This window comes from Onychomys torridus, chromosome 14 (genome assembly GCF_903995425.1).
Source record: "Onychomys torridus chromosome 14, mOncTor1.1, whole genome shotgun sequence".
NCBI classification, from domain to species: Eukaryota; Metazoa; Chordata; class Mammalia; order Rodentia; family Cricetidae; genus Onychomys; species Onychomys torridus.
Window position 1 is genome coordinate 33,688,145 of NC_050456.1, and position 103,175 is coordinate 33,791,319.

General features: G+C 40.1%; 2 protein-coding genes and 1 non-coding gene across 4 annotated transcripts; 2 read left to right on the forward strand and 1 right to left on the reverse strand.

Annotated features, from left to right (window-relative positions):
* Window positions 1-204: 204 nt before the first annotated feature.
* Window positions 205-47,620, forward strand: LOC118595760 (Fanconi anemia group M protein homolog). The gene is made up of 19 exons (XM_036206536.1): window positions 205-330; window positions 3,778-3,910; window positions 5,151-5,276; window positions 6,511-6,597; window positions 7,426-7,610; window positions 8,238-8,444; window positions 9,686-9,890; window positions 12,236-12,387; window positions 13,210-13,365; window positions 16,792-18,589; window positions 28,028-28,113; window positions 28,218-28,283; window positions 29,737-29,865; window positions 31,391-31,547; window positions 34,316-34,422; window positions 35,817-36,377; window positions 41,113-41,485; window positions 42,987-43,278; window positions 47,236-47,620. Exons 1-19 carry the CDS (start codon window positions 244-246, stop codon window positions 47,375-47,377), a joined length of 5,049 nt encoding a protein of 1,682 aa, XP_036062429.1. The 5' UTR covers window positions 205-243; the 3' UTR covers window positions 47,378-47,620.
* Window positions 30,256-30,418, forward strand: LOC118595953. The gene has a single exon (XR_004946634.1). It is a non-coding gene; the product is annotated as a U1 spliceosomal RNA (small nuclear RNA).
* A 3,390-nt stretch (window positions 47,621-51,010) lies between the features above and the next one.
* Window positions 51,011-88,208, reverse strand: Mis18bp1 (MIS18 binding protein 1). 2 transcript variants are annotated; one of them, XM_036206562.1, is made up of 16 exons: window positions 87,686-88,208; window positions 83,030-83,655; window positions 78,969-79,435; window positions 75,530-75,603; window positions 73,182-73,312; window positions 72,477-72,564; window positions 71,378-71,520; window positions 68,556-68,656; window positions 67,039-67,135; window positions 63,894-64,701; window positions 60,758-60,930; window positions 59,204-59,364; window positions 56,819-56,958; window positions 54,494-54,590; window positions 52,095-52,149; window positions 51,011-51,916 (listed from the first exon to the last, which is right to left on the reverse strand). In XM_036206562.1, the coding sequence occupies exons 2-16, from the start codon at window positions 83,559-83,561 to the stop codon at window positions 51,819-51,821; spliced, it is 3,165 nt and encodes a 1,054-aa protein (XP_036062455.1). In that variant the 5' UTR covers window positions 83,562-83,655; window positions 87,686-88,208; the 3' UTR covers window positions 51,011-51,818. The 2 variants fall into 2 exon arrangements, with proteins under 2 accessions (XP_036062455.1, XP_036062456.1); XM_036206563.1 differs by lacking the exons at window positions 67,039-67,135; window positions 68,556-68,656.
* Window positions 88,209-103,175: the final 14,967 nt, after the last annotated feature.

Below are 103,175 nucleotides of genomic sequence, written 5' to 3' on the forward strand. Positions count from 1 at the left end.
TTTGGTTACCATCAATCCTGGCAGTACAAGGCACACATCGTGTCTAGATATAAATGCCGATGCTTTAGAATTTTGATATCTTGTATTAATTTAAAATTTAATTTCATGGTATATTTTAATAAATATCAAACTTTTAATATATGACAAAGTCATTGTATTTGAAAGTAAGCTTGAAATAAATTTCTGTTAAATTTGCAGATTTTGGAAACATTTGCAAGTTCTTTGATTCAGAGAAATGTTTTGATGAAAAGAGACATCCCCAATCTAACAAAATACCAGATAATTCTGGCAAGAGATCAATTTAGAAAGAACCCATCCCCAAATATTGTGGTATGTATTTTAAAATAAATTTTGGTGACTGATTAAATCTTTACTGATTGCTTGGGGCTGGAGAGATGGCTCAGCAGTTAAGAGTGCACTGACTGCTCTTCCAGATGACCCGGGTTCAATTTTCAGCACCCACGTGGTGGCTCACAACTGTCTGTAGCTCCAGTTCTAAGGGACCTGACACACTCACACAGACATACAGCAGGCAAATATAATTTAAATATACATAAATATAAATATAATATAAATATACATAAATATATATAAATATAAATATAAATAAATATAATATAAATATAAATAAATCTTTACTGAGTGCCTGGTAAAAGGTAAATGATAAATTCTTAGGTATATATTGGTTAGTTCAATAAGAATTTCCGTACCATTTATTGCAAGTGTGGTGCTTCACATTTGTACTTCTTGTATTTGGGAAGCTGAGGTGAGAGGATTGCCATGTGTCCAAGAATAGGTAAATAAAAAGGGGCAGAGTTGCCAGGCGGAAGGAGCAGAGTTGCAGGGCTGTGGTGGCTGCACACCTGTTATCCCAGCACTCGGGAGGCAGAGCCAGGCGGATCTCTGTGAGTTCGAGGCCAGCCTGGGCTACCAAGTGAGTTCCAGGAAAAGGCGCAAAGCTACACAGAGAAACCCTGTCTCTAACAACCAAAAAAAAAAAAAAAAAAAGCAGAGTCAAGGAGATGGCTCAGTGGCTGCTAACAGCACTTGCCACCAAGCCTGATGACCTGAGTTCAGTCCTGGAGACCCATGTGATGGAAGCAGGGTTGCCCTCTGATCTCCTGTGTGTGCCATAGCACAGCTGGGGACACACACACACACACACACACACACACACACACACGCAATAAATTTAATAAAAAATGTTTTTAAAAGAATTTAGGTTGATTATATAGCCCATGTTTTAATTAATTTGCATTTCGTGTGTGTGAGTTTGGCACTCATGGTGGCCGGAGAAGAACATCCGGCGGGAGTCAGCTCTCACCTTCCTCCTTGCAGAGGCTGCTCTTGTCTGTGCCTCTTTGGTGCATGTACCAGGCTAGCTGGCCCGCCAGTCTCCACCTCCCGTTTTGCGACAGGAGTGCCGGGAGTGCAGATGTGCCACATCACATACGGGTTTTTTGTTTGTTTGCCTTTGAGGTAGGGACTCAGCCTGGCTGACCCCAAACTGTCTGTAGACCAGGCTAGCCTTGACCTCACATAGATCTGCCTGCCTCTTCTGAGATTAAAGGTATGCGCCACCCTGCCAGACTCATACATGTGTTTTTATGTGGGTTCAGGGGATCAAGCTTGGGTCTTCAGGTTTGTGAGGCTGGAGCTGTTCCCTGCTGAGCTACCTCCCAGCCTCCATGTTTTAGCTGTTAACAAATAGTCTTTTAGTCCATTTCTGATTAAAATGGAAGGCCATGACTTTTAGTCCAATTCTTTTGGTGTTGTTGATTTTTGTTTGTTTGTTTGTTTTTGAGATAGGGTTTCTTTGTTTAGCCTTGGCTGTCCTGGAACTAGCTCTGTAGACCACAACCCGGCAATTTAGTCCAATTCTTGACACCAGAAGTCATAGGAAGCATCCTAGCAAATTTCTTTTTTTTTTTTTTTTTTAAGATAATTTATTTATTTTATGTGCATTGGTGTTTTGCCTGCATGTATATCTGTGTGAGATATCAGATCTTGGAGTTACAGACAGTTGTGAGCTGTCATGTGGGTTCTGGGAATTGAACCCGGGTCCTCTGGAAGAACACAAGTGCTTTTAACCACTGAGCCATCTCTCCAGCCCCCGCTAGCAAGCTTCTTTAAAAAAAGAAAAGAAAGAAAGAAAATTACATTTATTTATTTGTTTGTTGGTATATTTATCTATTGATCGATTGATTGATTGGTGTATGTATGTCTACCTGCATACGTGTGTGGGCATGTGTATGCCATGACGTGGGGCGGTCAGCGGACAACTTGTAAGAATAACTTCTCTTGTACTGTGGTGGTTTAGGGATTGAACTCAGGGCATTGGTCTTGATGGCAAGTGCCTTTACCTGCTGAGCCATCGGGCTGGCCCACATGCTTCTTGTTTAATTTTACTAGAAAAATAATGGATGGATATGAAAATTTCTATCAGACTCTGTCTGAAGTCAGAAGAGATGTTCACCATACAAACAGGTTCTGAGTCCTTTGAAGTGAGGATAAATCCGCATCCAGAAGGCCAGAGGCAGCTGAAAGAGGTCAGAAACTAATGTGGCCGAGACAGGGCTTAGAGGTCATTCATGTAAATGCGACCACAAGGGACTAGTTTGCAATGTTATGGCAAGAAACTAGCGGGGACAGGTGGATTTAGGTTGGATGTGGTAACTGATGGCCATAATTTCATCATTGGGGAGGTGGAGGCAGGAAGATTGCTGGGCAGCTCAGAGTTCTAAGACATCCTAGCTATAGGTAGGGAGCCCTGTCTGAAATGAAGTAGATAAGTAGAAGGAAGAAAGGAAAGAAGGGTGGGGACAGGAAGGAGGGAAAATGTCTTTATCAAATACAGGACAATAAGTCTCCGTGAGCTTTTACAGCTGCTACAGATGTTCCTCTTCATTTCTGTAAAGTGGTTGGAGCAGTACCTGTCTCTGCGCTGCTAAGATGAAGTGAGTGTGCACAGTGTTACCGTTAGGACAGGAGCAGACGGGAGCACTGCCTTACCCAGTGTTATAGGACAGGAGCAGACGGGAGCACTGCCTTACCCAGTGTTATAGGACAGGAGCAGACGGGAGCACTGCCTTACCCAGTGTTACCCTTAGGACAGGAGCGGACGGGAGCACTGTTACCATTAGGACATGTTTGCATGGCGTTCCACACTGGCACGACGTCTACATTGATTGAATATCTGTCCCATCTGGGAGGCACATATCTACAGTCCCAGCACTTGATAGACAGAGGCAGGAGGATTGCCTTGAGTTTAAAGCCAGACTGAGCCAAGAGCCTGTGATACACTCAAAAATACACACACACACACACACACACACACACACACACACACACACACACGAGAGGAAGAGAGAGAGAGAGATTAACAAAACAAAACATTTGTTCTTCATGAAGCTAAGTCTGTTCAGTTCTCCATTTCAGTCATACCTCATATATTGACCTATGATAGATAATTATTGATGGCTTTGAAAGGACACATGAACCTATATATTGCAAATAATTTACCTGTGAAGAAAAATGATAAAGACTGGTTTCCTGTTGGGTTTCTTTTTCTTAGGAGACAGGCTTCATATGGAAACTACATGATACTTTCGTAGCCCCACCCTGTAACATAATATTCGTAGAACCATTAGCTCATAACCAGTGGAAAGGTTTGGTTATTCTGGTCATTTGAACCCATATTGTGTTATACTAACAATTGTCATGGAGGGTGTGTCTTCATTTTCTTCTCTGGTTAAATTTGACATGTGTTTCTTCCAGGGAATTCACCAAGGCATAATTGAGGGTGAGTTTGCCCTCTGTATTAGTTTATATCATGGATTTGAGTTATTGCAGCAAATGGGAATGCGATCATTATATTTCTTCCTTTCTGGAATCATGGATGGAACTAAAGGTAAGTTATATGACATTGTTTTAAAAACAATGAAATGTGTTATTCTGGTTCAAGTCATTGAGCAGTTTGAGTCAGCTTAAACTTGAGTTAACTTTTTTTTTTCCATTGAAAATAAATTTCTTTCATGCAATATATTCTGTTCACTGTTTGCTCTCCTTCATCTTCTCCCAGGTCCTCCCCACTGGTCCAACTCCCTTGTTCTTTCTCTCTCTTTAGAAAACAAACAGGAAAAAAAACAAAAATTAAATAAAAAAAAGAAAGAAAAAGCATGAGAAACACATACACACAAAAACAAAACCCATAAACACACAAAACCAGAAGCTATAAGCAAGCAAAAGATCAGTAAGGCAAAAAATACCCAGACAATACAATTTGAGACAAAAATCTCCAAAAATACCTTTGAGGTTTTTTGTTTTTTTTTTTGTGATGGTCATCTATCAGTGGGCATGGGGCCTTGCAAGCATGGTTTGTATACCAGTGAGACTGAAGTTGGAGAAAATTAATTTTCCCTTTGCCAGCTGTTGTCAGTTGGATATAGCCGTAGGCCGGGGATGGGAGCTTGTGTCCACTTCCCCTCTCAGTACTGAATGAGTTCCTGCGTGTCAGTCAGTCCTGAGGTGTCCAGGCCTTGTTTCCTTGGAATCCTCCATCCTCTCTGGCCCCTTCACTCTTTCTCTGCCTCTTCTGCATTGCTCCCTCATCCCTGAGTGGAGGAGTTTGATGAAGCTCTCTCATTGAGGACTATTCCAAGGTCCTTCCTTTTCCCATCTGCTGTGGGTTCCCATCTGCTGCAAGGGAGGCTTCTTTGATGAATGTTGAGCAATGTTCTGACTTATGGGTATACCAGAGTGTTCTTAGAAGTCATTACTATGTAACTTGAGTTAACTTTAAATACTTTGCTTTAAAAGCAATGGACTCACATAGTGAAGTTCATGTTTCATTGTTTTGGATAGCTTGCTAGAAAATCGTGTATCATAAATGTGGGACTAGCCCAGGCAGTGGTGACGAACATCTTTAATCCATAATTTAGGAAGCAGAGCCAGGTGGATCTCTGAATTTGAGGCCAGCCTGGGCTACACAGAGAAACCCTATCTCAAACAAACAACAAACAAAAATGTTGAACGAGAACAAATGGTTGATAATTTTGCCTTCATAGTTAAAACTTCATTTCTTCTTAATAAGCAGTCGATGTCGAGAGCTTCGCCCTTGTTTACTTGTGAACCTTGTCTGTCTTCTGAAGGAATGGCACGGGTGAAGACTGAGCTCAGCCGGAATGAGGACTTCATGAAGCTCTACAGTCACCTGGAGCGTGTGTTTGGCCAAGTGCGAGATCCTTCAGCCAGCGGCGCTTCGGCCTCGCAGAAAGGTCTGATACTTCACGGGGAAGTTTGTGTTTAACTGAGGACAGTGAGAGCTGACTGGGAGGCATGACAGGATTTTAGAGGCATTGTAACAAGACCCCTTCAGAAAAAAGAAATACTATTTATGGTTTTCCTTGATGAAGATCAATGTTGAAACGTCCCTGTCTGTGTACACATCTGTCTACACTTTCTTGTATAGCAACAGGCCTGTTAAATGTATGTTGTTCAGTAAGTTAGGGTATTTTGATGAGTACAAATTTGTATAAGGCTAATAAACGTTAAATAGAAAATAGCAGTGGTAGTTACTGCTTGTGAAAATTCTCAGAACTACTTAACATTGAAATATAGTTTAACTAAAAATATTTTTTTCCTTTTTACTTTTCTGAATGCATTTGAATTCTTTCTCAGAATGGTATTTTCACAAAAATTAAAGTTTTTGTTTACACTTATAGGCTATCGAGGGGGTACTTGCATTTTGACAGGTAAAAAGTAAGTTTTTGTGTGTGTTTTGAGCCTCTTTTGAGACAGGGTCTCACGTAGCTGAGGCTAGCCTTGAGCACTTTCTGTAACTGAGGCTGGCCATGAAGACCTAATTCTCCTTCTGCCTTGCAAGTGCTGAGATAGCAACAGTGTACCACCACACATGAATGAAAACTTTAACTTTTTGTTTTGTTTTGATTTTCGAAACAGGGTAGCTTTGCGCCTTTCCTGGATCTCGCTCTGTAGACCAGGCTGGCCTCGAACTCACAGAGATCCACCTGCCTCTGCCTCCCCTGAGTGCTGGGATTAAAGTCCTGTGTGCCACTGCCTGGCTCGAAAATGTTAAGTTTTAATGTGCTTTTTTTTTTTTAAGATTTATTTTTATTACTTGTGTGTGTGTGTGTGTGTGTATGATTGTATCACAGACAGGCTCATGCTATGTGGCCTCAAGCTGGCCTGGAACGCAGGGGTGTAGGATCCTCTGGAGCTGCAGTTACAGGTAGCTATGAGTCACCTGCTGTGCATGCTGGGAACCAAACTCAGGTCTGCTAGAGCAGTTTGCTCTTACCAACCGAGCCACCTCTCCAGCCCTAACTTGTATTTTCAAAAAGATGTCACACCACAGTAAGGTAATTACTACGGGCCGAGCATGCACCTTTAATCCCAATACACCAGAGACAAAGGCAGGCAGACCTCTATGAGTTCAAGACCATAGTAGTTATGAGAAAATAATGCTTTTTTTTTTTATCCCCTTTTTAGGAAATAAAGAGAAGAAATTTTTCTATAGTCATCCAAAGTTAAAGAAACTGGAAGAAGTTATAATTGAACACTTCAGGTCATGGAATGGTGAGTAACAGTTAGTTTCAAGGCCAAGTAGTTACTGAAAAAAAGAAACAAACTAAAATTCAAGGGAGAAGGTGGATTCTAATTACTCTGGATAAAGATATTTAGAATTTCTGAGAAAGTTTGGATGGTTAGGAGCAAAAGAAATGATGGGATTTGAAAAATAAGGTTTTACATGAAAAGTTTAGTGTGGGGGCAATGTAAGGGAACAGAATCAAACAGCTTACGTCGTTTAGTAACTGCAGTGGTTCTGGGTTACCAGGAGAGCAGGTGGCAGTCAGAAAGCGTCACCCTTACCAGTTCCACCCACCCCTCCCAAGCACTGAGACCGGAGGCGGTGTCAGAGTGAACAGAGGCTGCGGCGTGCAGTCTTCATGTGGCATGGAGGCCCAGCAGGTTTGGAGCTCCCTGGCCTGATTAGATGGTGCCTGTGGTGAAGATGGGGAGGTGGATGCAGTCAGTGGAGCTCTACAATGCTTCTGTCTGCAGAGTCTGTAAAGGGGAGGCGACATGCATGTGTTTGAATTGATGGACTAGTATTGATCCAGGAATGAGTTGATTTCTTGACCATTATTTTATGATAGCCAGTGAGAATCAGGGAGTTCAAAAAGTCTTAAATTTACTCCTGAGTCTGTTGTTTTAGGCTTCTGCTTGCTAGGAGTTCCTCTCTGAATGCTGTTTTTCTGGTTTTTTTTTTTTTTTTTTTTTTTTTTTTTGATGTGATCCTGGGCATTGAACACAAGGCTGTGTACATTCTAGGCAATCTACTACTGAAGTGTTTTCTTAGCCTTTCTATGCCTTTTTAAAAACATAGTATTTCCTGTTCCACAGCTAAAAACACCACGGAAAAGAAAAGCCATGAGACCAGAGTTATGGTCTTCTCCTCGTTCCGAGATAGTGTGGAAGAGATTGCAGAAATGCTTTTACAGCACCAGCCAGTGATTAGAGTGGTGACATTTGTCGGCCACGCTTCGGGGAAAAACACAAAAGGTTTTACCCAGAAGGAGCAACTAGAGGTAACTAGTTACCACTTTCCAAGTTGAGATGGCAGTTCTCTCCGCCTGCCTGCCATCCCAGAGATCACACTCAGGCTATGAGGCTTGCTGGCAAGTATCCTTACGTGCTGAGCCGCCCTTCAGGCCCGAACTCATTCTTTCTGATTTGCTTATTTAAAGGGTCTGACTTTGTAGCCCTAGCTGGCCTGCAACTCATAGACCATCAGCTTCCTGAGTACGGGGATTAAAAGTGTGCACCACCATACAGGGTTAAACATTCCTTAGTTTAGATTCACCTAACCATACATTTAGTTCTATAGGAGTAATGGCTTCAGGCTTTTTACCTGCCCTCTGCTTTCAATGATGCTAAAAGTAAAACCTGGGCTTGCTCATAGACGGAGAAACATAAAGCTATTTACAGATTTGACTTGGTAATTATAGCTGACAATAGTAATTATTATACAAAGGAAGAAGCACTGTTCTTTCTATTTGATCGTACTGTTTTGACTTATTTTGTCGTTTTATGACACCCTCCCCGCTTCTCGGCATCCTTAATGCTTTAAAATCTGATTTTACCTTTTCAAGATGAGTAAGAGGATGCAAAGTCTGCAGTTCTGTGGTGTGACTTCTGGGTGGTTTGTGTTTGAGGTGGTGAGGCAGTTCCGGGATGGCGGCTATAACACACTGGTTTCCACCTGCGTTGGTGAAGAAGGTTTGGATATAGGGGAAGTCGATCTTATAATATGCTTTGACGCCCAGAAGAGCCCAATTCGCCTCATCCAGCGCATGGGCAGAACTGGCCGCCGACGGCAAGGCAGGATTGTTGTTATCCTCGCAGAGGGCCGGGAAGAGCGGGTAAGTGGATTGTGCAAACTTGATTGACGCTGACTTTTGAGAAACAATCCAAAGACAACTGCCTGTCTTTTAGCATTAAAAGTCCAAGCACTCTAGGTAAATGTGGCTTATTTTCCCCCATTTTCATTTGATCCTTAATGTTTTTGTAGATTATAAGTTTTGAACAAAATTCACTTTCCTAAGTTTTACTCATTTGAAGAAATGCATTTTGGTACTTCAGCATAAGTCACCTTTATTTCAGCAACTGATATGTATTACTTCTTTTTACTGTTTCCCTACACTTTTTTATTTGTTTGATTTTTTTGTTTGTTTGTTTGTTTGTTTTTGGTTTTTTGAGACAGGGTTTCTCTGTGTAGCTTTGCACCTTTCCTGGATCTTGCTCTGTAGCCCAGGCTGGCCTTGAACTCACAGAGATCCACCTGGCTCTGCCTCCCGAGTGCTGGGATTAAAGGCATGCGCCACCGCTGCCGGCGTTACCATCATTCTCCAGGTGTGTGTTTTCTCTGTAAATTAGAGTAGTGGCTCGTATGTAATGAGCCCTTTCTTGGGGCTGTGCGGTGTTTCAGGTGTTCTAGATTAGCTTTTGACCCCCGCTGGTCCATGCCAGTGGGCAGAGTAGAGCTTCTGCTGTTGGAGACAGCAAAGAAAGTGGGGAGTGCAGACAGATGACCAAGCGGAAATAAAGGTGTCATTTCCTGTCCCGTAAACCCTCTCCCTTGCACCAAGAAGAGCCGTATACTTAGGTCCAAATGTCAGCCATATCAAGAGCAGTAAGCCAATAAAAATAAGTACTTACATGAAATCCGCACATACATGTATGTATATTTCCTTTTGGCAAACAGCTGCTAAGCTTATGTAATAATAGATTTTAAAATTACTTTTTTCAGCCGGGCGGTGGTGGCGCATGCCTTTAATCCCAGCACTCCAGAGGCAGAGGCAGGCGGATCTCTGTGAGTTCGAGGCCAGCCTGGGCTACAGAGTGAGTTCCAGGACAGGCACAAAGCTACACAGGGAAACCCTGTCTCAAAAAAACTAAAAAAAAAAAAAAAAGCTTTTTTTTCTCAAGTATCTAACAGTTTCCTGATCTGTTTTCACACTCAAGACCAGAGGAATTCTATTCTCTATTACTTAAGTGAATCAAAGTTTAGTTTTATGTTTAAAGTAATCACAAACATAGTGATTTCTTACTATAGCTAAATGATTATTATAAAAACAATGAAAATTTTGTATTTGTTTTTCAGACATATAATCAGAGCCAGTCCATCAAAAGAAATATTTATAAAGCTATTTCAGGTAACAGACAATTGCTTCACCTTTACCAAGGAAGTCCACGAATGGTCCCTGATAAAATCAATCCCGAATTACACAAGATGTCCATCACGCCGGGTGTCTATGAACCAGAGAAGTCCCGGAATGTGCATCGAAAGTCTGTTTCCTGGAGAGGTGGTAAATAAAACTTTACACTTGACACATTCTTCCTCCTCCTCTCTTCTCAGTATGCCCTGTGTTTGTTTACACTCTGGAGCTTTCTTTCCCGATCGTGGGGCACGGGCTCCAGCAGCTCAGGCTCCTTTCTGTTACTCCTCACAGAGGGCTTCTCTAGATGACCAGGCTGGTGCCTCAGTTGACCCCGGTGTCCTCCCTGGCTTAGCTTCTGTCCTGGTCCTTTTCCTTCATGCATTCCGCCCGGGAAGCCATCTTGACTCTCTGCGCTTACCGCGCTCACTGCGCACGCGCACTCTCGGCAGGACTCTTGCCCTTAGCGTGCTTGTTTAGGACAGCGCAGCCCGCAGAGTGTGTCGTAGCCGCTCCCAGTTTTGTCATGGCTGCAGTTCCGAGGCGTTCCTGTGAGAACGGCCCCTAGTCCCTTACTCTCTGTAGTATCGTTCCTGTAGGTCCACACATGTGTGGCCAAAGAAATAACTGTTTTCCAGAAGGCTTGGAGAGCGTGCATCTGCCCTCCCCTCTTTCCTGTTGCGCTGTCACTTTGGAGAATTCCTGGAAGATACTGACTCCACCTGAAAGGAACAGAGCGTCCTTGTTGTTGTTGTTGTTTCGAGACAGGGTTTCTCTGGGTGGGTAGCTTTGGCTGTCCTGGAATTCGTTCTGTAGCCCAGGCTGGCCTCAAACTCAGAGATCCGCCTGCCTCTGCCTCCCCTGTGCTGGGATTAAAGGTGTGTTCCCATCTTGATAAGGTATTTATTTCCTCTTTGAAAATCTCAGTGCGTGTTTTAAGATGTTTTGCATATGCTCTTAGAAAAGATAAGGAATTGTTGATGTGACCAGGGGAAGACACTGGTGGTGTAGAGTCACAAACCTTGTAGGGGAACTGAAATGACCTTACCAAGCCAGAGTGGTCCTCTCCACAAAGTTTACAAAGAAACCAGCTGCAGAATAAGCAAGCATTAAGTTAGATGTGTGTAACAGTCCACAGCGTTACAAAGCAGAAAGGAGTTCTTTGTGAGTGTACACCCAGGCAGGAACAGCCCTTCCATGCACAGTCCAGGGTTAGTGGTCACGTGCCTTCATATAGGAGGACACCACCATTGCCACCATTGGCTACACAGCCTTTCACCAGCCATCTGGTAATTCACAGCCATTTGTACTAATGTATTACACTTAGGTGCCAGCTTGGACTATATGGCGAGTTCTAGGTCACTTTTGAGATCATCTCAAAAATGTAAGCAAAACAAAATTGCTAGTGTCCACTTTCCTACTCCCCACTCTGTTCTGAGATTTCTAGTGTCTGTGATTCAAATTATGTGACTGTGTTCTACAGTTTCTCATAAAGCATCATACACGTGCAGTAGAATATAATTCGTCAAGGTGTAGAGGCCTGAAACATTGGAATTCCTCCCTATGTAAAAACATGGAGAGAGGGCATGGTGAGATGGCCCAGTGGTAAAGAACACTGGCTGCTCTACCAGAGGACCTGGTTTCTATTCTCATCACCCACGTGGTGATCCACAATGGTCTGTAATTTCCTGTCCCAGGGGATCTGATGCCCCCTTCTGGCCTCCTCAGGAACTGCACACACATGTGGTGCACAGACATACATGTAGGCAAAAACATCTGTACACATAACATTAAAAGAAATAAAAAATAGCTTCAAAAATTAAAATAAGTCATAGAGCGCCTAAGATCATTTAGCTCAAGGTCTTAGTTTTATAGATGGGGAAACATTTTCAGAAAACTGGCTTTTTTATAATTTCCTCCACAGTATTGAGGAATAGCGCAGACCAAAGTCTCTGAGTTCCTGGGTTAGTGGCCTGTGAATTTTTTCCTGCCCGAGTTGGGCCAGAGTCCTGCTTCACACTCTCTGTTCCCCTTGCCTTTGTCTCCCCCATCTGTCCCCTACTTCAGACTTAAGCCTAAAAGCCTTTCTGTCCTCAATGCTCTTCTCCCTCCCTGAAGCTTCAGAAAAGCATTTTACCACTGCTGTGTCGGCGCTGGTTTTGGTTTGTAAGTCACTTTAACCCTGTTTCACAACAGAGTTTACAGACGAGCGTCCAAAGGAAGCGAGGGCCAGGCTCTTGTAAACCTAGCTCACTGTGACGCCGTTGCTAAGGTTAGTTCCTAGATGAAGAGGGCAGCTTCGGCAACAGAGGTAGGATGGAGAAGCCGTGCACCGTGGTTTTATGTGACCCGTTCTAGTTTTCAGAAATGGGATCTTGGCCTGGCAGAAGAAGCAGAAGTTAACTTTTAGGTAGAGTTCAGGTGGCACCGCGTATTTTGGGTTTGTCTTGCAGATTCCTGTAAACCTCTTTTTCAACCATTGTTTCGACTTCCAGGAATGAAAGCCAGTCATTCAAATAAAGATGGGCTCCTATCAGAAGAGGAACTGAACCTGTGGACCAGACTCTACAGGTTGGGAGACAGTGACCCGGTGAAAGGGGTGGCGTTCCCTCAGTCTCGCTTCCTGTCTCTACAGGAGGACCGAGCGGTGAGTCAAGTGTATGCGGTGCTTACACAGTGGGTTTGTCACTGGAATGTCAGGTCACGATTTCAGACCGATAAGAACTACTGTTTCGTTTGCTTTCACGTGACTGCTTTTTATGTAGGCTGTACTTTGATTTCCTGTGACTTGGTTACCATCATCCTGCAGTACAGCACAGTGTGCATGACTATTTCCCTGTTGTGTCTTAGGATCCTCCATATTTCACTAGCATAAATCATACTGTCCCGTGTGCCTTAGGGCAACCTGGCTTTATTTGTCTTCTTACTTGAAATTTTAGCCAAGACTTTAAGTTGGATGCTATTGTTTCCCTGAACAGACGTGGTGAGCTTAGTTACAATGGAGGGAACTGACCCAGGTTGTATGAGTTGGAAGATGCTCAGGGATGATTTCTAATCTGGCTATGACGTGTTTTAGTCACTAGCATGGAGAATGATGAATGGCGGGGGACATGCAGAGTCTCGATCAGTTTAGCTTATCAGGGACATTATGGATGCCACCTCATATTGTGGGATCTATATACAGCAAAGCAGTGACTTCAAAACCAAACATGTTTTCTCAAATATTTCCTCTTAGCATGTTTTGTAGAAACTGGAATATGGTAAATCATAACTCAAAGGACAGTTCATTTTAAATGTACTTAAAAGAGCAACTTTATATTTTATAAAATTATCTTTTTTCCCTTGAGAATTTTAGTTGAATGTGCATATGTGAAGTTAAATGATTTATGTTAAGCTTGTTATTTGCAACTAAGCATGTTTTTAAGAAATCTCAGTTTCTATTTTTTTTTTTTTTTTAATCCTAATTAAGATGAAAGAACCAACTCCTGGGATTCATCAACTCTCACTCTCTGAATGGAGTCTGTGGCAAGATCATCCACTTCCTACACATCACGTCGACCATTCAGATCGTTGCCACCATTTTATAAGCATTATGCAAATGATAGAAGGAATGAGACACGAAGAGGTAGAGTTTTCTTACAGCCCTCTCTCCTCCTCCCTCTTCCCTCTCCTTCCTGCCTCCTCTGTTCCTCTTTCTCCCTCTCCCTCTCTCTGTCAGTTTTTGGAGACAGAGTCTTGTTATTTAGCTTCAGCTCCAGACTGGCTGGCTCAGTCTTCTGAGTGCTGGGGTTACAGGTCTGTGCAGCCTCTGTGTGCAGCCTCTATGTGCAGCCTTGCAGCCTCTGTGTGCAGCCTCTGTGTGCAGCCTCTGTGTGCAGCCTCTGTGTGCAGCCTCTATGTGCAGCCTCTATGTGCAGCCTCTGTGTGCAGCCTCTATGTGCAGCCTCTATGTGCAGCCTCTGTGTGCAGCCTCTATGTACAGCCTCTATGTGCAGCCTTGCAACCTCTGTGTGCAGCCTCTATGTGCAGCCTTGCAGCCTCTGTGTGCAGCCTCTGTGTGCAGCCTCTGTGTGCAGCCTCTATGTGCAGCCTCTGTGTGCAGCCTCTATGTACAGCCTCTGTGTGCAGCCTCTATGTGCAGCCTCTATGTACAGCCTCTGTGTGCAGCCTCTATGTGCAGCCTCTGTGTGCAGCCTCTATGTACAGCCTCTGTGTGCAGCCTCTGTGTACAGCCTCTGTGTGCAGCCTCTATGTACAGCCTCTGTGTGCAGCCTCTATGTGCAGCCTCTGTGTGCAGCCTCTATGTGCAGCCTTGCAGCCTCTGTGTGCAGCCTCTGTGTGCAGCCTCTATGTGCAGCCTTGCAGCCTCTGTGTGCAGCCTCTGTGTGCAGCCTCTATGTACAGCCTCTGTGTGCAGCCTCTATGTGCAGCCTCTGTGTGCAGCCTCTATGTACAGCCTCTGTGTGCTGTCTGTAATACTCTGGCTGTATGGCGATGGCTTTCTCTTGCTAGTGTGCGGATGAACGTTTCCTCATTTCTTCTTCCTCCTCTTCCTGCTCTTTTGTCTTTGTGTGTGTGTGTGTGGGGGGGGTGTCCTCATGTACTCCAGGCTGCTTTGACTTTCCTATGTAGCCAAAGATGACCTAGAACTTCTAAAGCTCCTGCCTCTACCTGCCTAGGGCTGGGATTGCAGGGTTCCTGGGAATAGAACCCAGGGCTTCTTGTATGCTAGGTAAGCGCTCCTCCAACTGAGCTACAGCCCAGTTCTTAACCTTCATTATGAATATGAAGTCATTGTTGTAAGAAACAATAGTATTTATTATAGTTAATTATAGATAGAATATTTTCTGTATAGCATCTTTCATCGCAATAAGAAACTAATTTTCTGCCTTAAAAGAAGTAGATCTCATTAAGTACAGGAAGAATATCTCTAAGTACCATGTCACAATATTATTCTCATATGCTTAGTGACTCACGGAAACTGTGTATAAGGCCACTTTAAGACTGTTGTTGTAGAAGCTAGAGAAGCCTCTGTGGTTAAGAGTTGAGATCCTGAATCTGGTTCCCAGCACTCTCAATGGTAGTCACAGTTGCCTGCAACTCCAGCTGTGGGGGTTGGGATACCCTTACAGATTCATTACGTTGCATTCACACCCTTACACACAATAAAGGAATCTTTACAATTAAAAAAAAATAAAAGAAGCCGGGGTGGGGGTGGTGGGGGTGGTGGTGGTGGTGGTGGTGCATGCCTTTAATCCCAGCACTCAGTAGGCAGAGGCAGGTGAATCTCTGGGTTTGAGACCAGCCTGGTCTACAAAGGACAGCCAGGGCTACACAGAGAAACCCTGGCTACACAGAGAAACCCTGTCTTAAAAAACTAGTACATGAATGAATGAAAGAATAAGGTCACTAAAAAAAAAAGAATCTTGATGCATTGGGATTTAGGCTTTCTTAAAATACTCTCTATCATGTTGTTTGTTTGGTGTCTGTCTCGTATCCTGGTGGTAGACTAGGGAATCATAAATTTTTGTTGTTGTTTTTAGAGTTTTTGAGACATGGTCTCACTATGTAGCTCTGGAGCTCTCTCTGTTTTCCAAGTTGGTCTTGAACTCACGGAGATCCATTTGCCTCTGCTTCTCATGCTGGGACTAAAGGTGTTCACCACCATGACCCAGCCCTTGGTATCATTAATTTCTTGAACAGCATTTTTTTGTTTGTTTGTTTTTGTGAGTCAGTACTGGGAATTGAACTCAGGGCCTCATGCATGCAAAATAAACACTTTACCACTGAGCCACAGCCCACCCTTGGATAATTTCTTTTTCCCTTTCGGACAGGAGTAAAATAGTGAAGCACTGATGGTATGAAGTCTGTAATGACGGCCCGCTTCATAGGACTGTTGTATTAAAGTGACAGAAGACATTTAAACAGTAGCTGGCCCCAAACCAGTGCTGCATAATTGTAGCTGCTTTTATTGTGGCGAGAGTGATCATGAATACTTTCAAATTAAGAATTTAGGGGTGAATCTCAGCAAATCATGTACCATCAAATTAACACATTTACTGAGTGATTTCTATATCTCATGCTGGCTTCTGGGCCACAACTGTAGGGAAAACAAAGAAAATGTTATGTCTCAGTGAGCATGTGTGCTAGCAGGAGACAGACATTGCTGACCGCAGCAGTTATTTATTATTCCCAAGTGTGGAGAGGTGAGTGGTTTCACTGACGAGTCGCAGGGGGAGAGGGGAGACAGAGACTACAGCTCTAGCTGATGACCAGAAGGAAGACTTAGAAATTCACCTCAGAAGTTCTTGGTTGGAAACTTGAAAAAAGGTCTTGGCTGAGAATTTGGCTTCAAAATAGAACTATGTAAGCCGGGCGGTGGTGGTGCACGCCCGTAATCCCAGCACTCAGGAGACAGAGGCAGGTGGATCTCTGTGAGTTCAAGGCCAGCTTGGTCTATAGAACTAGTTAGTCCAGAACAGGCTCCAAAGCTACAGAGAAGCCCTGTCTCAAAAAACCAAAAAAAAAAAGAAAAGAAAAAAAATAGAACTATGTATACCCAAAGCTGTAGCCTATCATTGTTTTAGTGGCCTTGAGGGAAAAAAGTATTTTTGCCAGATGGGGGTACATGCCTATAAACCCAGCACCTCTGAGGTAAGTAAGACCCAGTCTCAAAGAGCAAAGTAAAGGCAGCCCTCAGTTTATTCACTATTGAGAATTGAAATTTACTATATGTATGTATTTTTAGGAAGTTAATTTTTTAATGAAATGTTGAGTATTTGTAGCCTTACATATTAATTGAAGTTGTTCTTTGTAGGAATAACCTCCATGGTGGTCCTTTGTCTTGCGTACTGAGATTAAAATATTAACCAATGATTTTATAGTGATGTGATTTAGATTGTTTTTCTTGATTTGTTAGGATTTGGGGGATTTAAAACAAAATCAACGGAATGATATTGTTTTTTAAAAAAATACTTAAATACAGAGTGAAACTCATTTCTTAGAATGGGCTTTGGTTGTCTGTGACTTTTTCCTGTCTCTTATTTTATAGGATGAATGCAGCTATGAACTGAAAATTAAGCCTTTTCTACAAATGGAAGATGTCAGCTCAACATTCAGGAATGCAAATAATAATCTAGCCAGTGTCACCAGTATTACTCACGAGAAATCTTCATTTAGACACGCTTCCTTCTCGGTGAGAGAGTCTGATGAAGAGTGTGCTGGGACTGTTAGACAAACTCCTCCTGGGACTGCTGAGATTACTTCTCTAAGGGACAAAGCTTCTCGAGCAAGGGGAAAAGACCCGGCTAGTAAAGAATGCAATGACGGTGCAGCTCCCCCAGACGCCGGCAGACATTCTCCTGCAGAAGCTGTTGCCCGGGTAGACCCACCGAATGGCGAAAGGGTGGCAGGGGCAGATGGAATCACTGCCATGGGTGCTCTTAGCGACGATGACGGCCCCCCGGGAGCGTTAGTAACGGAGTGTCAGGCCACAAATAAATCTGGCTCGTTTGCCAGGTACTCCTTAGACTCTGGTTATAGCAGTTTCAGTGATGAGAAATCTATTTCGTCACATTTGTTCCTTCCATTGGAGGAAGAGCTGTACTCAGAGAGAGCAGCTGGGCTGTTTTCTGGTTGTCGCCTGGTGACAGAAGAGACGCTAGCTAATGTGGAGAGATTGTTATCCCATTCTCCCCCGTCTCTCAGTGGACTCTCAGACCTGGAGCATGAAGTCACTCAGGGTTTTGAGCTTGACGATCCGTCCTACTTACCCTCCTCAGAGCATGGACACTGTCATGAACCTGCTGCTGTGATGTCACACTCGGCTGTCAGTGCTCAACAAAATTTAGAAACGAATTCAGCGAAACGTAGTAATCATCCCTCTGAAAACTGTTGTCTCTTTGGCACAACTGATAATAAGATTTCTGACCAGCCCTCTTTCTGCGCCTCTGGTAATAAAGCCCAAAATAATATTAAAAATAAAAACTTAGTATCTAACAATTATGCTCAAATACAAGTAAACCTTGCAAAGAATTTGGTTGACAAAAATAGCCACGTTGATGATAATGAACCCCCAGTATTCACCAATGAGGGTGAGAGCTTACTATTATTTGACGATAGTATTGAAGAGTTAAATGGTATGGACCTTGCTCCCTTTGACAGTAATAGTTGGCCCCCGTGTGTGCCAGAGGAAATGCCTCCAGTCTCTAACTTCTTAATTTCTGATGAGCTTTTGTTAGATGATTCTGAACCGGAAGATCAAATCATCTGTGACACCAAGAGTTGGAAATCTCATGAAGGTTTGAAAGACGAACATGAGGCACTGAAGACCGAGGGACATACCTTCGACTGCTCTGGGGACTTATTTTCTGTTACCTTCGACTTGGGATTTCGTAGTTCAAGTTCTGATGATGAAATCACAGGCCCTGTGTCACGTAGGAGTAGCACACGGTGGGCAGCAGCTGGTCTCCCGGGAAGGCCTTCTGATAACGAGGAGATAAAGGATGCCAGTGATGCTGTAGCTCCGCCAGGTGGAGCCGTATCACCAATCCCAGCAGACACTGAGCAGTGGTCACACTCTGCAGAGCATAAAGGACCTGTGTCTCCCCACTTCCCCCGAAGCTTGCCAGTGAAGGAGAGAGTTATGAGTACTCCGATTTCTAAAACAAACATGTGGAGCCTGCGTTCTAAGACAGGAGCAGGCGTGCTTAAGACACCAGATTCCACCAAGGAGAAAGCCAGTGTCCAGAGTGTCAAAGTGACGTTGAGTCCAAGATTTGACGATTTAGGAGAAGAGGCCAAAAGCAGTGATCGGGTCTTTCTGCATTTGTCTCCTCAACACACTGCAGGTAAGAGTTCATCTCTATGAAATCTGTGAGTTTCTGGAAAAACATTCCAGAAATAAGTCTGTACTATTCCAAAACTAACTCTTCTCAGTATATATCTCATATGTGTGTATTCTTTCTTAAGCTGATGCTTATTATTGGGAAACTTGATTCTGTATGCCACAGGAATGCTTTATGACATCTACTGTCAAATGTGCAAAGAAGTGTAAAATTTGGCACAATTACTTGATCGTAAAACACAAAAAAGCGGGGCAGTGGTGGTGCACACCTTTAATCCAGAGGCAGGTCAACCTGGTCTACAGAGCGAGTTCCAGGACAGGCTCCAAAGCTACCCAGAGAAACCCTGTCTCAAAAAAAAAAAAAGAAAAAAAGCCAAACAACAAAACAAAAAGTCTAGAAGGCAGTGAAAAGATGTTGAGTATTAGATCAGCTTGAAAAGTATCCGTGGGTATTGTTGACTTTCAGTTTGGCTTCTGAGGAGTATGTATAATTTAGATGTTGAAAATAAAGAATTGGGGTGTTAAAAATAATGAAACAAAGGAAAGGAAGGAAATTATATGCGTTTGTGGGGAGAATTCGAAATTTTTTTTTTTAAAGATTTATTTATTTACTATGTAAAGTGTTCTATTTTGTATGTATGTCTATAGGCCAGAAGAGGGCGCCAGATCTCATTACAAATGGTTGTGAGCCACCATGTGGTTGCTGGGAATTGAACTCAGGACCTCTGGAAGAGCAGTCAGTGCTCTTAACCTCTGAGCCATCTCTCCAGCCCCCAAGAATTTGAAATTTTTGTGGCCTACTGTTACAGTTACAGAAAGACTAGAAACATATGGATAAATATTAGGTATTAAGTAACTTAAGCTGGAGCCAGGTGTGGTGGGGCGTGCCTTTCACCGCAGCCCTCTGGATGCAGAGGCAGATGGATCTGGGTTTGAGGATGGCCTAGTCTACATAATGACTTACAGGTCAACCAGGGCTATATAGTGAGACCCTCTTTCAAAATAAAAAACAAAACAAAACAAAATGACTTAAGATGGTGTGGTAATGTGGACTTGACAATCCCAGCATTCTGGAGACTAAGGTGGGAGAGTCATGAGTTAAGGCCAGCCTGGGCTGCATAGCTGATGAGGTCCTGTGATCGTAGTGTCCATAAGTCCTGGTGTGACTTTGAACTGTAATTGACTTATAGACTGTACAAAACAGGAGCAGATGTAAGGTGAAATGATTTCTTGTTTTTATGTTATTCAAGGTAAGAACATCTTTGAAGGAACAAACTAAGTTCTAGAAATGTGTTTGATTTTCTTAGTTTTGTTTTGGGAACAGTGTTTCACTGTGTAGCTCAGGGTAGCCTTAAATTTGAGTTCCCCCTGTGTGTATCTGCCTCTCCACTGCTAGGATTATGGCCATATACCATGACACTAGTGGATAAGTGTTTAAGTTTTAAAACATAACTCAGGGAATGCTCTGCTCTAGCTATTCACTGGAATGCTCTGCTCTAGCTATTCACTGGAATGCTCTGCTCTGTCTACTCACTGGAATGCTCTGCTCTGCCTACTCACTGGAATGCTCTTTCTGCTCACTGGAATGCTCTGCTCTGTCTACTCAGTGGAATGCTCTGCTCTATCTGCTCACTCTGCTCTTTCTGCTCATTGGAATGCTCTGCCCTATCTACTCATTGGAATGCTGCCTCTGCTCTATCTACTCACTGGAATGCTCTCTTCTCTCTACTCACTGGAATGCTCTGCTCTGTCTACTCACTGGAATGTTCTCTCTACTCTATCTGCTCACTGGAATGCTCTGCTCTATCTACTCACCGGAATGCTCTCTTTTGCTCTATATACTTACTGGAATGCTCTGCTCTGTCTACTCACTGGAATGCTCTGCTCTATCTACTCACTGGGATGCTCTTTTTGCTCTATCTACTCACTGGAATGCTCTGCTCTGTCTACTCACTGGAATGCTCTGCTCTATCTACTCACTGGAATGCTCTTTTTGCTCTATCTACTCACTGGAATGCTCTGCTCTATCTATTGTCCCTCTGAACGTTCAGTTCTTCTTTAATACATCTTTATTACTTCTCATTGATGGTTGCAATCAGTTTTACAGATTTATATCAGCTCTAAATTAAAACTTCTCCCTGCCTTGTACTTAACTATTTCTTATGTCCAATATGATAAACTGCACATGGATAAAATACTTAATAAGGGAGTCTGTAGCTAGTACTTTTTTCTTCACCTAATGAGAAGAGGATCTAGCATTATTTACCATACTGCATGTTTGGTAGTGGTGGTGGGGGGTCCTTAAAAACTCCCCAGAAACAGTTAAAAACTAAGCTTCCTGAATGGTTGTTGCCTTAGCTAAACAATTTATTTAACTCTGGTTTCATTAAAAGATAATGAAAGTGCTGGGCACAGTGGCACATGCCTTTAATCCCAGCACTCGGGAGGCAGAGGCAGGCGGATCTCTGAGTTTGAGGCCAGCCTGGTCTACAGAGTCAGTTCCAGGACAGCCAGAGCTACACAGAGAAACCTGTCTTAAAAAACCTGAAAAATAATGGGAAAAAAAATGTAATATGCAGTGTTCAGTGTCTCACTCCATTTTAGTAGTTCAGCAAATCAGCAGCTTTTTAGCTTAGTGGTATCAGAGTCAGAATTTCAATTAGAGTTGAACTCATCTGGAAGCTCTTCTGAAGCATGGAGAAGCTCCTTCCAACAGGCTGCTTCAGGAGGTTGGCCATGAATACCCAGGAATCATTCGCCCACGCCTGCCCTGCCAGTGGAAGGTCCTGGATTAGGACTCAGGGCCTGTGACTGTTCTTCATGTTTCCTGGTCTTTCTCACTGTATGTAGACCGGGTAAGGTTTCTTCCTTACTCTGATTCCTCTTGATAAAATCTTGAGCATTCCCAGAACTTTTCTCAGGACAGACCAGTTAGAACACAATTGCCTGCCATGGTCTATATATCAAATCTGGGAAAGCACAAAGCAAGGCAGAAGCCATATCCGGATCCAAGGTACACTGACCCGATCGGGTTCTATAGCTGTGTTCTGACATCCAAGAATAAACATGTCTTATACATTGAATGTAAATGTTTAACACAGGAGGCAGGAACTCACGTCCAAGAACAATCCAATGAACAAAATGCACCCGAGGAAAAGGGCTCTCTGCCTTTTCTCCTGGAGCCTCTCTCACAGATCTCCAGGGCATTCTTCACCATGCATCACTCAGACACGTTACTGGGTGCATTTCTTCTAATGTAACCCCGAGAAATCTTAAGAAATGTTCAGCAACAGATTTCTAGTGGATCTTCTTGGAGACCACTCCATTGCACACTCTCCCTGTCCACAAATCCTTTGAATAAAAGCCCTTCTCTGCTTTGGCATTCTGCTGAGATACCGGAAGATGTTAAGCCCCGTTGCAGACCTGTTGTCTTCGAGGGTCTTTGAGGATCATCCTTTAAAAACGGAAGGTGCCTTTTGTCTGCCTGCTAGCAACCATGTGATGTGCCACCTTGGATCTTCTTGAGGTCTTCCCCAAGCACTTTCAACTTCGTGTTTTCCTGGCTGTCCTCTGGATTTGATATTTGAGTGGAAGATTTATCAGTTTTAGTATTGTTGTCGTTGTTGTCTGGAGAGGCTGGGAACTTTTAAAATCAGTAAGTTCAGCTGCTTCATCTTTTAAAGGAGTACATCTCTGTTTTACTGTCAAAGCAAGAATCAGCTGCTGATCCCGCACAGACCTCATGCATGCGTTCGTTCTTAGCTCTCTTGGGGACGTGTCCTACTTTAATTTTTACCGTGTTAAATTCTCTTGTGATTTGTAAGGGATTTCCTTTCGTCTTGCTTCCAGGAAGATTTCTGTTAAGCCCTCACCAATAACCCCCCCCCAAGGCCATTAATCTTTCTATAAACAATGCCTAAGGCTTTGAAAAACCACAAAAAAAATCCTCCCAGTTTCTACCCGTGGTCTAGTTCCAAAGCTACTTCATTGGTGAAGGTTTTTGTCATGACAGCCTCAAGATACACGTGATCTATGTGGTGTTGTATGATGAACTAATCCCAAAGCTTAATGATTTAGAACAAAAACGTTACAGGAGTGAATCAGGAATCCAAGTGTGGCCCAGTGGGCCTGGATCAGCATATTGAGGTTGCTAATCAAGGCTTTGGCCAGGGCTTTATTTTTGTTCTCTGAAATTGTGGCTAGATTTGGAAGATGTGCTTTTCAAATGTGCATGTATGTATGTGTTGAATGTACACGAGTGTGCGGACTTGTACTCCTGAGCCTGTTCATGAAGCCAGAGGACAGCGTCATGTGTCACTTTGCTTTAGTTTTTGAGGCAGGTGCTTACTGAACTGTTTGAGCTAGAGGCTGGCTAGTTCTTGGGGTCTGCTTTCCTCCTTCCCCAGTGTTGGGGTTACATGTACACACAACCATGCTTGGCTTTTTATTGGGATGCTAGGGATCCAAGTCAGGTCCTCAAGCCTGAGCCATCTCCCCAGCCCCCTGGAAGATGTGTTTTAATTTTTTTTATGTGCATTGTTGTTTTGTCTGTGTGAAGGTGTTGAATCCCCTGAAACTGTAGTTACAGGCAGTTGTGAGCTGCCATGTGGGTGCTAGGAATTGAACCCAGGTCCTCTGGAAGAGCAGCCAGTGCTCTTAACTGCTGAGCCATCTCTCCAGCCCCTGGAAGATGTGCTTTCTTAAGACTAGCTTGCTCACAGTACTATGACTGATGGGAGACTGTGGTTTCTTACTTACAAACTTCTTCATAAGGATGCTTGGTAGGTTAGAATAGTTGTGTATGACTATGGAGCCATCTACTTGGGTGGCTGGGGCAAAAGTGTGCTTGAACCTATGCATTCAAGAACCAGCCTGGACACCATAGACAACACCATCATCTGGTTTCTCCCAGCCCAAATCATCAAAGAGAAAGAGCAAAGATGGTGCTCCAACACCTCATGTGACTTTGACTTATAAGTAACCCACATTCACTTCTATTATTTTCTTTTTTAGCTTATTTAAATGTGTGTTTGTCTTACTTTTCTACTTTTCAATTGCTGTGAAGACTGGTCGAGGCAACTTACAGGAGGAAGAGTTTATGGAGCTTACAGTTTAAAGATGTGAGTCCATAACCATCATGGTGGGGAGCATGGCAGCATGCAAGCAGGCATGTGGCTGGAGAGTTAGCTGAAAGTTCTACATCTGGAGCAACAGGCAGCAGGAAGATTAAGATACTAGGCCTGGTTTGAGCTTTTGAAAGGGCAAAGCCCACCCACAATGACACACTTCCTCCGACAAAGCCACACCTACTCCAACAAGACCACATCTCCCAATAGTGCCACTCCCTGATGCCTAAGCATTCACATAAGCCTAAGGGGGTCATTCTTATTCTAACCACCACACTCAAACACATGCTTGCTTTTGCACAAACACATGCATATGCACTCATATGCACACTTAAAAATCCCGAAGAACCTTTTACTGTACTTGCCGCCTATATCTTCATGATTTAATTGTTTCAGTTAGCGTTCTATAGTTCATGGGCAAACAGGGCCCATGAGATGGCTCAGTTAATAAAGCCCTTCCAGCCAAGCATTATGACCTGAGATTATCCCAAGAACCTCTGGGAGCCCACAACTGACTCAGTTTCCCAGTTTGCATCTGAAGTCTATTCTGAGTCAATAGAGTTCAAGCTCGTTTGCTCCAAGGCTGAGAGAAAGTTCTGATTAGCCCACAGAGTCTCCTTGAAGGGCTGTGAGAAAGTCCTGACTAGTTATACTACTTCTCCTAAGCAAAAGACCAATTGTGCCTTCTGGTGGAGGCCCCTAAACACCTGTAGGCGGGGCCTGAACTCCCATTTCAGGAGTCAATACTGTGTAGGAGGAGGAACTGAGGTCCAATCCTCCACTGCCTGGGGTTGCTCTGTAGAGGCCTTGAATGGATTTCTTTGCTGAGGAACAAATGGTTGGAGTGCCCCACAACACTGTTTCAGGGCCTGAGGCTGGCCCCTTTGCTCGTTTCCGACAGAGGGTTTTTCCATGCACATCTTTTATTGACTTGCATTAATTTACCCGCTGTTTCCCTTTTTTACATCTAGGGCATAATCCAGGTTCCTTCGGCCTGGCCTAATCTGACGTCCCATCTGACCACACCCAAAACAACTTCCAGGAGGTTCAACCATCCTCCTTTTATCTGGAACCCGTCGTCTTTGCTGAAAAAACACATCTTTAATTGTCTTTCCCTGCATTGCAGCAGCCATAGCCAGCCCTTGAGTATAAGAAGGGCCAATATCAGAACATAACCGAATATAATCAGAAATATCTCCTTTCTTTCTGAATGGTCTAATGGCAGCTTGACAAGCTGTATTAGCATTCTCCTAAGCCAACTGTTTTACAAGCAAAAGTCCAGCATCATTATCCCCCAATAGCCTGCCTGGTGCTGTCAATTAGTCTGGAAACAATTCATCAGGTCTCTGTCTTATTTTTGATAAATCCTCTGCTTTCCAGTGCCAGGCAATTTATTCCAAGCTTTCTTTCCTGCAGAACTGATTTCAGCATGCACTGCCATGTTAAAACTTAACTGATTATCCACATCTCTATAATCACCTTTACCTGCTAACATCTCAAAAGTAATAGGAATCTGTTGAGCTCTGTTAACATTAGCGTACTTTCACACTGCTCATGGAATTCTGTTTTCCATAATAAATAATCTCCAGATAAACAAGCTTTAGCTAAGTGTTTCCAATCTCCAGGAGGCAAGGCTTCAATTGCCATAGCTTCTAAGATGGCTTGAGGGAAAGGCACTGTTGGGCCATATGGAGAACAAGCAGACTTTAACTCCTTAAGTTGTTTAAAAGGAATAGGCTTATGCACGCTGACTACATTTCCTTGAACATCCTGCTGTTCCATAACTGGAAACATCTTAAATCCATTAATATCCTCTCCTTTATTAGCCGCTTTCCTTAAGCTAGCTTGTAACGGACTAATAGCTAAAGTTTGCCAAGAGCCTGGAGGCTTCTGGACCATTGCAATCACAGGAGGTTTCTTTGCCTTACTAGTTGAATCTTCAGGAGGCTCCAAACCTGCTCTCATTGTAGGAAGAGGAGTGCTTCTTTGTAAGGTGGAAACTTGAAGCCTTTCCAACTTCTTACTCAAAGGAGCTTCCAATTTTATTAGGTCTCCCTCCTCCTTAAATTCTTTACTCGGCTGCTGTTCCACATTCATACTCATAAGCAGAAAGGAAATTTTTGCAGCCTTTACTTTTAATTGTTTCATCATCAGAATCTGACTGATTATCCTCATCAGATGACTTCTTAGAAGCGTCTGTAGCATCTGTATTGAATGATTCCTCTAGTGGAGCAGAAGATTTATTTTTCTCGATTTAGGTAACATAACATCTTGTCTGTCAGGATGAAGATCTAGACAGTCCTGAATGAGTGTCCAGAGACTAAAAATATCTATTGGAAGTTTTTCTGGACCATGCTTATCATAATACTGCTGTATTTTAACTCCAGTATGTCTCCAAATATCTGGGTCCAAGGTACCTTGTTCAGGGAACCAAGGACAAATCTTCACAAATTCTAAAAATTTACACAATTGCTTACGTTTTACTCTAGCACCTCTAGCCTTTAAAGTATCTTTAAGTAAATATACAAACCTCTGTTTTCTATTTGCTTGACCCATACTTATTCTTTACTCTTATTCACAAAAAATGTTACCCTGGTTTACTTTTTTATTTGCACTTATGACTTTTACTCTCGAGTTAACTCACCACAGCTTCCACTTTTCTTGAGTGCTCTCCTTTTTTTTCTGTGGTGTTCCTCACGGACTGCTCCATACCTACCCCACGGGGAAGCTCATCAGGGGGGCCACGTGCTGAGTGCTCGTCACTCCATGGCCCCTGGGAAGGTCTGAGACTGGGGCCTCCCACGGCCCTAACCGGGCTCTCCCTGAGTGGGGAGGTGAGTTCCCAGAGAGCAGGGCCCCACGTTGGGTGCCACTTGTTGTGCCTGCCGACAGTCAGCTGGGTAGCTGCGTAAGGGTTGTGCAGATTGAAGAGACAGTGAAGAAGACAGAAAAGAGTCAAGAGGTCTACTGGTCAATGCCAGACAGCCCCGAGTTTATTTCACAGCCGGCTTATATACAGACTTGAAGGACAGAGGTAGAACAATGCACAGCACAGGCATTCAACCACTATCTATTCTGCCTTGCACCAAGGAGCAGGCAGTTTCATTTTCTATCTCAATGTACCTCTGGAAGGCACCAGCAGCTTGCATCTAGCTAGCTAGTGTGTTCCCTCTTATGGGCTAATCAGAACTTTCTCACAGCCTTTCAAGGAGACTCTGCAGGCTAATTAGGACTTTCTCACAGCCCTTCAAGGAGACTCTATGGGCTAATCAGAATTTTCTCACAGCCTTGGAGCAAACAAGCTTGAACTCTATTGACTCAGAATAGACTTCAGATTCAAACTGGGAAACTGAGTCAGTTGTGGGCTCCCACAAGAACCCACATGGAGAAAGGAGAGAACAGACTCCCACAAGTTGTCCTCTGATCTCCACATGTGTTCTGTACCCTGTGAATGTTCCTCCCACACAATGTAAATGCTAAAAAAAATTAACATGGACTAATAAATTATATTTACCTTTTTTCTCTTTATATTTAATTTTTAAAAATTTGAGCCTCAAATATGTATTTTTAAAGATTTGTTTTTATTTCATGTATATGAGTAGTGTTTTGTTTACATGAATGAAAGTGTGCCACATGTATGTAGTGCCTTTGGAGATCAGAAGAGGGTGTTGTATTCTCTAGAAATAGAGTCACGGGTGCTGGGAACTTAACCCTGGTCCTCTGCAAAAGCAGCCAGTGTTCTTAACTGCTGAGCTTTCTCTCCAGCCCCTTAAATATGTATTTATTAGCAAACTAGTGTCTTTTATTCTCCTTTTTTAAAAGACTTTAAAAAAAATTTTTTTTTAAATTTATGTACATATGTGTATGTTATTTTGACTATATACCACATGCTTGGGTATCCTTGGAGGCCCAAAGTTCTGGAGCTTGTGAGCTGCTTGGCATGGATACTGAGAACTGGCCTGGGGACTTCTGGTAGAGCAGCAAGTGCCTTGACCCACTGAACTATCATGCCATTCCCTTGCTGTATTAAAGAACTGTGTATGTGTGCTGGTTATGTTGGCCAGACTTCTGAAGATCTTGTTTTGTTGCTTTGAGACAGGGTCTTGCTATGTATCCCCACTGGCCTTAAGCTCATGGAGATCTGAGTGCCTCTGCCTCCCAAATGCTGGGATTAAAAGTGTGCGCCACCACGCCCAGCCTGATGACCTTTTACAAAAGTAAATGATGAGACTGTCATTAAGAAATTTAGAAAATTTTATTGTAGTCATGATTAAATGATTTCTGATTGACAAGATTCACTTTTCAATTAATTGTAGCTGAACACTTAACTAGTGATAGTGAAGACGATGTTTTCCTGAGAAAAACTAGAAAACCAAAAGGAAATGTCCTAAAGTCCCCTGAGGTAAGTCATTCATTTATCATAATAATGTAATCAAGGGAAGGCCATGCCCTCCCTTGCAGACTCTGTGTAATATTTTAATTAAACTGTTTATCTGTTTTTTCCAGGATCAGAACAACAGTGACGTTGATTCACCTGTCCAGGCTGTAAAAAAAAAGTCCAGGGTTCTCAGGGTAAGTCAGTTATTGGCAGCGTATAATACCTACATTCTTTTTATAAAAGGTTTGTTTTTATTATTTCTAGGTGTGTGTGTGTGTGTGTGTGTGTGTGTGTGTGTGTGTGTGTGTGTAGCTCTGTGTGTGAATGTGTGGGTATGTAAATGCCAGTGCCTGGGAAGCAAGAAAAGGACATCAGATGCCCCGGAGCTGAAGTTACAACTGTTGTGAGCCTGGGTACCGGGAACCAAACTTGGGTCCTTTGGAAGAGCAGTGTGTACTCATAACCACTGAGTCATGTCTTCAGCCACAGTACCTAAATTTTTTTAGAATAAGTAATATAAGAAAAATGGGCACAAGAAAAAAATAGTTTATTTGATCTTACAGGTATATACTTAACAGATAAATAGATACTATATCTTATGTGATTAGAATTTCTACTTTTATTAAAGTAAAGTATTTATTATAAACTTTCCTAATGATAACAAGTGTAAATAATACGGAAGCAGAAATAATAGAGAAGAAAGTAGGTCACTGAGGTGTAAGTTTTGAAGTTGAGATAAGAAAAAAGCAGCCTGTCGTCTAAGCGTTGGAAGCTTCTTGAGAGAGAGAGAGAGGATGGAATGGGTGTATGTCAGAGCTGCCAGGAGGGAGGTGGGGACGAAGAGAAGTCGCTGTCAGCAGAGTGAGCAGCCCACACAGTGGCCCATGGAGGGAATTGCTCCGCTGCCTTATGCGGTTTTGAACTGGGGAATTTGTCCTGCCTACTCCACCCGGGACCTCCTAACTGTGTCATGTTCAAGTCGTCCCTAGTTTTCATTTGTGCTCTGCTGCAGCAGTGAATGTCCACAGGGGACACTGTAGACCCCGTGTCTAACCTAGGGTCGTTGGGACAAAGTTAACTAAAAACACAGCCAATCGTCTTAACCTTGTGTGCTCATATACTCACCATAAAATTTGCTTTAATATTGTGCTGTGTCTAAAATGACTGGTGACTTATAAACAGTGAGTTAGAGTAACGGCAAAGCTGATCATCATGCTGTGTTCAGTAAAAATTATTCCTGTTAGTTAAGTTTTGGATAAACTTTCTATTCCTTTACTGACTTCATGGTGTCTAAGAGCAGTGGTTGTTAAGTCTCGGTTAGAATTTGTTACTGCTATATTACTTTCTTGATTTCAAAGGTTTTCTTTTTGTGAAACCCTTGAAAATCTAAAGGAAACACTGCTGGTATTCATCAGACATATTTGACGTAATACGAAGTTGAGTGCACACATTCACTGATACTACTGCTACCTGATTTGACATTTGTGGGTCTAACTAGTGAGAACAATTTTATTCTAAGAGAACGTTGAATCAAATACTTTATAATTAAAAAAACGAAAATAAAACCAGTCACTCTTGAGAAATACAGTAAGTTAAATCAATACAGTTAGGTTTTTTCTTAGTAAATGTTGTATTAACTTTTTATAGTCAGAATTGTCATCTAGTGATGAGAGTGAGAATTCTCACGAACCAAGTCCACAGTTGGAAGACTTCAAGGGTTGTGACAGGAACCCCAGAAAACGCTCCAAAGTCCGAAAGAAACAGAATCATGTAAAGGTAATCTTTGCTTCGTCTCTTTAATTTATAATTATATAATTAATTATGTAATACTTATTACATACACACATGCATGTGTATTAGTATACATGTGTATGTTATATGTACATTACAGAGAGAGACAGACAGACATAAAGAAAGGAAGGAAGGAAGGAAGAAAAGTGTTTTGCCTCTATGTATCTATGCAACATGTATGTATGTGCCTGGTACCCACATAGGCCAGAAGAGTTTATTGTCAGAACCCCTGGAACTGGATTTACAGATGGTTGTAATCCAAATGTGGGTGCTGGGAAGTGAACCTGTATTCTCTGGAAAAAGCAGACAGTACTCTCAAGTGCTGAGCCATCTCTCCAGCCCCTCAACCCAGAGTTTTTAAAGAAGTATTTTCCCATACTTACCTGTCAGGGAAGATACCATGATCCCAAAAGTGGTTTTCCCAGGGCGAGGCTTATCCATTGCACTCCGGATGTGTTGACCCCTGAGATTTCCCAAATGCGGGAAACTCAGCTGCATAATTTGTGGTAGTGGGGGACTGCATTCGCGCTCTCCCCTAAAAAAAAAAAAAGTATTTTCCCACCAATTTTTTCCCCTAGAATTAAAAATCTCAACATGTATTACTTTTTGTTTTTCTTTGTGTTCTGGCTTCATCTTGTCAGCAGTATGTTATTTTGAATGATTAAATGAAGAAATTATATTGAGAACCTACTGTTCAAATTGAAGGAAATGTTCTAGAAACAGACCTGAGTTTTAGGAAATTTGCTTTTATAGTGATTACAAATTTTTTTAAGAAAGAAAGAAAGTATTGCATCATTCACTTTGTGTGTGAGGCAGGGGTTGATGCATGCATGCCTCAGTGAGGAAGTGGAGGTCAGAGGACAAACTACAGGAGTCAGTTGGGTCTCTCCTTCCGCATGTGGGTCTCGGGGATGGAGTGCACATTTACCTGATGAGCCTTCTCACTGATGGATCCCACTTTTCCTCTTAATCTTCGTTCATTAGTCAAGTATTTTGAAGAGAGTGCTTAGCACCTTTCCTTCTAGTCAGCGCTGCTGGTGTTCTGTATTTCCATGCCAAAGCTTAACTCTCGGAATCTCTGTAGACGGTCTGTTGGAAACATCCAGCAAGCCGGCCGACTAGTGTCTTAAATGCTGTTTTACCTAAAATTATCAGAAGAAATTTTGCATAAATATCTATTTTTTTGTGGTTTTAAATCTTACTTAGGATGTTTGTTCTTGTGAACGTAGACAAGAAAGCCACTTCCTTTGGAGCAGTAGAGTCTAACATAGTGGGGTGACTCTGCCTCATGGTAAATTGTGTTGTTATCCAACGTTGTTCCTCACACCAAGAATGCCTCAGGTGCTGGACATGCCATGATCTCAACATTACACATTGTGCACGTGTATTGAAGTGTTGTACCGTACCCCATGAGTTTGTACAATTACGTGCCAGTTCAATTTTGAAATGAGAACCTAAAAATACAATTTTCATTTTCTGGGATGTCTTCCTGTTTCCCGTTTCTTCATAGAGTATAGCTCGGATGTTTCTAGACGAGGAGGCGGAGGTTTCTGAAGAAGATGCAGGGTGTGTCTCAGCAGATGAAGATGATGAGTCAGAAAACGGGCAGGATTCGTCACTTCTCGACTTTGTCAATGACCAGACCCAGCTTTCACAGGCTGTAAATGGTAAATGCTGTCATGACATTTGGTAATAATTTCCAGCGTGTCTAATGTCATATTTAAATATGGTCTCTTTATTAAAAGAAACGTGGCTTTATGGGGATTATATTTAGTATGTATAAAACTTTTATTTGTTCATTTTCATTTAAATTCTGCAATACTTGACCTAGGCTTCTGATTTACCTATGCAGCATCAATGTTCATTTAACTAGTGCTCAGTGCCTTCCTTTCGCTGTTAATAGAAAGCAGCTAAGAAAGAGATGCTAGAGAGAACAAAGGGCCTTTGAAGTCTCCACATGAAGCTTGCTTTCACATGGACAAAGACAGACAATACATACGACAACTAAAGTGTGCAGTGTATTGTAAGATGAAACATTTGCAGAGACGTAAGGAAAGTGGGGGTGGGGACCTGAACTCGCTAAGGCTGGAGGCGTTGAACACAGGCAACTTGCTGGTGTAGTTTAGGTTTTTTGAAACTAGGTCTTAAGCCGGGCAGTGGTGGCTCACGCCTGTAATCCCAGCACTCGGGAGGCAGAGCCAGGTGAATCTCTGTGAGTTCGAGGCCAGCCTGGTCTACAAAGCAAGATCCAGGACGGGCACCAAAAATTACATGGAGAAACCCTGTCTCAACAAAACCAAAAAAAAAAAAGAAAAAGAAAAAACTAGGTCTTGCTACGTAGCCTAGGCTGACACTGGAGTCTCTAAGCCTCCTGCCTGAGCCTGCTGGTTGCAGTAATTTAGAGCGCCTTACCATGCAAGGTGATCAAGTTGCCATTGTGAGGAGTGCGCCTCGTTGAGAATGTGGCATTTGACCAGTGACTGGAAGAAAGCCGTTCAGCAATGTGGGTGAATAAAACCAATTGAGGAAAACACTAACCTTACTGTGTATCAGATAAGGGAGATCTGCTTTCCGAAAATAGCGTGGTCAAGTAATGCTTGAGCATGTCCAGTACATTCAGAGCCGATGATTCAGAGTGCCTGCTACTGAAGTGAGAATCGTTCTGATTGGCTTTCGGAGATAAGGTTGTGTCTTTTTTTTTGTTTGTTTTGTTTTTGTTTTTTTCTGTTTCTGCAGACTGTGATATAATTTACAGCTACAAAATTTCCCAAGGACCATGCATTTAAAGTAACAACTTGTTTATGGACAAACTTCTCCATACTATAATCCTGCCTCCAGAATAAGGTGTAGAGTGCCCTCAGTGCTCAGTAATGGCTGTGGGCTTTTCAGATTTCATTCGAAGATAACAGCAAATTCCAAGGCTCTCAGGCAGCAGTGCTCCTAGACCGTTGAAGGACTGGCATAGTAGGCGGGAACCTGGAGCTCAGAGACGGGTTAGGTCACAGGCTGGCATTGTTAGTACAGTCCCTCAGTCTCTTCAGAGGAGGAGAGCGAGCTGCCGCCGCCACCTCTAAGGGTAGTTAGAGTAGATTCTGGACAGCTAACGGTGACAGACGGGGTTCCCTGTGGGCTGGAGTCGCAGACTGGACAGGTGGAGTTCCGCTATGCAGCCAAGAAGATAAGTGGTTTGAACAAAGAGAGACACCCCGCATTTCCCCTTAGACATAGCACCTTTGAAAGAAAAGACCTCAAAGCTGTTTTCAAAGTTCAAAGAGATTCTGATTTTCATGTATTAAGTATCCTTTGCTATAATTTTTTAAAATGATAAGCATCAGTAAATAACAGCCCATGTTTTCCCACTTTGTCCTTAACTAGAAATTACAACCATTTTTTTTTTATATAAGTTTTTCAGTACATTTTCCTTTCTGATTATTGACTGGACTGATTATTGAATCTTGCTGTTTGAGATTTTCTTTAGTACTTATGTAAGTCAGGTACAGTCCTGAAGTCTTGATGTGCTTTTGTTTTGAGTAGAAAGTTGTGGTCCTGTTCTTCATTTTCAGAACAGAGTTTAAGAGAGTTGTCCACAGTCACCCAACTAGACGATGGTTTCCAAAAGCAAAGCTTCTGATGTCATCATCATTGTTATCTTTAGGTTTGGGGGGTTTTCTTTTTTTGTTTGTTTGTTTGTTTGTTTGTTTGTTTTTCGAGACAGGGTTTCTCTGTGTAGTTTTGGTGCCTGTCCTGGATCTCACTCTGTAGACCAGGTTGGCCTCGAACTCACAGAGATCCGCCTGGTTCTGCCTCCCGAGTGCTGGGATTAAAGGTGTGCGCCACCACCGCCCGGCCGGTTTTTGGTTTTTTTAAAGACAGGTTTTCACTATGTAGTTCTCGATCACCTGGAACTCACCTTGTAGGGCAAGCTGGCCTCAAACTCACAGAGATCTGCTTGCCTCTGCCTCTTCTTGACCATAGGATTAGAGTCATGTGCCACCACACCTGGCCTCTGACAACATTTTAAATAGTTGTTTTTAGGTCTCTGTCTCATATTTCTTTTAAAATTTAATTTTTTAAGACATTTTAGTCGAAAAATTATAGATGGATCTTTTATTTCTTTATTGGTGTTTTGCAATAGGATTTCACTGTGTAGCCCTGATGGGCTTCTAATTTGATATGTATCTAAAGCATGATATGTAAGCATAGAGTCTCCTGCCTCAGTTTCTGGAGTGCTGAGATGTATTTGGGTTTTGGATGAGATCTTACTATGTTGCCTCAGCTGATCTATCCATACAAATGTGTGTGTGTGTGTGTGTGTGTCTATTCCATAAATCTTTTCTTAGTGTTGAGCCATGCAAATTTGGAGTAGTCAGAGTTAAATGATAACTTTCATGTAAGTGATTTTGCTACTGTATTTTTGATTCTTCTCTTTACACAGATTCTGAAATGAGAGCTATTTACATGAAATCTGTACGTAGTCCGCTGATGAGCACTAAGTACAAAATGGTCCCTGAGAAACATCGTAACATGAACATCTTCTCACAGGTACTTACTACAGAAGTAGTAGTGGAGGATTTCCTGTTGTGATTTGAAATGCAGTCATGTTAATAAAGCTTCCATCTTGTTTTTAAACTTGGGAAGTAGGAGCTGGCTTGGACAATTGTGCTATGAATTTTTTTTTTCCAAATGCGAGAATTAGTTTAAAGGAAATAAATAGAATTTGATCATCTATTAATTTTTTTCCACGTCATACTTCCTTTAAAATGTTTTCTTGGGTTGGGGATTTTAGCTCAGTGGTAGAGCACTTGCCTAGCAAGCGCAAGGCCCTGGGTTTGAGCCTCAGCTCAAAAAAAAAAAGTTTTCTTTTTCCCAAAAATGTTTCTAAAAAGTACAGATGGATCTTTTCTTTCTTTGTTTATTGCTGTTTTGCGATAGGATTTCACTGTGTAGCCAAATGTGCTTTGCATACAAGGTGCCATATATAACTAGAGATTCTCCTACCTCCCCCTCACCTCTCTGGGGTGCTGGGATGTCGTTGAGTTCTGATCAAGATCTTACTGTGTCACCCATGCTGATCTTTATTTACTTAGTTACTGATTGTAGTACTGCCTTTGAACCCAGTGACTTCAATACTAAGCAAGTGCTGAACCTCTAAGCCAGTGGTTCTCAGCCTTCCTAATACTGCAGCCTTTAATACAGTTCCTCATGTGATGGTGACCCCCAACCGTAACATTACCTGTGTTGCTACTCCAGAACTGTAATTTTGCTACTGTTATAAATGATAACCTAACTATTTTTTGGAGATAGAGGTTTGCCAGAGGGGTCACGGCCCACGGGTTGAGAGTGCTAAGCTATTACCCACACATACATTGTTTTTGAACTCAGAAGATCCTTCTGTCTCAGGCTTCCATGTGGCTAGGATTATAAGCTCACACCATTGTGCATGACTAGGATAGCTCTCATTTAAGGTGATATTTTCTCTATCCATAAATTGCCACGCTCAGCTTGATAGTAGGGCTCATCCAACCTCTGTACTTAATGTTAGGCTTTTCTGTAGCACTTGACACAAGTTCTTACTTACTTCTCTGGCTACCTGCAGTTGACTGTAAATTTCTAGAGGTTAAATGCTTTTTTTTTCTTTTTAGTTTTTCAAGACAGGGTTTCTCTGTGTAGCTTTGGAGCCTGTCCAAGAACTCGCTCTGTAGACTAGGCTGGCCTTGAACTCACAGAAATCCGCCTGCCTCTGCCTCCTGAGTGCTGAGACTAAGGTGTGCACTACTACCACTTGGCTCTCTCTCTTTTTTTTTAATCGCTCAGTCCCCATTTTCCCCATAATGAAGGTACTGAGTAGCTGTTCATGAAATGGGATAAACATTAGTGCCTCAAAGAATGTAAATTTAACCTAGTTAGAAATTCAAATATTTCTGTTTTCATCATAGATTCCTGAGCAAGATGAAAACTATTTAGAGGACAGTTTTTGTGTTGATGGAGAGGAGTCTTTCCAAAGCCAATCATGTGAAGAGGAAATCTCTGTCGATTTTAACTTAACTAAAGACTCCTTTACAGATGAGAATGTCAGATATAAAACCCGATACGCAGTAAAGCTAAAACAAATGAGCCTGAAACAGAACTGTCCACGGTCAAAGAAGAAACTATCTAGAATTATCTTGCCAGACAATTCAGACGAGGAGGAACATCACCCTGTGAATGACAGAGAAGACTCCAGCACCCACGGCAGCCATGCTGACCGGCAAATGCAGCAGGCTCAGCAGTGCAGTTCAGGGCCTCCTGGGTCTTCAGCGCAGCCCAGGGTCCTTGCTTGTCCAACCTCGAATGAGAAACCCACACAGAGACAACAGGTGGTACAGAGCATAAGGGATGCCGTCCCTAAGGTGGTGAACCTCAGGGCTCAGAGCCATAACTCCAGCGCATTTACTTCATCTCCATGTCCCAGTGTTGAGTCAAGGAAGGAATGTGGGAAATGGCCAGTCGACTTAAAGGTGTGTATGAAAATGAAGAAAAGTGCCATCATAGGATTATTTAAAAGAGTTGTTTGAGGTGTGTGTGCTTGCTTGCTTACTTTCTTTTCTTTCTTTCTTTCTTTCTTTCTTTCTTTCTTTTTTTTTTCTTTTCTTTCTTTCTTTTTTTTTTTTTTAATTTACCCTAAATAACTCAGTCAAAAAAGAAACAGGGTCTCCCATAGCACAGATCAGTCTTGAAATGGAACCTGGGGTTGGCTGGCTGCTAGCCTCACTCTAGGTTCAGTGAGAGATGCTGTCATATAAAGGTCTCTGACAAAGGGTGATAAAGCAGGACACTTGAAGTCTTTCTGGCTTCTGAAAGTTTACAGGCATGCTTATATCCACAAATGTGCATATACCCTACACATGCAAATACTACGTACATAAAGCTCTCATACACAAAAATTTCTAACCTGTTAAATTAGTCACAAATATTTGCTGCTGTCTGTTGATTTGTTCAACGTAGGGTCTTGCTATGTAGCCCAGGCTTGCCTCAACTCTTTAGCCCATGTTGGCCTTGAACTTCCTACCTCAACCAGAAGAGGGCACCAGATCTCATTACAGATGGTTGGGAGCCACCATGTGGTTGTTGGGAATTGAACTCAGGACCTTTGGACGAACAAGCTCTTAACCTCTGAGCCATCTCTCCAGCCATGTTTATCCCCTTTTTATCTAGTCAGATTTCTTGTCTATTCAGTCAGTTCCACCAGTTTAGGTGTTTCTAGAAACTCATCCAAACCAGGTAGGTTGTTCAGTTTGTTGGCATGTAGATGTTCATTGTATTCCTTTATAATCCTTTTTAGTTCTGTAAAGTTTGGGATTTTTCTATTGGCATATATTACTTGTACATAACAAGCGATCATGACATTTTCATACATGTATATAACGTATTTGGATTACATTCATTCCCATTATCCCCTTCTTCTACTCCCGCTGATCCCTTTTCACTTTTCTAACCTCCACTTTTACATCTTTTTTAGATTTGGTGACCCAGTGAATTCCCTTAGGGTCACATACGGAGCATGAGTGAGAGATTATTTACAAGGGCATGGGCATTGGCATCTTACCTAGGTGGCTATACTGTAGAAAATGTCTCTCTCCCGCAGCAAACATTAACTGCCCATAGAGCCTCAGGTAGGGGTGGGGCCCTGTGAGCCTCGCCTCCATTGTTCCCTCTTACACTGCTAATTGTAGTAATTTCAGACTTTTTACATCTGTTGTTCGTTTGCTTGGTAGGGAAGTTTGTGTGAGAAAGGATTTATAGGAATACATTTGTTTGTAGGAATAAATGATTATGTAGACATGGTGGTGTCTCCTGTAACTCTGGCACTCAAGAGCCTGGGCCACACAGGAGTGCTCATCTTGTGTGTCATGTGCTAACTAGGCAAACTAGGCAAGACAGTCTTGAACATTTCCAGAGCCCAAAGCAGCTGCTTCTCCAAGTTGCTCTGGTTCTCTTCACTGGGGAATTGATTCTGGATTAAAGTTTCTAGGCCTTTCAGTGGTCAAAGCTATGACGAATTTAGAGTCACATGATAGCTTAGGAATAATGGTCCCATTTTTAACATTGGTAGAGCAGTTATTGAGTGCTGGGAAATGGCTCAGCAGGCAGCAGTTCTTGCTGCATAAATTTTTTTTTTTTCTTTTTTTTTTTTGGTTTTTCGAGACAGGGTTTCTCTGTAGCTTTGGGGCCTGTTTTGGAATAGCTCTGTAGACCAGGCTGGCCTCGAACTCACAGAGATCTGCTTGCCTCTGCCTCCCGAGTGCTGGGGTTACAGGCATGCGCCACCACCGCCCGGCCTTGCTGCATAAGTTTAACAACCAGTTTGATCCCTGGGGCCCACATAAAAAGCCAGACATTGTAGGTGGCATCCCTAATCCCAGCACTTATATGGCAAGATGGCAGAGACAAGAGAATCACCCAGAACTCGTGGATCAGCTGACCTGATGTGTGCAGGATGGCAGAATCGACAAGAGAGACCCCGTGTCAGCGTGGTGGATGGAGAGCTTGTCCTCCGCCCCACATCCCTGTGTTGCACTTGCACGTCTACACTCACATACACACTTATCCTACGTAACCACAGTATAAAACAGTACAGTTAAGGAGATGTATTCAGGAATTTTTGAGTATGGCAATTCTTTTTAAATAATTCATAATTATCTACAAATTACTTTTATTTTGAATACGCTGTCAGCTGGATTTTTGTTTTCCATTTCTTAGAGATTTTCATGGTCCCAAATTAAAATATGCAAAATAAATTAAAAGTTTACCCGTTTTTATACGTTTTGCTCTCCTACAAAGGAAATAGTTTAAAATATATGTACATTTGTTTTTCTGTTTTATGAAATACATAGATACATTTATGCTTTTAGTCTCCTTTATGTGGATAACAGCCTTCAGTGCACACTTGGCTCCACTTTCATTTAAATGCTCATCCTAGGGTTTACACTACAGTAGGTGTCTGTTATCTGATCTCTGTAGACCTTATTGTATGATTGCATCATACTTTTTCATCCATTTGCTCTTGGTGTATACTTGGGTTGTTTCTGGTCTTTGATTCTGCTTGTGTGCTGTCCAGGTGGTAACCCTGGTGTCCTGCTACTGAGCCGTCTCTCCAGCCTCTCCCTCTTTAGTGCTCATAAGCAGTTCTCTAACAGTGCCCACCTGTTTCCCCTTGTCTTCTGCAGTGACGCTCTGGGGAGGATTTGTTCTGTGGCGTTGCTATGAAAGGCGAATGACATGCAGCGGTGACAGGCCTCTAACTTCTCCATAGGGTCTTTGCCCTTTTACTTGTTTCTTACCAGCAGTTTCGAGCTCCTGATTGTCTAGAGCCCCGTCAACAGAATATAATCTATCTAGTGAGAAGTGGCATTGACATGGATCGTTTCAAGGTGGCATTTTTCTCGTCATAGCGGCGTTTTCGTGTAGTTCCGTCTACTCACATGACTCATCCAACCATTGGCATTTCTTTTCGGAGAACACTTGTAGTTTTTACTGGAGGATTGTGTCGACTGTGTGTCAACTGTGGTGTGTGTCGACTGTGTGGGTATTGTATGTACTTTGGCCTCAGTCTCACTGGGCCAAAAGGCTTCATCGGTTGATGAGATTTTAAGAAAGATTCCCTGTCACCACCAGATGTCAAGATTAACTGGCTCTTGCTTTCTGCTTTCAGGTAATAGATTTATTTAGACACTGAACAATTTTATTTCTTTTTAAGCAGAGGTTTGTATACAACGTAGTCTGCATGCTCTTTGTATACCTCATCTCTACAAAAAGAACTTGTCCTGAGCTGATTGGCATCAAGAGTTTGGGTTTGTTTTGGCCCCGTTAATTTTCAGGGCTCTTTTTGTTTGTTTGTTTCTGACCTCTGTGCATGTAAGCTGGTCACGTGTCTTGTTTTCTACAGTGCTAGGGATGAGTTCTAACGCTGAGCTACATCTTCAGCTCTGGTTGGTTTTTTTTCTCCTCTTTTTTTTTTTTTTTTTTTTTTTTGAGCTGAGGATCGAACCCAGGGCCTTGTGCTTGCTAGGCAAGCAGTCTACCACTGAGCTAAATCCCGAACACCCTCCCCCCGCAACCCTCCGGTTGTTTTAAAGTGTTACTGCAAAGCTGGAGAGAGCTCAGCAGTTCAGAGCACTTGCTTTCTTGAAGGAAACCCAGGTCATTTCCCAGCACCCATGTTCAGTGGTTTCTATAACTCTTGTAACCACATGTAACTCTAGTTTGAGGGGTTCACATACCCTCTTCTGGCCTATTTGGATACCTGCACACATGTGGTGCACATACACACACACACACACACACACACACACACACACACACACACACACACAGAATTTTCTTTTAAGTATTCGTAGAGGTGGACAAGATGGCTCAGAGCACTTGTCTCTGCCTGGTTATTGGAGTTTGAGCCTTGATTCCTGTGGAAAGGCAGCTGTAAGGAATTGACTCCAGATTGTCCTTTGATTTCTACATGTTCACCAGGACATGCAGCCATATACACATCATGTAATAATACAATTTTTTAAATGTTCACCAGGACATGCAGCCATATACACATCATGTAATAATACAATTTTTTAAACTAGATTTGAAAAGGTTAGTGGGCTTGAGACAAAGTTCAGTGGGACAGTGCTTGCCTAGCATGTGCGATGTTCTAGGTTCAATCCCTACTCACCCCACTCCCTGGAAAAAAAAAAAAAAAGAAAATGTTACTTAAGGGCTAGAGATGTGGCTTAATAGTAGAACCCTTGTCTAGCCTGCAAAAGGCCCTGGGTTCACTACTACAGAACAAAGAGACCCCACCATGCAGTTAAGGTTTGCTTTCAGCTAGATGGATTTCTGGTTATCTAACTTCCAGTTTTTCAGTATCTTGTCTGGAGTCCTTACTCCTGAGATGCAGTTCAGTCTGCTTTCATGTTATTAGGACATTCTTTTCTCTAGCGTAAACATTTCACTTTCCATTTGAAAACTTACTTTCTTCCCTGCTCAGTTTAGACTTCGCTGGAGTCCATTGTCTTTCTCTCCCTGTTGTTGACAACTGTGGATTGATTTTGAGTCGTTAGAGTGCTGGCTTGTTCTGTCTACAGTCACTTTGGCCGTGGTGGAGTTAAAGTGACGAATGTCTTCAGCAGGGGGAGCCAGCATCACATGTGACATTCGAGGCACCGATGCATGTTCAGCCCGACAGTGACCAGCGCTTTCTCCCTTCAGGTTGATGGCCTCAAGGAAGGCAGTGCCTCAGTAGCACGCTCTTCTAATTCACCACGGCGCGTAGCTGCTGGACACTCAGCCCCTAGACCGCCACAGGAAGGAAATGGAGCTTACATTCTTGTGGACAGTCGTGAAATCACTTCCGGTTTAGAAGTAATTTCCTCGCTAAGGACAGTTCATGGGTTACAAGTAGAGGTCTGCCCTCTTAATGGCTGCGATTACATCGTAAGTAACCGCATGGCGGTAGAAAGGAAGTCCCTGTCTGAAATGTTAAATAATGGCAGTAAGAAGAAGTTCATCGAGCAGATCCAGCGCCTGCAGAGCATGTTTCAAAGGATATGTGTGATTGTGGAAAAAGACAGAGAAAAAGCAGGTTTGTGTTTTCAGATGTTATATATATATAAATGTGTATACCAGATTGACTCGTCTAATTTATCCTTCTGCTAGGGTGTATCATTTCATGCTTAACACCAGTATTCTTGTCATAAGTCACTGTATTTTAATGAGGTTTATGAAGATTGAACAGTGAGAAAGCAAAGGCAAAGCAGATGAGTCATAAGACCTTCCCAGGAGCGTCAGAAAGGACGAGTACCTCAGACAGTGCAGCCTCGGGAGAGATAGGAAGCAGGTGCTTGGGAGCCAGGCTTGGTGGGAAGAGCTGAGAGCTCCTCCCACCTGAACAGCTTCTCCCTTACAGAGCAGTAAGGGAATGGCTTGTTTGCTGTACTTGTTGAGCGTAAGTAAAGATGTACGCGAGAGGGGCAAGGAGGGTTCATGATGAACACGTAAGATTGGGGTTGCATACGTCACTGAAATGGGTGTCTAGGTTGTACCTAGAAAATGCAAGATCGGAATCATTGCTAGAAGATTTTTCTGTTGAGAAGAGTGAAGGTCCTGGGCTATAGAGCCAGCACGTGCATTGGCTTCTGATTTCTCTACAGCTTTGCAGGTATTTCATTGACAACTCATTGCCTCTGAATAGCAAGTGTGTTTATTTTTGGTAAGACGCTTGCCCTGCTCTTCTCATGGTGTTGTAAGGATGACCATGTTGTGGAAAGCCATTATGGAAATATTGAAAAAATTAAGTAAAGGGACATAGTGGATTGTATAAAACATTGGTTTAGAAATTGGACAGCACCGGGTGGTGGTGGTGCACGCCTTTAATCCCAGCACTCAGGAGGCAGAGGCAGGCGGATCTCTGAGTTCGAGGCCAGCCTGGGTCTACAGAGTGAGTTCCAGGAAAGGCGCAAAGCTACACAGAGAAACTTTGTCTGGAAAAACCAAAACAAAAAACAAAAAAAAACAACAAAAAAAAAGAAATCGGGCAGCATTTTCCTTCCTCCTTCCGTCACTAGTGAATTATAACATTGTACCTTGGATAGGTTACTTTATCTTTCAGGAATTTTGTCCTTTTTTTCCTAACTGGAAAAGTGAGGGATGAAGAAAGTAGTTTAAAACAAAGTGGAAATATGGTAGATGTAATGGAAAAATATCTTTATGAGGAACTTATAATGGGGAATGCAAAAAAAAAAAAAAGTGGAATATGGAAAAGGAAGTGAACAGGAAAGGTAAGGAACGCTAAGGTAGCATTAGAAGGCCCTCCAGGTATTTATTCGGTTAGTCATTGGAATCAATACACAATCTTTTATCAGCTAATCCAATATTTAATGAGCGTTTTCATAGACTAATTTCAGTTCAAAGCACAGAGAGTTCCCCTTAGTCTATCAGATATTGAAGCTTAGTTGTAGTTTCTCACTAGTAGAAGGTACTCGTTAACTCACTGCTAAGATGCTAGAATTCTAATAAGGTGTACCAATTATTCTCCCTGGTTTTAGTCACTGACCTTCATTTTTCCCTGAATATGAAATTTTTAGGAGACACATCAAGAATGTTTAGAAGGACAAAGTGCTATGACAGTCTGCTAACCGCCTTAGTTGGGGCTGGAATCCGGATCCTTTTCAGCTCTGGACAAGAAGAAACTGCAGATTTACTAAAGGAGCTATCATTGGTGGAACAAAGAAAGAATGTTGGTATACATGTTCCAGCCGTGCTGAATCCTAGTAGATGTGAGCCTCTTCAGTTCTACTTAAGTATTCCCAGTACAAGTTATGTAACTGCCTTAAATATGTGTCACCGGTTTCCATCTGTGAAAAAGATGGCTAACAGGTATGTCCATTTTACTAGTATTTTTAAATGGTTACTGTATTTTTAAAAAGTCTTTGAATTACTGTTTGTGTGTGTGTGTGTGTGTGTGTGTGTGTGTGTGTGTGTGCGCGCGCGCGCGCGCGCGCGCGCGCTCGCGTGCATGCCCCTGCCTGCCACAGTGTGCACATCAGAGTCAAAGAACAGCTTTTGGGAGTTGGTTCTCTCCCACCATGTGAGGTCTCAGGGATTAAACCCAAGTGGTCAGGCTTGGCAGCAGACACCTTTACCTATCTTGCCAGCTACTCTGTTATGATTTTTTTTAAAAGATATATTTATTTATTATGTATACAGCATGTATGACTGCAGGCCAGAAGAGGGCACCAGATCTCTTTACAGATGGTTGTGAGCCACCATGTGGTTGCTGGGAATTGAACTCAGGAACTCTGGAAGAGCAGTCAGTGCTCTTAACCTTACTGAGCCATAGCCCTGTTATGATTCTTGTAAAAATATTTTCTATGCTTTTACAGCTAGATTCTTTTTTCTGTATGCTTAGTATCCATAGAGTTGGTATTTTAAGAGCATATAACTTGGAATTCCCAATGGTACCTTAGTATTTTTTACATCCTTTTCTCCCTTCTAACCCTTCCCAGCTACCTTCCCTCAAGTCTACCTGTAATGGGAGTTTTCCTGTGTTCCTCCTGGCCCACGGTTGGGACAAATCTCCCACCCACAGTCCCACAGCCTTTTATAAAATAATCACACAGAGGCTTGATATTATGTATAACTGCTTGGCCATTAGCTCAGGCTTATTACTATCTCTTACACTTAAATTAACCCATAATTCTTATCTGTTTAGCCACATGGCTTGGTACCTTTTCCAAGTTCTGCCTTGTCATCTTGCCTCCTCTGTGTCTGGCTGGTGACTCTTGACTCAGCCCTTCTTCTTCCCAGAACTCTCTGGGAAGAAGAGAATTCTTTGTCTGCTTGCCCTGCCTATACTTCCTGCCTGACTATTATTGGCCAATCAGCATTTTATTTATCAACCAATCAGAGCAACACATTCACAGCATACAGAATGATATCCCACAGCATCTACCTCATGTCCTCCCCAAGCTGATAGCCTCTTTTTTTTTTTTAAATCATTGTTACATACATGTTATGTGTATGCACAAATATATGTAAATACCATGTGCTGAGTACATTTTTGTGTGTATATGGTTTCAAGGCTGACCATTCTACACTGGACAAGTAAGGAGGCTCATCCCTGGGAGAAGTTAATTCTCCGTCTCCTAAGAGTCATTAGTTACCTGTAGTTCTTTGTCTGTGGGTGGGATCCTGGGAAAATTTCCCCTCTCTCATTGACATGTTCATTGACTCCCTTGGTCAAGTCTTATTTATGGAGTCATTTCTACTTTATCTTTGTTGAACTCTCCCCTTTCCCCATCATGTCTGTGAGCAGATGCTCTGGCCTGTCCTCCATCCATCCTGTTACTAGACTTTCCACGAGCTTATTCCAGCATTTCAGGTTGGTTTTTCTTGGTTTTTGTTGTTGAATCCCTCTTTTGTATCTTGCATTGCCTTATTTCATTCAAGCTGTTTATGTTCCCAGTGAGCTTATATTTACAACCATTCTTTTGAGTTCTGTCTGAGATCCCATCGTTTTCATTAGATGCCATTATTGTATGACTAGTAACTCTTGGACTTGTCTTGGTTTTTGTGTTTATTCTTCCACGTGTATGTATTTGTTATTCTTGTCTTTATCATATATATTATGTTCATGTAATGGTGTAAAATCTTTTTATGTCTTAAACTTCCATTTCTCTGGTTACTAATGAAGTTGGTAGTCTCTTTTTAAATTAAAATATAATTGCATCATTCCTCCTTTTCTTCTTTCCTGTTCCACTCATGTTACCTCCCTCTTCCCACTCGCTTAAGGATGGCCTCTCTTTATTATTGCTGCACACACACATGCACACAACTATATAAATATAGCCTTCTGAGTCTGTTTTACCTGTGTGTGATTTTAGGGCTGACTTCTTGGTATTGGATAACTAATTGAGCCCATCCCTGGAAACAATTGTCGCTCTCTCTATATTCATTAGTTGCTTATAGTTCTTTGTCTGTGGACAGGGCCCTGAGAGATTTTCCCCTTCCTTGTTAGTATGTCTGTTGGTATCGCCTCTTTAGGTCTTGTTTAAGTAGCCATGTTGTTGAGGTATCATGGGTGTAGCTTCCCTATCATTTCTAGGAGACACAATCTCACAACAGATTTCCTGGTCTTGTGGCTCTTAAAATCTTTTCACCACCTCTTCCCTAAGCCTTCAGTGAAGTTGGGTTATAGACATATCTACTGGGCCTGAGCATCTTACAATTAGGTGATCTCTGTATTTTGACCTGTTGTTTTCTGTAATGATCTCCCATCTGCTGTAAAGAGGAGCTTTAAATATATTTGTATGATATATTATATATCATATATAATCTCATATTAATATATATTTGATATTTAATATATGTATTCCATATACTTTGTGTTATTACATATCATATGTGATATATATGTGTATGCATATGCTTTGCCTGCATGTATATCCACAAGAAGATGTCACATCCCTAGGTATTAGAGATAAGACAGTTGAACCACCATGTTGGATGTTGGGAGTTGAACTTGGTTCCTCTGGGAGAGTAGCCAGTGCTCTAAACCATCTTCCCATTTCCCAAAATCAGCATCTTTGTTGAAGACTGAGAGTTATACTTACCTGTGGGTAGGATCTCCCCTAAGAGCCATGACCTAACTAGCCACAGGTAGTTGACTAGGTTTAAACTATCAGTAGTGGTTACTTTCTCTTATCTGTAGGTGAGATGAGCTAATGGTTATCTATCTGCAGTTATTCCTTGAATGTAGAAAAGTATCTTAACTGAAATACTTTTGTCCAGAGAGTGGCCCTAGCCAGATGTATGGTAATGAAGAATAAACACAGCTGTGGAAAGTTATCCAAATACCCCAAATGTATACGGGAAGTTGTGCCCAAATAAATGATCAATCACATTGTTAGAAGTTCTTGTAATGAAATGGAAAGGCTACAATAACATGCAAGAAATTCACTGCAGGATACATCTACTACATCCAAAAGCCAGTATCACCAAGACTCCTTGAGTTTTGGCTTTATCCTCTGGAAAAGTCCTTAGCTCTTTCAGGTAATAGCTTTTGCCATTGTCAGCTGAATTCCTACTTCATATTTCTGTATGCAGCAGAGGTTCTATTAGGCTATGGCTCTTGTGGGAAGCATTGTCAGCCAAAGTGGCATAGCTTTATTTAAGCTATATTTATAAATATATTCACTTATAATTGTTTGTATGTCATGTTAGGTAAATACTGAAAATAGTATAACTCCTTAAGGCTTTTTGCAAAACCCTTCAATTTAGGTTCCCACTTTCCAGGTGACTCTAAGGTATGTGATGTTGACAGCAAAATCTTACCTGCACACTTTCTCAGGGGTATCAACCCCAATCACCTAAGGACTTCAACCCCCAAAGGCCTACCCTTTAAAGACCAGTCTTCCAATATCTCAGCTTCAGTCAGGTCCCTATAAATGAATATTTGGGGAAGATTTCATAGATATTTGCTCCTTTGCAGATCTCATGTTTTAAGCTACTGTAGGTGATTGAGATGGTCCTACTATGTGCCTTTGGAACTGTTATAGACTATGCTTTTTCCTGAATCCAGAGCTGGCCTTCCTCTGCCTGAATGCTAGAATTGAAGGAGTGCAACACCATGCCCAGTATAATGTCAGTTTAAAGAAAACAAGTTTTTGTTCTGTTTAAACCAATGCCAAGGACATTTAGGTAGATGCATAATGGTATATGTACTGGTAATTGAATATAGTGTCTCATACCTGCTAGACAAGTGCTCTATACTGAGACATGATAAAAATAGTAAATGTCATAAAAGCTAGGCTCACTGTTTCTTTTTCCTTTCAGCTCACCTGAAGAAATCTCCACATATGCTCAAGTAACTCATCAAAAAGCTGAGGAGATCTACAGATATATTCACTATACATTTGACATGCAAATGTTACCAAGTGATCTTAACCAGGATAGACTGAAATCTGATGCGTGCTAAACACTCAAAGTGTGATTATGAATGAACTCTCATAATACTAAATAATCATTGTAGTTTGTGATTACCAGCTTAAAATATGTAAATATTTCATCTCTTAAAGTTATCTTTACATATTGTAAAGCTTTTTATTTATAGACTGCATAATTTATTTTTAAAAGGAAATCTTTGATGTTCCATAATCATTTTGACTTAACTGTGAAATAACTTTTTATTGAATAAATCAAGGCTGTGTGGTGGTGTTCAGACTGGCTTAAGCATCTAAGGAAGCCAGCCGAGGTGCTGGGAGATGATCAGCTGCTTCAGTGCTTCCTGCACAAGCCTGAGGACCGAGAACCCGAGTTCATCCCCAGTACCCGAGTTCATCCCCAGTACCCACGTAAAGCTAGATAGAGTGGTGCACACCTGGACTCAGTGCTGAGGATTTTAGAGACTGGAGGGTATCAGGAGCTTGCTAACCAGTATGGTAGAATTGAGGAGTTCCAGGTTTGTGGGGGGCCATCCCTCACCCCTACATTTCCCGCAGAGTACTCTTGAGTAGAAGCAGCAGGAAATATTAGTTAGAAAGATAGAGGGGCGAAAAAAAAAGATAGAAAATACAGCATAGCCTCGGGAGGACCTGGATCCTTACTCATTGGGCCCTGACTTGACTGTTTCTGCCAAAGGGCTTTTAAAAAATGCCAAGGGTTGGAGCCAAAGACCTATCCCAGCACAGCCAAATGCAGACCATCTTCGACACCTGGTATCCAGCCCGTGGTCCAATCATTCTCTTTATCCACACCTGCTGGGTAAAGCCTAAATGGGCTCCAACACAGATTCAGTGGAAGACATCTCAAAAATAATGTGAAGAATGATAAATGAAAATATCCCATGCTGCTGGGCGGTGGTGGTGCATACCTTTAATCCCAGCACTTGGGAGGCAGAGCCAGGCAGATCTCTGTGAGTTTCAGGACAGCTAGAGAGCTACACAGAGAAACCTTGTCTCAAAAAAGGAAAAACAAAACAAAACCCCAATAACAAAAAATACCTCATGTTGATCTTGGGCCACCACACACATATATGCTTCCTTGTGTATAAACATCTGCATACATACACAACAAAGATGAATATGACTGAGAATACTAGCACACTGTAACCCAAGGCAGTAGGCACAAGTTTGAGGCTAGTCTTGGCTACAAACAAGAACCTGTCTTAAAAATCTAAAAACCACTAAAAGCAAAATGTATTTTGGAATTTTTCCTAGTGTAAGTACTGTGATTTGTTAGCATAACAGTATCTATAACTGGTAAAAACTTTATAAGTAATTTGTACTGTATATGAATTGTAATAGTTAACATTTTAAGTGTACTAAATCTAGGACCTTAAGAGATGGCTCAGGTTAAGAGCACACACTGCTTTCAGACTCAGAACCCCCATCAGGTGACTTAGAACTGCCTACCTCCAGCTTTGGTGCATCCAATTTCTCCTGCCTCCTTGTGCAGTGCACTCACATGTATACACACACACACACACACACACACACACACACACAATAAATGTAAGTCTAAATATATATACTGAGTAAAATGTGGTATGTTGTGAGGTAAATGATTTAATAATTAAAATATTTTAAGTTACTATATAATTTCCAAATAGTATTTTAACATGAACTTTTGCTTTGACTCATTCTTATGCCATAAATATTTTAAGATGGGTCTGTGTTTATATCTGTAGTGTAAATAAGACTGTTTCTTCTGCCAATGGATTTCCTTGCCTCCATTCTTTCTCCTATTGAGTAGTGGAACCAGTCACAAGAGAGCTTCCCTAACCTTACACGACAGGAACTTAAGAATGCATCGAATTCAACATACTTTTTACTTCCTATTGGATCGTAAAAATTAGGTCTTGAAATAAGTAGCTTGTTCATATTTACACTGGCAATTTGAAACAAAACCCAGGAAGAAACTTCCTCTTTCTTACAAAAATGTTACTCAGTTCTGAATTTTGTTCATCTGAAATAATTTAAAAACCCGATCTCCTAAAATGCCAATAATTGATCTGCTGTTCAAAATTGTTAAAACCATCGAAAAAGTATTAAAAAATATTGACCAGTATGCAATTACTTCAAATCCAAATCCACACCGATTATCTATTCAGTGTAGGCTTAAATACTGCTAGCTATAAAGCAGATCTAGTGGCCTTCTTCTAAAATACTACCTATTAATCTCAACCAGCAATCAGCAAAGAAAGCATCACATTAAGGATTGACAGCTCAAACTCCATTCTGTTTGGGGGGTGGGGTGAGGCTCTTAAAACATCCTTTCTTTTTATCGCTACCAACACCTGTGGGTTTGTTGGCCATTTAGGGGAGGAGCATTACTGGGAATTGAACCTGCATTTTTGCCTTGTAGACAAGCTTCCTAACTGCTATGCCCACCACTTGTTAAGAACTTCCTATTTTTTATGTGTTTAAACCACCTTTTATTACTGTTTTTCTTTTTAATTACGTGTATGTGTGTGTATGTGCACATTTGAGTGCAGGTTCCTATGGCAGCCAAAAGAGTATTCCGTCTCCTTGAGCTAGAATTACAGGTGTTATGTACTGTCTAACATAGGTGCAGGGCACCAAATTTCATGTCAACAAGAGCAGCAAGTTCTCTTGCTGAGCCATCTTGACACCCTTAATTTTGTTTTTGAGACAGAGTCTTATTACATTGTCTAGGTTGGTCTCAAACTTGCAGTTCTTCCTGCCTCATAGCTGAAACATGATTGAAACACCAGGCCTAGCAATTGGCATAATAAAAAAGCCTGCTCTACATATTGAGTTCCAGGATACACAGTGAGACTTTGATTTGGGAGGAGATAGACAGAAACCGTGAAGGAATGAATGAATGACTTGTACTATATGTCCCAGTGTGTTTTTAGGAAACTTAAGAGGGAGCAGTAACTGTAAGGCACTTCCAAGATCAAGAGTGGCCAGGCCCCACAGGAGGACCTCCAAAAGCCATGTTCCTCCCACAAAATAATACTCTAAGGGCCAAATTGCTTGACCCAGCTCCATCAAATGCAGGTGACTAAGCTCCACCTTACTGAGTAAAAAGCCCAAGCTCAAGACTTGAAATGCCACCTGTTCCCCACCCTGAAAATCTCCACCCCCAAGAAATCCTATATAAACCCTTTCTTCTGCTAAGTTCTCTGCTGCTTGCCCAAGAAGAGGCAGCCACCTTCCTGGGTTTTTTCCACCTCCCAATAAATCACATGTGAGGTTTGTTGTGTTGTGTGACTTTGTGTATTCCTTGGCTCCAGACTGCCAGGATACCTTTCTATCCAAGCTTTTTTTTTTTCCTTTTTTTTTTTTTTTTTTTTGTTTTGGAGACAGGGTTTCTCTGTGTAGCTTTGCATCTTTCCTGGATCTCGCTCTGTAGACCAGGCTGGCCTCAATCTGAGGGATTCGAGTGGCTCTGCCTCCCGAGTCCTGGGATTAAAGGCATGCACCACCACCACCCGGCCTCTATCCAAGCTTTAACATGTGCATTGGGAAAAAATTCCTTCTCAGAGCTGTAACACACTAAAAAAAAATGCATTCTTCTGATTAATTTAAAAAGAAAAAAAAAAAATCCAGAAACAAATGCTACACAAATTTAAAATTTTATTTGAACAGTCTAATTGGATGGAAAAGGTAGATGAATATGTAATGTAACCAGAGGACAAATAACTTATATGTTAAACTTTAAAACAATGGCAGAATAAAAGTCAGCTTCTAAGGAGCTGTCAGAAAGGGAAAACCTGATAATTATGGCATAGTAATTCCTTATAAAGGTAGACCTATCAACTGTACATAACATGGCTACAGAATACAACAGAACCTGTCCTCTGGTTCCCTTTATAAAATAATAAAGAGCAATGAATTAAAGATAGAGGTTTCACAGACAGACCAACTTATGATAAATTTTAAGAAAAACTATCATTAGAAAACATGTAAAACATAAACCAATTGAATAACATAACTGAAACAGTCAATGAACTCTGGCTTATAATAACAGGCAGCAAAATACTACCAATTTTCATTCCAGTATACACCAATCCAAACTCTTAATTCCTCTCCTCACTTCAGGGTTTTTAAAAATGTATTTAAAAACCTATTTGAGACATGATTACTAAAGTAAACAGACTTGAGTATTCAAGAAACTTAAGCTTGATTTAAGTTATTATATACATTTAATTTGATTTAAATATACATTAATATTACAAAAACTTACATCTACATACACAGGCAAAGTAATTTTACTTGTATTATATTGTAACACTGAGAAATGCTCTACAGGATGTTAACCTTGCATACAAACATAAAACATCGTTTGGAAACAAATCTATATCCCCTTATTACAAAGAAAATACCCATTCATTAAATGAGAATACAAGTATGCTCTGCTTGATGGTAAAACTCCTGCAAATGCATTTACTATCAGTCAGAACTAGAAAAGTAATAATCTTTCTCTTCTTCATCTGATTCTATGGCATCATCAACGAAACACTTTGCAATAGCATTGTTTTCACCTAAATCTGTAAAGAAAAATTTAATGAAAAGGATTAGTATATTTCGTAATCTTCAGTAATTTTAATACAAGAGAAACCAACTCCAACAAATTAAATGATAGGTCTGTCTACTTGAGAACCAGTTAATTGTAATACCATCAAATAGAGATCATATTGTAATGGAACTAAGCTATGAAATAAATACCTTTTTTAAACAGGGTTTTTCGTATTGATGTTAGAGATGAGAGATCATTTTCAACCTATAAAAGAGTGTATATTAGTGGCAAATTGCATCTCCTGTGATGCCTCCTAGATGAAATCAAGCATGCTTTATCCCCAGAGTACTTTAAACATAGGCCTGTTACATCACTTTTATAACTAAAGCAACCAAAATCTTGAATTTATCCAGAGCAAAATCCATAACTTAGTGTTGTTTCCCACTACTGGCAAACGTTTATATACATAAGAAAATACTATCAGCTAATGCTACAGAAGGCAAAGAATAGTCTATAACCTATAAAAGTTGCCCAAATATACTCAGTACTTAACTTGGTTTAGAATACTTTATTATTCTCCCTTTAAGATGAGATAAAGACATCATTTACTTCTCATAACCACTCAGTAACAAGCGATTGTCTTTATCTAAACATGCATCAATTAGAAAAGTCTAGTCACCTTTGTAGTGTAATGAGGCTATTATTGATAATTAGACCTGGAAATGAGTACTTTTAACAAAATTTTGGGCTCTTTCCACACTAACACGCTGGCGACAAACACTAGACTATGAAAAAGAACTGGGTAAATCTCAGTTTTGTTCACTGCTTAATTTTAACACATTAAGAAAAACAATCAAATAGGCTGATGTGGTGGTGGTGCCTTTAATCCCAACACTTGGGTTGCAGATGTAGGTGTCTCTGACTGTGAAGCCACAACTAGGGCTACAAAGAGCCATGTAGCCCTACCATGTCCCAAAACAACAACAACAAAAAAAAAAGGAAAAAGGAAGGAAAAAGAAAAATGTGTTTCTAATAGGAAGGACCCAAAGATTATCACAATTTACCTCTCCTCACTGAGTAGAGAAAACAATCAAGTATACTAATTTACTGTGCTGATCCACGGTCCGTGGATCAACAAAATGGACAACACTTGGAGATTATTAGAAACATGAATTCCTCAATTCTACTGCATCAGAATCTTGACTTCACAAGATCAAGTGACTTCTACGAACATTTAGATGAAGGAAATAGTTACTAAAGATACTTTATGAACACAACCAAAAAACAGACCAAAAGTCTAATCTTTGGATTCCTATTTCAAGGCTTCCTAACAATGTTAATTTCAGGTCATTTTGCAAGAACCAAATTTTCATTCTCCTTAAGGAATATGGAGATAGAAAAAAATCAAGTTATCTGAAGAGTACTGAGAAGTAGTCTGACTAGTTCACTTATAAAATGGATTTCTTTTTAAGAAATGAGCCACTGAGTTATTTTTAAACCAAGGTCTCTGATGGAGTATTTGCTATTTCTGCTGGCTAAGCTCATGAAGACAAGTATGATCACATAATCCCAATCTGAGAAGAATTTTACTTAACAAATTTGAGTATAAAGATTTTAAAGAGAGGAAAAGATGGCCATATCTAGCCTGAAGAATCATTTTCCTAAATAACTAATGTCACAATTCGGCTATATAAATTATTTTCCAAGATGAGCTACTTTGAAAAAAAAAATCAAATATTCAGAAATTTAAAACATTCAGAAATTTAAAAGTTTAAAAATTTGAAATGAAAAAATTTAAAGGCAAAACAAAAAGATAAGAGGGGGGAAAAGGCCCTGGATTTGAAAAAAGGAAATAATAGAAGGTTTGGAGGGAAGGTAGAGGGGGAAATAATGTAATTATATCAAAAAACTGAAAGTTTTAAAAAAAGACTTGTTTTTTTTGAGACTTCAGCCTCCTGACTTAAACTCCTGATCCTCTAGCCTCCAACTCACAAGTGCTGGGATTGTAGGTCTGTACCACCAGGCCCAGGTTAAGGTGTTTTCGAAACAGTACTGGGGCTTGGGCCCATGGGCATACTAGACAAGTGTTCCACTACTCACTCATGCTCTCAGCCCCAATAAAAGATGTTCTTTGTCTATGGTAGAATTCGTTATTAAGGCAACTTTTAAATAAAGTTTTCTGTGTTTGGATTTTAAATACTGGAATGCTAAAACAAATTGAGTCACTAAAGCTAAAAGAATCTGGACCTGTTTCAAAGATGCAAGAGATTGGATAAAATTCTTATTCTATATAGGCCATAAATCAATTCGTCTGGATTCACAGTTGTTGAATGGATAGTCTTTTTGTATATTGCTTTAAATGGCCTTTTTGAACTGGTATTTTCCAATTAGTTTTCAAATGAGAAATTTTAGCCATTCTCATCTTCGTTCATATAGCTGTCATCTATAATTAATTCTACAGTGTGTATGTATTTACTACACTAATAGCTTCATATTAGATTAGGTTCCTAGAGAGGAAAGACTGTTATACAATTTATACTGACCACAATTTATCAAGTGTTGTAACTATTCAACATAAAAGTGTCAGATAAATAATAAAAATACTTACTGTCTTTTTCCTAATGTTGCCCCAGACAATGCCATTACTCTTGCCATGTTTTTTAGCATTTTTTTGCACATGGTAAACATATTTATCATAATCATCACTGCGTGAATACAAAATAATATCAAGATGTCAAGTCAAAATTATCATAATTTTACCCATATGTTGAATAGCAATTAATAAAAATCTAAAATTTTCTTAACTTCTCTCAAAAGAATATTCTAGGAAATTGTTTTCCTTATTGGTCACTATCCCATTGTGGTGGTTTGAATAAGAATGACCCCCATAGGCTCATATATTTAAATGTTTAGTCATCAGAGAATAGCACTACAGGAGAAGGATTAGGAAGCATGGCCTTGTTGGAGGAAGTATGTCACTGGGGATAGGCTGAGGTTTCAAAAGCCTAAGCCAGGCCCAGTGTCTTTCTCTCCCTGCTGCCTGCAGATCCAGATGTAGAACTCTCAACTACTTCTACAGCACTGTCTGCATAATCTCACCATGAGGATAATGGACTAAATCTCTGGAACTGCAAGCAAGCCCCAGTTAAATGCTCTTTCCTTTATAACAGATGTTGTAGTCATGGAGTCTCTTAACAGCAACAGAATAGTAACTAGGACATCCATAGAGGTTTATTCCAAAAACTCTTAACTCCCTGTCTTTGGTATTTTTTCCTGTTCACTTCCATTAATCTAAACTGGATATTACAGTTGACCACTTTCAGGCTATGATGTATAAAAACTATCAATTAATACCTCCCAATCAAGTTTCCAATCCAACTTAGCAAACCTTTTCTTTCTAGATAATTGTGTTTCTTGTCCCCTTTCCTCACTATGAAGAGTTTAGTTTAGCAAAGATGACTGATCTGTAATATACATACAAGAGCTGAAGTCTAACAGCTATCTGCATTCTTTCCCTTGGCCTCAAGATCTTACATGTGTGGTCTATTATATTTTTTCCTTATTGGTTATTTTGGAGCAGCTACAAAGATATGACATGTGGCCGGGCAGTGGTGGTGCACGCCTGTAATCCCAGCACTTGGGAGGCAGAGGCAGGTGGATCTCTGTGAGTTCGAGGCCAGCCTGGTCTACAGAGCGAGTTCCAGGACAGGCTCTAAAGCTACAGAGAAACTCTGTCTCAAAAATCCAAAAAACTAACTAAATAAATAAAAATGTGATTACATATTAAGATATGTAACTTAATCACAAACATTGCTGTTCAAATGAATAAACCCATCAGCTGCTAATATACTGTTTAGAGAATGACAAGTCTACCCAGATTAGCACCCTATAGGTCTACTTTCCAAATGATTGTTTTGTACAACAAAAGTTGTTTTTCACTTTAGAAGTTTTAAAACTATCACAAAAAGTAAGCACATTCACACACCCGTTTTCAAATTTTGAGATACTGTCTTACTATGTAGCCCTGCTGTCATCAAACTCGGTGATCTGTGTCTCTGACTTCCAAGTGCTGGGATTAAAGGCATATACCACCATGCTCAGCAAGCTAACTTCTAGCCTCCTTGAATACTGCAACACTAAAGTAGGATTCCTGGGTCTAAGTTCATAGTTATATTAATAGTTACCAACAAATGCAGCTGCACATATAATACTGATGTGTATTTTTTTCACTAACATGCCATGAAAAAAGTGACTGAGTCATTGTTAAATGGTAGTAATGCTAAATATATTAGAGACATGAACATTTTTGTATTAAGTTACATTATATTCTTTTTTGAAGATTTTAGAATATTAGTTTTAATTATGTGTGCATGTGGAAGCGGGGAGGTTATACACATGAGTGCACTGCTCATGGAGTAGTCAGAACTCCTAGAGCTGGAGGAAATAAATTAGTAAAGAACTGCCTGACGTGGGGGTTAGGAACCTAATTTAGGTCCTCTACAAGAACACTAAAGTAAAGTGCTCTTTACCGCTGACCCATTTCTACAGACCCAACACAACATTCTTTTCTCTGTTTTTATATTGTTTGCAGTGATTGGTAGCAAAACATAAAATTATTAACTTTTTCATTAATGACTTGTGGATTTTGCATTTAAGTTACAAAGACTGTTAATCTCACAATATAATACCACAAAGATTTACTAGTTTTTTTATATATATTTTAAATTTTTCAAGAAAAACTATTGTTTCTAATATTATGTACTACGTATAACCCCTAATTTGTTAAAACTATCCATCCTTAACTTTCAGAATTATCTATTCTTCATTTTTTTAAAATGTTAACTCTTCTCCTTGATGCATCTATGTTATCATTTCACAAACTGTTTCAATGCTCCTGAGTAAATTAAAATATTAACATCACATTCACATTTACCTTTTTACAGGGGCTAGCATACCAGGACTGACATGCTGACATTGTGGAGTGTCTGACAAAGTAATTGGTGATGGAGATGCTGTATTCCTGTCCATATCTAGCAGAAAATCATCATCTTGACTGTATTGAAAACTTGGCAACTAGAAAACAAATATTTTTACCATGCACACTCAAAATTTTCTCATCACAAAATAATTTTGTGGATTAGGTTGTTCTCCTCTATAGTCTTTTTCAAGCTTTAAAATTAAAAATAGTAAAACACAGAATATTCACTACAAAAACTATTTTCTCTTGTGAAAAATACAATACCTATTTCTAAAGGCTATGGAGAGCAGAGGTAGTCAAGTATTTTCTAAGCATCTTTAAAGCTTTGAGGCTTTATATCTATATAGCCTTTCCCAATTACTCAAGCTTCTAAATGAAGTATGAAAGCTATAATACATAATAATATATAATATGAAAACAAATGAGTATGGTTGTGTTCCAATAAAACTTTGTTTATAAAAACATGTAACAGGAAGCAGTGGCACGCGTCTTTGATCCCAGCACTCGGGAGGCAGAGGCAGGCAGATCTCTGAGTTTAAGACCAGCCTGGTCTACAGAGTGAGTTCCAGGACAGTCTCCAAAAGCTAAACAGAGAAATCCTCCGTGGAAAACAAACAAACAAACAAACAAAAAACACACATAAAAGGCCTAACAAGATGGCCCAGCCAGTAAAAGTCCATTTGAAATCAGGTGACGAGTTCAATCCCTGGACCCATATAAAGTTAGTCACTGAGAAGTGATGGAGATGGAGCCTAGGGCCTGGTACATGTAACCAGAGTGACTTCCCTAGCACCATATATTGGTGGAAGGAGAGAAGTGATTCCATAAAACTGTCCCTACTTCCACATGCATACACAATCTTTTTTTTCATTAATTGTTTTTTGTATTTTATTTAAAATAGATGAAACACTAGATTTGGCGCGTAAGTTGCTGAATTTAGATGTTACTACAACAAAACTTAAATTCATTCACTACTGTTTTGACACTTCGTGGCAACTCAGCTAGTTTTACACTTTTATGTACATATTATTTCCAATAGCCAATTCAATTCTTAAGATTTTATTTACCTTTACAGTAAAGTCATAAAGTGAAGAGGCATTGCTATAATCACACAGGAGCCTGAGGCAGGAGGATATGGACTCAAGGCCAGCCTGGCAGTATACTGCAAGACCATGTCTCAAAAAAATGAAGGGAGAAAAAAGCAAAACATAGAAAGTGGACTTATGGCATAGAAAAATAAGCTAAGTAACTGCTATCTATTTTTCTGCTGTCTTTGGTTGTTTTGAGTTGGGTTCCTTGGCTATCCTGGGTTTTTTGTTTCTATATGAACTTCGTGATTTTTCCCCCCTAATTCAATGAAGAATGTCATTTGAACATTATGGGCATTTTAGCAATATTAATTCTTCCAATGTACAAAAATCTTTCCATTTATTAGTGTCATCATTTTTTTTAATCAGTTTTTTTTTTTCCTAAAATCAATTTCATTGTGGAGATCTTTTACCCACTTGATTAAATTTCTTCCAATGTCTTTTGTTTTCTTGAATATTGTATATGGAAATGCTTTTTTATTTCATTTTTTCAGCCAGTTCACTGAGGGTGTATATAAGTGCTACTTCTTTTGTGACGATAAGTGATAAAACACGGGGCCTGGCACATGTAACCACTGAGCAACATCCCCAGCCCCATATGTTGGCTTTAGATCCTGCAATTTTGCTTAATTGCTTCAGTGTTGAGGAAGTCTTTCTACATGTAAGTTTTCTACATATAAAATCAATTCTGTAGCACTCATCTCATCTAGCCTTATATAGATTCTTCATGAGAATTAAGTGGGCTAATTATACAGATTCCAAATCACAAAACAATTCATTTGTTATATGGGAACTTTTGAAAGGATCACAGCTTCACCACCTGTCTCCTGTAGTGCAGGGCACTGTGTGGGTACTGCAATAGTTGCTCTGCTGGGGCTAGCTGGTTTCGCGAGGATGAGCCCCTGTTCTCCAAATGCTCAGCTTGTAAGTCTAAACTTTCAAGGTGCAGCTCTCTACCCAGCTGCTTTGCTTATTCTTTGTCAAAGAAAAATGAGTATCATCTATCTTATAATGTCCTTGGCCCATCTCTTCATTTTGTATTCGGTTATACCAGTATTAAACACTCAAGAGCAGACTCTAGAAAGGGATAACAACAGCATATATCAGCAGATCTCTTCCTATACTTTGTTCATGTATGTAAAGACTACAGATCCTTGACTTAAACATTAGTGGTAAACACTAACAATATATAAAAATGAAAAATATCCAAATCAATACAAAACTGCAGACTTCATGCACCCGGCACTCTTACCAGTACTCTCTGTTTCTGCAAGGGCGTTGCACTGAAAAAATCATCGTGGTTGTCTTTGGGCAGCTGTTCCAGGTAATCTCGCATTTGTCGTTTCCTTTTAAGAGTTCCCACTCTGGCAGTTATCTTAATAGTCTTTTGCTCATCAGCACTGTCTTTCTCACCTAAGAGTTAATAAAACATTTTGATAATGGTCTGGTAATTTTACCTGCTTTATAAAACTAAAACCCTCTCTTTGTTTCCTATAGAACAAATAATTTTTAAAGATTTATTTTGCCGGGCAGTCATGGCTCACACCTTTAATCCCAGCACTTTGGGAGGCAGAGGCAGGCGGATCTCTGTGAGTTCGAGGCCAGCCTGGTCTACAGAGCAAGATCCAGGACAGGCACCAAAACTCCACAGAGAAACACTGTTTCGAAAAACCAACAACAACAACAAAATACCCCACCAATTTATTTTATGTGTGTGTTTTGCACCACAGGCATACTTGGGGCCTACGGAGGTCAGAAGAGAGCACTGGATCCTCTAGAACTGGTAGGATGGATGGTGTGAGCCATCATGTGAGTTGCTGTGACCCAAACCTGGGTCCTCTGCAAAAGTAACAAGTGCTCTTAACCTCTAAATCACCTCTCCAGCCCCACTCTCACTTTTTGAAAAAGTTTTGTTCTAAGAATGACTTAATTCCTGTGTATTTCCTTATACAACCAAGGGTGGGCCAGAAAGGACTCCGAGGCAAAGGACCTTCCTCCAAGCCTGACAACCCGAGTTCAATCCCTGGGGCCTACATGGTGGAAGAGAACCAACTCCCTAAAGCTGTCCTCTGACCTTCATTCTCATGCCTTGGCACACACACACAAACAAGCATGCAAGCATACACATATAAATAAATGGTAAAAATTTAAATTATAAAAAAACCACAAAATGCCCAAAGGTAGCAGGCAGCCTCCCATTTAAATCAAATCTTTTATTCCTGAAGCCGAAGCCCTTTACAAAGCTCACTAGGCACATCGCACGTGAGTGCGTGTAAACACACACACACACACACACACACACACACACACACACACACACACACAAAGTGATGGCTTTGGAACATGGCACCTTGACACAAGCCTGTAGTCCCAACTACTTGGAGGCTCTCTTGAGCTCAGTCTGGACAACAAACTGAGACCTTTGCCCCTCCAACAAATTACTATGGGACTTCTCTGACAAACAGATAGGAGTGCATTTCAGATTACAAAAACAAAGTTTATTAGTTTTTCGTAAAGTATGACAGGGACTGTAAGCAAATGCTCGAGCTAAATTATAACCTCAGATATCGCAATATGTATCAAATTTCAAACTTATTAGAACAAATTCTGAGCAAAAGGCTACTAAACTATTATTAATAGAATTAGCTACATAGGTTAAGGCTTAAAATATTATCTTTCAAGTTCTTTCTAGATTTTAAATTTTGAAGGAAACAACTGATACAAGATTCATGAATAAATATAAAATATAATTCGTAAGCATTTAGAAGTACACTAAGCACTCTCAGAAAACAATGATAAAAATTACCATTTTGGACCTTGAAATCAGCTTGCTTTTTCTTAGAGACATGTTTTCGGGGTCTTTTGCCTTGGGGATCTTCTATGTATTTCCTCTGGCATTCATCAGCAGTTCGAGAACCTACTGCCATAGCCACATCTGACCAAAAACCAGGCTTGTGCTTTGGAAGAGATGTAAAAGCACTAGGGGAAACCAAAAATAGTTAAAACAAAAGATTCAAGTCACTAAATGAATCTCCTGAGAGCATACTAAGTCAGTGATGTATACTAAGCTGGAAGACTTTTTTTTTTTTTTTCCGAGACAGGGTTTCTCTGCGTAGCTTTGTGCCTTTTCCTGGAACTCACTTGGTAGCCCAGGCTGGCCTCAAACTCAGAGATCCACCTGGCTCTGCCTCTCGAGTACTGGGATTAAAGGTGTGTGCTACCACCGCCCAGCTGGAAGACTATTTTTAAACCAAAATCATTCTGGATAACTATTCAGAAAAAAAGATACCAATCTCCCTCTATTCCATAACTTTTTTATTAAAATATAATTACAATATGAAGGATATATAAATGTACATGTCTAGTAAAATGCTTTCAAACTATTTCTATTAAATATAAAATCTTTTCCAATCTTTTAACATTTCCCCCTGAAGTTCAACTACTCGGTGATTGATCTTTGAGGGAATTCTGGCATAAATTAACTTCTATCTATTGTTTATCAAGTATTACTAGTGCTAAATCTGCCAGATGACCTCCTAGGTCTTACATAGTTTTATGGTTAATGGTGAATGGCATGGTCATGTATGATGAATGCATGACATGTGCATATATGGAAATAGTACACATTAATACATACAACTGATGCTTTAATACTACGACTAATAAAAATGAAGCTGGGAATGGTGGCATGCATCTGTAATCCCAGCACTAGAGAAAGTGAGGCAAAAGAATCCAAAGTTTAAGGAAAATAATACTATGTCTCAAAAACTAACAAGATTTAAATACAAAGTGGTTCCAATTCAACCTATAAATGAAACTCTGAAAGTTCATTTGCAAATAACAGTTTAAAGGCTACCCTCCTACTTCCACCTCCTCACACTGCCATCAAGACTTTGTGGTAGTTAAGGTGACAATTCAGCCAGATGATAATGCAGAAATCACCCTAACATGGTAGAGTGAATACTCCTTATCTCAGATACTTAAGACATGGTGTGTCAGACTTAAGATACATATACTTGCATGGGATTTGGTCAGAACATGAAATTAATTTATGTTCATATATACCTTCCACATACAGACCACAGGTGATTATAATTTTGCTTTGTTGATAGCTGGAAAGCACTCTACCATTAAGCCACATCAACCTCTAGAAGATCATTTCATACAGTCATTTTAATGCACCTATGTACTTACTGTGACCCATCATCACAGGAGGTTAAGTGTAGACTATTCCACTAGTGTTAGCTGTTTCACAAAGAGTTTTAGGTTTTCAGACGAGGGGTAATTAACTAGTATAATAATATTACTCCAACTTTATCACGTTTCCTAGTAGTGTATAAAGCTGTTGGCAAATGTAGGACTGTCTATATTTTAAAAGAACTATTTTTCTGATTTTTTTTTTTTTCCTGGAGCTGAGGATCGAACCCCGGGTCTACCACTGAGCTAAATCCCCAACCCCAAAAGAACTATTTTTCATTAAAAAATTATTCTTAATGTACTTAATAAATCAGTAATTATAAATAACTTCCATGTTACTCCAGGCAAAGTATCAGACCCTTGCTGTAACTTACGGTGATGCCCTGACTGACACTAGTCCTGTCAGGTTTGCACTCCCCTCAACTTCAGTATTCTAGTCTTCCTAGCCTTTGTCAAGATTTCTAGATATGGGGGTTGGGGATTTAGCTCAGCGGTAGAGCGCTTGCCTAGCAAGCGCAAAGCCCTGGGTTCAATCCTCAGTTCCAAAAAAAAAAAGTAAGATTTCTAGATATGTCCTCTCCTTCCTACGTGAAATACACCTATCTTCCATCTTTGGCTCACTTCTGATTTATCTTTCACCTCTTAGTTCACACAGCCACCTAAATTAGGTCAGACTCTCTTTATAGTCTCATAAGCACATATTCTCATAAACTTGTTACAGTGATATGGTAGATGCTAAACATCTGCCTTCTAGGCTATAAACACAATAAAAAATGCAAAGCATTGGGCTGAATATTAAGAACCACCTGAAGATTTCAATTCGTGAAATCAGACTGGGAAGTAATTTGCATTTTTCAGATGCTCATCAATCACTGGGGAGGTCTAGAATAGATTTTTGTGTGGGATCATAGGGGACTGGACGGCAGAGAAAGAAAAGCAAGAGAACGAGAAATTAGAACGGGCAAACAATATGCTTACAGGCCCATTTCTTGATCATTTTTAGCCCTAAGTCTAGCTTAGGTGGAGATACAAAAGGGGAAAAAAGTGGACATTCACCCCAGGTTTGGTGATATTTAACATTCCAGACTTTCCAGTTGAGTCACTACTATTTACTTTCCTAAACTGACAAGAGATTCCAAGCATTCTGTCTAGGTTTTAACACTACAGTACAATAAACATAGTGCACTTATTCCACCTTACTGGAAATTAAGTCTTTACAGTACAGAAATGTGACTATTGAGGTGTTGGCCGAGTGGTAGAATATTTGCCTACTCTCCCTGAAACTAGAGTTATTGAAGGCTGTGAATCACTATGTGGGTGCTGGGAATCAAACCCAGGTCCTGTAGAAGAGCAGTCAGTGCTCTTAACTGCTGAGCCCTCTCTCCACCCCAACTCAAAATCCAATTCTTTTTTTGTTGTTGTTTTGTTTTTTTTGAGACAGGGTTTCTCTGTGTATCTTTGGAGACTGTCCTGGATCTTGCTTTGTAGACAAGGCTGGCCTTGAACTCACAGAGATCTGCCTGCCTCCTAAGAGTGCTGGGATTAAAGGCGTGTGCCACCACCGCCCAGCTTCAAATTCAATTCTTAAAGATTGTGATTTATCACCAATAGCAGACAGAATAATTACTTGTTTCTTCTGAACAGTTCCTAACACCACTATCCTAAGATTGATGCGGAATCATTAAATCAAGCCCTTCGTCCTGTTTTGTAACCATTCTGCATATTGCAGAGACAAAGCTACTTACCGATGAAGCTTCTGTAATTCTTGCTCACTCCATTCTTCATTATCAATTAAACCAGGTAGATGACAGCCGCCCAGTTGCCTGTTTGTTGTATCAGATCCTTTAACTTCAATTAGAAAGTCCTTGCTAACACCAGATTTTGCAAGAGTTTCTTTAGCAGAAGATCTAGGTTTCTGGGGTGTGATACGAGAACTACTCTCACCTTCAGAGTCAGAAACCAGCAGGATATCTTTTGTGATATTGCACGTGTTTTTTCTCTGATCAATCAGCCTTTCTTTCCTATTTCTTGCTCTGGTTTTACTTCTAATTTCTGTTTCATTCCCTTCACTTGACAAAAGTGATGAGAACTGACTGTAAGATGATACGGCTACTTGATTTTCAGTTTTCTTCAATTTTGAGGACAACTTGATATTCTTCTTAAAATCACTGGTGACCATTTGCTTATTTTTAGGGCAAGGTATCTGAATTTTCTGTCTGACAGTGAGTATATCACATTTACTGCTATCTTCCTTGGAGTTACTTTTATAATCCATGCCGTGTTCAAAGGTCTCTAGGGACTTATGCATAGAACTTACATGTACATCTGACTCACTTTCTTCTTGATGCTTTGGTTGGAAAAAATCAGGTACTCCTTTGATACAGAGATTGTGCTCTATACATTTTTGCTCTATCACCTTTCTAGTTTTAAGTGGTGTCACTAAAACAAAAACTTCCTTCTGATTCAGAGGCAGGTATTTTCTTTCTTTGTCAGAGGTAGGCTGTTCCAGTGAGTCCGGTGTATCAATGGGTACATCTAATACTTCAGTTCTCTCTTTATTGCATTGGATAAAACCAAAACCAAAATCCCTTTAGTATAGAAAAAAATACTTTTACGAAATAAAGCAAATTTTCCCCATAGGTTGCACAAAGCACTGGTCTATTTAGATCACTGTCACTTTAAATGTAAGCATGCAGTTATTTATACAGTCCTGCCGAGGGCTTCCCAGTTTACTGGCATACAGGTAAGCTTTTGTACCTGGCCTTCAGTAAAGTTTCAATCTGTCACTGACCTCAAATTAGAATCATTCTCTATGAGTTAATATTAGAACATGTATTTTTCAAATATACTTGGACCTGAACAGTCATTGTTTACACTCTCTGAAAAATTTCCTTTACTTATCTATCTATGTGACAAACTACTACTTGCATAGACCTTATTCTTTAACCCACTGTGTCCATAAACTGTCCCCATTCTTTGAACTAAAAGCTCTCTATCCTTTAAGTTTCCAGAATACTTTTTTAAAATGCCATTTTAGTGTCCTACTTTTCATTGTACACCAGTCATCTTTTAGTTACAGTAGGAAAATCACTAATATCAGAACTTTATTTTCATAAATCTTTTTTTTTTTTTTTTGGCTGATGTTACAATAGACTCTCAAATATTAGTAGATACTAAACAAATGTTTTAAGAATCAATTCTCAGAATGTAAAACAGGAGACGAAGTAATCCATTAGGGTCACTAAACCTAAGCAATCAGAAAAATGTGGAACTCTATGCATACCAGTAGCTCTACATTCATCCCCAATGTAGCCAACGTAGCACCTTTTTCAAATCTCTCCCAATCGCCAAGAATTATCATTGGAAGTAACAGAAACTGCAGAACTTGGTATCTTTATTCTATTCTGTCATCTTACTGGGGAAGAAAGCAAATGAGACCAGCTGTCTGATCTAAAAATTGAGAAACTAGAAGCAAATCTACCTGAAATTCCAACTTCATTAAATTCTACTTATGCTTATTGTGGTGGTTTGAACCAGAATGGCCACCACAGGCCACATGTTTGAATGCTTGGTCTCCAATGAGTAAGACTGTTTCAAAGGAGAAGGCTTTGTGGTTTCAAAAACGCATGCCATTACCAGTTAGCTCTGTCTCATGTCTGAGGGTCGGATGTGAACTCTCAGCTACTGCTCCAGCACCATGCCTACCTAATGCCATGATCCCTGCCACGATGGCCATGGACTAATCCTCTGAAACTATAAGCAAGCCTCCCAATTTACACTTCTTTCTAAAAGTTGACTTGGTCATGGTGTTTCTTTACAGCAAAAGAACAGTGACTAAGACACTTATTAAGAACTGTAAATCACCATACCATAACAAAATACTGCAACTATGTACACATATCATGCCATAAAAGGTAAAACTAAATAAACTGTTAACAGTTAATAATGGTGGGGTAAACTTCAAAATTATAATTTGTGGATAATTTATTTGATTAGTACCACTATCCTAATGGAAAAAAAAAACCCAAAAAACCCAAAAATGTTTCCACAAGATTTTTCATGAATCATAGATTCAAAGTATTTCCTCCAATTCCTTACATAAATCAAATAAAGCATTCAGTTTGAAATTTTTCTTTTCTTTTTTTTTTCAAGATGGAATTTCTCTGTGTAGCCTTGACTATGCTGGAACTCACAGAGATCCCCACCTGCCTCTGCCTCCCAAGTTCTGGAGTTAAAGTGCACCGCCACCCCCACCCGGCTCAGTAAGAAGTTTTTAAAAATCTGAATATTCTCATTTTGAACAAAAGATTTCTAGTGAGAGTCTTTTTAATCATTTCATGTTATTTAACAATCTCAATAAACATTCAGCCTCTTTTAGGTACTTTAAAGTCACTTGTTTGAATCTAGTAGCCTAGACAGTCCCCACTTGTGTGAATGTTCACAGTTCTCCATTTTCACTTTTCAGTTATAGTAAAAATACCACTAGGTCCATGAACTTAACATAACATGAAATCTTGAACTTGTTAGTATTTAGAGAAAAGGCACTTTATATTTTGGTACATAGCCTTAATTACTCTGAAAATCAACAGTTATCAAACCTTAATTATGGCATTAGTTTCATAAAAGAAAACATTCATAAGCACAATTAAAGCAATATATAACTTTATGAAATAAAGTTACTTAGGGATTACATTAAAGGCAAATCTATAAATAATATATCTAAAGGAACACTCTATTTCATTAAATAATCATTTTATGCATGAATAACTACTTTAAACCATTAACATATTTACCACTTTATATCAAGAAACATAGAAACACCATTTTATTACATTAAAAGTGATTTTAAAGTTCCTGTCCTTGTCATTACACAGTTACTAAAGATATTACCTTGCTTCTGACTTTGAATTTTCTTTTCATTTATTCCTTCAGAATTCTCACAGTTTTTTGAAGGAAATTTTCTGCACTCTTTTTTTCCAGTTAATTCCTTCAAAATAAACAATGTACTTTTAACAACTACCACCTAGACATGACCTTGGGCATTTCTATAGCATGCATCAAGTATTAAAAAATTCTAGGTACCTACAAATTTCATTAATGGAGCATTCAGAAAACCCTGTTAGAACTGTAACTTTAGAAGTAGTACATAGGGTTACATGATCCTACAAAAGCCTTATTATTTACAATTTTTCTTTTTGAGAAGTATGTACCTTTTAATTTACGTGCAGGTGTCTGCCATGTGTGTAAGAGTGCCCAAAGGAGGCTAGAGAAAGGCGTCAAAACCCCTGGGCTGGAGTTAAAAAAACCTAACTGATGTAGGTTCAGGGAAGTGAACTATATTATCCACTGGGAAACAGGAAGCACTCTTATTTGAAGCATATTTGAAGTACTTCAAGTACTTTTGCATATTTCAAGTACTTTTTTATATGTTTTAATTTAAAGCTTTACTTTTGTTATTGTTGCCTGTACTTTTATAATGGAAAATGGAAAACAAAATCTCTAAGGACTGAAGAGATGGCTCAGCATGTAAAGAGGCTGATCCTGAGGACTCTTAAGATGGAAGGAGAAAACTGCCATGTGCAAGTTGTCTTCTGATGTCCACTTGCTTGAGGTAGCCCTGCTTTACTAAATAAATAAATAAATGTAAATTTTAAAACAAAATAAAATACAACACCATGGAAATTAGAGTTTAAGTTAACAGAGTGTTCCAAAACACAGTTGAGGCCTTCAAAGACAAAAGACTTATACAAAATTTTCCCTACTGCCTAGAGATGGTTACTTGACTGCAGGCAGCTATAACACATAATTCCATCATATCCAGACATTTCAGATGCATAAAGAAGTTACAGAAACTTTATCTTGTGGAATTTTTGCAAGCTCTATACTTAAAAAATTGAGGAGTACTGGGATCAAACCAAGGGTTTATCTCTCATACATCACAAATACTCTACCAATGGAAGTACATCCCATCCCTACATTTTTTTGTTCTCTATTATTTATTAGACAGAGTCCTTGTCACAAACACCTGTTTAACTTCAACAGCAGGTCCCTCAAAAAACAGTTTTTACTCAATGTAAGCTTTCCCTTTTCTAACCTTCTCTTAAACACTGATTTAAAGATAGCTGAGTCTGTTTTCCTAAAACAATTCTCAATTCTTACAATTCTTAAGATCTCAAATAAAAATAAAAATAAAAATAAAAATAAACAAACAAAACATCTCAAACAGATTCCTTTTGACTTTTGCAGTTTCTGAGTTAGGACTGACCAATATAAATGATACCTATCAAAAAGAAATTGTATCTTTTGATGCAGTCCTGAAACTTTTCAGGTACACTATGTCCCTAAGCATCAGTACCTGACCTAACTGATGAAGTCATAGACACCACCATTTGAGTAGTATGACTTACTTGGTTATGTAGGAGCCTTAACTGTGCCTTATTTAGACAATTACTATATCCAGTGTTTTCTGCAGTTCCTGGCAACCCATTGTGCTTATTTTTCTTCATTTCTGTGAATTCAAAGGTGAAGCATTAAGTAATGACAGAAAAGATTTGGTGTTTTTCGGCGGGTCATGGTGTTTTGTTCCTGTATTTGCAGCACCCTGGACACTAAAGTGAATGCTGCCAACAGAAGAGACTGTCTCAGGGAAAGGAGGGAGGGAAAGACGGAAGAAAAGGGAAGAAAAAAGAGTGAGAAAGAGGGAGGATGAAGGGAGGGAAAGAAAAATGGAAGGATAATAAGAAAATTAAGTTGCTTTTCCACATTAAAGAGCTAACTATGGGAAGAAAAATCTGCGTAATGAAATGTCATGTATAGTCACTGTAATTTGATTTATAATAAATTTTTTTTGTAGGACAGGCCACTCTCAATAGGGTATGCCTTAGTTCAAATTACTTTTATTTTCCTAAAAAAATTAAAAATGAACAATCATATTGTTTATACCTGCTTTGAACCTCTTATCATATCTAAACACAGTATAGTATAGTTAATTAATTTTCTGAATTTATATATCCTATACATCCAAACTGCACATCTACTAAATAGAAAGCTAGTGATTGTTTTACTTATATTTCTTGTGTATGAAATTATGTTTCAGTTAATTTATATACTTCAATGTATAACTGAATCCACATTATTTTTTAGCAAAATTAAGTTTCAAATTATTTTGTAGAGAATTTCTATTTTTTTCCTCCATAGGAATGCTGTGGCTCATGGGCACCCACACACAAACGCTAATTCGAAAATTACTTAAAATAAGGACTTTTGTTTTAGTTGCTATTATTGGTTTTCTGACTGGATTTTGTACTACAGACCAGAATGACCTTGAATTCCAGATGTTCCCGATTCATTCTCCTATGTGCTGGGATTACAGGTATGTGCCAGAACATCTGGCCTGAAAGGTATTTTGTTACTCCTTTAGAAAGTATAAATATAAACAAGGATGGCCCTAACCCTTGAGATTACTATATAGCATAAGAAGCTGATACTATAGTAAATCCTTCACAACATGCTTATGTAAGTGTTATAAATGAGTTTTTTAAACTACAATACTATGATGTAATAGTTATAACACTAAATATGAAAGATTACATTAGATAATTGAAATAATCATGTCATCTTAAACTATCATGGGTTGGCACATTTATATAACCTTAGTTGTTTAATGTCAGGCACAGTTAAGTGTTTTTTTCATGTAATTTTTAATTATATGTATGTGGTTGGGGGGAGGGTTATGCACAAGCAATGGCTCTGGAGGACAGGAGGGGATATTAGATTCCCTGGAGCTGGAAATACAGGCAGCAGTGAGCTGCTTGATGTTGGTACTGGGAAGTAAACTTGGGTTCTCAGCAAGAGCAGTTCATGCTCTTAGCCACTGAGCCCTTTCCAACCATGATTTTTCATTATTTTCTCATAGAAAACGTAATGCTATATTGGCAATAACAAAGACAACCAATAAGAAAATAAAGCATCACCAATCAAAATGATTTGTGAAAGAAGATAATTAGTAACTAACACTTCACAAAATAATTAACACCTAAAAGTTTCATTAAAACCTATCATCTTAGAAAAATGATTCAATCATAATATCATAGTGTGTGCCCTTAAACTGCATTTGCTAAAAAGAGAAGCCAAGCCATAGCCATCCCTAAATTTCTAACATGAAGCAAGGTCCATAAAGATGCTTTAAAGTTGTCTGGTTCTTCACAGATGCACAGATTGCATATTAAATTGTTTACCAAACTTTGGTCTTTTAAATTTGTATTCCATCCCACTTGCCACATGTTTTCTGTAACATTTGCAACAATCGTATTTACAATCCAGCTCTTTCCTAAAAAAAGTGACTCAGAATTATTTTTCATTTCGGAGTTTAAAAAAAGGGGGGTGGGTTGGGCAATAGCAAGTAATATAGTCCCAGGACTCCAGAAGACTCAAAATGTTCTAGTAATAGCCAACCTGCCAATCTTAAGAAACTTGAATGACTTTTGTATAAAGGAAGGGATGAGAAAAATTTAAAGCTTTGGTAAGTGAAATTTTTACAATCATTTACATGTTTAAATTATTGCTTTCTCTAAACTAAAAAAAGATATAGAAAATTTCAAGAAAGGGAGTTCAAATGACGTAACAACATTAGGGTGAAATGGAACATATTTACATCTAACATGACACCATGTCATACTTTTAGCAAAAATAATCTCCAATTCTCAGAAGTTTTAGAATTGTGTACAGTTCTTAGCTAAAGTTAAGGTAAAATTCCAAGAAATGTGCACAAGAGACTCAGTAGCTTTTATCATCTATTTAATTGAGAGACTATAAGTTAATCTTCAGACATTATTTGTGAGAGTGGGGTGGTGTTAGATGTAGAGCATAATGTTAGAAAAGAGCTGACATAGAACAGTTCTGCCAACTACCTTTATAGCACTTGCCAGTTAAGAATATAGGCCAGTTCCTGCACAATAGCAAATATAGATAATTGTCTCCACTACATGATTGCTAGTAGCCTAAATATAATCTTTTATCGATCTACTTATTGGAGTTTTGGCATTGTGATTAAAGGTTTATCCCATGAAATCAAAAGAATAATGATATGCAGCAGTCTGTAGAGTGAAGAAGCAAGAATTTCAAGGTACTATTTAGTCAAAAAGCACCACACTACACATTAGATACAACAAACAGTGTTAGCTTATGCAAGACTCTATCACTGTAGCAACAAAGAAAAATCCGAACGTACCCAAGCTATCATCAATAAGGTCGTAAGTGACACTGGCCTTTTGGAGAACATCAGTTTGTTTATCTTCTACATTTTTCATTGATTTTTGTTTCTCATGTCTTGCAGTTTTCTGTCTGGTCTTATTTCTGTTCTTTTCTTCAGCCCTAAAACAATTGTGTTATTTTTTTTCTCTAATATTGGTTCTCAAAAGAACTGAAAAGCTCAACCCACAAACAACAGGATGATCAAGGTGTTCAAGGGCAGTCTGGGCTACACACTGAGGTTAACCCCTTACATGTGACCCTTCTCAAAACAAACGAGCATTTAAAAAACAAAGAACAACTATTTAAGCGAATTTAAGAAAACTATAGGAGAAAGAGCTACCAGTGGTAGAGCACTTAGCTAACAAGTGTCAGGCCAGAACTAAAAACACTATTGGGCAGTTGCTTATTTTGGTAAGTACTGTTTACTGAAACATAACCATGCTCATTCAATTTATACTACCTTTAGCTGCTTTTCTGTTGCAAAGACAGAGTTAAGTGGTTGAGAAAAGAAGTAGCATGCCCAGAAAAATACTATCTGGCATTTTACAGGAAAAACAGACACCAACTCCTATTATGATTTACTTGTGCTTAGATAAAATTTAAAGCTCTATATCTTCTACTGGTTCTTGAAGAACAATTAATAAATATTTTTCTCTTAATGTCTGCTAAGTACCCAGCAAGTGACACTCAAAAACGACATTTAGTAGAAAAAAATTAAGAAGTTCAGACCAATATTTGACAACTACACACCATTCAAAGAGTAGGTGATTAAAGAATTCTCCTTGAAATATGGCTAAGCTTTTATTCTTTTTTAACTTACTCAACATGACAGAATTTCTAGTAAAACATTATTATTTCTAAAACACCTAAGATCACAAAAAAAAACTTCAAAACTAGCACATAAACACAAAAACCCAATAAACTAAAAACCACTTACATTGGTTACAGAAGCATATACATTTGAAAAGGATCATTATATTCTGTATCTAAAGTGAGTACATTTTAGGGAACATAATATACCTTGATAAAGCTAATTTAAAAAAAAAAAAAAAAAAAAAACGTTAAAGATACTTTACCTTAATTGTTCTAGAAAATTATCAATGTGTTCCTTCCAATTTCGGGGGAATCCAAACATAAATTTTCTTATGAGATAACAGGGATATCCTATTCAACAATAAGCAAAATAAATAATTTTTTAATTTAAAAAAGAAAAAAAGTGATCCAAAAGCCTAGTATTTTAAAGTGGCATCTCTAGTTGACTGTCCATCAAGAAACACATACTTGTTTTACTATATGCTACACTGCTGCAGATACTGAGGACCCATCAGTTAAGCAAGTAAAAATCCCCCCACTACACAGTTGATGTCTAGTGTGTAAGAGAAAGCCAAGCCAGGAGTTACAGGGAAAGTGGTCAAGCATTTTCATGGGAGAAAAGGAGAGAACAGGATTGAAAAAGGGGAAGTCAGGAGATTCTACTGCAATAGGAAAACAAGTTCTGGGAACCCGAGGGAGTGAGTCATGTGGCAATATGGAATCAGAATATTAGAAACAGAAAAATGAAATGTCTCTGACAAGAGGACAGCTGGTCTGTTTGTGAAATAAGACTAGCAAAGCTGAACTGCCATACGGAGTCAGCACTAGGTGTTTACTCAAAGGGGTAATAAAGGTAGTGGGGTGTTATGGGTCATTACAAGGGTTAGGGGCAATGTATGAGCCTGGACATTTATTTAAGAAAAAGGAGAAACTATGGAATGATTTAACTAATAATGATACCAATTTACCTGCTTCTTTCATGGAAATCTGGTCTATCAATCCTTTTAATACATAAATGTTGCCTGATAATGTCCGAAGTTCATTGTGTTTAATTCGCTCTACAATTACATTACTATGCCAATAAACGTCAGTCATATCTCTGGGGAAAAAAGGATAAGCTTAGTAAAGACAACATATTTACACTTTACCAAGAGCTTTATATACATATAGAAGCAAACAAATCTATAATAAAGTACTGATTTTGAGCCAGGTATCCTAGCACTTGGTAGGTAAAAGCAGGAAGATTGTTCCTAGTTTGAGGCCATGACAACTGGGCCTCATAGTGCGATGAAGCCATGATGTCACCCTTCAAAAAGTACTAATTTTGTACTTTTAGCTACTACAACAACAGCATTACTAATCTAACTGTAAAACACTTGAGGGCTAACCAGTATAGAAACTCAACTGCTTGGCTAATGTAATCTTCAGAGAATATGCCAAGAACTATATTGTGGTCAATCAATCTATGTATCTAATATAAAATATAGCAAGGAAACAGAAACCAATTATCATCAAATATTTGCTGCTGGCAATAACTGAAACTTGAGCTTAACAGTTACTACGCTTTCAAAGAATTTTGGCAACACTTTTCCTCACATTTTTATACTAGATTGACTTTTTGTTTCCCTTCCAGAAATGTATTTTTATTTATTCAGATGGGGTCTTGCTGGGTTTTTTTTTTTTTCATGTTTTTATTTATTTAGTTTGTGTATGCCACGGAATTCATATGGAGTCAAGAGACAGCTTCTGGGAATCAGTTCTTTACTTCTAACAACTGTGTTCAAGGGATCAAACCAAGTTGTACAACCTGGCAGCACGAACCTTTGCCCTGTGAGCCATCTTGCTGGCTCCTGGGTCTTACTATGTTACCCAAGATAGCCTTGGACTTTTACATGCTCACAGTACCTGAGGTTATAGACTAATGTGCACTCCCACTCTCCCTCCTGCTCCATGCTCTACAATGTTAAGTAGATCCATGCAATTTTGAGGGGGTTTGTCTTTTCTTAACCATAAACACAAAGGCAAATGCTTTTACCTTCATTTTGTAAAGAGGTTCTAGTTGAGAAAAAAATAAAGTTGCAAGTCACTGATCCAGAAATCTACTCTTCATACTTCTTTAAATGAAACTAACAATAAATATAAAATCAGAACCAAATATGAAGGTGTATTAGATAAGTGCTGAACATTCTTCATTCAATGGATAATAAACATACATGTACGTGAGTTATAAGGAAGTGGTCTCAACTAAATCAAATAGGATTAAACGCATACCTTAATACTTACCTTTGATTCTTTTATGTTTTATTTATTATATTTTTTGGATTTCTCTGTGTATATATGTTTTTGTTTTGTTTTGTTTTGTTTAGTCTTGCTGTTGTTTAGACATGGTCTCTCTACATAGCCCTGGCTGTCCTGGAACTACATAGACCAGGTTGGCTTCAAACTCAAGAGTCACCTGCCTCTCCTCTGGAGTATAGAAATAAAAGGTATGTACCACCACAGCCCACAGCTTCATTTAACATTTAAATCAAACTCTGAAAGTCATCCTTACATAGTAGTGTAAGGCCAATCTGGGATATATGAGATTCTCTCAAAACAAAAGTCTTCCCACAGTATTGGTCATGTTATTATTATCACTGTACCAATGAAGAAATTGAGCTTCACAGAGTGTAAGTAACTTGTTCAAGTAACATTGGCAGTGAGCAGCATTACTTGGATGCACGAAAGCCAATGTTGCATCTTGACCATTATGGAAAAGGGGATAAGGCTGTGAGATAGAACCCAGGGCACTTTATACTGTTCCAGCACACGTGTTTTACTACGGGAAACCGGTACTCACACGGGAACAGAGCAGCTGAGTCAGTCTACTCACTCGCCTGACCATGCTCTCACTTCTGGAAGAACCAAAAGTGCCAATCACTTCATATCTAACTACTTGACAGCTTTAGATAATTTTGATCCTTTGGTGGATCAGTAATTTACATGAGACAACTTTAGTAAGGGGTTGGCATCATGTTTTGCTTTTACCTTCAGTTTATAACCTCCAAGAATGTGTTTTGTAGGAAGATGTAATTTATCACTGATCACTTACATAAAACCACCTTAAATGTTAATAAAAGAATACTTATGCCGGGCAGTGGTGGCACATGCCTTTAATCCCAGCACTCGGGAGGCAGAGGCTGGCGGATCTTTGTGAGTTTGAGGCCAGCCTGGTCTACAGAGTGAGTTCCAGGAAAGGCGCAAAGCTACAGAGAGAAGCCCTGTCTTGAAAAACCAAAAAAAAAAAAAAAAAAAAAAAAAAAATCGTTATACTTACACCAGCTTTCCTTCTACACATATAGCTGTATTATTATTGATAACTTTAACCATCCATTCCTGTAGCTGGACTACCTAATCAAACATAAAACAAAGAACACATTTCTTGTGTTACTTGCATGCAGAATTATAAAATTAGTATTAAACATTAGAAAATTTGAACTATAAGAAAAACCGTAAGTAATCCTAGTTTTTTTAGTACCCATCTAAGAACCAACCCACTATAAACAGCAATTCTTAAAACTACTGTACTGAATGACAGAAAAACAGACACTTATCTGAGGCTGTACTGTATTGTTTGCCCATGATATAGAAAGATCTGCATTTCAAACACTCACACAAGATGGCTTAGTCATAAGGGGAGGAGAACCTTAACACATACATTGAACTACCAAAATCTTTTAGTAAACATAGCAACTTCAAGGGTACACAACAACAAAAACCCCCTCAAATATATTATACACCTTGTTTCAAAAAAAAAACAAAAAAACAAAAAAACAGTATATTTTTGTTAAGCTGATTTAGAGTTACATTTTCAGTTTCTATATACCATAAAGGTCACAGCTGGTAATAAACATTCAATACCATTCTATTCCAAAGTAAACAGCCAAATAGCTCAGAAAATGATTTTAGTATAAGTAAAATGTCATGAAAATATAAAATTTTCTATGAACACTGATAATAAAACCATTCATAGTTCATAACAATAACAAACAATTAGTGTTTCTGAACAGAACTAAAGCCAAAATTAGTAGAATAACTAACAAATGCCATTCACTTTAAATAAAAGTATGCATTTATATATATAGACAAGTTCACCAGTGACTTTAAACTGAACCAGGAAAAGATGCTAAAATGGACAGATGGAACTCACAGAGATCCACCTGCCTCTGCCTCCAGAGTGCTGGGATTAAAGGCATGCACCACCATCGCCTGGCTGCATTTCTTAATAATTCTTTTAAAATACAGGTATTTGGGCATGTAGCTCAGTGGTATAGCACAAGTCCCCAAATTTGATCTCCAAAATTAAAACAAAAAGATTAGAAGACTAGGATTAATACTATTTTTACTACATTTAGATATACCAGCAGGCAAGAGGAAATATGAGAAAGTATTCCTTGGTGTGCCTTAGATTCACTAGTTCATGTTATCTTTGTGATTTTTCTCCATTTTACAGAAGAAGAAATTGTAAAATATATATAAATAATTTTCCTGTAATATATGACTAGTGGAATTGATGGGTTACAATTCAAATTCTAGAATCTTGTGCTACACTTGTTATTTAAAATGTGCTGTCATCAAACATTTGAGCTATAGGCACTGTTCTACACACTGGGGATTCAACAAGAAATAAACCGGAAGCTATTACAGAGTAAACACTGCCTGTGTGTAAGAGCATACTGGGAGGGAGTAGAAGCAAGAAGGAAGGAGATAGTACTCAAACACATATATACATAGTTGCTATGGATAAAAGAGGCACACCGGAGTGCTTAAGACAGATAGTTAAGAAAGGTCTTGGAGCAGAGAACTGAATAAAGTACATGCCACATGATTTATAAGACTTTTCTAATCAAAGCACAAGTTAAAAAGCCCTAAATGGGCAGCAGGAAAAGCATTAATTCCTTGAAAGGAGTAAGTAAGAAGGAACATAAGGTAAGTTGGGAGACTTCACTCCATGACTAATGATGTAGAAAATGGTAAAGTAGAGTAAAGGCACAAGTTTTTCTTCCAGAACTACAGGTTACTGGAAAACTAGAGTTCAGAGTTAGCATATCATAGCTGTAACGATGGACCACAGAAATCTGCATGGGATGAAAAGAGTAATGAGGAAGTAATGAACTAATGGCTGTCTTAGTGGCATCAGAATAACGAGCATAAGGTAGATATAAAGATTAGTGAAGTGGGGGGAATGATAATAACATGAGATGTATCTGCGTTGAGAATCTGGTACATGTTAGCAATAATGAGACATGAATAGAGCTTGAGTGGATGATGAAGGTAGAAGAGGGATCATTAAAAAAAGAAATCGCTAGGTGGTAGCACAAGCCTTTTTTTTTTGAGCTGAGGATCGAACCCAGGACCTTGCACTTGCTAGGCAAGCGGTCTACCACTGAGCTAAATCCCCAACTCCATAGCATATGCCTTTAATCCCAGCACTGGGGAGGCAGAGGCAGGATCCCTATGAGTTTGAGGCCAGCCTGGTCTACAGAGGGAGTTCCAGGACTGTTATACAGAGAAACCCTGTTTGCAAAAAACTAAAAAACAAACACACAACAAAAAAAAGAAAGAAAGAAAGAAAAGGACATCAGGGAGGTTGTACAATGTCCATTTCAGCTACAGCAAGTTAAAAAAATGTTCACAGAATATTGATTCTGTTACCTGTGTGACATATATCTCAAGTTGAAGAGGACACAATATAATGAAGAACTTAGGATGAGTGAGAGAGTAGGTCAAAGTTAGGGAATATACAGAACTGTCTATGGATATGAGTCCTGGAAAGCTTGAACTTCGTATGGTAACTGGCATAAGCAGCATGGTAGAAAGGAAGAAATACTAGGAAATCTTATAATATTTTTTTCAAATTTTCTTCATACATTTTAAGTCAATATCTAAATTTTTCATCATTACATTTAAATATTTGTAAATGATACAATTTGTAACAAATACACTGAGATATAGAAAACTACAACTACTTCATTTTTAAAATTAACATAGAATTAAATATCACCATAATTTGATAGCCTCTATCATCTACTTAAAACTTAATGAACATTCTTTTAACATTGTCCATTTCCTTTTTTCAGTGCTGGAAGATCAAGCCTTGGGTTATACATGCTTACATTTCTTCTTGAACTGACATTATTATATTTCCTTCAAAAACGTATCTTAATGTAACGTAGTTTGATGCTTTAAAGTATTTTTCACTGATCATCCTATGTAACTTTGTATCAAGAAAATTTTCAACTTTGTTTTCATTTTTAAAAAAACATTTATTTATTATATATATGGTGTTCTGTCTTTGTGCCATAAGAGGGCACCAGATCTCATTACAGATGGTTCTGAGCCATGTAGTTGCTGGGATTGAACTCAGGACCTCAGGAAGAACAGCCAGTGCTCTTAACCTCTGAGCCACCTCTCCAGCCCAAAACTTGACTCTTTAGGTGTTAAAATTCTTTTCTATTCAAATGTTGTTAATACCTCAAAAGTCAGAAAAATAGAAGTAGGAGCAATGTCAGCATTCATATCTTACACCATAGGTGAATTATTGAAATTTACAACTAGTAATAGTGCATGACAAGAATTGATGACTGAGTCACCTTACTTTCAGCCCATTCATCTTTTCACTAGGCTCATAGTTACTACAGTCAACAATAAAACAAGAAACCATAACAAGAGTTTAGATAAGGGGCTATTAAAAATAGAAATAAATGTCTTCCTACCTGGTATTTTTTGACTTCACTTACAATCATGTCAAGCTTTGCAACCTTTCTTTGAGACCAGCTAGGTACTGTCAGATTAAGTCTTGGAATTGTAGGTTTAACTTTACATGTTTCTTTCTTGGAATCTTGAAGAACAGTCCTTCTAGAACCTGATTTTTCATTTTGTTCTATAATATCCTCGTTTGCAGTTCCTTCTGTTGTCATATCACTATCAGAAGTCATCAACTGACTATGATTCTTAACAGGAACACAATTAGTACTAACGGCCATAACATTACTATTTCCAAACTGTTCATGAGCAGAATCACGATCTTCCAAAACAAATGTGTCCTTATTCAACACGGTGGTTTTAGCAGTATTTTCTTTTGAATGAAGAACTTGTCTAGCAAACTGAGCTCTAGTTAATGCCTTTCTTGAGATGCCTGAAGCTGAAACATTTTCTCGTTCTTGGTTCAGAATTGGAAGCTCTGCCAAAAAAAAAAAAAAAAAAAATTATGGAAAAGTCCCATGGAAATAAGTTGTTTTAAAACTACTCATATTAAAAATACATCAGATTGGGCTTAATTTAAGTATCTCTAGTTTTTGTTTGGTTTGGTTTGGTGTTTTTGAGACAGAGCTTCTCTAACAGTCCTGGCTGTCCTGGAACTCACTATGTAGTCCAGGTTGGCCTCAAACTCTGAGATCCGCCTGCCTCTGCCTCCCAAGTGCTGGGATTAAAGGTGTGTGCCACTACCACCTGGCTTGTTTTGTTTTTTCAAGACAGAGTCTTTCTATGTAGTCTTGGTTATCCTGAACTTGATATGTAGACCAGCCTAGCATCAAACCTACCTCTGCTTTCTGAGGGCTGAGATTAAAGGTATGCGTCACCACACATAACTCAAGGTGTTCAGAGTTAGTTCTTATTGTCCACTGTGAATTACCTAGAACATTTAAACATTTAACAATACTTTCAAGTAAAAAAAAAATTAAAAAAAAAACCCTCAAAAAACCAGAACAAAAAAAACAAAATTGGTAACTGTAAACATATAAAACAATTACCACAAGAGTTTACCATAACTTAAATTGTGCCTTTCTGCTCTCTTTTCCTGCTGATGTTGAATCTTTTGTTTGTGGGTGTGGTGATTTGATTAAGAATGTCCCTTACTCCTCATAAGCTCATATAGTTGAATGTTAGTTATCAGGGAGAGGCACTATTTGAAAGGATTAGAAGATATGGTCTTGTTGGAAGAAGTGTGGGTGTGGTGGTTTGAATAGTGGGGCATTGAAGAATGCCCCATTCATCTGTATGGCCCTGGCCCCCCTTTGTGTAACTCTTGCCTTGCTTGCTGACCTTGACCTTGATATCCTCCCTATGCTAATTCCCTGCGAGATTCCACCATCCTGAATGCTTAAGGGAAGCTCCTTGTCTGTGTATCCAGCATATTGGGCATTAACAGCTTAGATGCAAAATTGTAAAACACCAGAAGCGAACTTCTTGCCCTCTGGGGTTCTCCCATTATGCTGTAAGCCTGTATTTAAGACCTCCTCCCTCCTTCAATAAACGGCATTTGGCATTCAAAAAAAAGGGGGGGGGGGGGGGAATTGAAGACAATGATGTTCTAAAAAAGGAAGTGGTGAAGTGGTGATGGTGTCATGGGCCTATGAGGTTGCTGGACTAAAATCTATCAAATTGTGCAAACAGAAAAATTGTATACTATGTGAATTATCTGTCAATAAAGATCTTTAAAAAAAAAAAAAAAGAGAGATACCCCCCCCCAAAAAAAAGAATGCCCCACTCTGATAATGGACTAAGCCTCTGAAACTCTAAGAAAGCTCCCAATTAAATGCTTCCTTTTATAGGAGTTGCCATGGTCATGGTGTCTTCTCATAGCAATAGAACAATGCCTAAGACAGTAGAAATGATGTGATGATTCCAGAGGAACTTCTAGTAGGTTGGCAATTGAGAGAGAGAGAGAGAGAGAGAGAGAAAGAGAAAGAGAAAATAAGTCTTTAAAATTTGGAAGGCATTTTGAGTAAGTAATCAGACCAGTAGAGTGTGTTTTCATAATAAATAAATTTCCCTTTCCCATTTCCTCCTTTTGCCTTCACTTGCTATACTTACTTACATTAGGCTGAGGGGGACAAAAATCAATTATCTCCAAATCACAATTTGCCTTTTCAAGACAAAAGAAAAGCATACTATAAGTCTTTGGTAGGCAGTCTTTGGCCGGGATTCCTCCTTGTACAAGCAGCACCAAAGACTGGGGTGCACAGATAGCCAAGGGAGCTATCTGGGCAGGCTTTACTCAAATTCTGGATTAGCAGCACATTCCAGACTACTTTGTACCAGACAACACCAAGGCCCTATGTAGGCCCTTCTTAGGTGGTCCTGACTAAGGAAGGACATGAACAATTAAGAGGCTCTAACCTACCATTTAAAATTCAAAATATCAAGACCCTTTTGACATTTTCTATTGTGGTAGGGTCTCATATAGTCTAAATTGACCTCAAGTCTGAAAGCCTCATGAATACTGGGATTGCAGGAATATATTACCAAACCCAGTTCTGGACAAAATTTTTAGGCCTTCAAAGAAATTTAAGTTTGTCAATTAGACAAATATGGACTAGTAGTACTATTTCCATTTTATTCTGATTTGTATTTTAATGCATTTTGAATATAGAAGCAAGCAGTTTTTCATACATAAAAGGGTAATAATTAAAATTTGTGCCAGAGAACAAAATGACCATTTTTTTATGTGTGTACTTTTGGACAAAGAGTCATCAGAATCTCAGACAAGAACTTCATCTGCCCTCAAAGCCTATCTCTGACTCATGTATTCACACATATACATGCATGCATACACACACACCACACACAAGAGTGTACACATACATTCATACACATGATACACACACATCCTGCATTGCTTCATTTGTTCCTTTTTACCCTCCTACTTCATATAAGAAGCATTGTTTTGTGTACTCTTTGATCCGTACCCCAAATCCTCTTATATCTGTTAGGCCTGGTGGCACATACCTGAAATTTAGCACTTAAAAGACTAAAACAAGAATCTCTCAAGTTCAGGTTAGCCTAGGTTACATAGCAAGACCTCGTCAAAAACAAAACCTCCACCAGGCTAGTGACAGTACTTACATACTCGAGGCTTCAGACTTAACCCCCAGTAGAAGGAAGGAAGGAAGGAAGGAAGGAAGGAAGGAAGGAAGGAAGGAGGGAGGGGGGAGGGAGGGAGGGAGGGAGGGGGGAGGGAGGGAGGGAGGGAGGGGGAAGGGAGGGAGGGAGGGAGGGAGGGAGGGAGGAGGGAGGGAGGGAGGGAGGGAGGAAGGAGGAAGGGAGGGAGGGAGGGAGGAAGGAAGGAAGGAATTCCATTTTTCATTTCTTACCACTTCTATTTTTCCAGGACACTGCTAATCAACAATTATCCCTATCATAAGACATAGTCTTTCTTTTCCTTCCCCCTCCCTCCCAACTTTCTCTCTCTAGATAATTTCTGTGTAACTCAGCCTTATTTTCCTCAGTGAAAATCCTGTTAACTGACTTCTTATCTCTAATGTCCTCTTGAGCTGCCTCTTCACTCATGATGCACTAAACTCACAGCTAGTCCCCGAATTTAGGTTAGGTTAGTTGTTCTAATATACAATGATTCCCTCACAAACTTTTGCACCTAAAATCTCATCTTCTCACTGAAGCCTATTCTGACCACAATACACCTTTCACTTAGAGCTATCATCTTTACTACACCTTTTATTGTTGGTTTTTGAGACAAGGTCCCACTATATAGCCAGTAGTCCAGGTTAGTACTGAACAAAAAGCAATGCTCCTGATAGCCTCTTCAGTGTTGGATTTTGCTGGAACTTGCCACTATGTCTAGTTCCTCACCACCCCCCTCTTTCTGTTTTTCTGTCCTATTGTACCATAAAAATTACTTTTAAAATTCTCCAGAATGTGAGCAGACATTTTGGTACTCTCTTCATTATGATATCCCAAGAACTTAAAAGGGTCTGACACATTAAACAATTAAAAAGACACTGTAGCTTTTTCTTAAATCCATGCATAAACTAACCTCCTAATAGAGTATTATTGAATTGGAATGATTTTTCTTTTTCCTCACAGAGGTAGGTTTGTTGTAACTGAATTTTCTTATCTCGGTTAGAAGTGCAGACTTTACTACGTTCACATTTTGGTGACCCTAACAGGTCATTGCTCCTTGACGCTTGTTCTTCTTTGTCCCGCTGCACTTTTTCTTTCATTCTTTGAAAGATTTTTCCGGGTGTTTCATAGATCTTTTCGTTTCTTAATCCATCCACATTGGGCTTTATAGCACTGACATCAAGAAAGCTGTTTGAAGGGGTAGCCTCTGATAGCATGGTGGACTGAAACCTATTTTTATTGTTACAAGTTGCCGTTTCTGATAACTGATTCTTTTTATGACCATTCAGTTTTAGAGAGGACTTCTGATATTTCACCAAATCTTTTATAGGAGTAAGTGTGCCCGAAGGAATGCTGTCAATAAAGACTGCGTCTACAGGTAGATTTCTTCGAGATGTCCCAGGAGACAAATAAATTCCTGAATGTTTCAAAGGTGTTGAAATCATCTTGATAAGACAGTGGCAACAAAATTCTTTTTATAGAAGAAAATTCAATCAACACAAGTTTCTGGGCAGAACTTCAACAGGAGTCCAGAGAAACCTGTAATAAAATAAACTTGTATCATTGTTTGGTGATTTTTAAATTTACCAATCTTCCGTAACAGTATACCAATAAAAAGGTTTAATTGGTTCTTATCAACACAAAATAAAGATCACAACTCAGACTAATATTTAACATTTTTGTTAAATTACAGTTTTCATCATTTTTCAAGAAAAAAAGCAGTTTGGCACTCAAAACTGCCTACTTACCAGAAAAAGGGGGGGGGCACCATCCAACAAATAACTTAGTTAATATCTCTAGGTTCTGACTTATAAACATCTGTTTTTTAAATTTACCTGATAGCTATGGGAATGTGATTTTTAAAGGGGTTTTAGAGCCACCTAGGATCAGGTTTCCTGTACATTTTTGATTCTGATGCTAGCTAGAGATCAAACCCAGGATCTAGAGCATGCTATACAAGCATTCTAGTGCAGCAATGAAATTTATTCAAACATCAAGTCTTTAAGGTTCCAAGTAGTATTTGCATTAAACAAAAATGACATCTGCATTAGGTACTACATTAGGCTACAAAAAAAGTAAGTTAACAAATGTACTTCCCTTTGTGCACTTAAAAATTTTAAGGCACCAGCTACAATGATCCTAATGAATGCTGATATACCCATTTAATTATTTAAATAATCTGGCTCTATTATGCTACAGAATATTTAAATTATAAGATTTTAGTCAAAAACTTCAAATAAAGAAGGAATTTGAATTTATCGTAATTCTTTAAATGTATTGCCATTTAGAATTTTTGGAGAAAAATTATTTATTTAAGTATATACAGTTTTAAACTTGTCTCTTTCTCTCTTGCTTTACAGTCCAGGCTGGCGTCAAGCTTGCATTCTTCCTGCCTTGGCCATCCTAGTGCTGGGTTACCAGCTCCTGTTACCACACCTGCTTTTGTTCTTCATGTAAATTGTATTTTCCAGAACTAGAAATACAAATTCCAAGTATAGACCCACACATTGTATTAATAATTAGAAAATTAGTATTTCAATACTAGCTGCCTGGAATTTACTAGTCAAGATTACAGCATCTCTTACTACTGAATTTATAACAATCCTAATAACTTTTTACATCTAAATGGAAAAGACCTATCATGGAAAATACTACTACATATGGGGCATGGTGGCACACACCCATGTTCTAGCATTCACAGGCAGCTGAAACAAAACAGACCAGACTGGGCTATGAGACCCTGTCTCAAAACACAGAAAAATAATTACCAAAGCCATTAGATCAAAGGCTATCAAAACTTTTTTTTTTTCAAAAAGTGAATAAGCAACTTGAAAATCCATATACAAAATCCTACTTTATCTAATAATTTATTATAGGGGGGATACTGAGAAGTACTTTTTATTCTTCCTTCCTTCCTTCCTTCCTTCCTTCTTTCTTTCTTTCTTTCTTTCTTTCTGTTTGTTTTTGAGACAGGGTTTGCTCTGTAGGCCATGCCGGCCTAAAACTCAGAGATTCCGCTCCCTAGTCCTGGGACTAAAGGGCTGCGTACCACCACACCCTGCTACTTGAAGTATTTTTTCAACAGCTGACAAACATCAGATATCTTGTAAATCTGGCCCTATGACAGAAAAGCCATTGTCATTTTCTCACAAACTTTATCTCAACAACTATGTATTGATATGCTTTATTCATTTATTTACTTATTTTAGCACTGCTAGACAATGAACCTAGGGCTTCAGGCATGCGAGGCATATAACCACTGAGCTACAGCCCTAGCACTCAACAGATGTATATTCATCAGGTGGGCAGTGACGGGAGTTAGTAATATCCACTAACTATACCGATTTAAAAAAACTACACTCTAAAAATAAAAGTGAAGAGACTATACAATCGCAGGAGAAGTTGGCAAAGTATGGTCAAAGTGACCTAATCTCAGTTCCTCAATCTGATGAACTGCTTCACAAATAAAAATTGCAAATAAGCTGGAAACACGCCCATTCTATACCAACATACAGGAATTTCAAGGACAGATAAAAGTTGGCCTGAGGTACAGGCCTTTAGTCCTAGCTATTTGCACAGCGGGGGGGGGGGGGGGTGGGGACCGGAGGTCGGAGAGTTCCAGGTCTCCATGGGAGCCACAGAGCCAAGTCAACAACAGACCCTGTTTCAAAGGAAATGGTAAACAGGAGGCCACAGCGTAGTGGCAGATGCTTGCTGCCTGCCTAGCTTGGGCAACCCAAGGATCAAAATTAAACTGCAATAATAAGCTGCCCACATGTAAAGGTGATTGTAAGGAACATAGATTAAAAGCCATTTTTGTGCAACTTGAAATAATGATGGCAAAAAGAGAAAGGCCACCCAGATGCGAGCCTAGCCCAGGACCCGGTCAATATGCTAATGAACCTCAAGATGCTGTGGGTATGTTAATGAGCCAATCCCAAGATGTGAGCCCGAAGAGAGCAAAGCTACTGCCCAACAAAATGATACAAAAATTAGAATTTTGGTAATGGTGTCTAGGGATCACTGCCATGTTCCCGAAACATGGCCATCTCTAGCCTTTGTTGATACCCATGGCAAGAGGACTTGAGATCTTGGCCACAGTGAACTTCAGGCCCACAGAGACCCGTCAAGTCAAAGTCCTACACTCTCAAGGGGCCTCCTGGGACATTACCAATGCAATCCTCTCAGCCTGCCACAGCTGAAGGATTTCACAGAGTATGTAGGGTCTAACTTGGACGCTTCTGAAGCATCATCACCACAAAAAAACTCTCCAGTGGACCCATGCAAGAGCATTTCTTTCCAAACAACTGATGCCCGCTTGGTGAGATGTCTGTTAAATTTTTATAATAGCATAATATCATAAGGAATGTTTGTGTGGATAAACAGAGCATATTCGAAAGACAAACCTTGCGGGGGGGGGGGGGGGACGACGACGGACACACATCCTAATTGCGCCTTACGGCCTATAGGGCCAAGCTCCCCCCCCTCCCACCCGTGACAACTTATTTACTCAACAACAAAAACAATGTAAGAAGGACGTCAATTGTTTCCAGCATTGAAAGACAAAACAGGCTTTATAGCCCCGTTTTAAAAAACCGAGTGCACGCCTGTAATCCCAGCACTCGGGATGGCAGAGGCAGGTGGATCTCTGTGAGTTCGAGGCCAGCCTGGTCTACAGAGTGAGATCCAGGACAGGGTCCAAAGCTACACAGAGAAACCCTGTCTCGAAAAACTAAAAAAAGAAACCACACGATTATGAGCATATACACGTAAGAAACCCGTCAAACAACAAAAAACAAAATAGGTCAGCTCTGAAAACACACATTCGCGGACTCAGCAGGTTACACCTAGGGATATATATGTGTACACGTATATGCATGCAATTGTTATTGGTGAAAAAGGAACCACTGAATTTCAAGGAGAGTAAAGAGGTGTGTGTGTGTGTGTGTGTGTGTAAGGGAGGGTTTGGAGGGAGTAAAGGGAAGGGAGAAATGCAATTAAACTATAGCCTCAAAAATCAACAACAAACAACAACAAATGCACCTGGCTGCAGTTTTTTCCTTTAAGGAAAGGACGAAGGGGCTTTCCATTTTCCAAATAATTTTTTTTTTCTAACGTCTAAAGATGCCTGCAACAACTGCGGGGCGGTGGTGGCGTACCCCTTTAATCCCAGCACTCGGGAGGCAGAGGCAGGCGGATCTCTGAGTTCCAGGCCAGCCTGGTCTACAGAGCGAGTCCAGGACAGGCTCCAAATCTACACAGAGAAACCCTGTCTCGAACAACAAAACGACACAAAAGCCTGCAACACGCTTGGGATCTGATCCCAAGAAAAGGTGAGCGGAAGTCCCTCCGAGTGCCGGGCCCGGAGCGGAGGAGCTGGGGGCCCTGACACACTATGGCTCCCGACAACTCTGATTTTGGAGCAAACGTCTAAGAGCCACAGCAGCCAGGCCAGCGCGCGGCCGTGCGAACTCTTCTGCGCGATCGCGAACGCGGAGGAGCGGGGCGGTGGTCCCCGGCGACCCCTCCCGGGGGCGGGGGACGGAGGGAGGGCCCCGAGCGGACCTACCTCAGGGAAGGCAGCAGCCCGGGGCGTGGCGACCGCTCGGCTCCGGGCCCAGGGGCCCTAGCGCCCCAGGGCTCGCTGCGCCTCCGGCGGGCCCACGGAGGCCCGGGGAGGGACGACACGCGTGACCGCAGACACACCGACCCGAGCCCCGCTCCCCGGCCGCATTCGCGTCCTCCACACCGACGGGCAGCAGCGCTGGAATTCAAATCCGAAGAGCCCGCCCTCCGGGGCCCCGGATTGGCACGCTCGGAAATGGCGTCACCCAGCCTCTTCCGGGGACTCCCGGAAACAGACGGCGGCCTCAACCCCGCCCCCCTCCCCGGCGCCGCCTGGACCAGGCTTGTGGGAGCCGGCAGCGTGGGACCCGGGCCGCCAGCGCCACGGCGGCACGTGGGCTTTGTTGCTCTCCACAGGGAGGGCGCTCCCTCCTCCCGTGATGCTCTGCGTGGGAAAGGCAGACAACCATGGACACCCCCGACTCCCCCTCGGAGCTCGCGCAGCGCGCGCGGCGGGAGTCACTAAGTTTGACCCTTCCGGGCCACACTTGTTCGTCTCAGGCTCCGCCCACCGAGGGGAGGGGTCCTTCCCCGTCTAAGCCCTTTCTGGGGAGAGAAGATGTTTAGTGAGTTTGAAGGGATTCTTTCCTTTCAATTCACCGTTCTGTTTTTTTCAGAAAAAAAAAAAATGTGTTCCCGGCAAGCAGACTGAACGTAAAGTGTTATTCTCATTTTAGCGTTTAATTGGAGTTATCCCGGCCGGAAATGTAGTTTTCTTTTCTTTTGAAGAATCGAAGTCCCGTGGTAGAATAAAACACTCTTCTCAGTGGACATCGGCTGCAGTGCATTTTGTGGCCGGGGTCTCCAGAGTGCACCTTGCCAGCTGGCAGCACACGCCTGTTATCCCAACACTGGAAGGCTGAGGCAGGAGGATGGAGAATTGAAGGGCAGCCCTGTAATACATAGTGATTCACTGTCCTAATTTGTGGGGTGGGCGGGATCAGGAATTTAACATTAAGAATAGGAAGGAGCCGGAACGATAAAGTAGCTCTGTTCCCAGCCACTCCAGTGGCTTCTTTTTCTATTTTTTTTTTTAAAGACTTAGGTGTATGAATTCCTGCATATATATGTATGTGTACCATGTGCCCATGGGAGTCAGAAAAAAGTCTTGACTCCCCTGGAACTAGAGTTACAGATGGTTGTGAGCCACCATGTGGTTGCTGGGAAATTGAACTCAAGTCCTCTGCAAGAGCAGCCAGTGCTCTTAACCACTGAGCCATCTCTCCAGGCAATTTTTTTTTCCTTACCTGCTATCTGACCTTGGAACTCACAGATGATGGTCAAACACTCTGCCCCTGAGTACCATTCCCTAGACCAGTGGTTCTCAACCTTCCTATTGCTGCACCCTTTAATAAAGTTCTTCATATTGTGGTGATCCCCAACCATAAAATTATTTTCGTTGCTACTTCATAACTGTACTGTTGCTACTGTTATGAATCCTAATGTAGATATGTGTATTGGCTGATGGTCTTAGGCCATCCCTATGAAAGGGTCATTTGACCCTAGGGGTCAAAACCCACGTGTTGAGAACCACCGCCCTGGAAGTTTGGGGAAAGAATAGGGCCTTAAGTGAGGTCATAAACATTACGACTTTAAGCCCGGTCTTTGCTATTTTAATGTAAGATACCTGCATGTGAAAGGAATAGTTACTCTATGTCAGTAGAGTCTACAGCCAATGACAGTTAATTGCTTCTCAGCTGCCAGAGGCTTGAATCTGACTCCAGGATAAGGGGCTTCTCTGCTCTCCTGTGTCCCCATAGTTTCCATTTCTTTCTTGCCACAATCAATAAGAATTGCTTTGAAGTCAGCCTGGGTTATGGCAAGAGTCTGTCTCAAAAAATAAAATAATAAAACTAAGATAATGCAGATATAAATCACAGGAGAGCTAAGCTAAGGACATTTGGTAGCCTATAAGAGGAGCCTTCCAGTGATCTTGACACAGGACATGACAAAGCTTCAGAAATAAAACAGACATGGAGTAAAGACTTCCAGGCCCTCCCCCCCAAAAAAATGTGTTTACTCAAAAAGTGTGGGATGAAACATGAGGAAGAGAACTGGCAGAGAAGTAGGTTGGCCTCCAAAGTCTGAAAGCAAAATCTTCCCTGTCAGCTTTATATGAATGTGCCCATCCCTTAATCCTCTTCTTCCTACTCTTATTATAAAAGAGAAAGTCCATCAGGTATAGGTGAGTGCCTGAGGTTTCCATGTGTGATAGGCCACTAGTCCATATCCTAAATGAAGAAATCTTAAAAACAACTTTATTTGAAAAAAAAAAAAAGACATCTTTATGATGAGTAGAAAATTGCCAGACTTTGGATCATTCCAGAAATCTGTTCAATACCGTTCGTTCTCAGACTTTGGAGGCCAACTTTCAGTGGGTAGCACATTATAAATTAAGGATTTGCAATCTTGTCTCTTGGTCCCACGATAACCATAATCTAAGGTTCATAACACTAGTACAGAAATTAGTGGAAGTGATTAATTCAAAACCACTCCTGAGGAAAATGGAGAAGACTTTCCTATCTCAAAAATCCAACCTGGAGTGGGAGAGGGGACTCAGGAGTGGCTGCATGAACTGCCTCTCTCCATGCACAGTGAAGAGTAGGATTGACCTTTAGGTGAAGACGTGTGATTGTCTCAGACTTTAATAGAGTTGTGTGGATTCATGAATTCATACCTCCAGAAGGCAGGACCACCCTGAGGAAGTCAGATTCATCTTAGGCCAAAGACATAGGCAATTAATTATCCCTTTAATGAACTATATTTTCCCATCCCAGAATTCCCTCTGCCCTAGCATAGCCCCTATGAATTGTCATGAAGTTTGCCTGGGTCTGCTCACCCTTCTGAGTCCTGCCTCAGAAAGTTGCAAGTTTTCCTTTCCTATTTCTTCTATCTTTCTCTTCAGGATGCTGGCAAGAACCTCAGTTTGCTTTTGTAATGCCAGTGTTGGGTATCCACCAGGGAAGACTGCTCAGACATGGGTTTAGAAAGTCTTGGTGTCAGGTCCCAAAGAGACCCAGAACAAGGCTCAGCAGTATCCTTGTTTCCTCCCAGCACTTCTCACCTGGTCACCTCTCCAGCCCAGAGGCTAGGCTTCACTTCCCTTTCCAAATGCCTCTGGCTGTACTCTCCCTCATATCTACAAAAAAATCCTTCTCTTCAGCCATACCTGGGAGTGGTCATGTCCTCCTTTTCGTTCAGTTAGCCAGCCAGTGACTATGCTGGGTGTCTGAGATCCCAGTGTAGCCCTTTCTCAAGGTGAGCTTTTAAGAAAAAGCAAAAACCAAAAACATATCTTGGGTTGACATACTTCAGTTAGCCAGAAGCAGAACTACAGAAGCAAAAAAAAAAAAAAAAAAAAAAAAAAAAAAAAAAAAACCAAGGGTAGTACATTTAGAGACTTTCCCAGTGATAGGAAATCACAACATGTCCACACGGTTGGGCTTTCCCGGAGGACCGCCTAGTTATTTCCGGTTCAAAATAGCCATTTCCAGGTAAGAACATCTCACGTGACTAGGACTCCGTGGCTTTACATGGTTGCGTAAAGCGCACGCGGCCATGTAATCTACACGCATGCGTGGAGTAGCCATATGCGGTCCTGTACGCATGCGCGGCTCACTCTTTAAAAAGCCGGCGCCATTTTGCACAGGTCTCTCTCTCCTCAGGTCTCTCCTCTCCTCCTCTTCTCTCCTTTCTTCACTCACGTGTGTGCTTCACACAGGCCTATCACCTCTATCCTCTATCCATATTAATAAACAGCTCTTCTGTGGATTTGTCGTGTTTGGGACATGTTCCTCGCAGGGTAAGAGCGCCGGTAAAGAACTAACACCCAGAACTATGGATTTTCATGGATTAGGTCTTTGTTTTTGTTTTGGCAGGTGATGCTGTCTACTACATGCTGAGCTTCATGGCCTGCATGATACTTCCATCATGGAGTCGGTTGTGTGACGGTCTTGGAGCCTGTTGCAATGCTGTGGGATTTGTTGTTGTTGTGTTTTGTTTTGTTTTTTACTTTTTCTCTAAAGCTCCCTCTGCCTGCCACCTAGTGTCTGACCTCAGTGCTTTCTTAACTCAAATGGCATGGCCTGTTTTCTTCTTTCCTCCCTCTTTATCTGGGCAGCTGCTAAGGTTTACAGTTTGCATGTCCTGAGGTGTTTTTCTTTTAAACTCTAATAAAATTGTCATTGAGTTTCTATTTGAGTCCATTCATATTTTTTTACTTTAGAGATTGTCTCATCTCCCCCTTCCCTTTCCTCCCTCCAAACCTTCCCATATGCCCTTCCTTGCTCTCTTACAAATGGCCTCCTTTTTCTATTAATTGTTATTCCATGTATGTATGTATGTGTGTGAATATACACAGACATTCCTAAATATAACCTATTCAATCGGTGTGTTACTTGTATGTATGTTTTTAGGGCCAACCATTTGGTTTTGGACAACCAATTGACGTGTTTTTCCCTGGTGAAGACTTTCTCCCACTCTCATCCTGTCTTTCTTCGTGTGGGGTTGAAGCCCTCTTGGCTTCCCCCCACTTCAGCATGTCTTCTTGTCCTCATTCAGCTCATGTTTAACAGTCATGTTGGTGAGTCCTTATAGGTGTAGCATCTGACAATCCTCGGAGACACAGTCTCATAGCAAATTGCATCATCCTCTGTCTCTTAAAATCCTTCCTTCTCCCTCTTCTGAAACATTCCCTGAGCCTCAGGAGTGGGAGATTGTTGAGACTGAGCTCCATAATTCTGCAGTTTGATTGGTTGTGGTTTTCCATAATGGTCTCTTAGTCTATCTGTTGCAAAGGGACATTTCCTGATAGGGGGTGAGAACTACACTTCTCTGTGTGTATACGGACAAATAGCTAGAATGTAGTTGGATATTATACTAGTTTAATAAAGTGGTGGTTGTATGTTCTCCAAGATCTATGATTTCACAACCCTGGGTAGTTGGCTAGGTTTTGATAGACCCCAGACTCAGGGTACTATCCTCTCAGGTGGGTGCCCCAGAAACTTGGATTCCCTTGCACTGAGCAGTGAAAGAAGCCCGGAACAGCAGTTACAGGCATCTTTTAAAAGGCAAAACCCACAAAATTAGCATAGCATACAGGATTGGCTAGTTTGAAGATCAGCACATGGTGGGGGGGATACATGATTGGCTAGTCTGAAGATCAGTAGGGGGTGGGGGGAGTACAGCTGTGGGGACTTTCCACAGGGGCTGTTTTTCTTCCCAGGCTGGCCTCGGGATGTTTTGCTGGAGCTACAGAATGTTACAACTGGGACTGATATTCATTCCTCTTTCTTACACTTAACTCTTTCAGTTTCCAGTACCAGGCTTTGTTTCTTTCTTATTGAGTGGGTCTTAAGTCCAATTAGAGACCTGTTGGTTACCACCAAGAAATGTGTGCCACTTTTGCACCCACCCTTCGGGTTGTTGTGCCGTGCTGGTCATTACTGTAGTTCATAGGTATCATAGCCGTGTAGGACTGCTGGTTGCTTCCCTCCTTTGGAAGTATAGCACTTTCTGGTACCATGAAAGCTAGTCAGTTCCAGCTTAGAGCCTCTGAGCCCTATTTGTGAAGTGCATGGTGTCTTCAGCAACAGAGACTTATTTTCTACCTCTAGAGTACAACCAAGGGTGCTAACAATAGTCAAATGTTTGGGGGAAACTCTTGGACAACCCTGACCAACAACTCAAGAGTTCTTCTCTCATTCCTGGTGTTGGGGTTTTTTTGGTAGGTGGTCTTTGGCTCTTAGAGGGAACATTGATATTTTTGAAAGGTGTGTGTTAAGTACTGCCATTGTGTTGTTATTGTTTATGGTGTTGTTGCGTTTTAATAAGTTTTGTTTTTTTCACAGTCTCTACTATACTCTACTATACTCATTCCTTTCTTCAACCTGAAATGTTGCTTTCTATATCTTCTTTTATGTTTTGTTTGTTGGAAATAGATAGTTTTAGGCTGTTTATGTCATGGAATGTTTTTCTTTCTCCTTCAATCATGGCAGATAGTCTTGCTGGGTAAATTAATCTAGGCTGGCCAATACAGGTTTTAGGACTTGGAATGCATTGCTACAAGCTCTTCTGGCTTTCAAAGTTTCCATTGGGAAATCAGCTGTTATTCCTCTACTTTATCTTCTAATTTTTTATCTTCTTCTTGACTCATTTGACTTGTAAGGCTTTCCTTTGGGTTTTCTAGTTGAGTTATTGGGTTTTTCAATTCCATCTTCATTTCAGCTTGAGTCCTCTTCAGTGTCTCTATTTCCTTATTGAATTCAGTTCTCAAGTCTTGGGTTGTCTTCATCCTTTATAAAAGCTTTATGTAATTTGTGTGGTTATTTTTTGGGGGAGGGGGGCATCACTCAGGTGTTTATTCTTATTAATATCTTTCTCCTTAATTTCATTGAGCTGTTTCTTTGTGTCTTCTTTAAGTTCCTTGAATTTTCATGAACTTTATGATTGCCCTTTTAAATTCTGTGTCCTATGGTTCATCTTGGTAATTCTCATTGGCAAACATTTCTACCAGACTAGTGGGTTGGTGGGTTTTGGGGACAAGAGACTGACTTGATCTTTCATATTATTGGTAATATATTTAATGAAATCTGGGCATATGGACTTCTGTGGTTATTTGAATGAAAATGGTCCCCCAAAGAGTTATATATTTAAATGTATAGTTCCCAGCTGATGGGCTAATTAGAAAGGATTTGGAGGATTTACAGTCTCATTCATTTGGTACTATGCCTCTTGGTGATCTGGGGGAGATCTAGTGACTCCATCTTGGTTTGATGGGTCAAAAGTGCATACCTGTTTTTCTCAGCTTTGCTGAAAATAGGGCAAAAAGGATGTTTTGCCAAGAAAAACAGCACACATGTTACCTCCTTGAGAACAGGATGGTGGTTTGACTGTTCCTTGAACCCCAGGTGCTCTCAGATGAAGAAGTCTGTAACAATGTAGTATTCTTTGCTGATGCTCATTTGCCTGGTTCTTCTTTTTTTTTTCCTGAGCTGTATATAAGCACTGGGCAGCATAAACTCGAGGCTGCAGCATTCACTGACAGTCTTCCCCTATAGAACTCTTTGTCTTATCTCTTTCCTTTAATCCTCACACCCCACTTCAGGTGTTGTTTGTCAGGTTAGCTGGTTCTGACAGTGATCCTTCTACCTGAGTCTTGTTTGAGTGCTAGAATTAGTCACGAGCCCCACACCTAAGTCCATTTCCCCCATTTTATTGAAAATATATATTTTTCTTCACATAACATATCCTCATTCTAGTTTCCCCTCCTTCTGCTCCTCCCAGTTCTTCCCCACCTCCGATCCCATCTGGATCCACTCCCTTTCTGTCTCTCATTAGAAAACAAGCAGGCACCAGGCTGAGGTAGCACACGCCTTTGATCCCATCACTCAGGAGGCAGAGCCAGGCAAATCTCTGTGAGTTCAAGTCCAGCCTGGTCTACAGAGTGAGTTCCAGGACAGGCACCAAAGCTACACAAAGAAACCCTGTCTCAGAAAAAACAAACAAAAAAGAAAACAAGCAGGTTTCTAAGGCATAATGCTGTGGGATGTTCTGTACGTCAAATGTGTTGCTCTGATTGGTGAAAATAAATAAAGTGCTAATTGGCCAGTAGCCAGGCAGGAAGGATAGAGTAGACGGGACAAGGTGGAGGAGAATGCTGGGAAGTGGAAGGCTGGGTGGAGAGACCTGCCAGCCGCTGCCATGACAAGCGAGATGTAAGGAACTGGTAAGCCACGAGCCACGTGGCAACTTATAGACTAACAGAAATGGGTTAATTTAAGATATAAGAACTACATAGCAAGAAGCCTGCCACGGCCATACAGTTTGTAAGCAATATAAGTTTCTGTGTGTTTACTTGGTTGGGTCTGAGCGTCTATGGGCCTGGCGGGTGAGAGAGATTTGTCCTAACTGTGGGCCAGGCAGGAAAACTCTAGCTACAGCATAATGATTGTGGTGATTTGAAAGAAAATGACCCCATAAGCTCGTAGGGAGTGGCACTATTAAGAGATGTGGCCATGCTAGAGTAGGTGTGGCTTTGTTAGAGGAAGTGTGTCACTAGTGGTGGTGGGCTTTGAGGTCTCAGTAGCTCAGGCCAGGTCTAGTGGCTCAGTTTCTTCCTGCCATCTACAGATAAGGATGTAGAACTCTCAGCTACCTCTCCAGTACCATGTCTGCCTGTGTGCCACCATGCCTCCTTCCAAGCCGAGAATGGATGAAACTGTAAGCCAGCCCCAATTAAATGTTTTCCTTTATAAGAGTTCCTGTGGTCATGGTATCTCTTCACAGCAATAGAAACCCTTAGATAATGATAAAATATAATAAAAAATAAGATAAACCAAAAACAAACACTCATGGTTGGACAAGACAAACAGAAGGAAAGAGCCCGAGAGAAGATATAAGAATCAGAGACTCATTCACACACTCAGGAGTTCCATTAAAACCCTAAACTGGAAGCTGTAATACATGTGCACACAAGGTTGGGAGCAACCTTGTTTGTCCCCCACAAGGTCTTTTTGTTTTGTTTTTTTTGTTTTTTTGAGTCAGAATTACTCTGTGTAACAGTCCTGGCTGTCCTGGAACTTGCTTTTCAGACCAGGCTGGCCTTGAATGCACAGAGATCTGCCTGCCTTTGCTTCCTGAGTGCTGGGATTAAAGACATGCACCACCACCACCTGGCCTTGTGTTGAGGTCTTTCCTTTATTTGGAGTTGAGTTTTATGCAGGGTGATGAATATAAATATATTTGGATTCTTCTACATGCAGATATCCAATTTGACCAGCACCATTTGATGAAGATGCTGTTGTTTTTTGTTTGTTTGTTTGTTTTGTTTTGTTTTTTTCCAGTGTGTGTTTCTGGATTCTATATCAAAAATCAGGTATTCATAAGTGTGTGGATTTATATATTGATCTTCAGTTCAATTCCATTGACCAACATGTCTGTTTTTATGACAATGTCATGCTGTTTTTATTACTATAGCTGTGTTGTACAACTTGAAATTGGAGATTGTAAGGGCCTGTACTTACTGGGCCAAGATTACCTGATATGGCCTTGAGGAATTAAATCAGGCCGGGTTGGAGGGGCCACAGCATAACTGAGGCTGTGACAATTTTATTGAGAGCATTCAGACTTTTTATACCTTTATCAGAGACAGAATAGAGTGGCAATTGGCAGGATCAATACAGTTGTAGTTGCCAGGTTACAGTGAAGTTTGCAAGTCATAAAGGGACCTTAAGATTAATGTCTAAGACCAAGTGTCCCGTCAAGTTTCCATGCTTCCTTGACTACTAAGGAAACCTACAGAGAATGACAAAGGGGCCTGAACACTTCACTGCCTGAGGGAGTGCATTAGTCTCTCAGGAACTGGAAATCACATTGTGCCCCAGAAGCCATGGACTCTAACCTGAAAAACCTATGACCCATGCCTCTCAAGATAGCTAGGCCAAGCTGACTCTATGGTTCCCTGTAGGGGGGTATTGCTACCTCCCATACTTCTTTTATTATTCAAGATAATTTTCATTACCCTGTTTTTTTTGTGTTTGTATGTGAACCTGAAAGTTGTTTTTTCAAGAGTTATTAAGAACTGTGTTGGAATTTTGATGGGAATTTAGTTGAATCTGTAGATTGCTTTTGGTAAGATGGCCCTATTTTCTACCAATCCAGAGATCTTTGTATCCTCTGATATTTTCTTCAATTTCTTTTCTCAAAGATTTGAAATTATTGTCATACAAGTCTTTCAGTTGCTTGACTAGAGTTAAACACCAAAATATTTTATATTATTTGAGGCTATTGTGAAAGGTGTTGTTGCCATGTTTCTTTCTTAAGCCTGTTTGTCATTTGTATATAGGAGGCTACTGATTTTTGTGAGTTGTTTTTATATCCAGCTACTTTGCTGAAAGTGTTCATCAGGTATCATAGTTCCCTGGTGGAATTTTTAGGGTCACTTGTGTATAATATCATATAATCTGCAAATGAAGATGCTTTGACTTCTTCCTTTCCAATTCATATCCCCTTGATCTCCTTCAGTTGTCTTGCTCAAGCTAAGGCTCCAAGTGCTACATTGAATAGATATGGAGAGAGTGGACAACCTTGTTTCATTCCTGATTTCAGTGGAATTGCTTTGAGTTTCTCTCCACTTAAGTTGATGTTGGCTATGGACTTGCTGTAAACTGCCAATATTATATTCAGATATGTCACTTGTATCCCTAATCTCTCCAGGACTTTTATCATGAAGGGGTGTTGGACTTTGTCAAAGGCCTTTTCTGTCCCTAAAGAGATGATCATGTTATTTTTGTCTTTCAGTTTGTTTATATAGTAGGTTACATTTATCAATTTAAGTATGTCAAACCATTCCTGCATCTCTGGGTGAGGCCTACTTGATCGTGATGAATGGTCTTTTTGATTTTTTTTTAATTTGGCTTGCAAATATTTTAGACAAATTTTGCATCTATGTTCATAAGGGAAATTGGTCTATAGTTCTCTTTCTTTGTTGGGCTTTTATGTGATTTGAGTATCAGGGTAACTGTGGCCTTAAAATTACTGGACAGTGTTTCTTCTGTTTCTGTCTTGTGGCATAATATGAGGAGAAGTGGCATTAACTCTTCTTTGAACGTCTGGTAGAATTCTGCACTAAAGCCATCTGTCCCTGGCTTTTTTTTTTTTTTTGTTAGACTTTTAACTATTGTTTAGTGTGAATCCTAATTGGTCTTAATAATAAAAATCTGGAGCCAGATATCAGGGTAAATGCTGAAAGATCAGAAAAGGAGCTAGCCACTAGAGAGACTTCTTACCTCTACTGATCCTCCACCTGAAAGGGCCAAGCTCCTGTCTCCACCTCACCTTATCACTTCCCATTTCCTCCTCCCAAGTGCTGGGATTAAAGGTGTGTGCCACCACTGTCTGGCCTCTAGTGGCTAGCTTCACACTCTGATCATCAGGCAAGATTTATTTGTTAAAGCACAAACAAAATATCACCATATTATTGCTTATATTTCACTAGAGGTTATGGGTCTATTCAAGTTACTTATCTGATCTTGATTTAACTTTGGTAAGTGATATGTATCAGGAAAATTATTAATTTCTTTTATATTTTACAATTTGTTCAAGTACAGATTTTTAAAGTATGTCCTCCTGATTCTCTGGATTTCCTCAGTGTCTATTTTTATGTTCCCCTTTTCATTTCTAGTTTTGTTGATTTGTATATTCTCTCTCCATCTTTTAGTTAGTTTGGACTAAGACCTGAAAGTGGAAATAGAATCAATAGAGAAAACCTAAACTCAGGAAATATATATATATATATATATATATATATATATATATATATATAAAATATTCCCGTATTTAACCACCTTGATATTCACCCCATTATCTCCTTCCTTGCACAGAAGCCTGATTTGCCAAATTTATGCCTCACCACTCATTCCTAGTTCCCTTTCACCCTATGTAAAGGCCCAGCTCACCCTGACTTTTACACACTTTGCTGAGCAACCCCTCTATGTAGATGGTCTTCTATTGCAGGATATTTGATTGCATTGTGTTAATAAAATCAACCTTGGATGGGGGGGGGGAGCCAGCAGCTAGTTGATAAGAATTAACCATAGAGAGTATGCTAGAAGAACCAGGAAGGGGTACAGGACCCATAGAGGATCCAGGAAGACGGATAGAGAGACGCACAGGAAGGATTTAGAGATTTGAGGTCCTTTTGGTTTGGGACGAATGGAGAATATTCTCTTGCTGAGTCTCTATCCCTTCAGAACTGCAAATTGAACTTAGGCATTGTGCAGACTAGCAAGTGCTCTATCACTGAGACCACTCCTACCCTCTTCAAACAAACAAACAAACAAACAAACAAACAAAATCTTGTTTTGGGACAATATCTCACTAAATTCCACAGGCTGACCTTCAACGTGCAAGCCCTCTACATCGCACTAGACTAAGAGATACAGTTTGGTTCTGAGCCTGCATAAAGAAGATCCATCCTTATTCAGTGGAGGTAGGTACTATGAAATTAGTTGAGGGGTCAAAGGGAATGAAAAGACTAAGTGGAGGAAAGATGGATATTCATTCTTTCTCCTGTAGCAGGAATCTTAAAAGTTCTTATTAATAAAAACAAACCCAGGGCCAGGTATTGGGGTGAATGCTGGAAAATCAGAGAGACAGAACAAGCCACAGCTAACCTCACCTCGCCAATTCCTCTGCTGATCCTGGCCACAGCTAACCTCGCCTCGCCAGTTCCTCAGCTGATCCTGTTTCCTCAGACTGGAAGCCTCTGAGTTCTCATACAAATGGATCTCAGCTGAACTGCTTCTCGAAAGCCTGAAAGCTTAATCAGCTCTAGTTCCTGGTCCTCACACCTTATATACCTTTCTGTTTTCTGCCATCACTTCCTGGGATTAAAGGAGTGAGTCATCATGCCTGGCTGTTTCCAGTGTGGCTTTAAACTCACAGAGATCCATCTCCTAAGTGATAGGATTAAAGGTATGTGTGCCACCATTTTCAGTCCTCTATGTCTAGTGGCTGTTCTGTTCTCTGACCCCAGATAAGTTTATTAGGGTGCACAATATTTTGGGGAGCACAATATCTCCACATTCTCCCTCTTCTGTTCCTGTAGCTATTGATGGTCCACACTCTCTGACTTCTATACTCAAGTACTGGTAGAAAGATCTCCTAGTTCTCAGGTTTTCAGCTTCACACAACAGTTCCACACCAGATTTCCTGGTTGTGAGGCCTTTGGCTTCTAGACAGCTTTTAGACAACTTACTATGGGGCTTCACAACCTTAATGATTGAATGAACCAGTTCAAATTCCTTTAATAATTCTTTGCTCATCATGATTTACCTACCTACCTACCTTCCTACCTGCCTACCTATCATCTATTCAATTGGTTAACTTTCTCTAGAGATACTAATACAGATATTGTTGCTAAGGAGTGAGTCTAGAGAAACAGAATCTTAATGATGACATTTCTTCATTGGCTTTGTAGTTCCCAGAATTGGTTTCACAGTATCCTTTGACTTAAAAAAATGTGAACAGCTCTACTTTGAAAGGTCCAGACAATATTGATGGTCTATAGCTTGGGCTGTTTATGGAGATACACAAATTGTCTGTATTGGGTAATTTTAAGCAGCTGCTTACAAGAGGTAAGGAACTTAGTGACTTTATGATCATTCTGAACACTTTTGAAAACTGGGCCAATAGAACAATGTTGGTTTCTTGATGCTGGTGTGGCTGGACAAAGTGACAAAGAAAAAGATGAGCTGAGGGATTCCATTCCCAGTTTAAGCTCCATATATATAATTTAAGAGCACCAGAGTACCCTTAAGGATAATAATGCCTCAGAATCTCATTACAGTCACAGGACTCCATTTTTGCATGTGCTTGGTAACCTCAAAGTATAGACACTTTTCTCACTCTCCTTTGGCTCTGGCATTCCTTCTCTTGCTATCCCGCCAGGGGGATGCTTGGTGCTTTCCACGAGATTCTGCCGAGCTCAGAATGCCTGCACTAGGGGCTCTGCTCTAATAGCTTTAAGAGCTGCCATATTCAGGAAGGGAAGGAAGCTAAAGAGACTAAAGACTTGATAAGAAGCTTCCATTACCTTGTTTTGGGGATCTCATGTTGCCTTTCTTCTGTAGCACAAGAAAAAAAGATATATATATATATATATATATATATATATATATATATATATATATATATATATATCATATATATATGATATATATATATATATATATATATATATATATATATATATATTAGTGTCTATTCCTTCTCTTAAAAGGGACACCAGTGCTATCAAATTAGGGCTCTACCCTTATGATTCCATTTAACATTAATTACCATATTAAAGGCTCTATTTATAAAAACAGTCACACTTGGGTACTGTAGAAAAATATGAATTTTGATCAAGACATCTTAGCCTGTGGTATTTTGTTACAATAGTAATACAGGGCTTCTAAATATGAGCCGTAAGTGGGAGAGGGGCACAGTTCAGTCCATAATCCCCCCTTTATTCTCTATAGTGTGAAAGCAGGGAGAGAGTGAGGGGATGGATAAACTAAGGAGGATGAGAGGAAAGCTTTTCCATCCTTTGGGGGGATGGAAAAACTCATTTCTCAAGTTAACTACCAGAAGTCCTTCTACAGTCCAGCTTGAGCTCATTTCTAGACATAGACTGCCTGAGACCTACCAGCTGGAATTTGAGGTCCCCAGAGATTCTCTTGTCTTGTCTTCTCACCTTGTCTTTAGAGTGCAAGACAGCAGAGGCTAACCACACCAAGGTTTGAAGCTGGGTTCCAGGGCTTGAATGTAGATTGCCAGGCCTGTACAGCAATCACTTTTACTCACTGAATGTAGTAATGATGTACTGTGCACTACTAGGTGACCTGGTACATTTAGGAGTATGTATGAGCATGATCAGACAGCACACACCAGCTTCACGACACAGTGGCACTTGGAACTTTCACCGGTGCTTTTCTCTAATGTCTTAGGGGTCTTTGGAGCATCCACCTGAAAGATAAAAGCAATTAAGCTTGGGTACAGAGCAGCTCAGTATGCAGATGAGTGTCAAAAATAGCCTTATTCAAGTTGCCTCTTCCCTTTGCACAAATACATTTCTACCTTGCTTTTACTGGCATATTTTCCCTGTCCAACCACAGCTCCTGCCTCATTATATTTTAAAACCATTAACCTTTCAAAATAATTTTTATGGAATCTACTTACTTGCCTCTTTTAGGAATTATTGTCCATAACTTTGTCAACTTCCCTTCTTTCCCAGCAGCATTCTTCTTCAATGTGTAGATTAGTTATCATTCTGACCCAAGAAATGTACGTCATCAACCACAGTTCTTAACTCTGCCATTCTGACTTGTTTCTTGAGATGTAGAATGTCTCACAAGACTTAGCTACTTTAAACTTTACTGCTATGGTGATTAAAAGAACATATGAAGTTCAAATTTCAAAACTAAGCAAGCCCTTATTAAAGGTATAATCTGCTAGGAAAGAAAAATTGTTTAGAAAAAAAAAAACTGTTTTAAAACAAGACAGAGTCTGATGTGTAGCTCAAGTTGGCCTCAAACTTACTACATTGCCTAGGCTGGCCTGACTTGTAATCCTCTTGCTTCAGCTTCCAGAGTGCTGGAATTATAATCATGTACCACAAAACCTGACTAGCAGTGGTGTGTGTGTGTGTGTCTAGAGGAACAGAACTTATAGAATGAATATATATGTATATATTATATTAATATAATATATAGTGTATTTATTAGAATGATTTAGAGGCTGTCTGTTATTTGAATCTTAGATAGTCTTTTATTTTAAAAAACCCAGAGCCAGATATCAGGGTGAAAGCTGAAAGATCAGAGAAGCAGAACAGCCAGCCACTAGTTCTTAGCTTTACAAAATCCTCAGCCTAAAGGGAGAGATTTCCTGTTTCC

Bases quoted from the DNA above. Each gene is read 5' to 3' on its own strand.
- LOC118595760 (XM_036206536.1), top strand. From the start codon at position 244: ATGAAAAGAGACATCCCCAATCTAACAAAATACCAGATAATTCTGGCA. The intron at 6,598-7,425 runs GTGAGTAACAGT...CCTGTTCCACAG, and splicing joins ACACTTCAGGTCATGGAATG to CTAAAAACACCACGGAAAAG. The intron at 34,423-35,816 runs GTACTTACTACA...TTTTCATCATAG, and splicing joins ACATGAACATCTTCTCACAG to ATTCCTGAGCAAGATGAAAA.
- Mis18bp1 (XM_036206562.1), bottom strand. From the start codon at position 83,561: ATGATTTCAACACCTTTGAAACATTCAGGAATTTATTTGTCTCCTGGG. The intron at 72,565-73,181 runs GTAAATTGGTAT...ATTGTTGAATAG, and splicing joins GATTTCCATGAAAGAAGCAG to GATATCCCTGTTATCTCATA. The intron at 60,931-63,893 runs GTAAGTAGCTTT...GGTTTCCCCTAG, and splicing joins GAATTACAGAAGCTTCATCG to TGCTTTTACATCTCTTCCAA.